General features: G+C 42.7%; 1 protein-coding gene across 3 annotated transcripts; it reads right to left on the bottom strand.

Annotated features, from left to right (window-relative positions):
- Positions 1-7,834: 7,834 nt before the first annotated feature.
- On the bottom strand, positions 7,835-120,793 carry Lrguk (leucine rich repeats and guanylate kinase domain containing). 3 transcript variants are annotated; one of them, XM_036180824.1, is made up of 20 exons: positions 120,497-120,793; positions 113,827-113,934; positions 111,286-111,367; positions 107,543-107,643; positions 101,682-101,763; positions 92,995-93,119; positions 87,933-88,076; positions 77,432-77,512; positions 75,595-75,681; positions 74,047-74,153; positions 69,369-69,488; positions 62,901-62,997; positions 59,003-59,116; positions 56,250-56,451; positions 53,924-54,019; positions 33,035-33,174; positions 15,436-15,524; positions 13,497-13,622; positions 10,889-11,037; positions 7,835-9,479 (listed from the first exon to the last, which is right to left on the bottom strand). In XM_036180824.1, the coding sequence occupies exons 1-20, from the start codon at positions 120,791-120,793 to the stop codon at positions 9,349-9,351; spliced, it is 2,478 nt and encodes an 825-aa protein (XP_036036717.1). In that variant the 3' UTR covers positions 7,835-9,348. The 3 variants fall into 3 exon arrangements, with proteins under 3 accessions (XP_036036717.1, XP_036036716.1, XP_036036715.1); XM_036180823.1 differs by lacking the exons at positions 7,835-9,479; positions 10,889-11,037; positions 13,497-13,622; positions 15,436-15,524; positions 33,035-33,174 and adding an exon at positions 43,335-47,585; XM_036180822.1 differs by lacking the exons at positions 7,835-9,479; positions 10,889-11,037; positions 13,497-13,622; positions 15,436-15,524; positions 33,035-33,174 and adding an exon at positions 43,335-47,588.
- Positions 120,794-131,218: the final 10,425 nt, after the last annotated feature.

Here is a 131,218-nt window from a genome sequence, read left to right on the forward strand (position 1 = left end):
CATGCCACCACAAGAAGACTTCGGTAAGGGGTGAAGTGTCGAAGGGGTCTGGCATGGTCTAGGGGAAGAGGGTCATTCCCTGGGAGCCTTCTCCCCTTCATTCCTGCCATGGACTCTGCATGGGCAGAGGCATCTGAGGCCTTCTCTGGGTGGTTGCTCTTCTCTGTGTCAGCTAAGGCCTGTTTTCAAGCCTAGCCATTTCCTTCCAGGTTTTGGTGTTTTCCTAAGGAGATAATATTAAGGACAGGGAAACAGGTAACAAATGCTTGTTAGGTACAGATTTGTGTGTCCTTGGGGTCTTCCTTGATTTATTTTAGTCCTTCTTTTTCATGTATATTCATTCATTCATAAACTTAAACTATTTAATTTTAAGGGCTATTTTTCCCTTTAAGATTTATGATTGTATGTCTTAATGCAGTTCTTTAAAAATTACTAATTTTGAACTTGGGAAGTTAATGTTTTCACCTGATTTATCATTTGGAAAATTTCTACTCTGTGATACTTTTTTTTCATTGAGGATTTTTACCTTACTCTTTATTTTTTGGCTTGAAATTCTCAACTATCTTATTTATTCCAACTTTTATTCTTGTGAAAAATTTTTACTTTCTCACATGTGTGAACAAACTATGGATCCATATGAGCCATGAGAAGTGATATAAATTCTTCTCTACATGTTTCCGGGGTGAAATGGAAGCCTTGTTAATAATTTTGCTGGCACAACAGGCTCATCTGGGACAGCCCCAAGCAAAGCGAGGTGCAGGGTCACTCAGACAACAGAGGCCATCTGGGTCTCTCCCCTCCTCAGCATCCCCAGGCACTGTGGATGTGGCAGTATTTCCACATCTCCCTCATTGATGATTTTAAAGCTTCCAGACATCTCTTCCCAAATATAACAATTTATTATCTGGAGAGTGCTTTCCTGGACAATTCTGGGAAGAATGTAGTATAAGTTTCTCTTGAAGATAGACATAGTTTCTTCCAAAACTGGAGTAAAGCAGCTATTCATAGTCTGCTTTTCAAGTGTGAGTTTTTAGACACACAAGATCCAATGATCTTGGAGCTAGAGACATGGTTCAGTGGATAAGGTGCCATGCATGCAAGCATAAGTACCTGGATTCAGATCCCCATCACCCATGTAAAATCCTGGAATGGCGTGGCCCTGTAATCCCAGCACCTGGAAGAGGTAAAGCAAACTCTGCCAAATGAACTCCAGGTTCAGTGAGAGACTCTGTCTGAAAATTAAGGTGGAGAATGATCAAGGGAGACCTCAGTATCAACATCTGGCCTCCAGATGCACTCAGGCCAGTGAATTTAAGGCAATCCTCCTTAACAGCATGACATCTTTCAATAGGGTGTCCTCAAAGAAGGAGCAGTGGTCTCTCAGCAGACCTATATGATTGGTGGAATAAACGTGCATTTGTAAGTAGCCACCAATGGTAGGCTCTCAGGGCCTTTGCATCTGCTCCTGGTAGAGAAATGGAGTCTCCTGCCCCACGCAATTTTCTGACTCTCCATCATTACTGGGACCTGGAAGAGATAGCAATAGTTAGGCTTCTTGCTCCTGATGAAAATCTTCTCTTCTGTTGGCCATCCCTGGATCTTCACTGGACAGCTCTAGCCATCATGAGTTGCTGGGATGTTAGAGGGATCCATCTGCCTGCCATAACGTATCTCAGCTCCCTCTAAGGGACAGCTGGCTCCTTAGGATATTTATCCCCACCATATTTTATCAAATCTAGGATCTTATAATATATACGATCATTTTATATTCTACCAAGAAAGAAAAACAATGCCGTCAGTTCAACCATGGCACGCCGTCAATTTTAAAATGTAGCCTGACTTTACAGATATTAAAATGTGACAAATATGTCTCTTAGAATCAGCAGGAAAATACTTTTTTTTTCCTTTCCATTTCATACCATTTGATTATTAATTCTCTTTCAAGACCCAGCCACGGAGGATTGGGACTTGAAGCTGGAGGCCTACCTGCTTCATTACATTACATTCTGATTCATTACATTTCCCCCAATCTTTCCCAACCCCTGGTTCTATCAAATGAAATACCCGTCAATCCCCATGCCTCAGCCTAACAATTTAAGGAACAAAGAGCCAAGGAGACTGTCTAAATCAAACTTGGCTGGTGCAGGATTTGAATTCGGGAATTCTGACCACAATTGCACACAGCAAATCACTACATCAGTGCATATTCAGATATAGCCTTTCCAACAATGGCTTTGGTGGAGGTGAGAGGAGAATTGTGATGTTTTTATTATACCAACTACACTTGAAGACATGATAAATGGCTTTGCCTGTTCAGAACCTATGTGACGCCTAAGCTACCAAAAATGTGGTACCCTTTGAGACCTTGTCTTAAAAAGGATGGTGGAAGCCAGGAATGGTGGTGCATGCCTTTAATCCCTCCATTCTAGGGATGTAGAGGCAGGTGGACCTCTGTGTTCAAGGCTAGCCTGGTCTACAGAGTGAGTTCCAGGACAGTCAGGGCTGTGAAGAGAAATTCAGTCGTGAAAGAAAAAAAAAAAAGTATGGTGGAGAGTGACTGACAAGGACACCTGACATCAACACGCGCGCGCACGCGCGCGCACACACACACACACACACACACACACACACCCCAAGTGCACAGACACATTAAAAAATAAAACAGTTTTAAAAGAACTTGACAATGAAAGAGTAAAGGACTGGTATTGTAGTAACATTGAAGGGCTGGAGGGATGGCCAACAGCTAAGAGCACCGGCTGCTCTTCCAGAGGACTCCGGTTCAATTCCCAGCCCAATGGCAGCTCACACCTGTACGTAACTCCAGTTCCAGGGCTTCTGACACCTTCACATAGACATACATGCAGTCAAAACACCAATGAACAAAAATTATTTTATTTGGTTTTTTGAGACAGGGTTTCTCTGTGTAGCTTTGGCGCCTTTCCTGGATCTCACTCTGTAGCCCAGGCTGGCCTCGAACTCACAGAGATCCGCCTGCTTCTGCCTCCTGAGTGCTAGGATTAAAGGCATGCGCCTCCTTGCCTGGCTAAAAAATTTTTTTAAAAAGACATTGAAACTATTGAAAAATTCAGAGAGGAATAAAACAAAACAAATATTTAATATAAAGCAATACAAATTGTGAGACCAAAACAGGAACAACATACCTTGCAGGTTAAGGTTTCTGTTTGCAATTAAGACAGTTAAGAATAAGTTCCTGAGCCGAGCGGTAGTGGCACACGCCTTTAATCCCAGCACTCAGGAGGCAGAGCCAGGTAGATCTCTGTGAGTTCGAGGCCAGCCTGGGCTACCAAGTGAGTTCCAAGAAAGGCACAAAGCTACACAGAGAAACCCTGTCTCGAAAAACCAGGAAAAAAAAAAAAAGAGTAAGTCCCTGTGTCCTAGGTCTGATGTAAACTGCAAAGCATGTTTTCCAAGCTACACTAAACCTGTGACCCCATTCACGTGATGTACGTTCATCTTGACCCTTGTTCCTTCCCTTTCACTGTATTTTCCTAACAATGTGTAACAGCCCACTCTTGCCCCTGTGAACACCTTATCTCTCCTATAAAAGGACTTCAAGAGGCCGGCAGGGGCAGCTCTCTGAAATCTTGATTTAGGGAGGGTCAGCCGGACTAGCCAGTCCCAGGGGCACCCCAAAATAAAGCTTGCTTCATTTGGACTATCATGGATTTGATCTTTCTCCTCGAAATTATCAGGCTTAATAAAATGTTAATATAAAAACAGGTCTTAAAGGCGTATTTGGGGGAAAAAAATAAACTTCTAAGTCTTTTCCCCCTATCATGGATCAATCCCAGTGCCTTGTACATAATAAGCAAGCACGGTACCACTTAACTATATCCCCAGCTCTTGGGTTTTTTTTTGTTGTTGTTGTTTGGTTTTGTTTTTGTTTTTAAAACAATATCTCTCTCTCTGTGCTACAGACTGGCTTTGAAGTTGTTATGTAGACTAGGCTAGCCTCAATTCCATAATCATCCTTTGTCAGCTTCCCAATCAATAAGGTTACAGGCATATACCACCCTACCATACAGAGCCTATAATTCTTGATTACTGTATAATTTTAGGACTGGGAAGAAGTAAAGATATTTTAACTTCATGACAAATAGCAGGGTAGTGAAAATATATCATAAATTACTGTAAGTGAAAGGAGCAATGTGCACAACAAAGACACAAACTCATCCCTGAAATGGAAAGACTGAACAAACCCACCACCACCAACAACAAAAACGCATCCCCAGAAATCTCAAACCCATCTGAAACATTTAGCAATATGGTAGAAACGGGACTGAATCTATATTAAAATTAAATTAAAAAAAATATTGTTCCATAATTGGAGTCAAAGTCAGACTTGGCTTTGGTTAAAGAAACACAGACAGACTGAGATGAAATTGCAATCAAAGATGCAGATTAAAAGGAGAGGTGAGTGGGGCAGAGAAAGGAGGCACGTGGTGCTGTCACCAAGGGAAGTTCAAAGCAAAACCATCCGCTAGAGCAGGGACCCAAAGGGCCCTTTGATACTAAAGCCAGATGAAATCTGTGAACTCAGAACAACAGCTCTGAGCATTTATGGGTGGATTAACATAATATCAAAATTGATAGACCAAAAACTATTTTAAACATAAAAAGAGACAGAAATATAATTATAATGTAGCACTAAATATTATTATCATGGATTCTAGAGCAAATTGATAAAAAAAAAAAAAAAGGATGTAGCTGGCCATTTAAATAACACAATTAACAAAACTTAATTAGTAGAAATAGCAACATTTTTACATACTAGATTTTTTTCCATTTCCACTGATGGTTTTTAGAATCTTTAAGGAAATAGCACATAAAATTGATAAAGATTTTTAAAATGTAAGCTATTTTTAAAAGCAATTTTATTTACTCATAATCTAACCCTCCCCCCTCCCCCAAAGTCTGAAAGTAGCTGTAGGGACCCAGAGAGTGAAATTATTATGAACTTTCTAGTGTTAGGCTTTTCAATATGGTAGCCATCAGTCTCCTTTAGTATTTACATTTAAAGTAATACAAGTTAAGTTCCTCAGTCAAACTTGTCACATTCACGTGCTCAGTGGTTCCTCTAAGCAAATGGCTGTCATATGAACAGCACAGACATCTCTATATAGTTCACCACAAGAAGCTTTCTTAAACACTGAGGACTGTAGCATGAATCTCAAAAGAGTTCTTATTAATAAGAACAAACCTGAGGCCAGTTATTGGGGTGATTGCTGGAAGATCAGAGAAGCAGAACAAGCCACAGCTATCTCACCTTGCTAGTTCCTCAGGTGATCCTGTTTCCTCAGACTGGAAGCTTCTGAGTCCTCCTCCACATGAATCTCAGCTGAACTGTGTTGCTCCAAAGCCTCAACGCTTAACCAACCAGATGCTTAACTAACTACATGCTTTACTTTACTAGTTCCTGGTCCTCACGCCTTATATACCTTTCTCTTTCTGCCCCCACTCCCTGGGATTAAAGGTTGGGTTTCTGGGATTAAAGGCGTGGTCACCATGCTTAGCTGTTTCTAAAGTGGCCTTGAACACACAGAGATCCACCTGGCTCTGCCTCCCCAGTGCTGGGATTAAAGGCGTGTGCTACCACCGCCCAACTTCTTTTATGGCTTGCTCTGACCCATTTTCTAGCCACCATTTTTGGCTTTGTTCTAGTGGCTGTCTGTTCTCTGACCCCAGATATGTTTATTTTGGGGAACACACAATATTTCAGGGAACACGATACCCACCACAGAGGACTGCTTCCAGAAATCAGAATTCATGAACACACCAAAGCAAATACCACATAAAAAAAAAAAAAACAAAACAACAAAACAACAAAAACCAGATATAAAAGCCCATTTAAAGTAAATGCAGCCTAATAACAGTAGATTGGTATAATGAATGGATGGATAAGTATAACAAAGAAGGACCACATAATTAATATGCAATAGACTAGTTCATAAAAACTGTAGGAGAAAACTCATACCTTAGACTAGAAGGAACGAAGATGTGAACTAGTGGACTGACTACATAGTAAAAACTAATTTTAAAAAAAGTATATAAAATTAGTAACCCTAGGGGCTGGAGAGATGGCTCAGTGGCTGCTCTTCCAGAGACCCTGGCTTCAATTCCTAGCACCCACATGGTGGTCCACAACCATCGGTAATGCCATGGGAATCTGACACCCTCTTCTGGTCTCTGCAGGTACAACATTCACATGGGGCACAGACTTACATACAAGCAAATAAACCCATTTAAAAAAGTAGTAAGCCTATTTAGTAAGATTAACATATTTTCAAATAGCACATCAATAATGATAAAATAATTATGTTGTGTGGTGAGAGGACAGCTCGTAAATTACTGAAGGCAAAAATATCTTAAAGTTCTGATAAACTCATTCTAGAAAGCCCCCTCTAAACTCAAACCTGGCTGCACACTGGAATTGCTCTGGAGACTTAACAAATGAGATACCTGAGCCTCCATCCCCAGACACCTTTATTTAATTGGTTTAGATAGAGTCTGGACATTGGTGTTTTTCATGTTATGGAAAATCTGATACACAGAACAAGATCAGCACCATGGAGCCAGAGGCACAGACAGCTACTGGGACAGAGACAACCCCATTTGAGTGCAGGGCATGGCGAATGGGGCATTCACAGGATGGATTCCCACCTCTATCTCTACCAGGCAGCAGGATAGCATAGTCACCAACACATCCATCTGGTGGGAAGTAGTCAAGGGAAGGTGACTATGTGAGTATCGAGGAAGAGGGCAGCTGAGACTGACCCCAGAGCAGGGAGCGTATGGCTTATTATGTACTTTTATGAAGGGAACTAAAGTTACCTTTCAAAGAGGCTTCATACAATTGACCTGGAATGGTAAAAGAGACGGTGCTGTGGGAAAAGACTCTGGAAAACAGCATCTATTCAAGAGTGAGTTCTTTCAGGAGCCAGTGATATCTCCTTATACTTTGAATAACTGTGGCTTTCTGGAAGCTAGTTTTGATTCAAATTGAAAAGCTAGAGAAGGAGAAACCTCAGATGAGCTGCAATTGTTCCAAATGGACTAGGGAATAAAGTTTCCTTCACTTTAGGGTTTAAGCTTAAGTAATCTTACTTACCATATGCTATGGTCAGACATGCCGGGAACTTACCCCCCAATGCAGAAGTACTAGGATGTGAAGCTAACTGAGATGTGATGGGATGGACAAGGTTCTGCCTTTGTGAGTAAGCAGATCCTGTCAGACAGGAAGTTCGCTCCCTTGGCCCAGGTGAAAATGGTTATAACAGCATCTAAAGTCATCAAGTTTTGCAATAGCGAGAAGTCCAGTGCAAACTGAGGGAGTGCTGACCAGGGATGCACCTTGAGGAGCCAGAGCAAGCAGCTATGATTATTGTGGAGTTTCCTCAAGGTATCTGTGTACGGATGGTCTTTTCGTTCAAGGCAGGCAGGATAGATAGTAAGGGAGAGTACAGCAGTTTGCCAAATTGCCAGTTATGGACTGAAATTGACCCTCCCCCAATCAATATCTTTCATTACAGAAAGATGAACACCAGAAGGAGTGCTTATAACATGAACTTATGGATCTTACCATTAGCACTGACAGTGATTTGTTTGTTTGTTTGTTTGTTTGTTTGTTTGTTTTTCAAGGCAAGGTTTCTCTGTGTAACAGCCCTGGCTGTTCTGGAACTCGATTTGTAGACCAGGCTAACCTTGAACTCATTGAGATCCTCCTGCTTCTGCCTTCAGAGTGCTGGGATGGATTGAAGGCCTGTACCATCACCACCCGGCAACAATGATTTTTAAAAAAAATAAATGTGTAGCATCTTCCCAGCACCCCAGGAAGAGGTAAGTCCCCCCATGTACCTCAGCATCATCCTGGATGAGGTGAGGAGAAGTACCTCATTACTGATTTCCACATGGCTGGTTCCAACTCTGTGGAGAAAGGTCAGTGCTGGCTTTCCACAAGATCTCTCAGGGTTCTGATCTCATCTGTGGGTTAGTAATTTGATAGGCTATCAGAAAGTGATAGATACTTAGTAGGTAAGACCTAGTAGAAAGGATTAGGTCCTTGGAAGAATACTCTTCAAGACTGTATCTTGTCCTTGGGCCTTTCCCTTCTCTCTGCTTGCTGGTGACCTTGAGGTGAACAACCTCCTTTGTCTCAAGTCCCTGTAGCAGCAGAATTCTGTCTTGCCTCCGGGCAAAAACAATGGAACCAGATAACCACGGTATGGAATGGAAATCAAAACAAATCCTTCCTCCTCTAAATGTTTATCTCGGGTATTTTGTCAAAGTGGCTGAAAGCTAACTAAAAGGGAGTTTAATCTGCTCCAGTTTGGAGTAAATTAAAGCAGACAGAAGAAGGGAACCAATGGTAAATCATGTTGAAGCTGAGTTTCTGTTTTGGAGAAGATTATTGGCAGGGCTAATGTTTTAAGATGGGGATGTCATTAGATAATAAAAATAATCAACAATAATCACAGTATTATGCAAAGGGTTTTGGTCCCACTGGTCATCAATACATGGCAAAAAAGACCATTTACCAATCCAGAAGGATGTATTTTGACATTTCATAGCGAGGATAGCCTTGTGGGTACATATTAACTGACAACCAGCTTTAAGTACTCAATATTATTTTTCCTGCAAAAACCATGGAGTTAAATCACAAGGATAATGAAAGTTGTTTAAAAATATTTCTAATAACAAGCAGTACCTAATTATTCTGGAAAAGGTGAAATAAAAGAATTATGATTTTTTTTTATTCCTTAGTGGTACTAAAGAGCTCTCCAAATTATATTGATTAATTCTTTTGAGAGGTATAATTGATACCATGTTAGTCACAAGTTAAATGGTGTTCTACCATGTTTTCATAATTAAAATAAAAAAAAAACGTAATATTTTGAGTGCATCATCATAGTCATGAAAATCAACCATACAACCCCAGTTCGATATACCCAAAGGTCACACTGTGCATAAAATGAAAAAATGTTGGGAGATTTTGGTATCTTAGATCTCAGAACAGGAAGCAGCTGTTGAATTGGTTGTGGGAAGAGAAAAACTCAAACGACATTTTTCAAAGTTAAGAATAACTAACATTGCAAACAAAAAATAATAAACAAAAGATGCTCTTCAGAGATTCACAATTTAAATTGATGGAAAGATTTAAACTCTATCTTCAGTCATGAGTTGGTTACGTGAGAAACAGCTGAGATCCATGGCTTTATAAGATGGAAGGAAGGACTGGACTTTGTTAGAACAAGATTTCCATTTTTCGTGTTTAGATCAGATGTCAATAGTGCTGGTCTATTTGCAAAGATCAGCGCTCACAGTGCCAGTCTATCTGTGGCCGTGTGGTATTGGAGGAAGGGTAGGTTTGGTGTTGGCACCCGGGTTACTTATTGGAGCTGTAGAGAATTTTTTGTGCTGGATAAATATTTTTTCCTGTGCAGATGATGGTATGTGCATCACTGTAAAACATCAAAAGAAAAGATAGTACATGCCATGAATCCCTTGAAATAGAAGAAAATAAGTTTAGAATTCCTTCACCACCATCCTAAGATCAGGCAGGAGGCCGGACATCTCGTGCACACAGTTGGACAGGATTAGCTTGTGTAGAATTTGCCCAGTGACCAGAAGCTTTTGGGAAGAGGCAGCGGCACTGGGGGTTAAATTAGGGCATCATGCATGTGAGGCAAGGAATCTACCACAGTTGTTTTTGGTTTTGTTTGTTTGTTTGTTTGTTTGTTTTCTTGGAACTATTTCTTCCTGAAGAACTAGGAAAAGAGGAATCACCACCTCCAGTTGTGGTCCACGGGCTCTCCCAGGCTCCAATGGATAGTTCCAATCCATCATTCACACAAATGGCTCTGTGTAAATTAACTACATCACAAAACAAAACCGAAGCCATGGATTTGGGAAGGAGACAGGTAGGGAGCTAGAGGGGAGAGGGGGACGAGAGAGCTGTCAGCTGGCCTAGTCCTTTATCTCCTTCCTGGATGGACTCGAGATGAAGATGTCTACTTTTGATTGGCAGGTCCCTGCCTTAGTCTTTCCTTCCTTTTGGTAACACCAGCCATTGTGTCCTCATGGCCAAGGCAAACTATGACCTCAAAGTTCTTTTGAGATCCTCTAATCACTCATGAGCAGGGGTGCAGGCAGAGCCTTCCCTTTCTGTCCCCAGGCAGAACATCTCCCGGGGCTGTACGTGGTTCCTTCCTTCCTACCCTCCGGGTTCTAGGGAATTCTGCCAACTTAAGCATCCCCATATCAGTGACTTGGGAAGTGCTCCCTTCCATCCTGACTTTGGGACCTTCCCATTCTTACCTGTAGTCCTTCAGTTTCTTTACACTCCTTAAGGGCTTTTACTCGGTGTTACTGGTGAACGTGGCCATATGGCCCTTGGGGGAGAGGGCAATGGCCATTCTGTCTTTGCATGACTTTGCACACTCACATGTGTGTTAAGAGCAAGAAAGAGAGTGAAGGGGAGGACTGGGCCAGATCCTTCAACACTAGACCTGTCAGAATCCCACCAACCAACCCCTCCTACACAGGAGCCTCGAGAGCAGCTTGAAACACTCCAGGCTTCCCTTCGCTTTTACTGGATGGAGTCACCACAGATGTCCCTGTGGTCTCTGGCCCAGACCCAGGGAACCATCATAGTGGCTGCTTCTACCCTAAGTTACTAAGTGACCAAGGGTGAACTTGCAACCATTCAGAGCTCTGGTTCTCATCTGTAACAGTAAGGCAGAAACCTTAAGGCCTCTGATTTGAGACAGTCATGTGGCTTCTGGTCATCGGGAAGGGGCAGAAGAGTGGAAACGTGATCACGATTATGAATATATGAGCAGCTATAGACCGCACATAGAACGACGCATACCTTTTAAAGCCCGGTCCACTTCGTTGTCACTTGCTGCTGACCCTGGGCGTGAAGAAGCCCCTCCCTCTGGGAGTTGGAAAGGAATTTCTTTGGCCCACGGACAAGCGTGAAATAATGTAGAGTATCTCATAGAAACATGGGGATCCTTGCTAAAGAAAACATGAAAAACGAAGATGGTTTTGAGATTCAAAACTCGTAATGGTCATAAAATTTACACCCATGACTTTATGGGTTACTTTGGTCAAGTAAGGTCAGTAGTTGACCAATGTGCCTCCACTGACCCAGTTCTAAACAGTGTCTGCAGCAGGTGACCTGGCTTCACGTGCACTAAGCACTATATGTAACAGCAAACACTCCTTACCCATTGTGCAGACATAATGCTGGACCTGCAAAGGGTAAAGCATGGATGTAACTGCAGGTGTAAAAACAAGGTGAGCAAGCATAGATCCTATGTCTAGGAGTTCAGAAACAAGTGGGATTTCTTTGTAGTCGTGTGTGTGTGTGTGTGTGTGTGTGTATGTATGCAGGTATGTCCATATGGATATGTGGGTATGAGAAGTAAATTTATGTTTTTATATAATATCAATCCATAGTGTTTTGTGATAGCAGCCTCAACAGACGAAGACATTATCAGCTCCCACAAGGGAGATAACTGGCCCCATACTAAATACAGTTTTTAGGATTCTGATGTAAGTATCTGTGCTGGTTAGGGGACACCAACTGGAGTCACCTGTGAAAAGGGAACAATTTGTCTCCATCAGATTGGTATGTAACATGTCTATGGGGGCAATTTCTTGATTAAGAACTGATGTCCACTGAGGGCCATCTCTGGGCTGGTGGTCCTGGGTTGTATAAGAAAGCAATCTGGCCAGCCATGGGGAGCAAGCCTGTAAGCGGTACCCCTTCATGGCTTCTGCTTCAGCTCCTGTGTCCAGGCTGCTGCCCTGCTCTGCTTCAGCCAGGGACTGTCACCTGGATGTGAGGCTGACTTAAGCCCTTTCCTTCCTGAATTGCCTTTTGTCCAGGTGTTACCACAGGGACAAAGAGGCAAACTAAGACGATTTCCAGCTGACTTTCAAAAGGCTGCAATTTTTTTCCCCCAACACAATCGAGGCCCTTTCACAGCATCTCTTTCTTTGCTCTGCTTTAAGAATAATTAATAGGAGGCTTTGTTAACTCACGGAGCAGGGAGTGCTCCATTACTTGAAACTGCTTTCCAATTACAAGCGAGATTGAGCACTGTCCCTCTTATGTATTCATTAGCCCCAAGCCCACTCTCTTTGTAAACGGGGTGCAACTTTGCTTTCTTATTCATTAAGGACTTCAGTATTTTTTCAAATCACTTTGTGTGAACTCCTTATGAATCTTGAATGTTCCTAAGTAATCAAAACATTTTCTGTCTCCTCATCTATATTTTTTCAGCTCTCCAACAGCCTTTTAGTAACATTCAAATTCATGTTTCGTGTGTGTGTGTGTGTGTGTGTGTGTGTGTGTGTGTGTGTGTGTGTGTGACAGAGCACGTGGGCATGCATGCATAAGCCACAGAGCATACGTGAAAGTCAGAGGACAACTCGGTGGGGTTGTTTTCCACTTTTCACCTTTCTAGGGGTTCTGAGGATCAAACTCGGGTCATCAGGGCTCGCACAACAAGTACTTTGCCAGCCCTTAACGACACTTAACTCTTTTTGAAAACGTGTGTGTGTGTGTGTGTGTGTGTGTGTGTGTGTGTGTGTGTGTGCATGAGGAGGCCAGATGTTGATGTTGACACTGGATGTCTTCTTCAATTGTTCCTCACCTTTTTTTTTTTTTTTTTGGACAGGGTCTCTCACCAAACTTATTCAGCAAGACTGCATGGCCCCCAAAGGCCAGGGATCCTTTTGTTTGTGTCCTCTCAGCTGTGGGATTACAGATGTGTACTGCTGTGCCCAGGTTTGGGTGCTGGAGATCCAAATTCAGGTCCTCATGCCTGTGTGGCAAGCACTGTACCCACTAAGCTACCTCCCTAACCCTCTCTAAGTAAAATTCGATGCAACCTGTCCTATGCAGCATCTGTACTGCCTTTTGACATATTGGAACATTAGGACCTTGAAATGGCCTTTTAAATGTCAGCCACCAGTCGATGATGCGTTCACTAGTCAGGGATGTTAGCTGCAAATTACAGGTACCGATCTGGCTCACTTTGATATTAAAGAGGACGTTATTGAAAAGCTATTGGATGACTTCAGAATCAATGGAAACCAGGAGAACTACATTAAATACTGAACAGGGATAAAGGTAAGCCAGGAGTCAAGGTCACAGCTGAGTCACTGCAGGATGAGACTGCAGGCTAGCACCCTCTGCTCCACCAGAAGGGATGCTTGCAGCACTGTCGGGTTCTGGTTTCACCTGCTGCTGGATGGACTACCTGCACCTGCTCTGCCTTATTGTGTCTCTCCCTTAAAATGCAAGGAAGTTCCCACTGTGCCACGTGCTCACGGGAGGATCTGTTCCTCACTCAGCACAGTGACAGGGGGGCCTGCTGCACGGTTTCAGAATTTCTCTGAGGCTTGCAGATAAAAACCACCATTTTAACAAACCTACAGAAAAGAACTGTTTCAATCCAACTAACCTCATTTCAGGGTATGGTCCAAAGGGGATTTTAGTGTGATCTTCACAGAGCTCAAAATTTTTCTGTATTTCCTCTAATGTTGTAAAATACTGTAGGCCACTGACAGTAGGTATTGGTACTGGACCCCTGAAAGCAGAAAGAATTCCTTCGTGTTGTCAAGTACGCACATGTGCAAAATCTAAATACTGACCATTGTATCCACAGAACTACAAATGCCAACAGAATCTACTGGAAATTACTCACTTCAGAACTTGCCCTGGATGGTGGCATCATTGCAGCCTAACTTGAAGATGGAACACACAATATTGTTGGAAACATTCCTGATCCATTAAACTACTGATATTGGCAAATTACCTCTCTCACAAATTGTGTGTACTCCATTATAAGCCTAGTCCAATAGGTCCAACCATATAGCAATATACCAATTGCTAGAAAAATTGAAATAGATATTTCCCTATTTCATTTATAATCTAATTCTTTGGAATGATCCCCAAGTAAAACATTTCTAAAAATTCTAATAGGATATTCTGAATTAAATTCTAGTTATGAAATATTGTTTTTCATCTATTCAAATGTGTAGGATATACATGCTTGCTTCCCCAGACTGCCTAGCAAGAAAAATAATCATTAACTAGGCATAAACCCTGCTGCATTCACCTTGGCCTTGCTAGAGATGCTATGTACACAGCATCCAAACTCCACTGAAATGCACATAAGTTCCCAGCATCCATCTGCCTGTGATGGTCCATTTGGAGCTCATATTTAAAACTACTTAGATCCTCTGATCATGGGTGCGATGGCTTCAGATGCAGTGGGGGACACTATCTTCTGGCTACCACCTGCCCAAACCCCCAGCAGAACTTTATATATAAATACAGCCTTGTATCTTGAATTGGACTACCCAAAGATAACCTAATGTGGAGAAAATTAATTATACTTTCTTTGATGCTATAGCAAATAGACAAAAATTTAATTTCATTTATACTGACTAAAGATTCCAATATGTATCATATTGGATAAAAGAGGCAACATACAGAAAACTTCAAATGGCGTTTAAGATTCAGCTTCCTGGGTCTTTGCATTCTTAACTTCACTAAAAAGCATTTCTGAATGCTGTATTTGAGATTTGGTTATTGATCTTAGCAATTTTAAAAAACCTGGGACTTTCTCCATTTCATTACTCAAACATTCTACACTTGATTTTAGCCAAAAGGCCAAGACATGGCCATTACTCAAATATTCTAAAAGGTCACATAGTAGAATTCAGAACACTGAAACCCATGGCACTAATGAGAAAATAAAAAGAAATATATAACCATCTCATGATCTGGTTATTTTGAGTAAGACCTAACAAGGCTGAGTGTGCCTTTTCATACATAGTAATTAATAGAACAATAAGTGTCACAGCCAATAATAACTATGATGCTCTCACTATGTGACAGGCACTAAGTAAAACATTTGATACTCGGGACCAAAAATTCATGGATTAATAAAGACACTTTGGCCCTCACACTTCTGGGATTTATGGCCTAGTGTGGAAAGGAGAACTGAACAAAAGACCCCACAAATAATTACCATTGTTTGGACAGTGATGACAGACAAGTACAGGGAACTCAACAGGATGTAACTAACCTTCAGTCATGAACAGCCTTGGCACAGGTGGACACTTATATTCAAACACGACTAGAAATGTCACTTGGTTTCCAATCAGGAAAAAAGCATCAATTCCAGTAGCTATAGGCATAGTGTGCCTCTTTAAACAATAATACATAAATGAAGATCTACAACTTTCAGACAGAGTTTAATATGAACCACAAGCATCCATTTGGGTGCAGAGATCTCTGCCTATATTGATGATTGAGGGTTCATTTGGTGTACACAGACACTGCAACATCAATCTAAGATGGCTCGGGCATCAGCCAGTGTGATAAATCACTACCTTTGAAACAGGAGTGTGTGACCACGGGGCGTCTTTCCCATGAGTGCCTGCCGGGCTGTCTCATGCTGTCTTTGGAGAGAATCTCTTTCCTAGGCAAGATACATGATCAGAAAATTAATGTGGAAAAGATGTCAGATGATTAAAATTGCCATAATCATTTTCTCCTTGCTAGAAATTTCCAAATACACAAAGGGAAAAAGGGGGCAGAGCAGATAGGCATAAAAAACAAATGATATTTATTTAGTGGAAAGACAGATTATTTTTATAAATAAGCCAAGTACTTTTCAGACACTAAAATATAATAGGGAAATTTTATTTGACCAATAATAATGTCAAGGTCTTTAAGTTGTAATTTACTTTTATTTATTTATTCAGAGACAAGATTTCATGTATCTTAGCCTGGTCTCAAATTCACTATATAGTCAAAGAGGACCTTGAACTTCTGATCCTTTTTCCATCTCTCAATGCTGGGATTATAGGTGTGTGTCTCCATGCCCATTTCATGCCAGGGTTTTCTGCATGCTACGCAAACATTCTACCAACTGAGCCATATCCAAACCTATAAAATGACATTTTTTAAAACTTTCTTTTTATTTATTCTTTGTGTCTTTCATATCATGCATCTCTGTACCATTAATTTTCCATCCCTGCATATCTGCCCTCTGCCCGTGCAGCCCCCTCCCCAATGAGAAAAAAATAAAAGAAAAAAAGGGGGAGGGGAGAAATCTCATCAAGGAAGCTGTATTGTGGCATAGTGAGTCACACAGTCTATCCTTTTGTTTATACACCTTTACTTGCAAGTGTTCATTGCAAAGAGTCATTGGTCTGGTTTAAGGCCTCTGGTTTCTGCTACACTAATGATACTGGACCCTCACTGGTACTCCCCTTGAATATCCTATCACTGCTCTTTGTAGTGGAGATCCTGCAGCTTTGGGTCAGCAGGACCAGTGCCCATGTGCTCCAGCAGATCACAGATGGGGTGAATATTGGGGTGTGTCAACTCATAACCCTGGTTCTGGGCCTGGGTCATTCTGGGGTTGGTCAGCCGGCCAGCTCTTCTTTGTCCTCACCATCAGGGTGAGCTCTCCTGCATTGCTTTAGTGAATTCACTCTTTGCAGAGATAAGCAGGGTGTGGGGCTAGTTCTGCTTTCATGTGCTCAGGGTTGGATCTCCCACACCTACACTTTCAGGGCCAGCTCTACTGTGTTGCCCAGGCATGGTGTAGGGACCACTCTCCCAGTGCTACAGCTGATGAGGGGCAGGACCAACTCTCCTGCTCTTATAACCTCAGGGCCAGTTCTCCCAACTGCCTCAGGTGTTGATGTGGGGGCAGGGCAGGAATGACATCTCTCTCCTGCCCATGCCACCACAGGACAAATGAGTAATGGGGATAGCTCTTCCAGGTTCACAATATCAGGGCTGGCTCACCCACACCTCCACCAACAGGATTGGTTCTATTGTGCTGCCCAGGCAGGATGCAGGGCCTGCTCTCCCGAGTGTTGCAGCTGGTGGTGGGCAGAGGCAGCTCTCCCACCCTTCTGACCTCTCCCACTCCCATTCCACCTGCCTCAGGCATTGATGGGAGTGGGGGGGGGGCAACAGTTTTTAGTAACATTTCATGATCACGTATTATCATGATCACGTGTTTTATACTTGTTTGAGACAAATCTTGCTGTCTGATCCTGGCTGGCTTGAAACTCACTACATGCACCAGGTTTGTAGTGACCCTCCTGCCTCTGCAGACCTGCCATGTACTAGGAAAACAGACATGTGCTATCATGCTAGGCCTTTTAATCTTTCTTATGAGATTATAAAGTTCTGAAGGGCATTGGGTTGGAGTTGACTTTTATCTTTTCACATGAAGTAATTGAACAAACATATTTCAACCATAATTAGATATGGTTTGGAAACAGTAAAAACTGAGGGTTCTTCCTCTGCATTCACCTTCATCATTATCAATATAAATACTTAGGAAACACTGGATGGCAATACAGGAATAGAAAAGACACATTTTTTTTTAAATCTAGAAGGTTCATGATTTTCATTAAAAGGGACCTGGAAAAACAAAGGGCTGAAAAAAGAAAAAGGAAAAAAAAAAAAGAGCATACACACTGTTTTTATAACCACTACAGGTGTTTATAGCCAGATCTTCCAATGGAATGTGACCTGTTTAGCAACCATTCAACTACTGGATCACCCCACTTTCCACTCCCAGATATAAAGTTCTCCCTTTACTAAACAAAACTTAGAAAGTGCTTATTTGTTTTACATAAAAGACCATTATTTAGGAAGAAGTGTACTATAGCATGTACTTTAACAGCAAATGCATTTGAAGTACATTAATCATTTCTTACAATAACCTAATCTAAAGTAAGCCTAGATGCTTGGTTTCCCATTTCATGACAAAACCCCACTGTAAGTTGGCTTTCACTTAAAACTCTGGGAACAATGGCAAACAAGCATGCCAGGGTACAAGCTGTGGATGGTTACAGTGGTAAGCCTTGGGAACTGGCAGGGTCTCAAGTGTTTAATGTCTTGGCAGAGAATTTTTTTTTTTTAGGGTTAAATTTTTTTGAGAATGACACTGATGTGATTCTAAAAAAATGTGTTTTTATTATAAGTGCACTGATGTCAGAATCAGCATGCTTCATCTCTGCAAGAGCAGGCACATCTCAAGACCAAATATCCCTTGGGTCATTACATCACTACTGTATGCCCTGCACACAGCACAAAGCAGAGGCTCAAGGATTATCTTTACTGTACAACAGAATAGATGCTATTTCCCTTTTTAAAACTATCTGGAGTGGAACTTGCTGTCAACTGCTCCTATCTTGAAAAAGTTGAGGTTAAGTGTTTGCATTTAAAATCAGACTTAGAGCCTGACTCATGGGCGTTATCATGAGCTCACTGGACACAGGCTCTCTGATGGGTACTGGTTTACCAAGAGCACTTCCTCTTTCTCTGGTGTGTGCTCTGTGTCTCTTAGAAAGTCAGGAAGAGAAGAAAATGTGTGTTGAGAGGCCAAAGGGGGCTGTAGCAAGATGAGAAAGGAAGAGACAAGCTCTATTCAAACCCCACCAAGTAAAATCTGCAAATAACTCCAAAAATGCATCTCCTCGCGTCACAGTGAAATCAAAGAACTAAACACGAGCGAACCAGAGTACAAATAACTATCTATACTCCAGCAAGCTCAGTGAATATTTTGTTTTTAGGGTTATCTATTTACTACTTACGTTTTGCATTACTGTTGTCGCGTATGTATATGCCACATGAAAGGGGTGTGGGAGTTCAAAGACTTTGTGGCGTTGTTTTCCTTTCCACATTTTTTATATAAAAAGTCTTTTTATATAGTATATTCTGATCATATTCTTTCCCTCCTTCAACTTCCAGCTCCCCTCGCCTCCTTACCCATCCAACTTCATGGTTCTTAATCTCTCTCAAAATACCGCAAAACTTAAAATCAAAACAAAAATAAGACAAAAAATACAACAACATCAAAGGAAGCACATCAAAAACACGGAGTCCATTTTGTGTTGGCCAGTTTCTCCTGGGCCCGGGGCCTGCCCTGAATCTGGTCCATACACCCAGGGATGCTCCTTTGGAGAAAACGGATTTTCCCTTTGCCAGCAGGTAGTAAGGCCAAATAGCTTCTTGGTTGGGGTGGGACTTTGTGTCCCCTTCTCTGTGCTGGGGTTTTGTCCAGTTGGAACCTGTGCAGGCCCTGTGCAAGCTGCCACAGTGTCTGTGAGCTCCCTGGGAGATGCTGTTTCTTTGTGCTCATCTACCGGCTCTGGCTCCTACAGTTGTTCAGTTTTCTCGTCAACGTAGATCCCTGAGCCTTGAGGGGGTACGTTTGATGAGGATACCCCCTTCAGGACTGAGGGTCCCAAAGTCTCTCACTCTCCGCATGTCTTCCAGTTGTGGGTCTCTGTGTTAATTACCATCTACTGCCACAAGAGGCTTCCCTGGAGCTAAGCGATGTGCTGATTAGAGTGAGTCCCAGCCAAGGGTCTCTCCTTCCATATTCCCAAGAACTTCAGAGCCTGAGCTTAGGCCCTCAGGTTTGTGCCGCACTGAGCCACTGAGCCTTTTGAAGGAGCCTTGCTGACTCTTTTTTTTTTGTTGTTGTTATTATTCAATGTCATGTAAAATCATTATTCTTTTGCCCTGATTAATGAATCACTCTAGGCTCAAACATTTACCGCTGTAACTTTTCTTATGCTCTTTTTCTTACTTTGATAATTTAATGCTTGATTTAAACTATGTTGTAACTGGGCAGATAACTCCTCCCTGTAATATGTCAACATGGGTTTTATTTTTGTTTTTATTTTGAGGTGCTGGGATAAAATCTCAGGCTCACATGCTAGGCAGAGCTCAATCTCTGAGCTAACTGCTCCCCACTCCAAGTCCCAAAGCAAATTTTGGATCTCCTACAGCCTCCACATAAAAATACATGGCAGCCAAAGCTTCCTACCTGCACTCACACAAACAACTCTAATTACACTCAGTGGGCCACACATACCGAGTACACTTGGAGGTAGGAGACGGTCTTGGTAGGAGGAAAGGCTTCAGTGGGGAAGGAGGAGGGATGGGGAGGGTGAAAACCATTAAAATTCATCACAGCCTTATATGAAAGCATCAAATAATAAGAAACTAGGAGCCAAATAGCAAAATCAAAACTTTATCAAACAATTTGCGAGAAAACCAGGTGCCCAAATATCCCCTCAAGCCCACAGCTGAAACATAGGAGGGGCACCCCCACTCTACACAGGGTGAGGATGGACCTTCACAGAAAGTTCAAGGGGCTGAACCAACTAGAATTTTAAGTCTTCTGCGGACAGCTCCCACACTGAATTAGTTGTTTTTCTAGTGCCGTGATAAAACAGCATGGCCGAGGGAAGGGCTGATTTGGGTTTATAGCTCCAGAAGGTCCGCTTGAGGAGAACAGCAGGAGAGCAGGTGACAGAGACTTGGTGGGGGCTGGAAGCTGAGAGCTGGGGGCTCACACTTTAGACAACAAACAGAAAGTGGGGGGACGGAGGGACAGAGGGAGGCAAGGCACACTGGAAATGGCACATACCTTTTAAAACCTCAAAGCCTGCCTCCAGGAACGTATTTCCACTATCAAGGCCCCCTAAGCCTACCCAAGATGGATCCGATTGAGAACCAAGTATTCAGATGCCTGCAAATGTGAGGGGATCTCATTCAAACCACCACACAGGCACAAAGAGAAGCTGAGGAGCATGGGATACAAAGTTACTAAGACAGCATCAACAGAGAAAAAATGGAGTTCTAGGCTAAGGTAGAGCTCAGGTAGCAGACAGTGCCAGGAGATTGCTGGAGGGGAACTGCCATGTATTTTAGGGTTGTTTGAAGGAACTGTAGTCACCTCAGAAACTCTGATAAAACTAACTTCATACAGACAAGCAACAGAAAGTATCCAGTCAAATTTCATATGTAGTTATCCCAAGGGAGAAAAAAACAAATCTTATATATAAAACAGGTAAAATCTATAATCCTGTGCTACAAAGCAAACACAAAGACATAAGCAAAAGGCCCATTAAAGAACAAATACACGATAATTAAAACCCACAAATGAGGTGTCAGGACTCAGGATGAACTAGAAATACAAGGGAAAAGATTCTACAGGAACAACTAACCCAGAAGAAATAAAGAATAACGAAAAGAGCAGGAGAATAACAGCTTAGGAGAACTAGGAAAGGAGTGAAGAGAAAACCTGAAAATCCAAAAGGAAAACAGAGGCTGAAGGGTTCAGGAGAAAAGGACAAATATTTCAGATGTGGAGACCCAACATACAGACTCTAAGAACACGTGACAAAAATGAAGGAGGGAAACTACCATTTGGATACAGTGCCTGTGAGTGGGACAGACTGACAGCAGCCTCCGAGACTCAGGGAATTGTTTCCAGAGTGCTTTCTGTACACAGAACGAGTCATCCAAAAGCCAGATGCTGAGCTGTATCTAAGCGTATACTTATTTCAGAGGTAATTCAAATGAAGGATACAGAATCGTGCAGCCTTAAATAATGTAGTGGAACATGAAAACGACCCGCCCCTAGCTGAGAAGATGCCTATAGTTGACAGATGCTGAGAGAGGGAACGTCTTCAAGGGTGTGGTTCATGGTGGGCTGACTGCCCTCCAGTGAAGAGCACATATCCAAGAAGATACAGGCTGCACAAACTGTACTTAATGAGGTTTGAAAAATAAACAGAGGACACAAAATTAGTTGGGCAGGGAAGGGGGGAATGGATCAGGGAGGAGTCGGGGGTGGATATGATCAAAATGCTTTCTATGAAATTCTTAAAGACCTAATAAAAATGAGAGAAAAAGAAAATGACATTTAAAACTAATGTTTCAGTTTTCTTAATGGAGGCTAGGTTGTATTAGTATTGCTATTCAGAGGCTGTTCTTGTGATGTGGGATAAAGCAGAGAGTAATTTAACGGGCTATCATAATCCTATCATTGCCTAGGTCGTTGAGAAGCCTTTGGGAAGGCTTCTCAGTGTGGAAGAAAGATAAAGGTGTAATAGAAAAAGCAAAACTCACGAGGCTCTGAATTTTAATTAGAAATATCAGGTTGAGCTCACGGAATATTTTATCTAGCCAAAGGAGCAGAAGGTAGGGTCTGTAGCCCAGTGGTGGAAGCTTGCCTAGCAAGAACAATGTCCTGGGTCTGGTTCCCAAAAAGAGTTCCAGAAGTAATGGCCACTCCAATAACAATGGGCATTGACCTAATGGCCACAATGTGTTGTTGGACTATGACCTCTCGCTTCAGTAAACCAAGGCAGCTTACTATAAAAACAGCTCCAGGCTATTGTAGTTAAGTCTCTGCTGCTGAGATAGAATTCCCCGACAAAACAAACTGAAGGGAGAAAGGGTCTATTTGGTTCTAGTGGGAAACACTCTGTCACAGCAGGGAAAAAAGATGGCTGCGGGCAGAGAAGGCTTGGTGGCAGGGGAAGGAGCTGGCTGGTCACATCGCATCCAAACTCAGGAAGCTGAGGATGAACGGAAGAGGGGTCGGGGCTGTAAACCCCAAGGCCTGCACCATTGACCACTTCTTTCGACAAGGCTTTACCTCAGAGAGTTTCCACAACTTCCCCAAACGGTGTCCCCAGCTGGGGACCAAACAGCCTATGGGGAACGTTCCACATTCAAGCCTTACAATCTGGTCTGGACCAGGTCAAATACACGAGCATGAAATAGCTTGTCATGCCAAATGGTAAGGTGACATCCAAGACTCCATTTCAGAGAGGCAACTAGAAGAGATCATCACTGACCAAAGGTGAGATTATTCGAAGTCTGATATGGATTAAAACTGCAAGAAGTCGGTGTCTTTCAAATATGTTTACATCAAAATACGTTCACTTACATTACGGTACATAGTTCATTATATATTTGACATTTGGATTTCCAGTTTAGGGCCACTATGACTGATGCTATTGTAAAGACTCTCTTTTCTATGGAGTACGTGTCCAGCAATGTCATAACAAGCATAGGACATGTATATTAGTAAATATGTCCAACTGCTCTCTAAACATGGTGTTTAACCTCCCATCTGTAGTATAAGAATTTCCACTATGTGTTAAGAGTCTGTTTTATAATTTCAGCACTTTTATTCTTATGAGCATCTCATTATGATTAGAATCTGCATTGCCTCATGGTGATATGTATCTGTCATAACATCACTAGTCATCTGGGTGTTTCCTTTGAAAAGGTTTCCTGTGTACTACCTGTTTCGTTCTTAGTTACCTGTAAGAGCTCTTTATATATTGTGAATACAAATGTTCTGTCACTTATACCTCACAAGTATCTCTGTGTGGTTTGCCTTTTTAAAAATTAATGGCACTGTAATTAACAAAAGTTCTTAATTTAAATTTTTGTTACCTTTGTTTACTTGTTTAGTATGTATGTGTGTATGTATGCATGCATGCATCCTCAGGGTACACGTGGAGCTCAAGGAACAGTTTTCAGGAGTTGTTCTCTGCTTCTACCATACGGGTCCCCAGGCTTAGTGGCTGAGCCATTTCCCTGATCAGAAGTTCTTGATTTTAATGTAATTCAGTGTTTCCAAATTGCTTTGCAGTTGGCATTGTTTATGTTTTTATTTATGAAACTATTCACCATGTCATTCTCATAAAACTTTCTCTTAAATTATCTCTTACAAGTATTGTTTTGCTTTTCATATTTATGTATCACACCCCTTAGGCTTTGCACATGGTATAAGGCTGGGATCAAACAATCTACCGTTTGTATGCAGCTAATTCTATGTAGACACCTCATCTTCTTCCAGCTCACCAGTGCCATCTTCTTCGTAAGTCCATCCCGTGCACGCAGACAGAAGTTTATCTCATTCAGTCTGTTCTTACAGCTCTGCAATAGTGCCAGCGTTTCCATAGAAACATTAAGATCAACTTGTCAAGTTTCACAAAGAATTGTGGGAATTTCTGACTGGCTTGCATCATAACTACAGATTTGAAGAGAGCTGGCATGTGCACAGTATCAATTCTTGTAATACATAAATGTGACCTCTTCACTTACTATTTTTTCTAAGTAATATTTTTATATTTTTCTATGTAGAGATGTTATACATCTTTTTATCAGATTTATTATTAACCTTTTTATTTTTAGATGCTAGTCAAAACATATTTTAGGGAGCTGCAAAGATGGCTCAGGGGTTAAGAGCACTTGCTGCTCTTACAGAAGCCCTGGAATGGGTTCCCAGCACCACAGGGCAGCACACTACCAGAGTAACTCTAGTACCAAGGGGTCTGACACTCCTTCTGGGCTTCACAGGCACTGCATACATGTGATGCACTACATACATGCCGGCAAAAGACCCAAGTGCAGAAAATAAAAAGATAGCCTTTGTTGGTTTTAGCAAGGGTTTCTCTCTGTAGCCCTGACTGACGTGGATCTCGATCTGTAGCCCAGGCTGGCCTCTAACTCACAGAGATCCACCTTCCTCTGCCTCCTGAGTGCTGAGATTAAAGGCAGGCACCACTACACCTAGCTAAGAATTTTTCTTTTCTTTTCTTTTTCTTTTTTTTTTTTTTTGTTTTGTTTTTTGTGAGACAGGGTTTCTCTGTGTAGCTTTGCGCCTTTCCTGGGACTCACTTGGTAGCCCAGGCTGGCCTCGATCTCAGAGAGATCCACCTGCCTCTGCCTCCTGAGTGCTGGGATTAAAGGCGTGCGCCACCACTGCCCAGCCAATTTTTCTTTTTTAAAAGAAAGAAAAATATTCTTCAAATGTAAAGGTATTTAAAATCATTGCTATTATATTGAAATTCCTTGTACCTTTTTATACTTATTGAATATCTAATAGCTTTGGCAAGTGCATTTATTTCTTTTTAACACAGTATTTTTATTGATTCTTGGGGAATTTCACATCATGCACCCCAATCACACTCACTTCCCAGTCCGTCCATGTCTGCCCCCTACTGTTGTGACCCACCCCAAAAAGATAAACAGAAAAAAAAAAAAAACAAGTCCAATTTGTGTTATCTATATTCTCACTGGGCATGGTCAAACCCTCAGTGGCCTGCCCCTTACACAGAACTGCATCCTTCCTGCCCACACATCTGTCAGAACCATCATTTGTGCAGAGCTACACTTCAGCCTCCTTTCCATCCTTTTACGAGTTCTCTTCAATGGCTTCCTGTTTAGGCTGCTACTTTTTAGGGGCTTGGGGGTTTGGGGTGGGGGTAGGGGTTGTCACGGAAGCCTTCCATGTTCTTCTTTCTCAGCCATGAGTCTGCAGTCCCTGACATCACTGCCAAAGTAGCTGCCTTGCACTTTACAGTCAGCAGGAGTTTCCAGATCGTGGGTTTCCACAGGGTTTCTGGCGACAGCACACACCACAGACATGGCCCCTGGCTGCAGTAGGGCCACGGACTAAGACAAGGCCCTCCTAGGCAGCCTGGATCGTCAAGTGCATTTCTGAACTGTTTCTGGATGCGTCATGGTTTATTTCATGCTTCTTTGTTACGCTGGTTAGCACTGCCAACGCAATGTTACACTATTTGTCATTAACATCCCCTTAGTCAATTAGATGAAAAGCTATGTTTCTCTTTCTTCTCTTTTAGTGACTTTCCAGAGGCTAAAAATACGTGTCCTTGAGTCATCACAGTCTTCTGGGCTGAGGTTAGGTATTGCATTTGTTCTCTGCCTGGACTTTAGATAGAGATCCTAGGATATCACATCTCCATTTAGACCCTTCTCCTCCTCCTTCTTCTTCTTTAAGATCTCTTTTTACTTTATGTGGATGTGTGAATACCTGAGTGTATGCATATATCACATGCATGCATAGTGTCCTTGGAGGCCTAAGAGGGCATTGGATCCCCTGGAACTGGAATTTCAGGTGATTGTGAGCCAACATGTGGGTGCTGAGAAGTGAATCTGGGCCCTCTGCCAGAGCAGCCACTGCTTTTAACCACCGAGCTATCTCCATAGTCTCTTCATTTAGAGTCTAAAGGAAGGATCTAAATTTTAGACCCCTGTGTTTTCTTCATTATAATTGAGGTACAACAAATAAAGAGTTTACTTAAATTTTTATATCAAACACCTTAATTATATGTACATTTAAAGAAAGACCATTAGTGTTTCATATTATCAACATCTTTTTTAAAAAATTTATCAATTTGTGTATACTTGTGTAGCATGACATACATGTGAGGTCAAAGGAAAACTTGCTGGAGTCAGTTCTTTCTATCACGTGGGCTCGAGGATCAAACTTAGCGATTGTCAGGCGTGGCAGCAAGCGCCTTTACCCGATGAGCCATCTTGCTGGCCCCTGCATTCTGTCTGAGGAACATTCCCAAGTGTCCCCTTTCATGTGGGTTTTCTGTGGCCGGCCTTTTGTTGTGTTGTCTAGAAATATTCTCAGTTCACCTCCCTGTTTGAAGACTATTTCACTGGGTATGAAATTCTTGGCTAGCAACAACTGATCACTTTTCACAATCTTTGGTGATTTCTTTTGCAAAGTGGAGTATCAGCCGAACCGTTGCATCTTGGACAATGCTCCCCCCCCTTTGATTATTCTTTAGATTAAAAGAAATCTTTCATTTTAGTACAGCAGGATTTCATACAAGTAAGTATCTAAGTCGGTTTTTTAAGAATTCTCTGATGTATAACTTGATGACTTCCTTCATCAGATTGAAGGATTTATCCCTTACCTCCACAAGTGTGGCTGTGTTCTCTTGTCTCTCCTTTTAGGATCCAGTAACATGTTAGCTTTATGTGTCTTCCCTTTCACCATATTTTTTCATATTGTCTAAGAATAATTCTTCTTACTAATTTTCCTGTCTAGTAGTTCTATCCTCAGCTGTACCTAATTGGGTACTAATTTCAGCTACTGTTCTCTGAATTTCATAATTTCTACATACTTCATTATCTCCACTATTTGGATTAATTTTCCTGTACATTGAAGGTTGTAAGTACAGTCATATTAAATTTTGAAGGTTTCAAAATCTGTATTTGATGTGTTTGCAGGACTATGTGCTTAAGTGTAGGGCCTATGAAGCCCTGTATACTTCCTGTTCACCTCTTCCCCAAAGTGAAAGCCCTTCACTTACCAACCCAGGCCTGCTTCGCCAGGCTTCATTTCTTCATGGCTCTCCGAGTTCAATGCTGCTGTTACAAGAACGTCAACAGTGTCAGTCCAACCCTCAACTGAAGGTCAAAAGGTCAAAAGGTCACCTTTCGGGATCTTCTTCCCCCAATTCCAGGCCAGATCATTTTCCAATCTTCCGTTTGTTTTCTGATGCCTTTAAGTAGACTTCTTTTTAAGTCCAGATATTTTCTAGTTACCTTGGGCAGGAGGGCTTATCAGAATTATCAAGCCTACTGGTGGCAGAAGCATAAATCCAGCCTACTGGCTGAAGCCTGGATGATACAAGGAAGTTGATGATTTCACGAAGGAATAGTTGCTGTTTCTGAATGTGGATGAATATAGCTGAAGGCCTTAACTCTTCCCCCACTCCTTGCCAACCATCACCTAGAGAGCAATGACTAACATATGTTTTATTTATTTAATTCATTAATTTATGAAGGTGTTTCATGTTCATTTAGGACAATGACATCATAAAGTAGATAGTACTGGCAATGTTCAGAAGAGAAAGTGACATCTTGTGGCAGATAAATTTCTTTTGTAAGGGACTGTCACAGAAGTGAGTGCATTTGCTGTCTTAGATCAAAAAGGCAATATTTAATAAACAGTAGAAACAAGCTCAGACCAAAAGTACACACGTATGCATATCTTACTTGGCTGGTTATGGCATGTGGCATGAGAAATGCCTAAGGAGTCTGTGGTGGTATTGTGTTCCCCAAAATATTGTGCATGCTAATATGTGAACAGCCACAATATTAAACATAGAGGTTAGCCAGTGGTAGCACACACCTTTAATCCCAGCACTCGGGAGGCAGAGCCAGGCAGATCTTTGTGAGTTCAAGGTCACATTGGAAATAGCCAGGCCTGGTGACACACGCCTTTAATCCCAAGAAGTGAGCCTTTAATCCCAGGGAGTGATGGCAGAAAGAAGAAAGATATATAAGGCGTGAAGACCAGAAACTAGAAGCATTTGGCTGGCTAAGCTTTTAGGCTTTGAGCAGCAGTTCAACTGAAATTCATTCGGATGAGGACTCAGAGGCTTCCAGTCTGAGGAAACAGGATCAGTTGAGGAACTGGTGAGGTGCTTCCAGCATTCACCCCAATAACTGGTCCAGGTTTTTGTTGATTAATAAGACTCTTTAAGATTCATGCTACAGGAGTCAGACTAGTTTCATGTCACAGGCAAAACTGGCCTCCTCATCTTGTGACCACACCTTGACACACATGTATTGGCACACTGCAGCCAAACTCTAGCCCAGACAGAGCAAAATGCTAAACTAGAGGGGTTGTGCTGCAGAAGCCTCATAGAACAACACATTTCAAGATGGGTTTGATAAAATTCACAAGAATGCAATCTTTGACACAGGTGGGAAATATGCTTCAGAAAAATAGAATTTAAAACACCCCAAAACAAGTGAGGTGGGACTTCTACTTGGTCTATCACTGTCAAGGGCTTTCCTTTTCTAGTACCCCCCTCTCTAATATATATATTAGACAGGGTTTCTCTATGTAGCTCTGGCTGTCCTGGAACTTGCTCTGTAGACCAGACTGGCTTCTAACTCACAGAAATCCATCTGCCTCTGCCCTCCCCACCAAGTACTAAGATTAAAGGTATGCATCACCATGCCTGGCTTCTTTTTATATTTTCTTTGTTTTCCTTTAAATGAAGAGAGTTTTGGTTAGTCTACAAAGCAATGGGTCTCACTGTGACCTTTTCCTGTAAGTGGCTCTTATCCTTCCCCTCTCTCTCTCTCTCTCTCTCTCTCTCTCTCTCTCTCTCTCCCCCTCCCCCCTCTCCCCTCCTCCCCCTTTTGCCTATCATGACATATGTTCTACGACCCTCTCTTGTTCCTCCTTCCTGCATCATTAGACCTCTTCCTCCCCTCACAATCCCCGTTCTACTTTCACGGCACACACACACACACACACACACACACACACACACACACACACATATGCATATACATGCATGTGCATAGAGGCAGAGGCAGAGACAGAGAGAAAGACATGTATGCATACTATAGATTCCACATATGAAATATTCAATATTGTCTAAGTCTTGAGTCTTGCTTGTTCCACTAACACGATGACCTCCAGGTCCATCCATTTCCTATGAATGCCATTATTTCATACTTCTCTGGAGATGAGTAACATTACATTGTGCACATGCATCACGTTTTCTTTATCCGTCCATTTTTGATGGGCATCTAGCATGGGAGCATAGTTTGGCTTTTGTGAATCATGTGGCAGTAAACACAGATGTGTAGTTATCTCTGTGGTATGCTGCCTTGGAATCCTTCAGGTGTACGGCCAGGGGTTGAATAGTTGGTCATGTGGTAGTTCTATTTGTAGCTATTTGACAAGCCTCCACATTAACAGCTGCAGTTTACATTCCCACCAGCGTGGATGGGACCCATCCATCCCCATCCTTGGCAGCATTGACTGTTGTTTGTTTCTTTGAAACTAGCCATTCTGATTTGGACCAGAGAGAATTTCAGAGCAGTTTTAGTCTGCATTTTCCTAAACTAAGTATGTGGCACATTTTTTCAAATATGTTTTGGATGTGTGTACTTTTTTTTCCTTTGAGAATTGCCTGTTTATTTTATTATTCCATTTATTGACTGGATGGGTTGCTTTTGTGTGCATCTGTTTAACTTTTGGAGTTGTTTTTTTTTAAAGATCTTAGATAATAATCCAATTACTTACTAGCCATTTGGCTAATTGTTTCCCACTCTGTAACTGACTCTCTGTTCTGCTGAATATAATTGTTTCCTTTACTATGTCAAAGCTTCAATTTCATTCAATCCCACTAGTAAACTCTTGGGGCTGATTCCTGGGACCCTATAGTCCTTTTCAGGAAGCCCTGGTCTGTGTCTCCACCTCAAGCCTTTCCCTGTGTGTCTAGCAGTTCCAGAATCCATATCTTACATTCAGATTTTTTTCACTCACTCAGAATCAATTTTTGTGCAGGGCGAGGGGTAGGTATCTAGTTTCCTTTTTCAGGGTGCCATGTAGTCCAGGCCTTGAATTTACTATGCAACAGAAATGACTTTGAACTTCTGATCCTCCTCCCGGGCCCTCCCGAATGTTGGGATTATAGACCTGTGTTGCCATGGCCAGTTTTATGTAGTACTGGGATTGAACTCAGGGTTTTATGCATGCTGGGCAAGTACTCTAGCAACTGAGCCACATTCCCGGCTCACTAGTCTCATCCTTTACCTGTGACTATGCAGCACTGCTAGCATTTTCTGCCGAATGGGCTGTCTTTTTGGCAATCTGTTTTTGACACCTTTGTCAAAGATCGGAACTGTAGCTTAGCTGTGTCACTTTACTTTTCAGTCCACTGTTCTGTTCCATTGGTTTACATGTTTGCTTGTGTGAGCCATGTTGGTTTTGTTACTCCGTAGTAAATACCCTGAGATGAGTCATTGGTATCAGTAGAATTCTGATGAAAATGTCATCTAATGTAGAGACTGCTTTCTGTAATATAGCCATTTTCACAATATTAATTTATTTGTTCTTTTGTTGTCGTTTGTTTATTTGACAGGGTTTCTCTGTGTAGCTCTGACTTTCCTGGAACTCACTGTTGTAAACCAGGCTGGCCTCAACTCAGAGATCTACCTGCCTCTGCCTTTTGAGTGCTGGGATTAAAGGTGTGCGCCACCATGCCTAGCCCAATCATGTTTTTTTTTAAAAAAATCTTTAAACTCCAGATGTTCAATGCTACAAAGGGAGATTTAAAAACTTAGGTAGGAGGCTCAGCTCTTAGAAGCAATGAGCCATACCTTTCAAGAATGCCAGGGTGTTGAGGACAGATGAAGAAACTATAGACTGACATGAAGGGTCCTTATTGTCCCAGAACCAGAATGACAGAGCACCATAGGCACATCATGTTAAGGTAGCTTTTCTGGGGCTATCTTATATATCCCAGGGGATGGCAAGATCTCAAGTGTGGGATGACTCAGTCCTAACAGGCTTGAGGGCCAGCTGGCCCAAACCAGTAATAATACTCCCTGAGAGCCAACATGGGTTGGCCTGAGGGCCTTAGCAACAGCAGCTGAGACATGATCTGAGATGACCTGGACCAATGAGAGGCAGCCATGTCACACCAGCAGATACATATCCATCAGACCTTCCCCCAGGGTGGGTGGAGGGCATATACAGCATGCCTCTTCCTGAATATACTGAGTGTGTTGTTTCAACATTCTTCTGGAGTCTGGGTCATTGACTCTGTGCCTACTCGCCCCCTCCCCCAAAGGGAACAGCAGCATGGGACTCTGCCACACTCAAGGATACCTAGAACTTGGGTGGGAAAAAAGACAACCAACCTACCAGCTGGAAAAGAAAGAAATACCTACCAGAGCCAGTGGCTTGAAAAGATACCTAGGAACTTACAGTTTTTAAGTCTCTGCATTCCCAGATCATCACATCAAAAAATCATTACTTATGGAAATGAGCACAACCTACTCTGAACACAGGCCTTGTTGTACATTAGACAGTCCTACCTGGGCCAATGTCTGGGCATCCCCAGAGGGCTGAGTTGGGATAAAGTTACAGGCCTGCTTTAAATGTTGTTACATGAAACACACTCTGTAATGGGCTTGTTTTTCAGCCTCAGCTCCCATACTCAGTCACATCCCAACTCAGAGCACCTTGACCCTTGAAACATACATTTTACTGTGTTTGCTTTATTGTTATGTTTTTCTATTGCATAACACAAGAGCTGAATGCCAGTGTTTTTACTGGGAGCCAGAGAGAAAGGTACTCAAAAACTTTACTTACATTAAAAATTCAATTTTAGATTCAACAATTCACGCTCTTGCAGACCCTCCTCTTTCTCAACAGTTGGACACCTGAAGCTCCACCTGGGGCCTGGCTGAGGATCTCTGCATCCTCTTCTATCAGTTATTGGATGAGAGTTCCAAGACAACTGTTAGGGTGTTTAGTCATCTGATCACCAGACTAGGTCAGATCAGGCTTTCTCTCGACCATTGCCAGCAGACTACAGAGGATATATCATTGTGGGTTTCTGGGGACCTCTCCAGCACTCTGCCTATTCCTGTTCTCATGTGGTCTTCATTTATCATGGTCTGTTATTCCTCATTCTCCCTTTCTGTTCTTGATCCAGCTGGGATCTCCTGCTCCCCTAAGCTTTCTTTCCCTCAAACCTTGCCCTTCATTACTCCCACTGTCGTCCAGGTTGTTCATGTTGTTGAATCCAAGATTGCAAAAAGCACAGGGACAAATAGCCAAATGAATGGAAGCACATGAATTATGAACCAAAGGCTGTGGAGCCCCCAGCTGGATCAGGCCCTCTGGATAAGTGAGACAATTGAATAGCTTGATCTGTTTGGGAGGCACCCAGTCTGTGGGACCAGGGTCTGTCCTTAGTGCATGAGCTGGCTGTTTGGAACCTTGGGCTTACACAGGGACACTTTGCTCAGTCTGGAAGGAGGTGACAGGACCTGCCTGTACTGAATCCACCAGGTTTAAATGAATCCCCAGGGGTGCCTTGATCCTGGAGGACATGGGAATGGAGGGGAGGGGCTGGGGAGAAGGTTGGGTGGGGGTGGGAGGGGGGAGGACAGGGGAACCCATGGCTGATGTATAAAATTTGAAACACATAATAATAAAGAAAAAAATAAAATTAAAAAAAATTCAATTTTAGAAAAAGTAACCGTTCCTAGAGCTTGGGGGAGAAGGAATTCTGTCTTCAGCTTACAAGTATAAGAGAACAGTTTGGGAAAACTTAATAATCTCCAAATTGTAGCCCCCCACCCAAGACAAGGTCTCACTATATAGTCCTGGCTGGCCTTGAGCTCAGAGAAATCCACCTGTCTTTGCTTCCTGAGTGCTGGGATTAAAGGCATATACCACTATGCTCGGTTCTCCAACCCCCCCCCCTTTTAAAAAATCTGGGACAGAATAAGTTTCTATAGTCATTTTACCCCCATTTGCCCCACCCTTACCACAGGTGACTTTTTGGATGAAAGTTTGGCCCATAATTTAGTATAGTAGTTTCTGTCTGTTGAATCCAAGAATTCACCAGTATGGGAAGCAGTGGACTTCCTATGAAAATCTTCAGATTTCAGGTAAGATTTCTTAATATCTGGTGAGAAAAAGATAAATTTATAAATGAAGAGCAAACAACAGAGTAAGTTTCCTGATATGACAGCAATGTTTCCTATTTTATTTGTCCAAACACATCAAACTGTATACCTAAAGTGTGTGTTTCAACTTGAAAATAAATAAGACTCATCTTACAGTATTGATAATATTAGTAAGTCAGCCTATAGCATCCAGGAGGCACAACCCCTGGGATAGCAACCAGTACTCAGTTATCACAGTCTTGGTAATAGCATTCATATAAAACATATAAAAATGGCTTTTAATATTTAAAGTTACCCTTATAATTACATTCCAATTGACAAAAGTCTCCAAAAAAGCTTAGAAAAAAAATAAAACATGTAATTTTAAGAAGTGTTAAAGGTCAATGAAATAAGAATTATTCATAATTAACACTGAGCCTTTCCTCAAAACATCAGAATATCCAGAAGTATAGAATACATATTTCTGGTCTTGCTCATGCAGACAGGTCCTGGGTTTACATACCTTTAAGATGCATGGAAGCATCAAGCATTTCAGGAGCATTGCTTATAAAATGCTAAAATAAATAACTTCCCCAAGTATATGCTTGGTGGAGCAGTTATGGGGTACTACCCTAACCCACCCCACCTAGAGACAAAAGGAATCATTAATGTATCACAGAAGTAGGTTTTGTTTTTTAATATATATGCAAAATAGAATTGAGAAAGAAAACTTCTAGGTGAAGATGTGAAGTCAGAGGTACCAGAGGCTAAAGCTTGTGTCCCTGAACTAAAATGCAAGGCAAGGTTGCTGAGCTTGGGAGACAAGGCCTGGGCTCTTGAATCTGGTGAGAAGCTGCCAAGGATGCATCTGGAACTCAGCCCACATACAGAAGAACTTTACACACAGAGCCTCACCTGGCCTGAAGACAGAAATCCTATAGAAACATGAGGCCTCAAGGCTCATTCTTAAAGTGATAAGTTAACCGGCACAAAGCCTTGGGTGTGACCCCCAGCTCTCATCAGCTAGGCATGGTGGCATCTGCTTGTCATCCCAGCACTTGGGAGGTAGAGATAGAAGGATCAGAAGTTCAAGCTCATCCTCGGCGAAAAGAGAACTTGAGGCCAGGCTGAGCTGCATGAGATATTGGAGAGAGAGAGGGGGGGAGGGGGGAGGGGAGGGGAGAAAAGAGGTGATGATGTTGGGACAAGGAGTGCAAGGAGTGGGTGAGGTAGGGGCAGCAGGTGGCGGGTGGGGAGAAGAGTGACCTCTCTACTTCTGTGCTATGTACTCTGACTGAACATGAACTTGAAGCAAATTGTGCTAATACCAAACCAATAAAAGAAAATGAACAATGTTGCAAAGTAATCCCAGCAGGAGAATCTAGAATTCCACATCCTGACACCTGCCTTCAAAGCAGACAGTGATTCACATGCAGTAGATGGTTGGGCTCATATCCCAGGAATTCTAGGTAATCGAGAAGAACATGAAAGTAACCATACTTATCCCAACCAAACTGATTAGAAGGAACTGTATGTGGAAGCATCCTGTTAAGTCTTCTTGGTAATATTCATTTGATCCATATTTACTGAGCCTCTACCATGTGATGATGTAGCTCTGGACATTGGAGATAAAGCAATAAACAGAAACTCCTTGACCTGTGGGGACTGAACTAAAGCTGGAGACAGACAAATGACACATTTTACCATGTTAGTTAACATATACAATGACGTTAGATAAAGGCCAGAAAGAGACAGCAAAGTGGGCAAAAGAAATCCTCTGAAGGGGGATGGGACGGGAAGAGGTTGTCAGGAGTTTAAAGGTATAAAGGGATAAAACATCTAAAAACTTTGATAGGTGGGTGGTGAACACTGGGCAGGGAAATCAATTTTATATAAAGAGCATGAAGCATGATTAACCTGAGTATTAGCATTAAGAATTCAGTCCTTGGGTAGATGGGAATGAACACAGACAGCTGGATAATGTGCAGAGAGCCAGAGACCTCGGAACTCTCTGTCCTAAATGAGTTTCCACAAAATCCCCCGCCCCCTCAGGCTTCAGGGAACTCTGAGGAAGAGGGGCAGAAATTGTAAGAGCAGATGGGATGGAGGATGCTAAGGAAATAAGGCCTTCTGGACACAACAGGACTGTGGCATATATGAATTCCCCCGAACTGGCAGCGTGCACGGGGCTGCATGGGTCTGGCCTGACGGGGGTCCCAGCACTGCGAGGGAAAGTGGACACATGCTCCCACCCCTGACCCCGAAGCTATCTCCAGCTGATAACCACTCATAAAGGAAAAAATTTCTCCAATGGAGTCTCACTGGGTATACAATTCACACTTACGGGCGGGCCCCATGCCCCTCAGTAGACGGCCAACACAAATGAACTCAGTAGAAATTTTAGAGGGTGGTGGTGTTATTGTTTTGTCTCATAATGCTTTTTCTGGGCTTTTTTTTTTTTTTTTTAAAAACAGGTCTATTGCTTACACATATTATACACTATATGGTTTCTAATTTTGTGCTTTTTACGGGATCTCCATGTGTGGAAGTGTGTCTGCCTCTGGAGCTGTATGTGTTTCCTGTGCTTTTTCTTTGGCTCATTTGTTTTGTCTTATTCTGGTTTGTCTGTTTTTTATTTTTTAGATGCCCATTTGTTTTCTGATGAGAGAAAGAAAGAACGGTTACGGAGTTGGGTAGGTGGGGAGATGGGGGAGGATTTGGGAGGAGAAACCTTAATCAGACTATATTGTATGAAAACATCTATTTTCAACAAAAAATTAGAATTCACTGCTAGGCTGGAGAGATAGTTCAGTGAGTGTCTGCTAGAGATGCATGAATCCCTGAGTTTGGTTCCCTAGTGCCACATCAAAGTCTGCTGTGGCAGCACATGTCTGTAACCCCAATGCTGGGTGTGGGGGGTACTCAGGCAGGTGCTTGCTGGTTGCCATTCAACCTCCTCGTATGCACACATGCACATGTACACACACAGATGCGTGTGCACGCACACACACATACACACACACACAAATATGTATTCATATATACACTTTCCAGCAGCACCCTCCAAATTCACTGCAGCTAAGAAGGTGGGTAATAGAGGAGGTACACACCATGCTTCTTTTTCCCCCCCATAAAACACTTGTCCTGTTTGATTGGAACATTATGGAAAAGGCAAGATGACTCTGAAAAATTGAATAAAATAAAATTTTAGTATTAAATATAAATGCCCCATATTTTCATTATCTTTTCATACACTAACAGACATCATGGGCTAATAAAAAAAAGTTTAGTGTCAGGAATGGGCTACCTCTTCTGGAGTTGTTACCAGTGGGGTCCCCTAGATTCCCAAACCTTAAAGGCTATGGTTACCCCATAACAGTAAGGCCCTATTGCTGAAGACAGAACAAACTTAAGCCAGAGAAATCAAGCTGTTGCTGACATAGAAGCTTCATTGCTGCTGGCTAGTTTTTATAGTCCTGGAAGGTGTTATAACACTGCCAAAGGAGAACAGTAATCACCAATCTATGCAGCTGTGAACCCTGAGAGCTACAATAATGAACGACTTGTCAAGGTATGCCCACTGGTGTAATAGTGGCACAATGTCATGGGAATAACCAACCTCTTTCTGGTGGATCTAAGGCCTGCTCTTTAAGACAGAACCCATACCTTGCGATGTTATCAGGACCTGTGGCTAGACAGATCATAGGTCAGGGCAGAACCTACTGCTTTACTCTGTTAAGTGGACATAGTAGGAAGCTGACTCCAGGTGATTTATCATTATAGATGAGTACATTCCTCAAACCTCCATAGAGAAGTAGATGGTGATTAACACAGAGATCCACAATCAGTCAAGATGTAGTGAATAAGAGACTATGGAATCCCCTGTCTCACACTCACTCTCCCCAAGGCTCAGGGGTCATTGTGGATGAGGGGAGTGTAAAGACTGTAAGGGGCAGTAGATGACTAAAACAGATGCAGTGTTTTCCAGACACAAGAGGGCAGTTGCTTACAGGATCTGTGACAGCGTGCTCAATGTCAAGACAGATAAAATCCAGGAAGGAAGTGGAGATAGGCATGAAGTCCCATGCCCAAGCTGAGGAGCTAGTGCAATGAGCAGGTGCTGTGAGTGGAATAGTTTTTTTTAAGGGTATGGCCTCTATTTGGCAGATGGCCACATGCCCAAGAGTAAAAACTAATGAGAACACAGAGCTGGGTGGGTAAGGAAGAGGCCGTGGGTCTGGGAAGAGTTAGGGGAAGGGAGGTGAATATGATCAAAAGTATACAAGGTTCTCAAAGAATTAATAAAAATATTTTAAAAGACTGGAGACCATATTCATTGAAATGACTGCCATAGAGAAGATCATATATCATATATGTGCATACATGCATTTTCCTACCTACTTGATCTTTTCTATGGAGATATATTATATATAAGCTAATTCAAAATATGGGTTTCGTATGGGCTCCTTTTTCCGGCTTTCTAAGACATAAGCCACCTGTGCTATGGTACGACGAAGCCACTCTCAATCTGAGACTTCAGTGCAGCCGCATTTCCAACAGTTTAATGTCTCACTGGCCAGCAACATAGCGTTTGAGACAGAGATAATACATTTATATTACTTAAACTACATTAGAATGCCACCACTTTGGTGATAGGGACTAGAGTTTCATGTCATTTAAAGTATATTTTTTAATGTCTTAATCCAGCAGAAGACAAAAGATCTTCCTTCTCAGCTAAAGTCTGACAGAATTACCCATGTTCCAATGCACTGCCTCAAACTTCCTGGGTGTCATCTTCAGTCAAAGTATCTAAATTTAGGTGTACCTTGAGGCAATGCTTTAAAAGCATTCAAACTACTTTATAGTCCACAAAAGACACGAGCTCTTCATTATATAGGCCAGTTAAATTTATTTAAACGCCTACAATGGAGCGTAAATGAGTTTAATGAAGCATGGAGGATTTTCAAGTTGCTTTATGGACAGTACCATTACCAGACGCAGGAGAATGCAGAAGGATATGGAACAACTGGAATGATTTTCCAATCAGCTTGCACCTTGTATTTAGACACATTCCTTTGAAGTCAAATGACTTAAATACTATTTGGACAATGCACTTTAAAGGAATAAGCACAGAATCCAGTCCAACCAGCAAACGTGGTAGAGACAACACACAAGGAGCAAACCATGTATGTGTTTAATATTGTATCATACAGGCAACATAGGATATTTCACATACAGGAAAGGAGAAAATAATCTACGTTAAGGATGTGCTATCACAGGGAAACATCCAGGTCAGGAAGTACTAATGAAACTGTCATGTAGCAGCCAGGCTATGAACGCTATAAAAAGTGAAAGCACATTTTAATAACCAACAATTCTATGGCAGTAAGATTACTTGTGTAGCGTAATCCATTTGGCCACTCTCCATACACATAAGGCTGATTATTTTTCAATAGGAAACTCTGCGAATATTTAAATAAAAATTTGAAAAGGAATTGTATTCCCACTAGATTTTCTCTCCTTGAAAGAAACAGTCTCTGGAATGGATGACTTGGGAAATAGGTTTCAATTTTCAGAAAAAAAAATTTTCTCAGTACTCATTGACTTCAAAAGCATTCATTTTTTTCTCCCATGCAAGGGCAGCTCTAAAATCAAGCAATTTTTTTTATTAACAGTAATTTATCCCTGCCATGATTAATACACATACAAGTAAGTTCTCACAACCCTATAAGAAATATACATATAAATATACACCATGAAATACACAACCGTGAACAAAGGCTTAAGACAACTTAAAACACAATAATGTGCTATAGGATGTAAACTTTATTTCTAACAGGATAGTTACACAATTTGTGGTAAAAAGTGAAGAAAAACAGTGAGTTCATTAGGGAGTATTTTCACAAAGCTGAAGGTACCAAAAGAAACTATTTTTCTAAGACAGAATTGCATCTCAACACATCCTGCCTGTTTGTGTTCTAAGAAAGGAATAACAGCAAGGAGAAAAATCATTTCATATAATCCCCATGATAATTTTCCATAGCAAAATAGGAAACTACGTAGAAAGCTATCTCATAAGTCCAAGGAAATAGAGTAATAATGTTCATGTTTCTAAGGGAAAATGAATACATTTGCAAAACTATTATAACAGTGAGATGTTGTATTCTTCGGTGTCCAATCAAAGGGATAACCAGCTACTTAAACAGAAATGGATTCCACACCAGGAAAAAAAGAACGCATGTGAAGATATAGTCATACACAGAGAAAATGAAGTTCAAAACCTTTTATTCCTTCTGGACTTCATATTTTATAATGTCTTCTGTGGAGCTCAACTAACAAGCCAGCATTCAGACACCAGCTCCAGAATATTCCAATTAAAACATATGATAATGCCAGGGTTTTTTTTTTTTTTTTTTTTTTTTTTTTTTTTTACAAAATGAGTAAGTTTATCATGAAGTTGCTAGCTGAAGCTTTGAAGAAAATAAAATACAGAGGGGAGCAAATGTCAAGACTGGAAGCTTAGCATAAAAGATCTGCATTATATGGAAAAGTTAGGGGCAATGAGATGCAGCAGGGACAGGCAGGAGGGGACAGAAGCCTGCGGGGGTGGGGGGATGGGGGGGTTGGGGGGGTGGGAGAGTTGGGGGGGAGGGGGCTTCAGCACAGGTCGAAAGTCTCCGCTACTTAGGCCAATACATTTGAATAAATCTTGCTGGTGTGCCACACTGCCACCCACCGAAACAGAGTCCCTTGTTTACTGGCCTCCCTTGACTCAACAGACCTTCTTTCCTCAGCCTCTTGAGTAGCTGGGACCCAGGCATGTGCTGTTGCACCTGGCCATAATTTAGCCTTGCGAGCAACTGTCTCCAAGTCACCATTTCATTGGTCACTTTCCCTGGCAAAGGTGTTTCTACTTTTCTTCACTTGGATGTTTAGTTTTGTTCTTGGACACTGAGGGTTGGTAGATCCGGAAGTAAAAGGCAGATTTTTGTCTCAACCCACCACAAAGAGAAAACAAATAAATGTGTCTGTTTATTACCCAAACACGTAATGTGACAGCATGTGCTGTCTACACAGTAGAATATACTTGACCTCTATTAACAGCGAGATAACAATAAAAAGAACACATAGCATTTATTGAGCATGCGCCACGTGCCAGCTGTTATCCTAAGTGTTTGATGTTTGTGTCACAAGGAAATTCACCATCAGCTCAGATTTGATGCCTCTCCTTGTCTTTGGCAGGCTGCCTATGAATGTCTATTGAAGAAGCTCTCTATCTAAGGAATATTATGCCCAACTACCATTTCTTTTTAATATCATTCTAATTTTGTTTAAGCTCCTTAAATTCGTCAAGGCTGAAGTCATAAAGGGATTTTCAGAGAAGACGATGTCATTTAACAAACACTTACACCTAGTTTAAATAGGACACACTGGCCTGTTCTAATTGATGATCAAATGCAATATTTTCTTTGCTGTTTACATGTTAGTGCTAACAAACGCTCATCTCAGTACTTACTGCAGGGCAGACATTATTCTGGGTGCTTTCCATATACTCACTCATTTACTCTCGACTAGAGGGAGTTTCCAGTGATTATTTTGATGGTCAGTGTTATTTGTGATCAAGACTTTCTAAGGTTACTATCATTAACAGAAGGCTTTCAGCTTTTGCTGCTCATGATGGCTGCCCCACAGTCAACTTTAAGATCAGAGGTCTGCTCTGCTAACATTATCTACTGTCAACACACAGAAAGAGGGGCAGGCCTTTCCTCTCTTCCTTGGATGCCTAGTCTGCACAGAAAAGTTATTACTAAAGTTAGTCTTTCAAACCCTACCATGCATGTAAACTCACTTATGGACATATAGCGCTAGATACCATATCACACCTCAAGAACCGCAAGTGGAATTTGGGGGCTCCTTTATTGCAACAGTGTTGATTATAGGGTTGTCATGGAGCTAAGGGCAAGAGAGTTGGCTAATTACTTACTTGTAGCATCACTACTGATCAAGAGTGTTTTAAAGTGTTTTGCAAGCTTTATATAAGAGCTTATAGCTTTGTATAGGAACTTTGGCTATTTGAATTCAAATTCAGGCTGAGGCCAAACAAAGGGCTTAACTGCCAATATACCAGATCCTGCTCTCAGAGAAGAATTCAGTATAAGTTGAGGCTAGCCTATCCAACCAACCTGAAGGCAGATAGAGAAAGTAGGTGATCTGGCAAGTAGGCCCCAGGAACAGGACAAGGTTGAGGTCTAGAGGCTCAGTAGAGTGCACACTGCATTGTAAAATTGATTTAGTAAGCTACAACCTACACTTAGAAAATTTAAACTCAGCACCATAGAAAATGGGAGTCTATCACCTATGAAAGGCATCTCACAATATTTTATTCCCTATCTGTGGATGTGTTTACTAGACCATGACATTGTAAAATGTAATTCTACCTATGGAGCTTGCTCAAAAATATTTTAAGCCAGTGAGCTAATGAATGCTGGGAACCACAAAAGCATTTTCTGCTACAAAAGCATGCTACTTAATGAAAAAGGAAGCTGGATTCTTTACAACCAACAAGTGGACCAGTTGTTCTAAGTGGATCATAAATCAAAAAGAGTAACTTGGGTTCCATCCACTCTACAAAGTCACCCAACATATGGAGGCTCTTGTGTGAGGTGATGCATCCAATGTCCAGAGAAGGCTGCTCTGCTTTTTTTCAAGCCACTTCTGACTTGCAGAAAGTCCTTTATTATGTCAAATTGGAATACACCAAATAGATATGGTAGCTCTTCAAAGTGTGTGTGTGTGTGTGTGTGTGTGTGTGTGTGTATGTGTGTATCTGTGTGTATGAGTATGCATGCACACACGTGCATTAATTCTGTTTCCCTTTTTAGAATAAACATGAACTCATTGTAGAAAATTTGCAAAATACCAAAAACATAAATGAGAGAAAAAAGTTAGTCACAACCTAGCATCCCAGAACTAACATGAAAGGCATTCTGACTGCACCCTCTTAACCTTCTTTCTTTCCCATGTGGAATGAACACTATCTTCCTAGTAAAGATTCATTATTATAAGGGCAACATAAGGCAGATGCCTCTAGCAGATGGCTGTGCTATAAATGTATTTCAAAGATTCCATTACATGGAGTATTTCTAACCTTCATTATAAAATTTGATATGAGCATCCTTGTGTATATTTCCTCATGATAATTCTCAGATCTAAATGATCAGATTAAAGGTCTGTAAACTCTTTGACAGGGGCTGGAAAACTGTTCTCCAGAAAAGGTATGCCAATCTGTTTCCTCACTGTTGACACTGATACTTTATCCCAATGGATCTTAATCTGTTTTATATCTGGTTAAAAAAATGGTGTCAAAGAAGACTGTTCTGTTTTCACTTACAGTGAGGTTAAATTGTTTGTGACATGTTTATTGGAAATTTTTACTTCCTCTTGTGTGAGTTGCCTGATCATGGCTTCTCTGTCTTTTGGGGGCACAGCTCTTTATGTACTTGAAGAAGGCTCTTAGCCTGGCAGAAATGCTCTCTGTTGATTTGAACACTAAACACCAGACTTCCTTAAGAGGTGGTAGTATGAGGACAGTGACTTCTAAAGCCCACATGGATTTTTGTTTCCTCTCTAAAGATCACTTTGTGACAAACCTCAGGTGAAAGCAATATGGACTTTGCCTGTTGGTGTAAATGGAAAACGGTCATTTTATATATTTGTGTTCTGCACTGAAAAATTGAAGTTTTTCTTTGTGGCAAGAGAACCAATACCAGAGAAAAAGCCTCTGGCCAGAGACAACAGTCCTTCCCTCTCCTTTAAAAATGTCCAACAGCAGTGAATCTGAGGCATACAACGTCAAACCACAGAAAACCACAAAGAAAAAAAAAAACCCTCTTATTATTATGAATTCCAGGGGTTAGTGCCTCCTCCACAGCATAGGGAAACTTGCTTAATGCGTCCCACTCACACACTAAGGAGAAATGCAGCTCCAAAGGCCTCCCAAACAGAAGCCAAAGAGGACATTCAACATGGTTCTGGCCCACTAAGGCACCCCAAACTCCATATACAGAAAATGAGTGGTATCCTGGGCATCATAGTGCACACCTTAACCTGAACATTCAGGAGGCAGAGACAAGTGGATCCCTGATAGTTCAAAACCAACCTGGTATAAGTTCCAGTCCAGCCAGGGCTACATAATGAGACCTTCTCAAGAAAGAAAGAGACAGGCGATCCTTTGTTTGCTGTCATTCACAATCTACCCTCTCCACAGCCAAGCTAAACATCAACTGGATGTGACCTCCCCGGACACCAGTGCCATCTTTTAAGCCCTTGCTAGCCTCCTGTCATGATGTGCTCATCATTCTGTTTCTAGTCTATTCTTCCTTAACTTTATCCCTAAAGTACAAATCTAAGCATCCTCTCTTCCCCATGCTGTTACAAGATGAGGCTTCCAAAGCTCCTCCTCGTGGCACAGATTAGATAGGCCTACAGTTCACCTGGCAGCTGGGTCCTTAGGAGACACTAGCTGTTCCTGTCTGTGTGTTTAAGCAACAGGAAGTATCCCCTCCTGCATCCATACACTGAGCAATTCTGTACCCCTAAAGTCTCAGCTGAGGGATGAATTTCTCTTTGAGGTTTTTCCTGGTACAGTTCTATCAGGCTGAACTCAATGCGCTTACTACAGTCTAGAAAAGCAAATGAACAGGTTGTCTTATCGGTGGAATGCCAAATACAGGTAAGCTTACTTTGGGATCTCTGGACACCCTAATTACATGGTGTAGTTCCCTGAAGAGTCAGCATCATCTTACAATGTACCTAGCAACCATTACTTTGTCTGGCACACAGAAAATAAGCCTTCTTGATGATGATTCACTTAATAAACAGAAATTACTTAAAAAGTCATGCTCTAACTTTTATCTTGGAGAAGGCAGATAAATCAGAGGATATCTAATATTTCAGTTATAAGAAGAGTTTTGTTCGCTCCTTATATCCCTGATTAAAAATACCAGTATCCTCTATTGCACTGGAGAGAACATTTGCTATTCATACAGGTTTGTGGGCACATGTCTTTTGCATAAGGTAAAACACAGGCACTCATCATTGGTTATATAATGAAATATGGGATATCAAACATGGCTTCAATACATTGCCTGTACATACAGTAAGTACCCAATGAACATTTTCTAACTTTTTTTTAAAGAGTGGAATAGTGAGCTGATGGCCTTGACTGAACTTATTCTCCTTTCTGGAAACACCGTCTCCACATGGAACATTGAGCCCAGTGGGATATGGATGATGATAACCATGCCCAGGCCAGAGCTGATTGGTCTAAATGAATGCTTGATCAAAGGGGCAATCAGCCTTCCTTTGGATTTTCTTTTTAACCTTAAGGATGATTTAGATGAATCCCTTTATAGCAGTGCTGAGAGATGCCACAGGATGTAGATGGAGGGTTGTTGGTGGGTGTGTCGAGAGAATGACATATAACCATTTGTAGTTCAAAGAATGGCGCCCACATGGAGAATGACAGGGGTGAGAAGTGATGGCCATCCTAGACTCTTGCTTAGTCCAGAAGAGGACAAGAACCTTGGTGATCTTCATGGCTGGACCCTTGCCTCTCTGAGAGCCTGCTGCACCCTGGCCCTTCCCACAGTTTGCTTGTATGAGATGCACACGTACTTCCTTCTAATAGATTTCCATAGGCTGGCTCTGGCCATCCCTTAGTCATTGCCAGGAACATAATAGAATAATATGGAAAGACAAATGAAAAAAAAAAACAAAAAACCTGATTCCCCTGAATTTTCTCTCCACAAATTCTTTTAAGTGATTCAACCAGATGCTTTGGCATAATGAAGCCATGGACCATGAGATTCCTATTCAAAGACAGAAGGAAGATACTCATTTTGAAGTGTACAAGCAAAACATAGGCCAATTCAGACCTCGAGTGCTCACCAGCCAGAGTCTGGCTTACAGAGATGCATCCTCACAAGTTAAGTGCAGGCTGGCAATCTCTAAAAACTGCAAGGTTTCTTTTTGTAGCATCCCTCTTTGCTGCAGGCTCCTCCAATCACGTAAAAAGCATGAAGAAATGTTTGAGTCTAGAAGTGAGTTTTCCTAATGAAGAAAACAAAACATTTTGGTAATTTGCCCTTCTTCAGCCATAAGTCCTATTGAAATTCACAGCTGAACACAAGAGCCCCTCGATGACACCAGCATCATACCAGCTGTCTCCCCGGCTGCTGCCACAAGAGGAACAGAGCTACAAAGTCCCCGAAGCGAGGTGCTCACTGGTGGTCACAGAAGGAAACCAGCAGTGCACCTTGGTGTCCTGACAGCACAGCTCTCAGAGGTCACAGCTTCTCGGGAGCCAGGGCTTATACTTTGATGCTCTGGCTGCCCCTGGCTCGCAGTCTTCCTGTCCGGCCACCCTGTTCCTCCTCTGACACCTGATTCTGGGGAGCAGTAGGGCTTCTGTTCTGTGGTACATCCCCATTTTTCCGAGTTCGTTTTTCTTTGGATTGCTGCTTAGACATAAGTATGTTGTGCCTCTGGGCATAGCCCTGTCTGATCTCACTGGTGTCTTTACGGGCTTGTGTCTCTTTGGCCCGCAGCTGGCTAGGGGCTGCAACCTCCTGCTCTGAAGGCTTCCCTATAACCTCTCTCTTCTGAGACCTTTCCTTTTTTTGAGCCTGTTCTCTCCCCCCAGGATGCACCTCCAGGGGCTGAGCGTCTTGGGTTGGTTGATTCTCACCGAGGGCTGTTTCGGTTTCTTGAGCTAATCCTTCTAACATTTCTCTGTTTTGGGACGCACCTACAGACTGAGCCAGGTCCTTCTTTTTGGAATTGTGTGCTTTTCGGGTTTTGTCCTCCTGGTCCTGGGGGTCTGCTGGTTCCACTTCAGTGTGGCTCAGAGGGGACCTGGAGTCAGGTGGGTCGGACACATTCCTAGGAGTTGGCTTGCTATGGGATTCTGACTGCTGGGCGGTCTGAGACTTTACACTTGGTATCTTTCTTGGGTATGGTGATCCTTTAGCTGTCTCTCTCTGCCTGAGTTTTTTTTTCCTAGCATCCTTCTGCTTAGCAGCCTCTTGGCTGTGAGGTGATGGCTGCAGATCTGAAATCTTCTTGCTGGAGGCATGGCCCACTTTGGGGGTTTTCCTTTCTTTTGCAGGCTTCGAAGCAGGCCTTGGCCCAGTGTTCTGAGGCAGCTGAGATTCCACAGAGGGAGCAGGAATATGAGGGAGCCGGACTTTGGGTGCCTCCTCTTCCTGGGGAGGGCTGGGGGAGTGCTGCTGGGCTTGTTCCTGGATCGGGGGGCTAATAAGTGGGAGCTTCACCTCGCTGGCTTTTCCAACGTGGGATTGCTGTGGACTACGGGCTGCCGGGGGGCTTGGGTTTGGGGGTGGTTTCGACTGGGGAGGGCTGATGGGAGGAAGCTTATTGGGGTCTCCATCCTGAGTTGGGAGAGACCTGGGAGAAGGAGTTGGAGTCTGATCTGAGCTTGTCCCCAAAGCCTCTTCCCTGCTGGGAGAGAGAAGCTTGGGTGTGGGTCTCCTGCTCTGGAGAGGAGCCAGGGTTTGGGGCTGGGGTAACCTCGTAGGAGCCAGCCGACTTTTAGGCAGCAAGGCCACTGGCTGTCCCCTGACCTGGGAATGTTTTGAGTTTGTGGACGAGTCTTGGGGAGGTGGAATTTCTGGGTAAGGAGTACTGGCACGGACAACTGCTTTGGGGGTTCCCTCCTTCAGAGGTGGTTGAGAGCCCCCAGAAGCCTTCACTACGTCAGAGGGGGAGGGATCTTCTGGAAGATTGGGAGGGGAACTGCTGCGTGCAGGGTGGGCTGACTCGGTTCCCTCATCCTGCACTCTCGGAGGACTGAGGGAAGCTGGGTCAGGTACCTGTGAGCGTTCAGATAGGGGTAGGTTGCTAGGGGCTTCTTCGATCTCTCCAGATTCCTTAGCCTGGTCTGGCTGAGGGCTGAGTCGGGGAGGGGGGTCAGGATGCTGAGGTAGCTCTTGAGCTGCAAGAGTAGAAGACTGTCCTGCTTTTAGTTCAAGTGGCTCAGGCTCATCTTCAGGGCCGTCCATCTCGGTGGTTATTTTTGGAGGGAGGCTGACTGGCTGACCATCCCCTTCCTTCATCTTGGGTGATGTGTCTTGGGCTTGCTGAGGAATATCAAGTGTTGAAGAACTGACCTGCTGAGGTGGATCCAGATGGCTGCTGGAAGAAGGATCCTTCTTAGGGTGCTCTCCCTCCTCGGTTAACTCTTGGCTCTGTGGGAGAGCTAGGTTCTGACTTTCAGGGATCTTGGCATGAGTCTGTACTTCTGGGAGAGCCTCTGGTTTTTGGCCATCTGCTTGCAGTCTTGCCAAGCGCCTGGGGGAGGGGACCAGGTGTGCTGGGACCCCAGAGATGGTCTTCTTGCTAGAGGGAGCGCCTGCTTTAATATAAAGAGAAGTTAGCTACAAAGGCTCTTTACTGCTGGAAATAAACAACAAAACCCCGTTTCCCTTTGGATTGCACAAAGGGCCTTAAAAAGAAAACCACAGCTAGACGATCCTTCTCCTTGCGGAGACGAAGTGGCTACAAGTCTCTAATGTGATAGAACTTAGGATCATTTCTAGTGAACTGAAAAGATGAGCATTAATTAGAAAGCATCCAGATGTCTGCTCAAAACCAAGTCTGGATCTGCAGATGGTAAAGGGATTTTCCAAATGGAGGAGACTGGATTTGCTGTTTAGTGGCTAAGACACAAGCTGAGTACTGAGGGGAGTCCCAGCTGTTTACTAACACCCTGAGGCTCAGCGTCCAGCAGGAACTCAGTGGAGGAAGGAAGGAGGGCATGGGTTCAAGGACATCCATTGTAAGACACCAGTGTCTGTTCCTGAAGACCATGAGTCCAAGTTGCTATCTTCATCCCACCATCACCCCAGATCTCCCTGGCTCCAGAAATGGCTCCCAGAGGCTACTGGCAATACAGGTGCTCCAGAGAGGGCCTGCTTCCCCGAGTCACACCTTCTCAGTCATAGTGGCTCTGGTCTCCCGGGCAAAGTCACCCCATCCGGCACTGGCTTATAAGTGACAGAAGCCTTGACGTGCTTGTGGTGACCTACCTACCATCTTCATCCACCCCAGACAGCACAGCTCCGAACCGTGCGTGCAGTGGTCAGAAGTGACACATGAGTATGGAACAACTTTGAAGAAACTAGTCTGAGTTCAACTTGAAACTTTGGTGACCCCAGAGTGACCCATCTCCAGCAGGAAATGTCACCTCCCCTAAGGAAGGGTGGGTGTGTGCTACTCTACATTCACAATGAGCCTTCTAGTCCGGTCCTCTTTTGTATCCAGTCAAACCGGATGTCGCCTGAGCGTGGAAGGACAAGTGGGGCCGAGTGAAAAGCCTCCTCTATGGTGAGATTTCTGATGGCTCCCTCTGTTCACTATTTTTAGTCACCAAATTTACCACAGACATAAACTAAAACACAACCTTAGATGAGAAACGAGGTTAAATTTAAAAATGAAACTAACCAAAACAGGCAAATTTACAGAGAACAGAAAGCAGACCAGAGGCCACCAGGGCAGGGGATGACTACTTAATGAGTAGTCTCTGTTATAGACAATGAAAAACTGGAGATAGGTGGAGGTGATGGTTATACAACACTGAGGATGTAGTTAGTGGCACTGATGCATGCAATACATGTATGTATACAACTTAGAAGGAAAAGCAAAAGGTCAGTGAAACTCAGTGCTGAGGGCACTCTCCTCTAATTGCACGGGCAGACCGACAGGTTTTCTCCTGCTGCTTTGATGATTTAACGGTTCACAATATTTGGTTAAATGATACCATGCCCTTTACTAGAAGATAAAAGCACCACTTTATGGGCTGGCAAATTGCTCCATTTTCCCTTTACCATTAATCAGAATTAAGAAAAATATAATTTCATTTCATAACCTTTATGGCAGGAGCTCAGGCTGCTCATTGGTTTCACTTCCCTAAAGCCTCACTGGAAACAGTGATAGGCCAAGACACGGGACCTAGAGCAGCATTTCTCAACCTGTGGGTCGTGACTCCCCCTTTCAAATGACCCTTTCACAGGGTTGCTTAAGACCATCGAAAAACACAGATATTTACATTATGATTCAAAACAGTAGCAAATTACAGTTATGAAGTAGCAACAAAAATAATTTTATGGTTGGGGGTCACCACATCAAAGGGCCACAGCTTTAGGAAGGTTGAGAACCACTGGGCTATAGAGACTGAGGATGAACATACGCTTACATTAAGTAGCAAACTGAGTGAGTTTCTCCTTAGTTCATAGGAACTGTTAACTTCATGCTTTAGAAACAAATACTTCCTGGGAAATAGGACAGTGCCGTACTTAATTGGTATGCATTTAAAATTAATGGCACATCTAAAGTCGTAGGAGCTTCTCAGCACTGAACACTTAAAGTTTTTATGCACGTGTTCCATGGAAATTCAACTAACCCATTCTGGGGAAGGTTCATAGTTCTAAGCTTAGCTGAGTAGATGCTGTCCTCGAGCAGATGGCTCCTGGGCTTGCTTTCAGCTTTCTGTTTCATCCTCATTGTTATGTGGACATTATCACTGTGTTCCCAGTGACAAGTGAGCCGCTGATGATTATGAGGGATGAGGCTGGATATTATTACTTCAAATATTTGGGGATTGTCTTTAGGTTGCACTGGCACAGGATTATCTCTTTTGGAAAGATGATGCTACTGATGTAAGATTTCTGTTTGGACTGAAGCTCAACACGCAAATACTCTTAATCCAGCTGGGGAAAGCCTCAGCTCTCCAAGCCAGACTTCAGTAATGAGCCACAATATTACATGCATTTTCTTTTATGGGTTTTTTTTGTTTGTTTGTTTGTTTGGTTTTTCAAGACTGGGTTTCTCTGTGTAGTTTTAGTTCCTGTCTTGAATCTCGCTCTGTAGACCAGGCTGGCCTTGAACTTGGAGATCCACCTGCCTCTGCCTCCCTAGTGCTGGGATTAAAAGCGTGTGCCACTGCTGCCCGGCTCTTTTGTGTTTTAAGAAAAGATGATTTTACAAATTCACAGTTAGATTTAAGACAGAAAAGTAAGGTTCAGATAACCATCCAGTTATCCAATTATTCAGACTAACCTCTCATAGAATCTTAAATATTTATTTCACTTTCCTTTGACATTTTAATTATTTTTTAAACCTACTATACTGTTTGTTTTAATTTCTAAGATATATATATCTCTATATGACATAGTCATATATAGATATATATAGTCAATATGTCATATGATATATATATATCATAGGAAAAAGATCAGAATAACTCACCAGAGGTAAAGAGGCAAGGCCCCAGCTAGGCCCAGGATGGTACTTCTGCTGGGGCTGCCCCTTCTTAGGGAGTCTTTACAGTTTCAGGGAGAGGCCATTATATCTGTGCCTTATGGTGATTACTTTTGTCAATTTGACACAAACCTAGACTCTCCTGGGAAGAAAGTCTCAATGAAGAATTATATACAATGGTTTGACCTGTGGGCATGTCTGTGGGGGGTTGTATGTTAATTGTGTGAGAAAACTCAGCTCACTGTGGGTGGCCCCATTCCCTAGGCAGGAGTTCCTGCACTAAATAAGAACAGAGGAATCAAGCTTAGCACTAGCAAGCAAGTGAGATGCATGCATTCATCTCTCTCTGCTCTTGACTGTGGATGTGATGTGACTAAATGCTTGAAGTTGCTGCTGCCTGGACTTTTGCAGAGTGATGAACTGTCACCTGAAATTGTGAGACTCTTTTTCCCAGTTGCTTCTTTGTCAGGGCAATTTACCAGAAATTTACAGCAGAAATGAAACTAGAAACTAGAACAGGCCCCATTCACCTGTATTGACCCTATAATCAGGTGACCCTAACCCTTGGCAAGGATTTCACAGAAGCCCCTGGCTTGACTCCTTGGGCTGCTAGAGACACCCTAAAAGCTATTAATAATGACTATATTCATTAGAATTTCAAATATACTCACTTGAATACTGTCTGATCTGTACAATTCCACTGAAGTGGAAGTTTATCTTTAATTATCAAATGAAAAAAGAACTCCGTCTGCAAATTAACTGTAAACATGAGATAAGGCTTTTGCCTTAAGAAAACACATTCTTTTTCAGAATATTAAACTGTTTAGAAAATAAGGTTCCATTGAGGATATAGATCTGATGATTGATTACAATCCATCCTGTCTACTTTTCAAGCTAGAATTCCATTATTCAATAACTAGATGCTTCAGTTTCGATTAGTAAATATTTCTGAGAGTTATAACATTTTTATAATTCTATAATTTATACCTTTCATTAAATCAGATAGGCCTAACCTAATTATTCCAAATAAGTAAGATTTTATTATGTACTTGAAAGTGGGGGGTCTATTTTCCTGTGCACATATTATCTTACCTATTAATTTGCCCAATAGTAACTTATGCTATAGTCAGTGTCCTGATCACTGTAGAAATAAGTAGAGCTACAGAATTCGATGATGGTGTCTGCAGGCTATTGTGCTAGGTCTCTCCCATTGCTCCTCTCTTCAGAAGCACCACACAGATACGTACATTGTTCAGTTACTCAGGGGAGTCAGTGTTTATCCAAATTCCCAAGAGGTTGATGTAAAAGCCAACACACCAATTTATTAATTTACAATGGGAGATGGTTCAGGTTCCGGGAGCAGGGCAGCGAGTTCTCACGTAAGGTACAGCCCCCACAGGGGCCAGGGCCACCCAGGGGACCAAATTAAAGATCACAAGGTTGCTTGGATAGCAAAGAATTAAAGCAAAGGGAGCCATATTTCCTCAAGAGAAAGCTCCATGGAGGTCCAAACCTCACCAGGTACACTGCATTGCAGCCTATTTTGATAGACCAGGCTTACTTCGAGCATTTTCTGATTACCATGCCATCCCTTAGTTACTTTAACATATGACACACGTCAGCTAGTATCTGAGATTTCTCCTACTGCACTGACCTCGGTCCAAAATACAAGGACGCATGGACCTAGGAAGAGTGCTCAAAACTGCAAATGACACAGTGAGCTGAAGTGTTTGAACTCTGTCAAAATGGCCTGGTCTCCCTTCTCAGTCTGTTGGAATGCTATCAGGCAAACAGAATCCTATTTGGACCACCAAGCTACAAGGTATCTACAGAGCAGCCACAATACCAGCTTGACACTCTGCAAATATGTCTGTGTGACTGGAGTCCAGCCCCTGAGGGGCCTTTAGAAAAGATTCTTGTTATAGTAGCAAAACCTAGAATTTGCCATGTTTACCATGTTGAGAGTACTATTCAAAGCACTTAGTCCATTGATGTTGTTGTGGAATCATCACCGTCCGTCTCCCGAACTCATTTCATCTTCTGGAATCTTTTTTTTTCCCCTGAGACAATGTTTCTCTATAAAACAGTCCTGGCTATCCTGGAAGTTGGTCTGTAGCCCAGGCTGGCCTCGAACTCATAGAGATCCACCTGCCTCTACCTCCTGAGTGCTAGGATTAAAGGCATGCACCACCACCACCAGGCATCTTTTGGAATCTTAAACTCTACCCATTAAACAATAGTACTCCATTCCCCACTTAGCCTCTGCTCATCACACTTCTGTTTCCTGACTGTTCATTTGGCTGCTCTAAATACCTCACAGGGATGCAATTATACAATATCTGTTCTGTTCTGACCGGCTGATTTCATTCACTACACTGTCTTCGAGGCTCATGTGATACTGTGTGCCAAAATTTCCCTCCTTTTAAAGATGAAATAACATCAAAGACTGTATACAACACCTTCCTTATGCATTCATCCATCACTGGACTCTGTGGTTGCTTCAACTTTTGGCTAATGCGACTGGCACTACGGTGAATAGGGTGTCTAACTACTTCCTCAAGATCTCACTTTAGGTGACTTAGGGCATTTATCTAGAAGTGAAACTGCTGATTCACATGAAAGTTGTCTCTTTTTTGAGCAATTTACATACCATTTCTGTAGCAGCCACAGCATTTTATATTCCTTTTAGCACAAGGTTCTAATTTCTCCAGACACTATTTAGTAAGTAGCCATCTTAGTGGGTGTGAGGCAAATTTGAGGAGTGAGCATTTCAAATACATCTCAAAATAGTCATGCCCCCAAATTCTGGGCTTAGAATTCCTAGGTTCCAAGTCAAGGCTCCTACACATCCCTCAGCTTTTGCTGCTCAGGATCCATGAGGCAGGAGGGGAGTGTGGTGTCTAGAAACTGTGACAAGAAACTGAAGCCCAGAACAGCTAAGCAGCTTGGCCAAGTGAGCAGCCGGGCTAGGTCCCCGTCACATGTTCTGGCCAGTGAGCTTCCCACTATTCTCTGTGGCCCAACAGTTTCAGGACTGGCAGTTCAATGAAGAAGATTAAGAAAACCCTCACACTAAAATTCTTGGACTAAACATTTAGTTGATAGGTACAATACTCTAGTTCCATAATAGACTTCTGGAAGGCTGAGTTCTGAACCATGAGACCAACTTTTATCTATTGTCCACTTCCAAGACACTGCCAAGTGAGTCCCTGGGGTTGGGGAAGTGTCCTACTACAAACATGGAGACAAGCAGAGTTACAGATCCAAAGGACTGATTCATACATCCCAGAAAACAAAACAACAACAAAAAAAAAATGTAGGAATTAAATAGTGTGAGCCAGCTTTAGCCTAGCTAATGAGTACCTAAGTAACAACAGAGCTGCCGAATTTTCCATGGAGAATAAACCTGGTACAAAGGAGCTAGGCTAGTACCTGCAGCTGGAGCCAAGCCTTTAGTAGCTTCCTCAGTCAATCCCAGGTATTCTCGAATGAGATCACTTAGCTTTTTGTAGGCAACATCCAGATCATCTACAATAAACAAGAGAACATTTTCATATAATAGTATCATGTCAAAACACAGTCAGCATTCAGTAGTGAGTAAACTGGTCTGCTCACTACACTTTGTGTTATTACTGTTATGGCAGGTACGATTCTAAGATAATTCTAGAGACACTCTCTTCTCCTATAATCTCTGTCCCCTCTTGAGTGGGCAGAACCTATGGAGGTGAAGAGAGTTCATGCCCATGATCACATTACATTATATGCAAAAGGGATGTGCAGGCATAATGACAGTTGCTAATGGCACAGGTGGTACAGGCGACTGTGAAGGGGGACTTTTCAGGGGGTCCCCTCAAATCACATCCACAGAAGTAGGGATTCATCTAGTTGGTGACAGAATAAAAATCAGAGGCTTAAAGCACAGAGAGGATTCACCGTACTCTTCACTGTCTAGAAGAGGGCCAGCACCGTATAGATCACACGAAAGAACAGCCTCGGCAGACCATGCATGGCCTTCAAGAGGCAGCCAGCCAAGCATTGGGAGCTCAGGCCCACACCGTAAGAAAATTCATTCTGCCAATGAGAAGGAACCTGGGAGCTGAGTTTTTCCTCTGAGCCTTCAGATGAGATCTCAGCTCAGCCGACTCCTTAATCTCAGCCTCACAGCACTGACTTTGAGCCCCGTTATACTCTCCTAACCTGCTGACCAGTCACTGGGTTAAGCATTAACTGTGAGTATTTATATGCAGCAGTATAAAACAATATGAATACGCAATACAGTAAAAATTTAGAGGTTTGAAAAATGATTAAGTGAACCATATAAAATTGTCTTTTGTATAATAGCTGAATACTATCAATATCATATGGCTCCATTTAATGTCGTCATCATCCCCCCCAACCCCGCGCTTCCTATCCAGTATGTCACCAAAAGGCTGTTAGGAATTTATTCATTTTATTTATTTGTTTGTTTGAGACAGAGTCTCACTGTGTAGTCCTGGCTGGCCTGGAACTCTCTATGTAGATCAGGCTGGCCCTGAACTCAGAAATCTGCCTGCCTGCACCTCCCGAGTGCTGGGACTATAAGGCGTGCACTCCACACACGCACCCTTTTTTAATTACTGCATTTATTTATTTGTTGGAGGGGTGCATGCAGCAGTCAGAGGACAACTGATAATGTGGGTGGCACACGTCTTTAATCCCAGCACATGGGAGGCAGAAGTAGACAGATCTCTGAGTTCAAGGCCAGCCTCGTCTACAGAGTGAGTTCCTGGACAGCCAGGGTTGCACAGAGAAACCCAGTCTCGAAAAACAAACGAAAATAGTTCTCCCCTTCCACCACATGAATCCGAGAGACTGAACTCAGGTCCTCCGGCTCGGCAGCAGACGCCCTTTCCTGCTCTGCCATCTTACCGTCACTCCTAAGAATCTCCTTATCCATACACAGCATTTCCCATTCCTTCACAGATGCACCAAACAGTATCATTAAAAACATAGAGAAAGGTCCATATTTCAATAATTTCTCTTTCTCTCTCTGGCTTCTACTCCTAATCAGTGGCCTTTTTATTTGATACTTTTTTGTTTTGTTTTGGCCTGCCTCCCAAGCACTGAGATTAAAATGCATGTGCCACCCCCCACACCGGCTTATTTGATAAAATTTTAATTGACACAACTGTACATATTTATGGAACACAACACATCAATATATTGTATTTATGATAAATCTGGGTAATTATCATATCTTCTACCTCAAATATTCATTCTTTTTTTGTGTGGTGATAAAATTTGAAATATCTGGGTAAAACATGGCACACTTTATTCTAAAGTAGTTTTTGAAAATGTTTTACCCAGACAAATTTCAAATTTCCAATATTTTCAGTAGTTGCATTTCTTTGTAGTAGATTATGATAAAATTACCTGAGCTTCGTATGCCTTAAGAAGTTTAAACATATATTCCAAGTGAGATATTATCCATCTCTGTTCTCATAATGTCCCCAGGGGAAGGAATCTCTGTGGGCTCATTCTATACCAACTCCATTAGTCACAACTTTGTGAACTAATACAACTTGACCCTCTGATGGGAGCAGCAGGGAGAGTGGATCTCACAGGTTCTCACCCCCTTCTGCAGCTTCTGGTTACAACAAATATCTCTGTTTCCTAAGAATTTTCTTTCCATGACATAAATTGGAAATACAGTGATTGTATACTTCAAACATGGAAGCACATTAAAAAAATAAATAAAACTCTGCTGGGCATTACTGACCTGCATTGATTACTGCATCAAAATATCCTGGAAATTTCCGATTAATTTTAACATAAACGTCCACCCTGGAGACAGTGAATTCAATTTCTGCTCGACTAAATAATCCCTTCCTCCGCAAGTATCCTTCATATTTTTCCTTGTCCATGGGCACCACCAAGATATACCGAGGCTCGAAATAGGAATACTTCAAACTTCTTACACCCTGGATGTTTACAGGAAAGGTAAGTCAGAAGCAGCTACCCACTTTGGACATCACTGTGGGACGCGACAACTCAGGGGTAGCACACAGCATCACACTGAGGAACGTATTTTATCTGTAGAATCAGCTGCTATTTCCTATAAATATTTCAAGGCTGGATTACTTTTCCCTCTTCATCAAATATTAAATTATTGTAGGAACCATTACAATTCATTCCACCTGGTTATCCTCAAATTAATTGTTCTAATGGCTGTTAGGAAAAAAAAAATGCTGGACATAAAATAGGGATATTCAAGGCAGTACTATTTTATTATCAAAAGGTAATTCAATTCCATATTTCAATAGGCATCCTTGAAGCACTAGAGGATAGAAATCTTCCCAGGGAAAAAGGCTCCCTGCCTGGCACCCCTCCATCATCTATCACTTGGTACCATTCTTGTTTCTAAACTAGAAACCCAGGAAGATTTTATATATATATATATATATATATATATATATATATATATATATATATAAATTGAGAGAGAGAGGCAGAGAGAGGGAGGGAGAGAAGGAGAGAGGGAGAGAGAGAGAGAGAGAGAGAGAGAGAGAGAGAGAGAGAGAGAGAACTTTAGCACCATGATCAGACTATTACAGTCACAAATACAGCCCTCAAGCATGCGGGAGTTGGGGAAGGGGTTGCCAAACAAGACTATTGTCAAAAACACATCTTCTTCATAGCAGCCAGACCTTGCTACCACTGAGCTTGGCTCAGTTCACATACATATCTATGTCACCTGTAGCTCCCTTTTCACTTCTCTGGGTCTCATCTCCTGCCGCCACCACAGCTGCTGGAACCACCAAAGCCACCTTGCTTTTATGGCTTGTTAAAGTATTGGCCTCCACCATCTAGGGGCCAGAGCTCCTGCCTCCAACATTTCCTCCCTTTGTAGATACAAAATTTAAAGACTGGTTGTAGTAATTGCCAACATCATTGTGGTTCCACATCTTCCAGCCTCCTTCCGGAGGGTACAGACCAGAGTCAGTGTAGCCTGCTACCAGGTGACCAAAGTGTGAGGTGGTGTGGACCGTACACTGGGAGGTCTGGGTTGTGACTTCAGCTCTGTGGTTCCTAAGGACTCTGCACACATCCCTCAAACTCTCTGGGCAGAAGTTTCCTCATAGCTGAAGCGGGAGAATTGTTCCAAGTGTACTGTCAAATCCCTCCCATGTCAGTTCTGGCGTCAAGTGTAACTCACGTTCAGAATTCTTGCTTTAACGATTCAGTGGGAGGAAATACAGGCTGCTTTTAAAACCATTTCTAGAGGAGCCGGTGACAAGGGCAGTCTGGGAAAAATACCTCAGCTGGGGAGGAACCGGGGAATAAAACAGTTTATAGACTTGACCTCCTGGAGATGAGGAGCAGTAAGCCCTCAGGAAGGAAAAAACAGGAGCTGTCACTCAGGAAACTGTCGAGCTGGGACAAAGTGGATGGGCAAAGATGGAGCGCTGCTGCACTCCAATGCGTATTAGTTTTTGTTTCCTCTGTGCAAGGCAGACAGTGTTTAGAACTGATCTTAAAAAAAAAAATATGCAGGAGTAAAGAAGACTTCTCTTAAAGGTATAGAACCAGTCAACTGCACAAAGATAAGAATGGATGCTGATGCAGAGCATTAATGAAACACATCCAACTTCATTACAGGGGAGCAGTTAGCCAACACCAGAGGCCAAAGAAGCCACAGTCTCCTCCTCTGTGGCATCACAATGGAACATGAAGCTAACATTCAGTCAACAGCAAAGAACCGCCATGTCAAGTTTTGTTTTATGTTTGTTTTAATTAAATTTACTTTGTCTCACTGTAAGCTTTATATTGCTTAGTAAAAGTAATTTAAAAAAACAAATCAACCATCACTGAAGTTCATTCTTTGAACAAGTGGGTAGGAAATTCGTGGGTTTCCTCTGGTTCACAATTTTGGGAAAAGGTCTGTACATTCTAATTTGAGAAGGTTGGTGGTGGGAGGTGGGGCACAGGGGAGGTACAAAAATCTGAAATCTGCAAGTCTGACGTGCAGAAATACAAGAACATTGCATCCAGTGAACAGCCAGTGCTAAATGACAGCACCACCCACACAGCCCCCAGGAAAGAATGAAGGGGCAAGGTGTCCACTCAGGATGACACAGTCCTGAGGGGACAGGGAGCCACCCACGCCTGCACCCAGCTCACCTGATAGTACTTCATACAACCGAACATACACTGCAACAACACAGGGCTGTGTTGGCGAGGAGATAAGAGACATAGGTCTTGAGTGGGGCTGTTGTCTAAATCTTGTCACTGAACTTTCACAGGTCTTACTTCCCCCACACTGACAATACATTCAACACTTCATGCTTTTGTAGCATTTCTCTTGTGCCTAGCAGTATGTTATCCAGACACTGTGGCCCCAACTTCAGACAGCAACGAGCGCGTGCAAACACACACACATACACACACACACACACACACACACACACACACACACACACACACGCATGCACGCACAAGCTCATGACTCACAGCTGAATGAAAAATACTTACTTCTATTTCCATATGAATGCAGCTTGCTAATCCGTCTCTTGCAATACCTTCTACAGTGTCCCTATTTAATCCATAATTGTGATTACCATAATTAAATGTTAGAATAAATTTCCCCTGGAATTAGAAAAATACAAAGATTTGCACATAACAGATAATGTAATGATGTCTTACTTTCATCTAATTCCATAAAAACTATAAAGTGTTAGTAAGCACAGAAGAATGACACAGTGGTAATGGGACAGTGGAGCAACATCAGACTCTGATGGCGCTTGCTCAGAATTCTTCCCGAAGAAAATAAGGTTTATTGAAATAATCTACTGACAAAATGTTTGAGGAAGGTTCTGGGTGGAAGCTTCTGGTAGAACAGACCGTGATGACTGCCTTACCTTTTTCCTGCCAAATCCACACCACAAACCTTCACTATGGAGGGAGTAAAACCAATGGCTTGCCCTTCCACTGCAGCTGCTCCAGCATCCCAGGCCTCCAGAAAAGGATCCCAACCCTAAACTCCTTGTGTTCCAAGATAAACTGTGAGGAATGGGTGATCCCAAAGGCTGTGGGCATCCTAAAAGCTTAGAAAAGTAGACCCAGCCTGGTTTTCTCATAAAGATGGCTTTTGATTAAAACTGCCCCAAATGTTAGTCAACAGAATTGTTGCTCGCCCTTTGGTTATTTAACAATAAATATCACCCTCTCTCGATATTCTGGGGACTCATTTCCCATGACAGCAGTAGTCCCTTGCAAAAAGAAAAGAAAATGTAGGTAAACATAGGCCCTTCAAATTGCGACTTCTTCTTTGACTATTTATTAAACCATTAGGCCTAACCTAAACTGGGAAGCTGGTGACGTAGAAATCACAAAAATGAGGTTGACCTTGGTAATATAATATGCCTTCTGAAAGGCATGACTTCAAAATAAATAATGTTCAGGGATGCATCCAACCCTGCTAAATGGCAAGCGCATCATTAAAAATAGCAAGCAGTCAGAAGCCTAATACTGCCGTCATTAACAGCAGCCGCAACCTCGCAGTCTCTTGCTACCCTCCTGGTCCAGATGTTCTGGAGACAAGCATAGACGACAGACTGGCTATCTGCCAGAGGGGTGTTAGGAGGAGACGCAGGGTGCCTTTGGAGGTTGGGTGGGTTTCTAGGGAGTATGGGTGCTGGGGGGTGATGAGGGCAATGGTTACAATCAAAGTTTAAAACCCAACAACATATGCCCTTATTTTTTTTAAACTGTTTTGATGCCATAATCTCTTTATTCTTTGAAAAAACTGTTCTGACTCTTTTCCATATGTATGAATGTATCTAAATATGTACATCTCTGAATGTAGATGATATGGCTATGGCTTGCCTTTCATGCTTTACCTTATTTACCATGTGTGATAGTTAAGCTCATGGGTCAATTTAGAGAATATTTAGGGGTGAGATTAACAGTGAAACTGGTGAACGTGGAAGAAGCAGACTGTCCTGGAGTGTGGGTGAACTGCATCAAATCCTTTTTTGTTTTTTTTTTTGTTTTTTTTGTTTTTTTTGAGACAAGGTTTTTCTGTAGTTTTGGTGCCTATCCTGGCTCTCATTCTGTAGACCAGGCTGGCCTTGAACCCACAGAGATCTGCCTGGCTCTGCCTCCCGAGTGCTGGGTTTAAAGTTGTGTGCCACCGCCGCCCGGCACATCCAATCCTTTTAAGGTTTGTAGAGAAAAGAAAGGTAAGCCTTTGGAACTCACTGGCACTGCTGGATCTCCTAAGTCTCCATGCTGCCCACCCATACAGCAAGTTCTGGCTTGTCAATCTCTACAGCCATGTGATACTTCTACCAAACCAATCTGTGTGTATGTGTATACATATATGTGAGTATGTATATCTGTGTGTGAATGTGTGTGTAAGAGAGAGAGAGATTACACACACACACACACACACACACACACACACACACACACACACACAAAGACTCTGGTCCTGTTTCTCTGGAGAACTCTAACACTCTATTGTGAGCCCTGTTTCCAAAATATATGCATATCTGAATTATTTTCAGATATATGTTTGTTTACTTCCTCTGTGGGTCTCATAAACATTTTCTGGAAGTATGCATGGTTGGTGGAGACCTTGCATTGTGCATATAAAAGAGATCCCATTCAACTGATTTGTTAAGCAGTGAGATGATGCCGCTCTTCCAGCTATGGCCGGTCACACTCCCTTCATTTCCTAGTGCTGCATGTGGGCTTCCTAATCAGCAGCAATGGTCACATAACAAAAGCCTCCAGTGGTCTCCTTTCCACAGGACAGGGAGTGCCTCTGTAGGAAAATGGCTAACCATTCTTCCTCTAGAAAGGGCTGATGTATCTATCTGTGGATGGGTAGGGGGATGATCTGCTGCTCAGAGGAGGTGTTGGCTGAAAAGACGTGCAAACATGGGAGAGGGTGGAGGTCCATATGTTTTATCTATCTAGCAGCTGGGTGTGGCTGCTCACAGTAGGTGTGTGGGGTGGCGAGGCCAGAGTGTCTATCAGGAGAGCCAGGCTTTCTGGGCAGGTGGTTTGTGGAGGAATGTTCCATGTGCAGAAGGCTGACAGTTGGGCACCCTCAGAAGGCTGACAACGTGTCAGGAATCTATGACTCTCTGGGCTTAGCTCAAGAAACAGTGTCACACTCTAAAGAAAAGGAGATTGGAGGTGAAACTCAAGTTGATGAAAATTACATCAAAGTAATGTATGTTGGCAGAGACAGGAAAAATGAGTTCTTCTCAACTATCTGGGATTTCTCTGAAGCATTAAACTATAAAGTTAAATATAGCCTAGAAGTGCAGTGATTTCTTAGAGTGGGGACTGAACCAGACTAACTTGATTATAGACCTAATAAGCTATGAACATCAGAGAGTAGGAAGTGCATCTGGAGTACAGATAAACCGAACTCCCAGAGAAAATGCCCACTCTAACAGTGGAAGTTAACATCCATAGTGGGATGGAGGGACTAAGGAAATGCTACTTAGTACTGTGACGACAAATCTCAAATCTCTTTTAAAGGCTTTTAGAAATATACATTTCCAGAAAACTCGCAAATCAAGCAGACTTGTCAAAATACAGTCCTACAAGAAGGCGTATGATGTCCAAGATGTTCTTTTGGCAGGGTTATAGGGAGAGCTGCCTAGCAAGTATGGGACTCACTTGCATTTCTGTGAGCCCAAGATGAGCCCCGAGAGCATGCACTCTAGTAGAGTTGGCTGTCTAAAATTAAGCTAATGTAATTGCACAGCCCAGTCTTAAATGTTCCATGATATGTACACTGGAAGTTTAGGCCAGGTCCATTGTTCTGGGGTGAAGACAGAGAAAGAAGGGAGGGAGAAGAGAAAAGGGGGTGAGGAGATGTAGTACTCCTGGCTGAATGCTGACTGCTCATGGCACAAAGACTGGTCTGGTCCATCATCTGGTCCTCAGTAAGCTTCATAAAAGGATGAAGTGTGTGTGCTTCATGTGGTGATGGGAAGGACTGTGATATAAACAAAACTAAGGTTCATGGGAAGAAAGAGTATGAGGCAGAGATTTGCTAGGAGTCATGGCAATCAGAGATGCTCTTTCAGGGTAATGAAGTCAGGGGTGGGAATGTATTACATTAACACAGAATTACAACTGGTAAAACACACTTGGTTGTGAGGATTCCCTTCCATGTGAAGGCAAAGAAGAAATACTGTTTAAGAAAATGCATTCAAAGCCTAGGGGATTTGCACCAGCCTCAATGATGAGCCCATTGGAGTGTAGACAACTTTCAAATTGAAGCAGATTTAGAAAGTACACAACATTTAATCTTTACCTTTGTGGAAATCACTGTTCCCTCATATTTCTGACAAAGAACATGAATTTCTTCTGTGATTAAAAAAAAAATACCAGGGAGCAGCCTTACCATGTTCAGCATTTCATCAAAAACTTCTTGAGAGATAAAGTGATAATCAACTCGGTCCCCTTCACCAAAGTAAGGCGGTCTTGTGGTGTGACAGGCCCTGAAGTCACAGGAAGAGAGAGCACCAGCTATTCTTGGGAATTTGAAAGTCACAATAGAAATGCTTTCATTGTGAAGAATGTTAGGGAATAAAATTGACCCACAGATCATAAATCATAAAGTAATGATATTGTGAAAACAGTGTGCCTCAGAAGGGGTAGACTATATTTAATCACTATCTTCTATGAGGATTATACAGATTTTGGCTCATCAATATCCAATTTTTACTTACATTATTTATCGCCTTCTGAATCACCCCCTTCTGCCACCACATAATGACAGTTTGAGAGGTATCACAGTATTGATTGCTCACCCAGCTGCTTCACATTCTCCCTGATCTATGAGCATTTTCTGTAGGCTCCCTCCTCTCTCTCCACACGACCACTTGTTTGTCAGGACTAGGTTTAAGGGTCACCCTCCCCATACTTTTCCTAACGTCTCCTGGTGTAGTATGCAGGTCTTTATAACCCCGCAGCCTCAGCCTACACCACCAGCATCCCCAACTGCTTGTTCAGGGCCAATCTCCCCCTCTGCACAAGGGCAGCAACACCTCATTCTCCCTGGACTGTGGCTTTGTACTAGAATTATACATGGGCCTCTATGGGAACACATGGCTCATGTGGTGAATGAATTCTTAACCAGAGAGGCTTTGTCTATCCACTTTCTTGAGATGGCATCCCTAAGCACACACACACACACACACACACACACACACACACACACACACACACATATATGTATATATATACATATACACACACACACATATACGCACACACAGACATACACATACACCCTTACTCTGAAACCTTCTTTCACAGTTTTTCAGGTCTTCCTAGCACAAATATGCAGCTGGGAGACCTTTGACCCCTGCTTTGTCACTGCATTCCCAACACCTGGAGCGGAGCAGGCATTTGCTGAATTTATTGTGACATTAAGGGAAAGTAAAATGTGTGAAGTGGTAACAGTTATAGAAACCACCATTATAAAGGTGACTACAGAAGTGACCCATCCAAGGTCACCCTTGCAAGATGGTGCTGGCCCCAGAAAACCAGAACACACAGTTCTCAATTCCCCAAGACTGTTAATCTCATGTCCTTCAGCTGTGGAATATTATTTTAACTATATAAAGATGTGTTACATTTATTTATGATGCAGAATATTACTTTAACTGTGTAAAGGTGTGTTACATTTGTTCATTCGGCATTTGTTTAACGATGTAAGGATGTGTGTTTAATTATGTAAAGATGTGTTGCATTTGTTTCTTCTTGCCTGCCTAAGGCACCTGATTGGTCTAATAAAGAGCTGAACGGCCAATAGCTAGGCAGGAGAAAGGATAGGCGAGGCTGGCAGGCAGAGAGAATAAATAGGAGGAGAAATCTTGGTACAAGGAGGAGGAATGAATGAAGGAGATAGAGGGCGACACCAGGGGCCAGCCACCCAGCCAGCCACAGAGTAAGAAGGGAAGGAAGACATATAGAATAAAGAAACATAAAAAGTCCAGAGGTAAAACATAGAAGAAGAGACACGGGATAATTGAAGTTAGAAAAGCTGGCTAGAAATAAGCCAAACTAAGGCTGGTTATTTGTAACTAAGAATAAGTTTCCATGTCATTATTTGGGAGTTGGGTGAAAGCCCCCCAAAAGAGAAAAAGCCAACTACATCCTTCTGCTTTCCCAATATTAAGTTCTGGTAATAGAATGAATTTTAGATTATCTAATAGTTCTAAAATAGGAGATGAGAATTGATAGATGCTTGACATGCTAAATCATTTACCAAAAACAAAAACAAAACAAAATAAAAAAAAAAAAAAACCAAACCCACAGAGCAGAGATTATTTCTTATTTTACAGATGAAGAGCTGAACACAGCAATTTACATGGAACTAAGCAGCCATGCCAGGACAACTCCAGTCAACTTCTATAACAACACACCAATTAGGAGGGTAAAGCTGAGCCTCAAAAGCCTCCACATTACAAAGTCAAAAACACAGATTTAAAATTCATATGATGGCTCCCTTTACATTATAATCAAGAATTAACTGTAGCAGGAAAATTTCAGGTTTCGGTGTTACATTTACATGTGGATGCCAGAAAGAGAGTACATTCAAAACATGGTGACATTTGTTTTGTTGTTGGAACACACCGGCATTTCTCCCTGTGCCTGGGCAGAGACCTGGGCCCCTCTGTCTATTGGTCTTCCTGACAGTCAGAGGAGATAAATCCATGGTCTGGCATCTGTGGCTATACACCCCCAGCAAAGTCTTTACACGCTACATTGAATTTACATTTCCCAACAAAGGGATTGAGTGGCAGGGAGTTTTGAAGAATTTCTAAAAAGACACTAAACAAAGAAGCAATTTGAAACATGTGGGCAGGTAAACAAAGAGATGGCTCCAGTCATGTGGAGAACCCGGATGATGACGGCTGTGGGACCTTCTATTAAGAAGGACCTAAGACGACCTGTGGGTTTTTCAATCTGTCATCCAATTTTACACATAGAAACCTCCACTGTGTGTGTGCCACCCAATTATGGACATCCTGAAAAGGAAATATTTCACAGTAAAAGCAATGTTTTGCCAAGCTGACTTAGGAAAAGCTGCACCAAGTTTAACAAAAATGGATTTCTTTGGCCCTGCCCTTCAGCATCGAGCACCCCCTCTACACATTTCTATGACTTTGTTACTTGCTAATTAACTTATTTACTAATGAAAACATGATGTGTGATTATATCATGGCTTAATGGGCACCACACTCCGTGTTAGTTTCTCTTTACCACAGAAGGACTAAGCTAGGGACACCATGTCTGGTGATAAAGGACTAAGGGGACTTTGCCATTCCAGAGAGAGCTCTCATCCGAGCTCCTAACAAACCACGCCCATGGAAAGGACACTGCTAGCAAGGTAAGGAATTTGGATGGTCATCACTAATAATGGCATCCTAAAGTATCTAGGACAAGGTGCTAAGATGAAAAGATGTCTAAGAACAAAGAGTGAGCAGGTGGTTGAGGAAGTTGACCAGTGTGACTCAGAAACACAGATTAGAACCCCAGTTCTGGACTAGAGTGCCTCAGGAAATGGTGAGGAGGACAGCAAGTTCTGTACTAATTCAGGCAGAGCTCGGCTGTGCGCACAGACTCCAGCACATGATAGTACGCCACATTGTTATGATTTCTTTGAATGTACAGCTATGAAAGCACAGGTGACAATAGAGATTATTATAAATCAGAGAGGGAGGGAAGAATAAAGTTTGTCTTCAAGGAAGCTTCAGATCATGTGACCAGCCTTAAAACTGGAAGATGGTCTAGTTTGGCGGGGCCTCCTTCGTCCAACACTTTCCCAGGCAGTCACTGGCTTATATGGTAATAGGAAGTTAGAAATAAATAGATAGCCAAGTGGCAGTGGTGTACGCCTTTAATCCCAGCACTCGGGAGGCAGAGGCAGGTGGGTCCCTGAGTTTGAGGCCAGCCTGGGCTACAGAGTGAGTTCCAGGACATCCCAGGCTGTACAGAGAAACCCTGTCTCGAAAAACCAAAATAAAGAAATAGACTTTGAAAGCAGTACACCTTTATCTCTCAGTCACCAGTCACTAACATAGATAAAGAAAGGACATCTGACCTATTCCGAAGCCAAGAAGAAATAGTAAAACCAAAGGCTAATCCCAGTAGAATGCCTCAGCCCCACCACTGTCTGTTATATGGCAGAATTATATTCTTTATTCATATCTCTATGCATGAAACTTAGCATGTGAGACTGTCACTGAATGTCTTGATCTTGGTGAATGTCATTTAAAAAAAGAAAAGAAAAGAACTAGGAGAAAAAGAAAAGAGCTGAACAAATAGCCGGGGAAATGTTGCACAATGAGATTGTATCCACACCTTCTTTCATTTAATTAAAAATCTACAATCTATGTGGGATAAAAGAACCATTTTTAAAAACACAAAAAAACCTCTAACCGAGAGCAGTGGCTTGTCCCTGAAGATGTTTCTCTATAGTTTTAATCAGAAAGTGGCTTTGTATAATGACAGAACTATCTTAGTTTTCTAGACGGATGAAATCGCTAGCTATCTAATGCCTGCCTTTGTGATCCAAGGACACGGACTTGGGTGGAATTCTTAGAACAAGCCTGGCTCTCTGCCTCCATGAGGATGCTGAGGAGCAGTGGGTGGACCCATTCTGAGCCCCTGAGGGCGGGAGGTGAGGGGAAGGTGTTAGGAGCAGGTGGTAGCATTGTGATGCTCATCACCAACTCCAGTCAGGAATCAGTGGTGGCACCAGCAGTCCAGGCGTGGCATCTATTGTGAGGGGGCTGTTTTGTCACCTCACACCTGCACACAGATGCTACAGAGTCCTCACCAGATTACACACCGCACAAGGGGGACCTCAGCAGTCTTTCTCACTGTATCCTCGGGGACTAGAGCACGGGAGGAGCTCGATTAATACCTACTGCATGAGTTCATGCATCCAGTCATTTCTCCACAGATCCATCAGTCCCCTATGCTTCCCATCACTGCCATTTCAACTAAGATTGCATGCGTGGCCATTAACTTGGCTGTCCATTTGTTCAGGCAGTCTGTCTGTCATTTAACAAATATTGATTACACATGTATTAAGCACCTAGTCATATGTTAGACGGCAAGAGCTCATTGGCGAACAAGGCTAGTGTGGCCACCTCTCTACCTTGCTGAGACAAGCCAGGAAAAAAGACACTAAGGAAACCAATCAAATCAGGATGAGTAAGCATTTTAATAAGGGACATATAGGATTGGGTGGCAATGAGTAACTGAACCAGATAAGAACATATGGGCAGAATGAAATAGAAATATTGATGGTAAGTCAATAAACATTTCCAAAAACATATCAGACCAAACATACCTTGGCAAGAGCATATCACTGGTAAATAAAAAGGACCAGGCCACCAACTATTGCCAGATGCTACTACAGACATGACAGCAATAAGAGAAAGCCCCAGTTCCCTAGGTCACTTTGGTTAGTTAAAAGGTTCCAAATTTATATCCTGACACAATGGTCAGCATATACCCTACCGCCCTACTTTGACCTTCTACTCACTATGCTCAGCTTATCTCTGAAAGCAGGCTGGGTGTCCCCACATGAACATAACAGCACATTAAGCTTTTTAATGCTAGTGTTAACTTTTAGCTTATTTTTGTTACTTTGTGATATTTATATTCTATAGCATTTATGTCTAGAAATGTCCAAACATGTGTTGCAATTTTAAGTATCTAAATAAATAGGCCCTTTAAAGATGGTATTTACATTGTTTGAACACATACAGCTTCAGGAGGAGGCTTTTTTCTGTAACAGCATTAGAAACTAATTTTTCTTACTGGCCTATGGCCTATACAGCATTGTAGTTATATCTTCAAGTCTCTGGCAGACACTGCTAATTCCAAAGTAATTCCTTTGCCACCTGTAGAGACCAAAATCTGGTCAGACAGTTCCATCTAAATGTGATTTCTAGAAACTTCTAAAACACCTATAAGTCTGGTGGGCTGGTTTTCTCAGATGGATATATATATACATATATTCCTCTATTTTGATTCAGGGAACCCTGAGTTTATTGAGCCGCCTGAGGGAAGGGATGGAAACACTTGTGTTGTCCCCTCCCTGCTGCTGTGTGCCCCTGGAGAGGAGACCCAGAGCTCCAGAGTTGCCAGCATATGTCCCAAACCCGGCTGTGGGAAGGCTGTCCCTGGAAGTCAGCCCCGCAGGTAACTGGAACAGCATACTCACACTACATGTGTTGTCTAGCAACACCCTCCCAACTGAAACAGTCCATCCTGGAGGGAAGCTCATTAAGACTCAGGGAGTTCTAGAGGATTAAATATAAAGCCCTGTGTAGATTCTGATGTAATTAATGGCAAAGAAGCTAAGAGACCTTGCATGGGAGAGGTGTATAAAGGAACGAGTGTGCCCTGCTTGTCTATGTGTTTGGCTAGTCAGCTGGACTGAGATATATTTACTACTGGTCTCAGGAAAAACAAAATCTTTTGTTTCTTTTTGCTAGTTGACAAGTTCTATAACTGGAATATACATTAACAATCATCTCTACTATATCATTTAGGATGGCCAGAGAAAAAAGATCCCACATCATGCAAGACCAGGTAATCATACCGATTCAATTGTAGGGATATGATGGTTGGGACGTCTGAGGACTTGTCATCTACCTAACATTCACTTTGCTTACCACTTCTAGCTTTTAAATATAACTTAAATAAACTGTTGTGTCTATGAAAGGATTTGCTTAAAGCAGACAGAATTAACAGCACCTGAGAACCGAAAGAAACTATTGGTGTCCCCCAACAAGGCAGAAAGAAGGCTCTCCAAGACTTGCACGCCAGCACGCACACTTACCCATATCTGAAGTAAGTGTTAAACTGTCTGCAGAGGCGGTGGGCTAGCTCTCGTTTCCCACAAGCTGCGGGACCAGTTAGGATCAGCATGGGATAAGGAGCATCCAGACTTGGCAGGGTGCTGCAACAAGATCCAGCGGAGATGCTGTGTTAGCTACACGCACAGGTAAGTTTTCTACGTCACAGTTATCATTAACAAGTGCTCGCTGAATGTGGGCAAGTGGGAGGTTGGTTCCGCTCTCCAGAAACAAGATTATAAGATATCAGAGATATCTTAAATTTGGGGCTAGAGAAACAGACCAGGGATGAAGAGCAATTAATCCTCTTCCAAGAGGACCCAGGTTCAGTTTCCAGCACCCACATCCGGCAGCTCTCAGCCAACTATAACTCCAGTTCCAGAGTAATCTGATATCCTCCTCTGGCCTTCACAGGTACCTACCACACATGGTGCACATACATATACTCAGGCACACACATATACATATACAACATAAAATAAAATATAACTTTTTATTCAAAGGATAGAAAATAAGGTAAAATACAAATTTCTCTCAATTTACTTTACCAAGCTTTTCTAAAGGAAACACATGGTAGGACACGTTAGCTTCTGATTGCTAAAGTATTCCTTCCTCCCAGAGTTTACCAATGAGCAAAGGGAGTGGATTCTGAGGTCAGTGTTTAGCATCCATATCCACTGCTCGAGAACACGGGCATGCAGAGCAGGCTTCAGAGTAGCAACGCTGTCACACCTGAGCCATCACTGCATGCCAGGTACTGCTCTAAAGTTCTGCATGCCCCTCATGTAATCACCAGAGGGCTAAGGAAGCAGTTTCTATTACTCCTCACTTAACACAAGCTGGAGTAAAGGAAAGCAGACTGACTCATTCAAAGGAAAGGAAGGGCTGGTATGTGACTCTACACTGGAAGACCAGAAAAAAGAACAAAATTATTGCCTGGCATAGTGGCACACTCCTCTAATCCCAGCACTCAGGAGACAGAGGTGGGAAGAGCTCTGTGAGTTGAAGGCCAGCTTGATCTACATAGTAGGTTCCAGGCCAGCCAGAGTTACACAGAGAGACCTTGACCTTAAAACAAGAGAATGAAATTATCAACATGGTGTCCTCCATCATATACTCAGCCTTGTGTTTGCATACTTCATGAAATAAACTATAAAAACAGAATAAAATAAAATGTCTGGTTGCATAGCTGAGGTGTGGATTCAGTGAAGATTCTATGACATCCAGGAAACAGCATGGGTTTCTAATCTCTGTGGATATGCATAAAAATAGGGAAAGCTTAAGCACAAGCGCCCACAGAGAACACACACAACAGAAGGAGATAAAGTGTCTCCAGGAATGCGCAGACTGCCTGGTACTGGAGCCAATGCCATCTGACAGATCTAAGGACAGGAACCCTCCAAACAGCCCTAGGTACCCACTGGAAGTGGACAGGCTGAAGGCAACATGTGCAAAACCCTGCTCATGGAGATTGACCAAAACTTTGTTAGTGGCACCCCAAACTGGAATCAGCCTAAACATCTTTCACACGTTAAATTGCTGCTGATATACCTATGCCCCGGAATGCTAAACAATTATAAAAAAGGATTCAGCCCCATGGATGAATTTCCAGAAAGGTACCCTCCATGGGGTAGGAGGTGAGAGCTTTGGAAAGTTACACTGTGTGATCTATGTACATCATATTCTTGAAATGACAATATTATGAGATGGAGGCAGATCCATGGAATCCAGAGATGAGAGAGAGAGAGAGAAAGAGAGAGAGAGAGAGGAGTCACAGCTATCTAAAGGCACCACAGGGGGGGCTTGGGATGAGAAGGCTAAGCCTTGAGTGTGGTGCTCAGGTGACTGACTCCTAATGAAACTGCACAGAACCAGACAGGACTGAGCACACAGGAGCCCCTGGGGCTAGAGAAACCTGGTAACTCAGAAGGCTTCTGGGCCAGTCTCCTGGTTTTGGTACTTGACTAACAGTTGTCCAGGTATTGTGGAATATGGGGGAAAGATACAGAGTCCATGTGTACTAATTCCTACAACTGTGTGTGCATTAGTGACTCCCTCAAAGTAAATATTCAAGAAAAAATATATGGCAGACAGGGACAAATATTGAAAATAGGCAAGAGAAGTCTTCCTGACCAAGAAAATCAAATCAACAGAATAAGAAAAATGTTAGAAAATTAAAAAATTCTCCTTAAGAAAAACAAAACAAAAACAAAAACCTATGAAAGCATACACCAAATCCAAAGTAAGCTAGAACAAAACCAAGACCTCTTGAAGAAAGGCCTAATGCTAGAATCGGGAGAAAGCAGATACACATAAGGTGGTTCTGGGGAAGGCCGCATACTAAAGGGCAGAGAGTGACTACCAGGCCCCTTGCAGTCCACTGGTATCATTTTAGTCAGGCATCCCCACCCCACTGAGGGGACACTGATTTTCCAGCAATGCAATATACTATTGTCTGGCCAGGTGCCCACAGCCCACTGGTGCCCTCCTCCAGCTTCGGGGGGGGGGGGGAAAGCGGGGGGGCTGCTGCTGTCCTGGTACAGTGGGAAGGGCAATGGCTGGACTTCCTGGCAGCCACTGAAGCAGAACTGTGAGCCAATGCTCCAGACAAGGCCTCTGCCCTTGTTTGTCTGGCAGCCAGACATGACCAAGAAACATGTTTATCAAACCCTACTACTGATGTCTTTGATGCATGTTCGCACATAAATACACCCTAAAGCATCGAACAAGCAGTGACATTACAATCAGAAAAGAGGCCTTCTCTCAAGTCAAATGTACTTTTCCCGATGTACACAAAGGAAGGCTAAATCATCTCACCCGGAGGCCTCTCCTAAACATGCAAAACTGTCAGTGTCGACACGACTGTATCATATGTAAAAACCATGTCCTGGATTGGGAAATAAAAAACATTCTGCTCTCCGTGGGAAGCCGACCGTGAGGTGCAGAAGCAAACACCACATGAAGAAAAGAAGCGCTTGTATCCAAGAGTTTCACAAGTATTTTTAAAATGCCTGTGGGTATTGATGGGATTTCTATGTTATACTTACGGCATAAATGGCCATCTGCTCTGACAGACTGTTTAAAAAGAAATGGGGAAACCGTGGTAAATCTGTCTTCGGATCTGGAGGTGAGAGACTCGAATCATGTGTGCAGCCGGGCAAGGTGGCTCCTCCCTGGCAGCTCAGGAGAGACTACTCAGGTTTCTCTGAGGTGAGCTGGGCTTCCTCCTAGGTACTCTCCTAGAAATCTGGATTCATAGAATGCTCTCTGGCAGGGGCACTAAGCTTCTGCCCCCAGTTAAGGGAAGGTTTACAGTGGATGGTGTGAGGGTTAATTGGGACCGTCATCTGGTGTCGAGGATACAAGTGAGGTGGTACACCTGTGCATGCATTTTTGGGGGGTTTTCCAGAGAGGATTCACTGAGGGGGGATATGGCCCATGTGTGGGGCACTGTGTTAGTTACTTTTTGCTGTGATAAAATATCATGGCCTACAGCAACTTGTAAGAGGGGGGTTTACTCTGGGCTCATGGTCCTAGAGAAAGAGTCCATAACGGCAGGGGAGGGATGGCAGCAAGGAGCAGGAGAAGGAAGCTCAGAGATCACATCTTCACCTGAACATATGAAGCAGAGAGGACCAACTGGAGCCGCGCAGACCTGTGCTCTCAGAGCCCTCCCCCAGTGATGGGCCTCTTCAGCAAGGCTACGCCTCCCACAGGTTCCACAGCCTTTCCTGAACAGCACCGCCAACTGCGGACCAGGTGTTCAAATACATGCACCTATAGGGGACATTTTTCATTCAAACTGCCGCCGGCCCCACCCATGGCTGGCACCCAGGACAGAATATATGGGAAAGGGGAAAGCCACCTGAGAACCTGCATTCTCTTCCCCACTTCCAGAGCTGCCCAGAGATAAGAAAGCACCCTCTGCCACTGTTGGGAGTTCTTCCGGCTTCTATTCTGCGTCACAATGATGGACCATATCCTCTCAAACCGTAAGGAATAGTTCTCCCTCCATTCCTAACTCACTTTTGATGGATTGCTGAAGCACTTCATCAAAACAACAAGAAAAGTGATCAATGTGCTTGTAATGATCACAATTTTCTGGTAATGAGCTGCAGCTCTGAGTTTCTCTCCTAGGGCGGAAAAGCTAGCAATTGTTATTTTTGACTCACTGTCATTTGGCTCAGGCTAGCTAGAGTAAAGGGGAGTCAGAGCACCATTCTGTCTGGGAAAGCCACCACTGAAAGCACATTCAAGTGCACAGTAACAGACCAGGACAGAAGATGCGCCCCTGCCTCAGAGAAGGCCAGAAAGCAGCTTCAATTTTATTTACTATTTTGTGTACATGAGTGTTTTGCCTGCATGTAGTCTGTGTACTGTGTGTGTGCCTGATGCTCATGGAAGCCGGAAGGGAGTGTCAGATCTCCTGGGACTGGAGTTACAGACAGTTGTGAGCCACCATGTGGGTCTATGAATTGAACCCGGGTCCTGTGGAAGAACACCCGATGCTCTAAACCTGTGAGCCATCTCCCCACCCCTAAGAAAGCAGCTTCTACACCGCAGAAGTGAATCACATGGGAGAGAGGGCTAGAGGGAACATCAGCCCCATCTCGTCTCTTTCATGCCTGCTCCAATTTCTACCTGTAGGGTCCTAATAAATACCTGTCAAAGATCCTTTGTGGCTGCGACATGCTGTTGACAACATGGGTCATGTGATCTCGGACAGCAACCACTTCAGGGGGAGGGTCATACTTATTCACTGCAGAAACCTTTGCCAGAAGTAGAAAAGTGAAAAGGAGACATATTTGTTTCTGATGTTTTTTTTATTTTTATTTTTATTTATTTACTTTTATTTATTTATTTATTTATTTATTTATTTGGAGCTGAGGATCGAACCCAGGGCCTTGCGCTTGCTAGGCAAGCACCCTACCACTGAGCTAAATCCCCAACCCCAGGAGACATATTTGTTTCCCAAAAGAACACAAGGACTGGACTGTCCTTAGCAAAATGCCTAGATAAGCAACCGAGATGGACAAGGTAAGTCACGTGCTCCCAGCCTTCCTGTTAACTCTAACTTTGCTAATGCACCTTGGTTGTATCCAAATAATGACAGTTTCTGTAAAAAGCTGAGTAGGATCCTTTGATCCCTTTTTCTTTATATTCTCTCATTTGGGGGGAGCTAAAGAAAAAAGTCCAAAAAATATCCCTGAAGTACTCGGTTCATTTTAATATAATAAACAATCCAACTGCTAGTCTGAGAAGGAGGAACACAGCATATTGTTTGAGAGTCCACAGGGTCAACACCAGAGAATTGTTTTCTGACATCCTCTTGCCCAGGACTGGTCCCACTCCCTCTCACCCTCCCAGACTTACTCCTCTTTACTCTGGCTTTCTCTAGCCACAGACACAGGCCCTTACCTTGGTGTATGGGCCTCTGTCTTTACCATCCTCCAGAATACATATCCCTTTATTTGATAATGACTTCATTTAAATTCTACTTGCAAATGTTAAAAGAGGCCTGTACCTGGTGGCTGGGAGTGTGGAAATAAGGAGAGGAAGCATCTGGAACTATTTTCAGTCTGGACTGCAGGAAGGCATTTACGGGGATGGAATATGTGCCTACCTATATTCCTTTCTTCATTCCCACCTCAAATTGGATCTGGTATAAGAAGCCTCTCATTAGTGGCAATGCCTTCCACAGCTGTGGAAGGTAGGGAGGCGGGTGCTAGCTAGCACTTAAGAGCTCATTCCTCTGGAATCAGATGGATCATTGTAAAGAGCAGAATTAAAGAAACTACAATATCAGAGTAGAGATTTGAGCATCTTTGGATTACATAGAATGACATGATACATTCCATTGTTAATTTTCAAAATAATACAGAGAGAATTTCAGACTCTATGTTTTGATGGGGAGTTATGTATACTGCTATCAGTCACAACAGGCATGGGCAGCAGGAGGGGGCGCCAGTACTCTTCACTGTCAGACTTCCCATTGTACCCATGGGACACCTGTCACTGCAGTGCACATGTTACCCAGCTTAACAGAGGGTTCAACTGACAAATCCTAGGACAAGGAAATGCTCCTAAATAAAGACCTAATTTGCATACTGCTATGCTTCTCACTGATTGGTTACACTGGTCCTGCTACAAGCCGTGTGAGATTTTTAAACACATTAGCTGGAAAATACACGAAGTAACATGATTACGTACCTTTTCTTCCACTTTAATCTTCTGCTGATCTAATTCTGTCAGTCGCAGCAGCATAAATATTACGAAGTGCCAGTATTCAGATTTGTTCTATTTAAAACAAGAAGACTATTCAAGGCTTTCCTCTTCCCCAGGTCACCAAGCACCAACGTATTCCCAAGGGCTTTTCAAGACCTGCTGCCATGACCCCGTCTCCCAGCCTCACACAGGGCTCTGCATTTTCGCCACGTTCACCAGCCCCCTTAAATTAACAACCAAGGTGCAGAATGTGCCCCATAATTTATAAAGCTCTTCAAATGTTCGGATCTCACTAATCACCCTGTGAGATAAGCAAGGTGGCAGGATTATCATCTGGGGCAGAGGCTGAGCTCTGAAGAAGTGGGGCAGCCCATCTAAGACACCAAACCCTTCTTCCCTAATGCCAAAGAGTTTCATTACTAACAATAGTGACATTTGACTGTGTCTTATTATTTCATCATGGGTTTAATTATTTAGTGTATTCTTTTGTATTAGTTGGGATCATTCATGATGAACTTGCCTTACAGTACTAAAATGATACTCGCTTATGAGCAAATTCCTCTTTACTCCCTGCCAACTGTTTGGACTGCCTGAGTTTTGGTATAAGATGCTTCATCTCTTTGATGAGCAAGATACAGGTGTAAGATGCCTCTCATTGATGGGAATGCAAGAGAAGTAAGTATATAATAGGATCTTTATTTAGGGTCCCAACACAAGGACACAGGAGATAGGCTGCTAATTACCCTGATGAATCACTCCATGTTGTATGCATGAGTGAACTGCCACACTGCACCCCAGAAACCTGAATGATTATTATAGACCAAGTGAAGCATTAAAGCTTCTCTTGCATGCTTCAAAGTGTAAGTGCCGAGTTTGTTTGTAAGTGAATTCACCTGGGTGAGGGATTTGTGCTGCCGCAGAACACTCTCCCAGGGCCAGAGTCTGGGGTGTGTCGGCCACTTCAGATCTCGCTCCTTACTTCCCCTGAAAGGTCTTTAACTTGTCTGCCACTGTCTCCTATCTGCTCTTATTGTCCAATATTTCATTTTTACTTCTGACTTGATATTTTAACTTGTCTAGACATATTCAACAAGATATAAACAAGACAAACATAAGAGAAGCTTACATGGTCGGGACTCTGGAAACGAAAGGGAAGAATTCGGGTACAAAAACCAAACAAAGCCTAGCTGAGCCACAGGTGAAGGGAGGGCAGGAAGAAGGACACTAGCAATGGAGGAAAAGAGAAGGCCGGAAAACTGTCCCTGATCTGCGATCTCCAAGGTTACAAACCCCTAGGGACTGTGTTGTTTTCGTCTATGGTTAGTTTATAGCCATGCCAATCCCATGGCTAGATCCAGGCAAATTACTTTAGGTGTCCACTCTATACTGCCTCTCCTGTTACAGAATAGGAACCACATTCTGTCTAGAGCTCTGGGCTCTTTATTCTCTGATATGAAAAGACACTGCTTTACAATCTTATTATTCATTCTCTGTTGTAATGTTTAGCTCCACCCACCATCTATCTCAAAGGATGAGGGAAGGGACTTTCCAATGCAGGCTTTGCTGGAACTGGGGCAGCTGACAGCTTGTTAGCCATGAGAGAGATTCCTACTCCTCTAAACAAGCTGTTTGAAATGTTAGTTCAGGTAGCTGTTGTAATTATTTTCAGGGTTGGGGGGTGTGTGTGTGTGGGGTGCGCACGTGCTTGCACTGTATTCACATTCCTGATGCTCCCTAGCAAGAGCACAGGCTGAACAGGAATTCCAAGACTGGTCCTTGCTCCCATCCCCTCCCTCCATGCCTGAGGGAAGGAAACTCTCACCTGAATTGGATTCTTCAGTAGATTGAGAACTCGAAGGATAGGAAGATTTTCAATGTATTCTATTTCACTCAGCTCCTCAATCTATTTGATCAAAAAATAAATCCATTATCATCAGGCAGTGAGCAAAGACAATTGGGACCACAATATAATAGGAGCCAATTATATTGGCTCCTTTAAATCTAATTTATTTCCAACGCATCCTGTTGAATAGCCAGCTTTTCAATGAGAACGCTCCAAAGGAACTGCTGCATAACTTCAGTAGATGTGAGCACATGGGGCCTGTGTTCTCCTTTCCCGTTGGGCTGGAGAACAGTAATCTCCTCATCCATGTTGATTTTAAGTAGAACTAAAATAGCATGTAAAGTGAGAGAAACAGGGCAGCCACCCCGTTCTAGCCCTCCAGGCTCGGGCTTCACTCCTGAGCCTGTTTCTTTTCCCTGCTGTGTCTGCCCCTGGCTCAGCCTTATTACTGTGGGAGACAGACAACTCCGTGCCTTTTCCATTAGAATTACTTTGTAGCGGAAACTGTATGCTTTGTTGGTTTATTTTGAGACAGGGTCTCTCTATGTAACCCCAGCTGGCCTTGAACTCACTATGCGGACGAGGCTGGTCTCGAACTCACAGAGATCCTCCTGGCTCTGCCTCCAAGTGTGCCACTCCACCCCACCCCCAGCTGTATGATTTATTTGTGATGAGTGTCCACAGATGCACCTGCTGAACTTCTGTGCGTAGGTTCTAGTTTACAATTTGAAAAGACAGAAATGGTTCCCCGGGTGGAAGTGTGTCTTGATTTAGCCGGGGTACAGCCTGGGCTACAGCAGTCCTCCATCCTCTACTGCACTAACGACCAATAGGCTTACTTAAAATTTCTACAATAAACCATTACAATCTTATTGCAGGTACAGGCAGTGGTTCTTGTAAGAAATATGTGCTTCCACAGCATCCTGCATGTCTCATAAAAGCATTCTACCAACAGGTTCACGGATAACTTCTGAGTTATCCAAACACAAATGACACCAAAATGCAGATTAGCCCACAACTAAATCAGGGGTGGTAAAACACACAAAATATGTTAAGGATGTCGTTCCAATAATGTAATCAGAAAGGCAACTCTACAGGTGCAACACACAGGGCCCCTCAAAAAAATTAATCTAGCTAGAGAAGTGGCAAGCTATTAGATTATTTTATATTATAATTATTACATGAGCTTTTCCCCATATGAGATAATGAAATTATCCTTTAGACTGACATGTGAATCATCTGTAAGAAAAATAAATCAGTTGTTTTTATATTTTTTTTTCAGGAAGGTAGGAGATAAACTTGGTTTGTATTTTTCCATCAGAATTGTTGAGCAATGGGCTTGATTTCTGTCTAGCACTCAGCTCTTGTTTTTACACTTAACACAAACATTAAGAGGGAGCTTGTTTCTGCATTCCTCATGTCTCACCAACACGGTCTGGCCACATGCACCTGCAGACACTGCTGGTGAGGTTGGAAAGGGCACCTTCTTTCCAATGGGCAAGGACGTACCCAGCCAGCCCACTCCAGGAGACTTAGGTTAAAGACACCATCAGACAGGTAAAAATGACATATGACAATACTCCATCTGACTCTGTTAGCAAAAACACTTCTAATTTCCTAAGAATTTTGTCCATCATTATATGATTAAATGAATCGTAACACTGTCCTATAGTCAGAACACTATGTACTCATTTTAGAAAATAGTAATACTTGGGGTAATTGACACAGAAAGATTTTGATATGCTCCAAATGCCATGACTAGAATAATCATGTGCTATGTGCTATGTAAGATTACCACCATGATGCATGCCATCTGAGATCAAAACGTCTTTGTGAACCAAAGACAGAGGATGCAGCTTCCTTCTCACTCCTTCCAAGGTGGGTAAGGGCAAAACAGGAGACCAACATGGGCAGGCTTCCTGTCAGGCTGGTAACATGCAATACTGCTGGTTGTTCTGCATGTGTGCCCCTCTCCTCACAGTCTAATGACACAGCAGAAGGCCCTCACAGCTCTCCACAGGGCCAGAGACCCAAGACTGTGTGTGCAGCAGCCTCTCTAGCAAGTGTAGGGATAAGAGCAGCCACAATCACCAAAAGTAAAATATGTTTTCAAAACTTCAGCCCACTAATGCATTTGAACCCTGGTAGCCACCCTCTAACCCTGAGAAGTCCACTATTTTTTTTTTCTTTCTGTGTCTGCCATTTATTTCTTAGCCATGTTCTCTAAGCATCATTACCTAGGCTTTTAAAAATGAGAATATGCAGTGTGTGTGTGTGTGTGTGTGTGTGTGTGTGTGTGTGTGTGTGTGAGAGAGAGAGAGAGAGAGAGAGAGAGAGAGAGAGAGACAGACAGACAGACAGACAGACAGACAGAGACAGACAGACAGAGACAGAGACAGGGTGAGCAATGCATGCTCTGGTCCTTAGGAAACTATTTGATACAATGATTTAAAGTTTTTTCCACTGCTGTGTACATAAGAATTTGTGCAGAAAAGCAACATTTTCAAACTGGGGGATGGATAAACTAGAGGATGATGATAATGATAATGATAAATATATTACTGAACTAAAAATCAACAGGTGAAGCAATGAGGCATAAATTAAAAGTCAACTTTCTAGCATAGAAAATGTGAATTTAAATCTTTAATTCAGTTATAATACAAATTAAATGGTGGATTAAGAGTTGAGGTAGCTGAGTGTGCTCACACATGGCTTTAGTCCCAGCCCTCAGAAGGCAGAGGCAGACATCTGGGATTTCAGGACCAGCTTAGTCTATAAAGTGAGTTTCAGGCCAGCTAGTGCTGTATAGTGAAAACCCAGCTCAAAAACAACAGTGAAGGAGCTGTGAGACGGCTTAGTGATTAAGAACACTGGCTGCTCTTCCAGGAAATCAGGGTTCAATTCCCAGCACCCACATGGCAGCTCATGTATGGATCTCCAGTCCCAGGAGATCTGACTCCCTCTTCAGGTCCCAGTGACACTGCATGCATGTGGAGGCAAAACATCTGCACACATAAAAACAAACAAATAGATATACAAAAAGATGAGAATGGGATATGAAAGCCACCCACTCTTATAATTGTTTTTAAAAATACAATGAAGAAGAAAAAAAAAGAGTAAAAAATAGTAAAAACAGGGGAAAATAGTTTATGATAAGCATCTATTAGATCCACAATGAGAAAAGATTTTGCATAAACATAAAAGCAATAAAAGAATATACTACAGAAAATGTCAACATCGTTTATACATTATTTTAAATATATAGCTAAAATATCTTACATACAATAAGAAGCAAATTATAACTGTCATAAAGAAAATGATGGCTAAGAGGATGGGCTGATAATTTTTAAAAAGGAAATAAAACTCAACAAAAGTATTTAACATCATTGATAATCAAAGAAATGTATATAAAATAGTACACAAAACACTAGTTTTCACTTCCAGATTGGCAATTTTCAAATGATTGTATTGACAAATGAATAGCCAGAAATGCCTACAGTAAGTTATCCTAACTTTATAACTGCAGTGGGCAGAGTAAGCATCAATGTTCAAAAAAGAAATCAACAAGCTTTATGAAACCCATTCCCAGTAATGACATTTCCAAAAATCCATCATAAGGAAATAATAAAAAATGCATGTAACGATAGATTTATGTGTGAGGATATATGCTTCAACATTATTTTAATAGCATGTTGTAAACACAACAAATTTCAATAAGTAAATAATTCAATAAATCCTGACATATCCATTAATAGATTGTCTTACGCTATTAAATCAGATTTTTGAAATACTGGAACTATTTGTTTTCTATATGGGAATTCAATATCTATTAACACTGCCCCTCCACACACACAAGCCCCAGTTACATTAAAGACTACATAATGAAAAAAATCCAAAATTTGAAATAAAAAAAAAAAAACACGAGAATATGTTTGATATTAAGATAAGGAAAATTTATTAAAGCACAAAAATCAGAAACGACAAGAGATCAGAGTTAAAAATAACTCTCAGACTCTCCTCCATTCTGCAGACACACAGCACCACACTAGATGAGCCTTGGAGGATCCATGAGAAACCCAAACCTGGGGGCTGAAAACAACAGGAGCTAATTCTCCCGCCTCTGAAGAGGAGGCGAGGATCAAGGACTGGCAAGCCTGTGACTCCTCTGAATGGTCTAGGAGAGAATCCTTCCTTGCCTCTTCCAGCTCCTGGGAAAGCCAGACAGCCTTGATTTAAAGCAACATAAACCTAGTCTCTGCGTCAGTTTTCTCCCAGTCTGTCTCTAACGAGAATGTTGGCTTTCAGGTCATCCTGGAAGGTCATTCTAATTCCAGGATGACCTCACCTGGAGATCATTAATTTCACCTGTAGAAACCCTTCTCTAAACAAGAGTACATTCATAGCTTCCGGAGGAAGGTAGGGGTCGGGGGGTGGGGGGCGGGGGAGAGGTGTCACGGTTCAACTCATTCTGCTCACAGGATTAGCTTCCAGGAGAAGTTGAGTCACAGCCACATTTACCATCTATCTGAGAGTATAGTGCCCTTCCCTACACACCAGCTACACTGGGAGCCCACCTCTCTAACATGCAGAGAAAGTGAACACCACCGTGCTCCTTGACACCACTATCATCCAGTCACCTGGTCACCTGACAGAGACCTAAGTCGTCTTCAATATCCCTCATCCACTGCCTCCATGCTGCCTCACTCTTTCTGCCTCAGAGGGCTCTCTGGAATGTTCTTTCTTCTTCGTTACCTCTGCCTCACAGAAGACTCTGACAGCCTCCACTGGAACAGCTGTGCTGGTCTTCATGCCCCTTTCTCTGTCCCCACCCCAGAGGGACCTGTTGAGCCTCCTGCATATGCATGCTTTTCCCCGAATTTTACTGCATCGTGAACACCACCCACACCCTTCAGAGGTGAGGGGCTGAGGGCTCTTGAGAGTCATATTTTCACCCAACAATATCCTTGAGTGACAACCATAACCCAAGCATTGCACGGTTTGAACAAGATAAACTCCCCAAGGACAAGAAGCTACCATCTTAAAGTGGTGGTCCTCAGCCTTCCTAATTCTGCAACCCTTCAATACAGCTCTTTATGCTGTGGTGACCCCTGAGCATAAAGTTATTTTTGTTCCTACTTCATAACTGTAATTTTGCTACTGTTAGGAATTGTTATATAAATATTTGTGTTTCCGATGGTCTTAGGAGACCTTTGTGAAAAGGTCATTTGACTCCCAAAGGAGTTGCAACCCACAGGTTGAGAAACACTGTCCTAGAGGGAAGGAAAACAACTCTTCAAGATATAAAGTATAAAACATGACATGCTACTACAATCTTGAGTGTAGGCAGAGTTTTTTGTCAGGACCACCAGCTACCCAATAAACACACAGAGACTTAATATTAATTATAAATGCTCAGCCAATAGCTTAGGCTTGTCTCCAGACAGCACTTACAACTTAAATTAACCCATTTCTATTCATCTACATGCTGCCCCAAGGCTTGTTTACCTCATCTATTGAGCTCCCCATGTTGCTTCTTCTATGTCTGGTTCTTGACTCCTCAGACTCCACCTTTTTTCCTCCCAGCGTTCTCTCTACTCCCAAAAGCCTGCCTATCTTAGCCAATCAGCTTTTTATTAACAATGACAGCAACACATTTTCACAGTATACAGAACATTTTTCCACAGCACTTGAGCAGTAATATGTACTAATGATGAAAAGCAGTGTGGAAGCCGGGTGGTGGTGGCATACACCTGTAATCCCAGCACTCAGGAGGCAGAGGCAGGCAGATCTGTGAGTTCAAGGCCAGCCTGGGCTACAGAGTGAGTTCCAGGAAAGACACAAAGCTACACAGAGAAACCCTGTCTCGAAAAAACCAAGAACAGCAACAACAAACAAAACAAAACAGGAAAAGCAGTGTGGAAGCTAGGAAGGAACACAGGGAAGAGGTGTTGGAGAGGCTAGCTGTATGGAGCCCCTGGAGTAGACAGGAGGAAAGTGATGACACTTTTGCCTTCCAAATCCCTAACCAGAGGCACATAGTCCCATGCTCCCCCTTAAGCCTGCTAGTCTCTGCTCTCAGTTATGTGGACTGACCATATCAGGTCTTCTTTCCTCCACTGGTGGCCTAATGAGCTCAGTCAAGTCCTTGACTTCTTCAGCAGGCTTACTCCAACTCCACGGAGTACGTTAACAAGAAGTAGGCCAAGTTTGCCATGATGGAGTAGACATTAAGTGAGGGCCATGACTAAAGGGAAAGTCATACTAGTCCTGACCTGAGGGCTCAGAAAGTACCGAAGAAGCAACAAAGCACTAAGAAGCAAGGCTGCAAGTGAATACCATTATCATTCTGCAGAGAACCATGGACAGTTTCCATTTCCATTACCTTTGGGACTCGATAGCAGCTCAGGCTACCTAGCCTTGGCTGGCCCTTTGGGATGTAGAGACTGCAAGTCTCCAAGGGGGCCCTCCTTCTTGCTTGTATCCAATGGCAGGAGTATAATGGAGACTGACTTTAACAGTGATGTGATCACACCAACATCAACAACCCAGACCAGGCTTCCTCTGCTGCTGTGTTGGCCCCTGCATAACACAGGAGCCCCCAAGATCATGTCCCCAGTGTTCTTCCTTTCAAGTCTAATAAATGTAAATCCAGAGGGAGATCAAGTTCACATAGCAGTCAACTCCCCACAAATTCTTTGTGTTCATACACATGGACAAAAGCATGAACTAAGATCCAAGAAAGTTAGGGTGATGTCCTTTCATTGCTTGCCGGAGACATTAAAGAGTGGACTGCTGAACAATGGGAAGCAAGAACTCCTTCACTTTGGAACACACCTCATCTAAAGCATTACATAAACAACACTTAGCCGTGGCCCCTCCATCCGCATGGAGGGGGGTGTCCAGGGTGGTGTACTGATGAAGACTAGGGGCTCAGCAGGGTGCTGTGGTTATTGAGATCTGTTCTTCCCTTGCATCTGCTGTTTAATGAGTATTATATTGTTACTCCTCACAAAATGGGCAAGAAGCACTGACAATAAATTCTAAGGTATAAGCCAGGCATGGTGGCACACGCCTTTAATCCCAGAAGCAGGTGGATCTATGAATTTGAGGCAAACTTGGTCTATGAAGCAAGTTCCAGAATAGCCAGGGATACACAAACTCTGGAAAAACAACCACCTCCTGACTTACGAAAACTCTGAGGTATAGAACCAAGATTAAGAAGTAGCCTAGTGTGGTGATATTTTATTTGTACTGAAATGTGATTTTATTTGTATATTAATAAAGTTGCCGTGGGGTTAGAGCAAGCCATAGCAGAAGCTGGGCGGCGGAGGTGGTGCACGCCTTTAATCCCAGCACTTGGGAGGCAGAGCTAGGCAGGAACTCTGTGTGTTCAAAGATACAGCCAGCATGGCAGACACACGCCTTTAATCTCAATATCAACCATAGAAGACCTGGAGGTCTGTACAGACAGGCAGTGACAAGGAGGTCATGTGGCTGGGTTTAAAACCAATGAGAAGGCAGAACAGAAAGTCTATATAAAAGACAGGACACAGGATGTAAGCCTCTGGTGGAGAGGAAAGACGGCAGAAGCAGTGAAGAGTAAGGTTTTCAACTCTCAGCTCTTGCTCTGACCTCTTGGCTTTTAACTCTGTAATTGGCTCTGTGTTTCTTATTTAACAAGCCGGTGACATCTACAGCCTAGCATTCCGAGTTACCCCTGACAAATACCGCACTGCTGGGAGGGAGTGTGGAGCCTGTAGTAGAGTTGAAAGTTTGGGTCAATTTTAAGTGCTAGCCATGATTTAGAATGACACAGTGACTGCAGAGTGGAAGATGGGAGAGGCTCCCCTAATCAGCAGGCAGTAAACACTGGCAAAGGGCAGGCACGTACATGTGTATACACAGAAGTAACACTGATGAAATTGCTACCAAGAAAACAGTATTTCTAATCACATTTAATCATAGAGGAAGCAGCATACCTATGCTGTGCTCCCTTTACAAATATATTTTTCCTCCCTGAATCAAAAAATTCTCAACTATCCTAAAGAAACCCTTTAGGGACTCTTCAGATGTTCAAATAACATTTCAAAGGACTGTAGGTTGCTCCCAACATGCCCAGTGGGGAACCAGGGAGTTATGTTACTGTCAAAGACTGACTTGCCAAAGGAGTCCCCTGTAGGGCATGTGGCCACTTTTTTACAAAAGATTCTCTAACATTTGAAAATTATAAATTCCTTTCTTCATTTGAACATACTTCTTTTTATTTCACCTTTTTCCAATGTAGTCTGCAAAGTGACTTGAAGAGCAAGAGAAAGATACACTATGTGTAAGGTGATTGTAGACTCTCATTCTGGCTAAATGCAGTGAGATGGACTCTGAACTATAACATAAACGCCTAGTGTCAAAAGTCCAGGATGAAACAACAGGAGACAAAACAATTCAATAATAAATTTGTATGTAGATTATGTGCTAAAATTGGGTTTCAGAGATAGCTAGTTAAATTGTGTGTGTCATGAAAGTTAACAATTCCTGTTTCTTTTTTCCTTTTATTCATGCTAGTAACTTTCCATTACAGCCATGGCCCATCCAAGCCTCACATTCTCAATACACTGTCTCAAGGCTATGGTCAGGTTTTTTAAGCCTCACATTCTCAAGCGTACCCTGCACCCATTTCCGAAGGCAAAGCCCTAGGTTTTCATCTACTATGATTGCTTTATCACCATTGCTGCCACTTCTCTTAAATTCTTAGATGTACTGAGTTGGCATTTAATGAGCATATTCCACCTTTTCAACATCCCCTGTATAAATATGAGAATCATTTGAAGCACAAAATATGTAAGTCAATCTTCAATGGCAAATTCATAAAAAGGACATGAAAGCCATTTGGAACAGAAATTGTACTGTCTCCCTGTGACACAAGATACATGGACCAAGGTCATCTAATAGAATCAATTACTTTGTAAGAAGTCACTAAATCAACTCAGGAAATAGGTCAAGTAAGGTGAAGATCAACAGTCTTGTCTAAGATTAAAACTGTGTTTATTCTCAGACTTTAACAACTGACTTTTGTTGATTTGTTTACCACCTAATGAATAATGCAAGCTTGCTGGGAGAAAGTTCCCTGGAATACAACTCAGTCATGGGGCTTGTGAGCACCCCCAGTACTGTGCAAGGAAAGAAGAATGAAAAAGAAACAGGGGATAAAGAAGAAAGGAAGTGAGGGAAGGGAGAGAGGGAGGGAGGGAAAGAAGGATTAAACAAATTCATTACTTTGGGGTTCAAGATATAGCTCAGTGGTAGAGCATTCAAAAAGTTCTGGGTTCAGTCTCCAGTACCACTGAGAGAGGGAGAGAGAAAGAGGGGGGGGAGAATATGAACATAATTTTGAAGTAAAGAGTACGTTAAGCCAGATATGCAAACAAATTCATTCCCAACCCATCCAAGAGACACTGTTGCTACCAGCAGTATAGAAGGAATCACTTCTATGTCTCTTGGTTTTGCTTAATTTTTATGGTAAGCCTTTCCTGTGGTATTTACATTTACTAAATTACAGATACAACTTTATATATTTATATTTAACATGTACAACATGATGTTTTAATATATATTAAATATATTAAGAATACACACACACACACACACACACACACACACATTGTTGTAAGGCTAATATAGCTATTGTACTATTTCCTAAAGGTTATCTCTCATCTTGGTGATAAGAACATTAAAAACTCATTCTCAGCATTTCTCAAGACCACTATTGCTAACTAGTCTATAAGCTCATGTCTATAAGCTCTAGCACTTTGGAGGTGGAGGCAGGAGGACCAATGGTTCAAGGCTGACTTAGGCTACCTGAGACCCTATCTCAACATCCCCTAACTCCTGAAAAAAAAATCCCTACTACATTGTTAACTCCAGTTAGTGGTACTAACTACATCTTTGAATGCATCCCTCTGTCTGGCTTCTTGCTGAAGTTCTGTATCAGCATCTCTCCCAAGTCTCTCCCACCAACAATCACTTTTCTCTGAATGCAAACAAGAGGAGATATTAGCCTGTGGATACTCTCTTGCCTCTTCTTGCTTGGACATTTTGAATATTCTGGATGCTTTCTTTCTACAGAAAATGTTCCATGAACACAATGACTTCAGAAAATTACACATACAGGATGACAGTTGGAAACTTTAAAACATTGTAATTAAGAATCATCAAATGTTTAGAAATGATTGTATTTTTCAAAAAGTCATTCTCTAAGAACTGTCCCAGAAAGTTAGCTAGAACAGTACTCCTAAGAGGACATTCCATGTACCAGCCTTGAAAAGCTGATACAGGATCTTTGTCCCAACCCACAGGTGTGCTCTCTTCTAATGGAAGCCACGGCCCACATTACCCATCAGTGTGCTCACTTCCCACGGAAGCCATGGCCTGCATTACCTAACCAGTGTGCTTACTTCCCACAGAAGCCACACCCCACATTACCCACCTTGTTATCCTCAAGGTTGATCACTTCCAGGAGGTCATGGTTCTCCAAACCCTGGAGGCTACTGATCTGATTGTAGGACAGATCCACCTTCTGCAAGGCTTTCAGTTCCTCCAGACCCATGATGGTCTCAATCTGGTTGTTGCGCTAAAATGGATAAAACACAATTTGTGTTTTAAACCAATGTGCAAGAAAATGTAAAGTGGCAAATCTTCATATTTGGACACGGCCCCAAAGTCTTCAAAAACAAAACAATAAGTTGGTCTTTTTCCCACCCCCATTTCCATCATTTACCTATCTAAATGTCTACACAGATACCCAAGAAAAAAATCCTACTTTTTCACCTGAAAGGTCAGGATATAGTATTTATATTAGTATTTTCATCTTGAGGATGAACTTCCAAGTCAGTAGGAAAGTCAAACACTAGTAATATAAGCTTTTAACAATGCATGCTACAATGTTATCCTTTGATTTTTCAAATTACCTCATTTACTTTTTGAGATTATAATTATACCATTTCCTACTTCCCTTTCTTCCCTCCAAACCCTCCAATATGCCCCTTCTTGCTCTCTTGCAAGTTCATAACCTCTTTTTTTTCCATTGTTTTACTACAAACATATTGCCTGAGAAGAGAATCTCAACAAAGGATTGGTGGGATGGGTTGGCTTGTGGGCATACCTGAGATGGATTATATTGATTGAGGTGGGAAGCCCCACCCACTGTGGGTACCACCATTCCCTAGGTGGAAGATTCTGAAATGTGTTGTAAGGCTGAAGAGAGGGAGTTGAACACTCACATGCATGCTCTAATTCATTGCTCTCTGCTTCTGTGAATCAGTGAATCCCTAAGACATGTTCTCTCAGGCTCCTGCTGCTATGATTCCCCTGCTATTTGGACTGTGACCCAGAACTGTGAGCTGAAGAAACCTGTGGGAGCCCACAGAGGTTTCCTAATGAGATCTGAGCTTGCTTTACCAGCAGGGCTGCATAAGAGGATGACTGGACCATGGGCCTGCATACCAGGTATTTGGAAGGGTCTACACTTGGCTGTATCTAGCAAAGGGGAGGTCTTTTGCCTTGCCCCTTGGCATTGTTATAAAAAGCCTTTTGAATAAAGTTCTGGGCCAGTAGGTATTGATCCAGGCCCTCCCAAGGCTATCCTGTGTTTCTATCTGTTTCTCTCCCCTCTATTCTATCTAAATCTTACCCCTCACTCTTCAAGAGTACCCTGGGGTAAAGGTGGGGGCAGGTCCCCCACAGAAACTTTTTCCCACTTATGTTGCTTTTGTCACAGTAGTTTCTCAACACAACTGGAAAAGAAACTAAGACAAACATCTGAAACTTAAACATCAGTACAGCTTTATGTTGGTCTTTAGAATCATGACCCAAATGTACTCTTTTAGCACTATCTCAGTAAACTCCCACATATACTTCATTTCAAGATACATTCTAAAGTGACATCATCTCACAAAGTCTGTGGGGATGGTTGAATTGATAGAGTCTGGTTATTTCTGCTCTTGTATGGTGCCTGCTCTTTAACCTATGCTAGCCTATAAAACCTCCCTTAACCAAAGGAGTATGACAGAAGTATGTCGGTTCTAATTCCAAGCTATAAGATGGCCAAGACACTTCTGCTTTTGGGTCCGAGGAACTCTAGATACCATGTGATGATTCCAGCCATTCTACTCTGAAGAAGTCATCTGGACAAGCCAGCACAGAGTGCAGAACTGTTAGCTAATAATAACAATGGTTATTCCCTCAATTCTATGACAACTGGGTAGCTTACTATACAATGATAATCAAATTCACCTCTTCAATAATTCACATATAAGCATCTCTCAGACAATGAGAATAGGAAGAAGATTCCCATACTCAAGTGGTTGTCCTCTTTCTCAGTTTCCACATACCCATGGCAATAACAGTAATAACAATAATTTTCATTTTTGAATATTTCCCAACATACTCTTCGTTTCTTGGCCCCTTCGCCTTAAAGAACAGGAAGATGTCATAGTAAAATTTAACCTTTGGTTGAGTCCAAAATTATTATAAAGAATAAGTTCAAATTTTCAGTTAACATTACATTTTACTTATCCTTTAAACATCCAAAACCTTTCAGGCCAGGTATGGTGAAGCAGAAGAAGGTGGATCTCTGTAAGTTCAGGGTCAGCCTGGTCTACATAGCAAGTTCCAGAAGAGCCAGGACTACACAGAGAGATCCTGTCTCAAAGAAAATAACCAAAAACAAAACAAAATAAAAAACATTCAAAACTTTCAATATCAACTTAAGAACTGAAAAATTAAATTACTATATTCCCTTTCATTTGAATATTTTCACTGGTAATGTTTACTAGCACACTGAATAGCAAGAAACTCATTTTCATCCTATTTTTCATAAAATTTCATTTCAATAATGAGCCAGATTTGTGCTCACTAGTATAATTCTATAGCCTCTTAAAATATCATAATAGAATGTTAATAATCTTTAAAGGTAGATTATAGCCCATGAGGGCTTATTATACTGTTCTTTTTACTTCAATATGTTTGAAAGAAAATTGTAATAAAAAGGAAAAAGAAAGCCTCATACCCTTATTTGACAAAGTGAAATCAAATTTTCCTGCTTAAAGTTCAAAAAGTTATAAAAAGTGAAAAGTAATAGGAAAGAGACCATGCTGAGCTCACCATCATATCCATATCAATTTAATGTATTGAAATAAGGGCTCAATCTCCCATTCAAACACTGCCCACATATCAAATTTATATACCATATACTTTTCCCCAGAGGACTGTGAGGCACTTTCTATATATACTGGACAGATGTAATATTCTTCAGTGTCTCTGATGGCTTTCAAAGTGGTAGATGGTCTGAGCAGAGAGAGGCATAGAAAAGTTTAATTAGATAGCCTATGGCCATAAAAGAGAGCAGTCTGAGAGAAGCTGAGAATCATAGAATTTCTGATTGAAAGCCAGCTAGGTAGAGCCTTTGTCTGTCACTGAGAACCCAAAGGCTCACCCTAGATGTGGACATGAAGAAGTTTCTACACACAGTTCCTCCAGCCTCATAGTGAATAACAGAAGAAAAAAAAAAGCACTTTTAGAGAGAAGTTGTTTGAAGTAAATTAATTTAGGAAACATTCTTCATCTACCAGTCTGTCGGGGGAAGTGAAATGGCATTTACTCCGACAAGGTGAAGTTCAAGGTTTGCAGTGCATTGTCACTGTGGTCTAAGGAGAACAGAATGGCCCATTGGCAAGCTGTGAGGGTCCCTTGCCAGCTTTTACGTGTCCCACAAAAGATGAAGGCAAAGCATTAGCTGTTGGTGTGTTCTTCTTACTACATTGTAAACTGAATTCTTGTCAATATAGCTAAGTCAAATGATTTTCTGATTCCATGAATTAAAAACAAAGTCAATAAAAACTGCTGAAGCAAATGTGTATCATTTTTGGTTATAAATTATATTAAAATTTGGAAAAGACAATTTTCTAATTCTCAGAATTTGAGTGAAAATGAGTAATAGCATATTCAGTATTTTCTGGTTCATCTTGGGTACTGGGAGCAGGGACTAGAACAATCTATCTCATTTATTGGCAGAAAAAGATAGTTAAAAATGCTACTGTCAGCAAGAGGTATGTGATTAATGAAACACAGAATGAAACTGAAATACACTCTTTTTAATTATAGTCACCCCTTAAGCACAGAAAACATAAAATCTCAGGTGAAACCTTTCTCTGCATGGTACCAGAATGCCATGGAGGGTTAGAAGGTCTTTAGAAAGTACTTTGAGCTTTAAGAGGAAGAAAAATCACCACAGAGCCAAGCTTCAGTGATCTCTGGTCAAATACAGAATTTGTATGTTTGTGTAAAAAGTGTGCACATGGGGCCGGAGAGATGACTCAGCAGTTAAGAGCACTGGCTGCTTTTCTAGGTTCGATTCCCAGTTCCCACATGGTTCACAACTTTCTGTACGAGTTCTAAAGGATCCTGTGCCATCTTCTTGACTCCCTGTGCACCAGGCATGAAAGTGGTACATAAACATTCATGCAGGCAAAAACACGCAAAGACATAAAATTTTCAAAATTAGTTTTTAAATTAAAAAATTGTATACATAACCCAATATGTCATTTAACACCCACCTGTGAGAGACATAAACATTAGTAAGATACAAGCCTCATTGAAATACTCCCTGCCCACCCTCTGATGGGTGTGATAAAGGTCAACAGAGCCATCTAAGGATAGGAAGGAGAGGAAGAGTAAGGAAGAATCCTGTATGTACACAGCATTGCCACCCTCTGCCACACAGTAGTAACCCACACTGTTAATTTATAAATAGCATGTACATCTTTGGGACTCTTGGGATCCCACTGACTTGTTAGCAAACAGTCTCAGCTTTCATTTGAGTTTTGGTCCCTCAGCAGGTCACAGGGCACTTTCCTTGGGAAACGTCAATCAAATGGAATTTTTTTTTAATGAACTATGTAGTTATTCTCAGCATGACTTATGACTTCCAGACTGGGAGACTAGCATGCATTCGTATAAATGGGCTGCTCAAGGTCAGTGCCTGGGAAACACCTTGTGCTCCATCTGCATGCAATCGAGTGTGAGCAGCAGCAAGCATGCTTACTATGCTCAAGTGTTATTTTCACCAATGAAATACATAACATTAAAAACTACTTGTTAAAACAGACCTTCTCTCACAGACTAGAAAATCAGTTGTCTATTTTTTTAATTTGCATGCCAAATTTGAAACTGACTTTATTTGAACATGGACTATGGATCTCTCTCTCTCTCTCTCTCTCTCTCTCTCTCTCTCTCTCTCTCTCTCTCTCACACACACACACACACACACACACACACACACATACACACACACACACACACATACACACACACACACACACACACACACACACACACACACACACACACACACACACACACACACACACGAGCACACATGCACACCAGACACTATAAGGAGCAACAAAGAAAAATTCTAAGAGGTCAAAATTCATACACTTCTTAAACAATAACCACTACTTCTACAAAGAATGGCGTCATGTTGTACTCACCAAACAAAGCACTTTGATGGGTAATGTTCCTAAGCCATTAATTGTGGTGATCTTGTTGCCAGCCAGACTGAGATGGGTCAGGCTGATGCAATTCTCTAGCCCATTGATTTCTCTTATCTCGTTGTCTGTATATGACAACTCTGTTTAAGGAAAATGTTATTCAAAGCCTTTGGAAAGATTAAACACACACACATACACACACACACACACACACACACACACACACACACACACACACCAGCGCTGAACAAGGGAGATGGCTGAGCAGGTAAAGGTACTAGTTGTCAATCTCCAAGTCCAATATGGTGGAAAGAGAGGACCTAAAAAATGGTCTCTGACCATCATACAAGCACCTTGGTGGAACACATACACACACACACACACACACACACACACACACACACACACAAATAAAAATATAAAATAAAATCAGTGTTAAATTGTCACTAGAAAAATCAGACAAGTTTAATTAAAGCAATATTATATGCCCCATACAGGATAAGCGCTAATTCTTATATGTTTTCATATAGGATAAAACATCACTTCTACAAAAATGTAAAGGCGTAGCATTTGTATCCACATGTGACTCATTTAATACTATGGAAGAAAACAGCAGTTCGGAGCTGCCTCATGGTGGCACTTCTCTGGGTTACTTAATGATCTCCATGGGGGAGTTTGGAAGGCAGGGTCACTCTCCAGAGGCAATATGCACGGGGCTTTATCATCTTGGAGATGGCTCGACAGCAAATGGGTGGCTGGAAGGCCACCACCCTCTCACGGAGGGAAGCAGCCCTTTCTTCCTGCTCATATTGGCTGCTCCTCTCCTGTTCAATCCAGGCAGCTAGAAGTGTGCTCTAAAATGACCATCTGCCATTTCTGTTCTCACTGATCACATTTTTAAAGTTGACCTTGTGTCCAGGCTTGCAGTTGGCCCAAACAGTAATTCCAAAGCTCACTGTTCAGCTAGGCCTTCTCTGTCCTCAAACCACCTGACCAGTTCCCAGGGATGAGTATCACTGCTCCACCAGAGCCCAGCTTTGCCTCCCAAGTAGCTGTAACACCACCATGTTCTCACATTCCTCACAGCATCTAACTGATCACCAAGACCTGGCGATGATGTTTTAAAACATGTCTTTAGGTGTTCTTTGTGTTTACTTATCTGCCAACTTAACTCACCTTTAGCATCGAGTTCCTTTAATAACCATTACCTTCTGCTCTCAAGTCCCTTATAGGCTAAAGTCAGGTTAGTTATTTCAAAAGTTGATTGGATGTTTTCACAGAGGGGGCTGGAGTGGTGGCTACTGATTAAGAGTGGGTACTGCTCTTTCAGATGACCCGAGTTTAGATGCCAGCACCCACATCAGACAGTTCACAATCATCTGTAATGCCAGCACCAGGAAATCCGACGCCCTCTTCAGGCCTTCAGTGGGATCTGTACTCATGTGCACATAACCACACAAATATGTACACACGCAAATAGGATAAATTCAAAACCCCTAACTGGCTTACACAACCCTTCACTATGAGATGTTGCATTTGTAACATGGTGATAACACCAAGTTGGCACGAGTCTAGGAGTTAAGTCATGGGGAAAAATAAGTAAAAATTGGGTGTGATACCAGAGCAATAATGGCACGATTATGGGGGTCATCATCTGTCTCTGCATCTGAGACGCACTTCACAGGAGAGAATTCATGCTTGGAACTGCACACTTGAATCAAAATCCCATGGCTGAGGAGGCCATGGGCTCCAGGGGCACTTAACTACTGTTGTTCAGCTAAACTGACATGGAACCAAACTTCCTTCAAAACATTTCTATTTATGCCCATAAACAAATGCAACTTTCAGTCTTAGTTAGAGGTACTTCTCTTTGCAGTGAATGATTGTGAACACAGAGACTCACGGCGGCTCATGGTACCGAAAGTAAGTGATGATTGCGTGCCCAGCCCTAGAAAGGACATTTACACACCCTTCTAGGGCTAGGTAAGTGTCATGGAGGAAGGGGTAGATAAGCAAGAGTTGGAAGATAGGGGGAAGAGCTGTAAAATTGTCTTCAGGTCATGACACAGTCATTTCAATCATGATCTCATGGCAGTTCTTTTAGCCTGCCCTGGGCTGCATAGGATTGGTCTTGTCAACAGTCAAGATGAAGAAGGGGCTCATGGAGCCCTCCCCTCTCTCTTAAGCTACTGGCTGCTGATATGTTTGGGGTGGGGGCTTGGTCACTCTTATCAGTGAGTTGTGTACTCACTGATGAGCCACTAGGCTCCAGTGAATGGTTTTAAACCCATGACCACACAGACAGCTCTTGTTAAACTAAGTGAGTCACAAAACAAAAAAGACATGAATGTCAAGAAAGACTTACTGGGAAGAGAGGGTACTGAGGAGTGGAATGGAAATGAGAGATGGTGGGGACAAGAATAACCAGAATATATTATATACATGCACGAAATTGTTAAAGAACCCATTTAATTGTTTTAAAAAGGGCACGGATGAGGTATTCTTCAAAACTATAAGGCTCTCATATGGTCACTACGTTATAATCACCTGGGGTCAGGGCATCACATCCTCTAACTCTTAGCATGGAAATGGATGACTTAAGGTTGGGATTGAATCCAAAAAGAGATGGACTAGGGAGGGAGATAAATAAGAAGACTGGATAGCGATATGTCACCAAATATAGCAGAAATTTCTAGGTTTCCAGATTCCACCCATGGGCAGAACCACTTTGGTGGTGGTCAATATGCCATTTCAAATCTCCTATGAGTAAGGTCTCTGCCAAAACAACCACACAAACAGATACTCAAAACACTGTCTTTCAGATATCTTTTTCTCTGGGCTGGCTAAACAATTGCTTTGGAAATAGACAAAGGCCAGCTCTTTGTAGATATAGACTATCAAGAAAGATGAACATGAAATATAGGAAATGAGAGATTAAATTACCTCACACAGCTGTGTATGATATATCTTTGCAATAAGCAATCTTTGGCAACAAAAATTAAGCCACTTTGGCAACAAAAATTAAGCCATGAAAACTTCAAATAGCCATCTGCTCAGTGTCAGAGAGAGAACCAAGTGTTGAAGCCCAGTTTCAGAAACAATAGCATCCTGGAAGTTCTATTCCAACCAAGAGGGAGGTGCTCCGAATCACAGCAGAGTGAATGGATGCAGTGGGCAGATGTCAGAAGGAGTCTCCTGGAAGCAGGCAAAGGCCAGGAGCCAGAAGACAGGAGTCCTAACAATGACAGCGACATCAGGGATCGGGGATCGGGGATCGGGAGTTTGTTTCTGAGACCCCAGAGGATGCCTCAATTCCCCTGGTACCTCCAGCTTCCTGTATCTGTCACTGCTACATGTCAAGTTTTCTGAAATGAGAACCTGGAGGAGAGAAAGGAAGAGACATGTGGTGCCTCACTGCAACCACAGCCCTGGCCCCAGCAGATTCCCCTGTGGTTGCTCAAGGTGTTTTGCAAAGAGTAAGAAGTTCAACCAGCATCCCTGTGGAGAACACTGCTCACTCCCTACCGAGATCTCCTCCCACCTCCCAAGTCTCATTCCCCTAACACTGAAGGACTTTCCGACACCCACACCGACACAGTAAGTTTCTTAGGCTCACAAGTGAAGGATATGCTGGCCCTGAATCTGCATGGACTCCACACCCTTTCATTCAGCCAATCAATCACATGGTAAAAACACTTGATGCAAAAAACATACAACTGTTTCGAAGTTATACAGATGTTTCCCTTGCATTTTCCCCTAATAACATGACATAACAACTTTTGACATAGCATCTGTCTCAGTGTATACAAGGGATTTGAGCATCCATGGCTTGGGCATCTGAGAATACACTTCCCAGGAATGACCACACTCTTTATATTGCCATGCTTCTCCCCCCTACTTATTCCTACAGCCTTATGCTGCAGGTGCTGATTACAATTGGTACACATGACTGGGCCTTGAGGAGCTGGGCTCCCAGCCAGCCATGCTTCCCAGCCAGCCATGCTTCCCAGCCAGCCATGCTTCCCAGCCAGCCATGCTTCCCAGCCAGAATACCTTTATTCCTCTAATCTCCTGTTTTCTTATTTTAAGGTCTTTCATGGAGAGTTTCTTGCCCCTCCTCCTAACATTATTATTTCACGTTCTTTCTGAGGTCTTGGGAGTTTCTGATAAGAAGAAATACAATCTGATAAATCACAAAACTATTTCGATGAATTAGCTTACTGGATTAATCCTCTTAGGTGCATTATAGTATTAAAAGAGGGTTATCAGGAGAAAGACTCCAAGAACTCAAAATCGTCACGTTGCTTTCCAGCTCTGAAGTTCTACCATCTTTGTGAATAAATCATTTACAGTGGAATTTTAGATTGTTATGGAAACCACGTGAAGGAACCCTGTGGCACTTAGCGTAACTTTACGGCTGGGGCCCGGGGAAACCAACAATATATTTTTACATTCCAGCAATGCTGTCAGCAGTTCATAAATGCTTGACGTGAATTATTCACTAGTTCAGCACTTGCTCTTATTCATTTGTCTACCATCATAAAATATGGTTTGGGTGTACAGAAAACAGTTACTGAGACATAAGGCCCAAATCCATCAGGATTCCCTGAGTGGAAAGACACAATGATGGCTTTAATCACAACCAATCCTGAGAGAGCTCTACCACCTTAAAAAGTGGTCTCTGCCACAGGAGCGAGTCTCGGGGAGAACTGAAATACCCATATAGCTTCAATGGCAGTGTTATTAAAGTTGTAACCGCGCAGGGGATTGCAGAGTGGGCAAGCCAATAGGACTCTGAATAGTGACCTCAAGCAGCTGCTTACCAGCTAGCTCCAACAAGATGTTGACCTTTCCTGGGTCTCCAGTTCCTTTTCCATAAAATACATAATCAGCACTGGGTGGCCTCTAAATCCTGTCTAGATTTTAAATTCTATGAATCATGTTTTTAATTTATTAATGATCCATCAATACTTGTAAAGAATAAACAACATCTTTACTTAATAATAAATAAACCTACTTTACCTCAACTAGGTTTCTTGCCTTGTAGTTTAGGATGATGATTAAGTAACCATCAATTATCCACATAGGGAAGGATGAAATAATCTACTATGATAAACTAAAAAATTGATACCTTATAGTTAGCAATGTAGTTCAAGATATTAATATACTTTACTATAATAATTTTATATTATAAGCATAATTGGTTTATTCAAATGATTCAATTAAGAATGTCCACAGTTTAGGACTGGAGAGATGGCTCAATGGTTAAGAATATGTACTGCTCTTGCAGAGGACATAAGTTTGGTTCCCAGCACTCACATTAGGCAGCTCACAACTGGCTGTAACTCCAGTTCTGGGAGATACAACACCCTCTTATGGCCTCTGTGGACACTGAACACATGTGGTATACACACAGAAAAGCAAGCAGGCATGGACACACATGCATTTGCACATGCGCACACATACACATAAATAAATAAATAAATAAATAAATAAATGAATAAATAAATAAATAAAAAGAAATTCAGTTTTTAATTCTTGGATAGAACAGATTATGGTATTTTCTTTTTAAAATATAAGGGAGCCAGGAGTTTGGCTGTGTTGTAGAATAGTAGCCTAGTGTGTATGAGACTCTGAGCTTCAGTTCTAACACACACACACACACACACACACACACTTACTTTCCTGTTCAATCTTTGTGTCTGCCTCTCAGAAATACTTACTATACTGAATTGTCTTTCCCCTTTATACCTAGATTATATTTATTTTTATTAAAATTCATCTCTGGCATGGAGAGATGGCTCATCTGTTAAAAGAAGTTGCTCTTGCAGAGGACCCAGGTTCAATTCTCAGCAATCACATGGAGGCCCACAAACATCTGTTATTCTAGCTCCAGGGGACCTTATGCCCTCTTCTGACCTCCCTGGGCACCAGGCATGCATGAAGTGCACATACATGCATGCATACATACATACATACAGGCAGGCAGGCAGAACATTCACAAACATAAATAAAATAAAGCCTTTAAAAAAGTTTAAACATTCATCTCTGTTGCAACCCATTGGTATATTTCAATCATTTTCACTACTATATCATTTGCTATTACCTGACAATAGCATAATTTATTTACATCTTCTCTTATTGATGAGCAATTGGTGTGTTTGCATTTTTGCTATTAAAGCCAGCACCACAATAAGCATTCCTCTGCCAGCCTCCAGGCACATGTGATTGACTGCAGAAGTCAGAAGTGCCAGGTCATAGTGAGTGTAGATGCTCACCTTTATAAGAGAACTTAAAGTCGCCGTCTCCAAGTGGTTGAGCCAATGTCATAACCACAGACAAGTTACAAAGAGATCCTCTCACTCTGCATGCTTCCCAGCAGCTGGCATTTTTAGATTAGGGTGCTTAAAATATTTCTGTAGAGAACATACTCAGAGAAAACACTTTATTTCTAGTTTCTTGAGTTGTATTGTGAAAGGGTACTGGATTTGGGAGCTGGAAAGATGCCCAAAGGCACCTGGCACCAAGGCTGATGGCCTGAGTTGGATCCCTGAGACCCACATGGTGGAAAGAGAGAACTAACTCCTAAAAGTTGTCCTCTGACCTCCATGGGGACACCCATGCTGTGTGCACCCACCAACATGCATGCACACAAAGTGAATTATAACATGTAATACAAAAACTGAAGGGAGTGCCTGATTTCATTAAATTTTATGTCACTTAAGTTTCTTCAAGGAAAAAAGGGCTTATTTTCCTGAATTTCTTAGTGTTAATTATATTTGTAAAGTTTCTAATACTAAACTACTTGTAATTTTATTTCACTAATAGCTCAAGAAGAGCAGTCTGTTTTGGCTATTTGTCTCTGTAGTTTTTTTCAAACACAGGTGAAGATGTTATAATATACTCTATATGCCTATGTTCTGGATTTCCATTAGTCTTGATATAATAATGATATATATATATCAGTAATAAGACTCAACTGCTACATCTAATGTCAACATTTAAAAAAGAAAACCTAATTCCTTTCTTTATGATATCACTACATTATTTGACATTCAGAAAGTTCTAATATTTTACTTTTGTACATGGAAAGCTAAATTTATATAAAAATTAAAACCATCATGATAGAAATATTTTAAACTGAATCCTTTATTTTGAGTCTACAATATATGAGAGTTGTTTTCTTTGGCAATTCTGGGCTACACATTGAAGTATCTTGCCAGAGTGAAAGTTCTCCATATCCAGCTCCATTCTGTTCTCTGGGTACCCTGAGGCACAGGCAGGGCCTTTGAATGCTGAACCCCTCTGACAGGCAGGGCTTTAGGGTATAGCCAACTTCTTAGTTTTAACATGCCCTCAAATTGTCCAGACACTTGGTTCAAATAGGCCTTGTGCAGAACCCAAGGATCTGGATTTCTAGAAAGTTCCAGGCTGTGCTATGCTGGTTCCTCTGGGCAGCACTCTTCCACATGGCCAGAGATGAGTGGATTTCTCTCTCCCTCTCCCTTCCTTTCTCTCTCCCTTCCTTTCTTCTCTCTCTCTCTCTCTCTCTCTCTCTCTTTCTCTCTCTGAACATTCATTACACACAATGGTCAAGCATGACGCCAAGGTTCTATAGGAAGGTGCTGCGTATGTGTGTGCCTCTGACTTGCCATGGAAACATTTCATTTAAGTTTCTACTGGGCTGCTCAGGAGCACCATCTAACAGCTCACTCACTGCTTATTTTCATCGATGAGTTTGAAAGGGAGTGAGAATGTGTTCTAGCATTCCACATGATTAGACACTTTCTAAAACGTCCATCTCCAGGATCGCCACCTCTGCAATCTCAGACTTATTACAAACAAGCTGCTGCCTCGTCCCTGGAATGAGACACACAGGGGCAATCAACTCATGCTCCATTCTGCCCCCCAAATTCCCAAGAGGGGAGAAAGATGCTTGCTGAGCAACAGAAGGCCCTGCTCTCTTATTACCCAGAGAACACCAGTCTCTGGTGCAAAGAAGAGGATCAAGCTCATTAGATGCACAGATCTTCAGTTAACCCTTTAGGCTTCACAAATCAAAGTTGACATTCAGTTTGCATGGGAGCGTGGTTCATGCAATGCATACATGGATGCTCCCGAAGGTGAATCAAAAACTGGACTTTTCTTTTGTTTGTAGTTAAATGCATTTTAGCTTAGGGTATAGGTCTGTGGTAGAGCACTTACCAAGCATATGTGAGATCCCAGGTTTGACTCCCCAACAAAACAAATAAATAAACAATATACTAGAATGCCCTGCTTTATTTAAATGCAGCAATATGGACTCCTCAGTAAAATAACCAATAATTTTCCTCATGGCAAATCTAGATGTTAAGAATCTATTTGTATAAACTAAATCAAAAGTTTAAGTAAGTTTGAAGACTCACGCTCATTTAACAGAACTTCCCTCATTCTAGAATCAAGAACAAGCTTGCCATTCATGTCAAGGACCATCCTTCTCTGCTTGCTGGAGTCAGAAGCCCGTGACAAGCTTTGGCTGGTAGAATTGGTCCTTGGTAAACAAATATTATGACTACTGATTCTTATTCAGTTACATGAGTCACACACTTCAGGGGAATCACTTATCTGATACCACTCCCTGTAGTCTGTAACACCTTCCCCAGTGGAACAAGTCACCATAGCCTCCCCTTCACACATTCAAAGGATACTGTCCAAAATCAGTTGAGTAAGAGTGTTGTACGCTGACAGGTCACACATTTCAGAAATTTGGTTGGAGGAAAAATCCACCTTCTGATGATAAAAAGAGAACATATGTTACATGTTGCTTTCTTTCAGGTCCACTACTGTTTAATAGCAAAAAAAAAAAAAAAAAAGATATGTTTCTGGATGTAGACAGAATTGACTGCTGTAGATGCACTATAGCCAAACCAGGCACCTCTCTCTGCCTTTTCTTACCAGGACACTACTGTCACCACCCTGAGAGAGAACTGAGCAGAAATCTTCTCTGTGGCCCACAAGGATGGATCCTCCCTTTCTGTCCTCCCCTCTCTTCCAGGGTCTCACTCACTATACAGTCCCAGCTGGCCTGAAATCCTTGTAGATCAGGCTGGCCTCAAACTTGCAGAGATCTGCCTGCCTCTGCCTCTTACGTGCTGGGATTAAAGGTGTGTGCCACCGTGCCCCACCTACTCTCTCATTTTCAGCTGTTATTTAAAATTTCTATAGTCCTTTAGGATTTTCTTCACCCATATCGCCATATTCCCCATCTTTTCTAACACCTAACAGACCACATTCACTTCAGTTATGTGCACATCTTATTGTCTGTCCTCCAGGTAGTCGCTGCCTCTAACTGCTAGGGCAATCCTTCTTTATCCCTCAGGCTACACTGCTTCCATTGTATCTGTCTTAGGGTTTCTAACGCTGTGAAGAGACACCTTCACAGCATGGCAACTCTTATAAAGAAAACATTTAATTGAGAGTGGCTCGCTTACAGTTCGGAGGTTCAGTCCATTATCATCATGGTGTGGAGCATCGCGGTGTGCAGGCACACATGGTGCTGGAGCTGAGAGTGCTACATCTTGCAGGCAACAGGAAGTCAACTGAGACACTGGACAGTATCCTGAGCATAGGAATCCTCACAGTGACACACTTCCTCCAGCAAAGCCATACCCACTCCAACAAAGCCACACCTCCTAATAATGCCACTCACTGTGATATTGTGGGGGCCAACTACATTCAAACTACCACAATATCTTTTCTCAAAATTGACTCATTTAGACAGGCATTTTCAGCAACATCTGTTGACCCGGGACTAGAGTGAGACTGGAAACAAACTAACTAATTAAATAAAGGGCTTTGCTTAATTCATCTACTAGAAAAAAATCTTTTTAAAAAAGGCAAGAAAACTCAAGGGCACTTGATAAGGATGTTGCAATCTCATTGCAGAAGGCTGTCAAGAAGATACCCTCTTGTGCCCTTGAAAACAGTGACTGTGTTCCCCCAAACTTACTGAGACAATAGTTTCCTACACTACATCCTAGAAAGCACCGAAAGGCAAGAGTAGACAACTGGTCAAGTCAGTTACAAACATAATGGGGGGTGGTGGTATGGGGACTACATGATCAGTGAGACACAAGTTGACAAACCCTGGGAAGGAACAATACAAGCCACCTAAAGGAGCCACAATGTGAAAATCCAACAGTTTCAGTGACACAAATCTGAACAGAAACTGAGATCTACATGCATGGTGAATATGTAAAACACATGGTGTGAAAACAGCCAACACAGCATGGTAAATGCAATTTAACATTTACCTTTCTTGCTTTTATGTAATAACAATGGACTAAAAGTGATCTTATTGCAAGGGCTGATTACAATAGATGCTTCTTGCTCTTATGCCATACCATAGTATCTATGTATGCCCTTGTTGAAGCTGTATGCCAACACTAAGCCTTCTATGTACCAGTGATATTGGGCTTTTGGGAGATTTTAAAGGATTGTTTTATTTCTATGACTCCCATTGAAACCTATAGCTTTTAGAAAACACCCACCAAATCAAATTAACATCTTCACCTACTAAGATCAAAACATTTAAAAATAGTTATTTATTTTATGTATATATGCATGTGCCCACAGAGGTCAGAAGAAAGTATCAGACCCCCTAGAACTGGGATTAACAGGGGGTTGTGAGCCACCATGTAGAGCTGGGAATCAAACTCAGGGTCTCTGCAAGAGCAGTAGGTGCTCTCAACCACTGAGCCATCTCTCCAGTCCTAAGAGCAAAATATTTTAAGAAATATAAATGTAGCCAGGCAGTGGGGGCACATACCTTTAATCCCAGCACTCAGGGGTGAGCAGAGGCAGAGGCAGAGGCAAGCGGTACTCTGTGAGTTCAAGGCCAGCCTGGTCTACAAAGTGAGTTTCCAGACACCCAGAACTGTTATACATTGAAAATTGAAAGCCTGCCTCGAAAAACCAAGAAAAGAAAGAAAGGAAGACAGAAAGACAGACAGACAGGCAGATAGACAGACAGACATGTAAGTACAAAGTCCTGCCCCTAGGGTTGGGGATTTAGCTCAGTGGTAGACCCTGGGTTCGATCCTCAGCTCCAAAAAAAAAAAAGTCCTGCCCCTTACAAAAGAAGTACATGCTTTTTCTGGTTGAGGGGTACAGGCCTCACTAACATTAAAGGGGAAAAGAACTCAACCTTCTCAAGTGTGAGAAATGGTTCTACTTTATCTTGGTTTATAGAAAAGAAATGGACTCTAGAGTCTTAGACACTGGCTCTTCCACCTCCCCCCAAAGATTAAGTAAGAGTCTTAACCATTTGTGCTTCAGTTTTCCCATCCATAGGGTGGGCCAATATCAACTGGCTCGCAGCTTTATTGGATTGGACAAGATGACACACTAAATCCACCAGAAAGCCTTGGCATTCCCTGCCAGGATGCACAGGCTGCCGAGGGTGGAAAGACCTTACCAAGGCAGTCGGGAACATGATAAGCACTTCTTAGAAAGACTGGCTATGAATTCTCCAGGAAGTTAGACCCCTAAAGATGGAGCACATGGTTTTTTGTTGGTTTCTGAGGTCTTCTGGGGAGAGAGTTGAGGTAATGAGAAGAAACTCGTAGAACAACTTCTGAGGGGAGCATCAGGCTGCTCACGGGGTGGATTTCCCTGGGATGCAAAGCAAACAGGGCAGCAGAGGAGACTCCAAACAACCCTGTAAACACAGTTCTTGATAAGCTGGCAACCACACAGCCCCCTGCTGAGTACAGACGAGCATCTAAGGTAGCCTAGCTGGACAAAAAATATAATGTCGCCCAGGTAATAACTGAAATTGAAATAAGGGAAGTGGGACGGGCAGTGTGCATGTGATTTGATCAAAGTGGAGTGACAGGGAACTCCAGAAGAGACCAAAGTATTTCAGTGCCAGTACGAAGAATGCCAAGTTCTTGATGTCAAATAGATTTTCTATTTGGTTCAAGTCTAAGCAGAAAAAAATTGGATCTAAGTTAACTAGGTTTATAGACAAAATAAATACACAATAAAAGATAAGAGTTGTCCATTCATTCCTTAAAATAACTTTTTTTGTTAAATATTTGTGTCTAACTGAAGGAAGCTTACCCTATGTTCTGGGGCAATGGTTCTCAAATTTGTTGGACTCTCAGGGTCATCTAGGGGCCCTTTAACAAGTCCAAAGCCCAGGCCTTCCCTTGAGCCACTTAAATCAACATCTCTGGCAATGGAGTCCAGACCTTAATAAGTCTTCAAGTCCCCCTAAGTGATGCCAGTGGTGAAGAGTCTAGGAGCCTACACTCTGTGGCCTTACAGCACAGCCCACACGCCAGCCACCGCCACAGCCATCTGGAACAGAACACACAGTCCTGCCAAAATACAGCTTAGAATCTTATTTTCCCAAGACCCACAGGTGATGTGGGGGCCCCTGGGAGCAGGAGAAATGTCCCTCCACACACAGCAAGCTGCTCTGCAATGCACATGTGTTTCATTCTGCTTTCGAAGAGCAAGCTCAAAAGCAAGTTCAGGAAGAGAGCATGGAGGTGGAGAATGGGGCAGGAAGGGTGTGGAGGTAGAGAATGGGGCAGGAAGGGTGTGGAGGTGGAGAATGGGGCAGGAAGTGTGTGGAGGTGGAGAATGGGGCAGGAAGGGTGTGGAGGTGGAGAATGGGGCAGGAAGGGTATGGAGGTGGAGAATGGGGCAGGGGAGATGCATGCTTCTCTCTGGGTCACTGGGCAGATAGATGTTCAGCACTGTTAACCTCTGTTAAAAGTGATATTCTTGTCGATCATAAGTTCTTTAAATTCCTATTGTAAGCTTTCTTTCTGGTGGTTGTTTTCCTATACATAAGAAAGGATGTAGGGTATAAGACAACCTGACCCCCTCAATGGCAGCTGTTAGACTCTCCCTTGATACTCTGGCCACCTTGAGCAAAATAAATGTTAGGCACCCAGCCAGCCAGCCCACCCTTATGCCGACACCAGCCATTTTGAGCATCCCACAGAAGCCTTGCAAAACTACCTAACAATCACAACAGGATGCTCCAGTTCCTGAAGGCACAGCCCCGGCCAGGGCTGTTTCACTTTACAACAGACACTTTTTTGTCACACTGTCTCGGTGAACTCTAGATGGTCTTGCAATCATCTCCACCTCGGTAAGAGGGGGCCCACTTCCTGATGACCTAGCTGAGAGACTGTTCTAATTGGTAGGAAAGTAAAAAGGCTGTTTATTGGTGCAAACGCAAACCTTCATTGACACGTAAGGTGAGCCGTGATTGGTGCAACACTCCTTCTGTGGCTATATAAGCAGGAGGTTCAGGTTCCAGGGGTAAACTGCCTGAGAGACCTTTCCCTATGCCTACACCATTGTCTTTACAGCGGCAGGCCCCACCAAAGGCTTCTCCAGGTGGCTTTTGGTTCTGCCTACTATAGTAGTGTGGGGTGAGCTGGTGACACACAGAGGAGCAGTGACAGCGGAAGCGTCACAGCGACAGCAGTCACAACAGCTGCACAGCTAACAAGCCAAGTTACACAAGGTGGCAAGGCATCTGGCTCCTGGACCCTAAAGAAGAGGCAGCTGGGCAGTTTGAGAGAATGGTGAGAGCAGGAATCGGGTGCCAGAGAAACGAGAGAAGACGGTAAGCTGAGGCTGAAGCAGGCTCTAGGAGCCAGAGAGTGCAGACGCAGGACTCTGTCGCTCAAGAGTTCCTGAGAGCTGCCGGGTCAGACACTGCAGGCCTTGGAACTCTAACACTAGTCACTGTCAAAGGCCCAGAGGAATCCTGCTATCCGCGCCTTACTGGGCGCTGCCAGCTACGGCCAAAGGCTGTGGAGGTCTGACTTCCCAGGCTGCACGAGCATCAGATGCACAGGGCTTGCAGGAGCTCAAGGGCCGAGGGTGCTGCTTTTGCTGCTCCAGCCTGTGCCATGCTGCAGGCTGCCGGCTGCTGGCAAACACTAAGGGAGCAAATGCTGCCAGACCCCAGCACTGAAAGAGCCTGCATTGCTGACCCACAACTACTATCTGGGCAGAGCCAGCTCATTAATAATAAAAGTATTAGTTTCTTTCAAAGCAAAGGTTGGATGAGGAAGAGGGGGACAAAGTTTGCACCGAGGAAACGTCTTCCCACCATCTCAGATAGAACTGCGCTGCTGTAACAAAGGAGATGCAATAGCCACTGCTACTTAATAAGGGCAAAGGAGCCGTGTGCGCTGGCACACGCCTGGACTCCCAGCACTCAGGACGCTGAGGCAGGAAGGGCAGGAGTTTGAGGCCAGCCTGAGCTGCATGGAAAGACCTAACTTCCATGAAAACTTGCTTTGTAACCTAAGAAAATGAAATCAATCTGGCCAAGAGAGCAGAAGGAAGCAGGTTCCTCCAACGTGAGCTCTCAGCAAAGATCTCTCAAGGACTGCATGTTGACGGAGCATCTTGGTGACACGCGTGTCTGTATTTCAGTTCAGACACCCACACTGTAAGTTATCCCCTCTGACTACTCTCCGTGAATTCTCTCTTGCTTGTTCAAGCACTGTGGTGAGTGTATTGATAAGCATACCTTGAGATTTTGGGGTGGCTTGAAATTGAAGAAGGTAGTCAGCTTGTTCTGAGAAGCATTTAGTTCTAGAAGATATGGCATGTAGCTCACACAAGACAAATCTGGGAGCAGAAAAGGTAAATCAACAAGATGCTAGAAAAAGTCATTAAGCATGTTACATCAGAACACATTTTTTTTTTTCCAGACAGGGTCATATTGTACAGCCCGGGTTGGCCTGGAACTCATTATGTAGACTAGGCTGGCCTAGAACTTAAGAGAGAGATTCACCGGTTTCTGCCTCCCAAGTGCTGGGATTAAAGGCACTACCATACCTGGCTCATATCAAAATAACTTTTAATTATGCCCATTGCAAGAGCATCTCAAATATTTCAGCTGAGTCAAATTAATAAAAATTGGCAGCATGTGAGGTATTTTGAAAGTGTAGCACAGAGGAGGTCGGGGTGTAGGAGGAGGGTGGGGGAGATGAGGGGTAGAATAACCAGAAAACATGCTTTATTCTACTATGTCATAACAGTCTCTGACACATTATAAGATGACTTAAAAATCATACCAAAATGTGTAAGACTCTCAATGAGCCAATCATTTCTCTTTCTTCCCCAGGGCCCACCCACTTCTTCCATCTCCTGTATTTCTGGGATGGCCAAGTAACCTATGGCTGAGGCCTTTTGCACACCCCACTCATTCCCCCACCATCTGCTAACCCCTAGGGGCTTCAAATATTACCAATTACAGGAGAGGACGTGGAGCTAAAGCCTTAGATGCCCTCGTGGTAATTAGCTCCTAAATAACTGAATTAGGCCTTTTCAGAAGACTGGAAATACCACAATTAGGGAAGTCTGTTGCTAATTCCATTTTGTTTTAGTTGGACTTAATCCTAAATCTCATTAATTATCTGAGGTGACTGAGATCCATTACTTGTTACTGTGCTTTGTGACTCCGGATTGGCTACATTTGAGTTCTGCATTTTTTCCCAAACTGGGTGCTAAGTAAAACACTGTGCTAACGGAGGCCACTCATGGAATTACATACAAACTGTGTTGGTGACGCCGTGTTGGCCACTGTCTCCATTCTCCACAGCAGCTGTGCACTGGGCACCAGAATGAAAGAGCCCACATAGCAGGGGTTCTAGCCTTGGCATAAGCGATTCATGGTAATGGTAAGAGCACCCTCTTTCTCTCTCATTCTGGAGGACACAGAGGACCAGGACAGCCAAGCCAGCCACAGGCCAGGCCAAGCATCCCAGACAAATGCAGGGTGGGAGAGGGTGCTACGCCACCTGTGTCTTGGGCCGGGCTGGCAGACAGTGTGAGATGGGGCTGCCATCTTGCATTTTGTGATGGCTTGAATGAAAAATAGTCCCTGTAGTCTTGGGCACCTGAATGCTTGTTCCCCAGATGGTGGTGATGTCTGGGGAGGCTCAGGAGGTATGGCTTGCTGTAGGTTTTAAAAGCCATAGGCCATTCCCAGTTCACTCTGCTTCCTGTCTGAGGTTGGAGATGTGGGCTCTCCGCTCTTGGCTGCCAGCTGCAGTCACCATGTCTGCCACCACACTGTCACCATTATGGACTCTGACCCTCCGGAACCATAACCCCAAATAAACTCTTTCTTCTAGATTGCCTTGGTCATAGAGTTCTAGCACAGGAATAGAAAAGTAATTAGTATGCCAGATCAAGGGTCTCTGAAGCCAGACAATTTTCACCAACTTCTACTTCAAGTCTTTGGATTAAACAATATCCTAGTTGTGAACATCTCTTTAAAAGGCGATCCATTGGGGTATTAATCAGTGGGTCAATCAAGGAAGGCTACCTGCGGGACAAAACCTTTGGGGACATCGGATGCTTAGCAATCTGCACCTATCAGCCTGTATCTACCCATTCTGCGCTCAGCTGCATGTCTGTTAGAAGTGGTCTCAATTCTATGTCTCCACTGAGCCCCCGAAATCCTGCTAGGGTCCATCTTTAATGCCAATTGCATGAATATCTGTTTTAAAGTAGAAGAATCAGCTAATACTTAGACAGATACAAAGAAATGGTAGCTACATCTCATACTCTATGCATAGCTAAGGTTTTAAAAATCACTGTGACAGTCCCTGGGTTTTAACTTCCATGTAGTCCCTCCTTGGCGCAGTAACCTCTTTGTCCACCAGATGGCAGGAGCACCTTAAGTCTACATCAACGGTTCTGGACCAGCAGCATCAGCCCTACTAGCCTGGCCCACTACAAACGTAAAACGTACCCCAGTTCTACTGAGCCAGAAACTCTGAGGGTGGGATTCAGCAATCTGTGTGCTCACCGCCCCCACTACACACAAGTGATTCTGTTGAAAGTTGAAATGTGGTCTACCTCAGAACATGAGTAAGGCTGACATCCCCCAAAGGAAAACATACTGCCATACCAACACATAGCAGACAGACTGCTGACGAATTAATACAGAGGGTCATAAAGAAACAAGGAGGAGTGGTCTGCATAGAGAGGACTTTCTGCAGAGAGGGTGCCTTGAGTGGCAGGCTATGAAGCTAAATCTCTTCTTGCTGTTGACACTGAACCTCGTCAGAGCCTCCCATGAGGCTGCAATTCTTATTCAGTGAGAGTGAAAAATCAATCTCAGAGGTGTGGGGTGGGCAGAGCACAATCAACCTTGTAGGTGTGGGGTGGGCAGAGCACAATCAACCTTGTAGGTGTGGGGTGGGCAGAGCACTCCTGCAAGTAAAGCCTAAAATGCCTTCCTGGTGGCTGGATCATCCCATGATCTGAAATTCGCTTTAAAGTAACTTGAATGAAAAGAGCCAGGGGCGGAGGGGGGTTGCAGATAGAGCAGCCAGCTATTACTGTTCAGTATTCATTCCAGATTTTTCTCTGCTCATGTTTGAAATTTTCTAAAATGGGTTTATAAAGAATGGGAAAAACAATGTAATGGTCTCTCCAGCATTGGTATTTAGAACAGGATACAATGCTTGTCTGCACTCAAGGGCTGGACTTTAATTATTAGAGTCAGGTGAGAATTGAAAATGAAATTGAGAGACCATTAACAGCAGCATTAAGGCCTTCTTTAAGGCAGATAAAAGAAGCAAGCAGATACTCCGTGGAGAAAGCAGGCCAGAAATAAGTATTTGCATGTCTCTAGAAGTCTAAAGGGGAAAAATCTATAATATTAACATCAAATAAGATCAGAAAATCCAAAACAAGGATCAGGTTTTAAAGAAAATACAGCAGTTGCAGGACTATGTTCATTAAGTATGAAGAAGGAAGGTATCTGACAAATCCAAAGAAATTTAGATGGTGTGGTCAAGAGTCAACTAAGCACAGGGATGGGGGCCAGGGCTGACACCACAAAGCCCTGGTACTTAAACGATAGTAGAAGGAGCTAGCCAGGGAGAAACTTAAGTGTAAAAGCAAAATAAAATGTCCATGAGAGGGTGAGGATAGCTAATTCACCCGAGCCAAATAATTAGCTGAAGAAAAAGGCGTCATCAAACATGTGTGCATACTAAAGGGATAACGACCCCTGTGGGGCTCCCTGGGTGCACCCCAAGTTTGTCAAAACACTAAAGACCTACCAGTCTTCACTTGTGGATCATTGTTCTCTCTCCCTCTCTCTCCCCATAGAAAGCAATGATTCAATGTGTAAATTGATCTACAAATCACTTATATCAAGCTCAGTATTATTAAAGCACATTAAATTCTGCAGCTTGTAAATTTTTGCACTTCCTCGGTGATCAGTCTACTCAACTGACAATCACGTACCTTCGATTTTGTTTCCCGAAAGATTCAACTTCTGTAGGTGAATATAGTCACGCAGAATGCTGATGTCAGCTAAATCACAATGCTGAGAGGGAGCAAGGGAGAAGGCTTTAATATGGTGTCTACAACGTCCATGTGAGCCTTCCTGCAATGTCTAGAAACACTCGATGGAAGGAAACCCAGAGCTTCTTTCCAAAGTGCAGAAACAAAAGAATGAAACCTAAGGGTTGCTATGAACGGAATCTCAAAATGGACTACAGATCTACTGGGTGGGGGGGGGGGGTATTCCATCAGAAGAAATACTAGTCAGTTGGGTGTGGTAGCACATGCTTTTCATCAAGGCAGAGAGGCAAGCAAGTCTCAGTGAGTCTGGGGCTAGCCAGAGCTGCACAGTAAGACCCTGTCTCAAAAACAAGAAAAAAATTATCAGCCTAAGAAATTAGTGTTAGCAGCAAGAACACACCACATGAAAAGGTAAATGACAGGCGTGTTCATGAGGTCCTTTAGAAGAGTCTGAAATAAAACTTACAGCAAGAAAGACCATGTTTTCCTCTAACCAAAGAAAAGCCAGTGTCGGGAATTAAATGAGGTTTTAGGAAAACGTCACAGGTCACCAGGAGATGGCTAACAACACCAGCTGCAAAGCCCTTTCACAATGATCCCAGCAGATCCAGGAGCTGCTGGGCAGACATGGGAAGCTCGCAGAGGGGTGTGGCCAATCCTGAAGTCACAGAGCAGCTCGAGCTGCAGTACCCAACTGTGCTGAGGCTCTGTCCAAATACATGCCAGAAAACGGTACTTATGGGAAGGAAGTTCACATGGAGTTAGGAGGGAATTTGATCCCATGGGATGAAGACTGGTGGATAGGTCATTCTGTCATAGGCAGTAAACAAAGCCAAAGGCGACTAATAAAAAAAAAGTCATTTGCCAGCAAGTTCTCATGCAGTGGAGTAATGGCCATTTAAGGTAGGCTATTGCAAGAGTGCCTACTGTGTGCATCACTGTGCTTGATGAGAAAACAGGGCAGGACTGAGCTCTACTGTTAAGAATTTAGGACTCTGGCAGGGGGAGAAAACATGCATACAAGTAATTAGAGAAAGCCAAATAAATAATAATAATAATAGTTATTATTATTATAATGTGTAGCCTAAATAAGATATGAGGGGGAAAAAATCACTGAACTAGAAAGTGTATTCAGTGAGACAGTTTATCGAGGCCAAATAATTCAGCACATAATATCTCAACAGTAAGGAGGTCAGAGGCAAAATAAGTTAAGCTCCATCCCTCTGGCTGAAATAAGATTTAAAGGATTGCTTTTTTGGCAGATCAATTTAAGGCATAGCACTACATACATAAGTAGACTATTGGTTGAAATGGACCTTTGTGTGGCTGTACTGGCTGCTAGAATTACACCATCTCAATGTCTTACACAGTGCTGTGTGTACAGAGTGCTCTGTATGTCACACCCGAGTGCCTAAGACATCCACAGGAGGTTAGACACTGCCAGGGATGGAGAAGTATGGCCTTGGTATGCTGTCCCCGAAGGACACGCTATGAAGCCAGCACAGGTGTCGACACCTCAGTAGTCCTTGAGTATTTTACTAGTCAGGAGTGAGCCAAACCATGAAGTGATAGTAACATGTCAATGTGCTTTGCAAATGAAAGGATGCGCAGACTATCTATACAGGTTGGGTGCATATGTGTGTAACTGGTGCACATGTGTGTGTGTACATGAGCCTGTGGAGGTATCTTCTTCAACTGCTCTTCACCTGCTGTTTAGAAGCAGCATCTCTCACTGAACCTGGTGCTCACCCTTTCATCTAGACAAGCCTGCCATGCCAGTATGCCTGGGATCCGAACTCTAGCCTTCACACTTATACAGCAAGCATGTTACCCACTGAGCCATCTCCCCAGCTCCTCGATGTCTTTTTTTTTTTAATGGAAGCAAAAAGAGTTAAATTATTTTCTAGGACTCTGGGAGACAGCAGAGAAGCTGAACTGGGGGTGGCCAGCTCTTACACCCCCTTGTAGTCAAAGCTGAGCCATTCTGTGCTACTTTAGGACTGGGGTTGAAATCTTGAAGACTAAAGACTAACAATAGATTCTTTTGCTTCAATGATAGGTATCTTCAAAGCTACATATTTCTTGATATACTTCAGGAGAAAATCGATATCAGAATACTCGGTTCCCTGGGACTCAGAAAGTTTAGCTCTGCTTTGGCTGATCAGAAGGAAAATTCTTACAGAGTTTTTGATTGGTTCTACAAATCCAAATTCAACCTCCTTAAGAAAGCATTGCTTACTATAATATAGACTATTTAGGATGAAAGAGAGTACAAAGAGAATGGAAACAAAGGAATTTGGGGAGCTGATACTGGGATGGCTGAGGCTCCCTGATCTAGCATTAACATGTACATTTCTCATTACTAATCTCCACCAAACAGGAGGCCATGAAGTTTACCGCCACTACCAAAGCCATGAGTACCAAAGAAAACATAGATGATCTGCCCATGTTGCCAACCTACAATGACCCTGTCATACTCACTGATAAATTCAGGTTGAGGTAGACCTGCTCCGTCCCAGGACCTGACCACCCCAATTCATCAAGTGCCTCAGCCACAGCCTCCTCTCTCAGGATCCCATCAAACTCCTCCTGCAGAAAGCAAATGGTGGACAATAAACTCACATTAGAAAGGCAACCATCTACTTTGTCCTATCCGGCTCCCAGAGAAAAGGCTGCATGGAAGACATTCCATACTACACACAGTTAAATAAATGCCCATCAAAGTCATGTCTTGCCAACACTGACTTTTCAGGTGGTTACTTACATGTGGTGTTCAATGCTGAGAGAACACCATGGCCATAGGAACATCAGTCTTAGTGGCCCTGTATAAGAGCTCTGCTCTCAACCTGCTAATTCTTCTGACAGCCTGGAACAGGCATCCTTATCTCCATTTTACAGATGAAGTAACTAAGGCCTAGAGGTTACCTTGCTCAAAATGACATGACAGGATGTGACAGAGCTGGAATGAAAACTCAGTCTGTCTGACCCCAGGGTGATTCTGCACTGGGCTGCTTGCCCTCAGCTCAAGAGATGGTTGTTACATCAAATGAAGGCAATAATATCTCAAAATCTGGTATTCTTGCTAAACAAATCAAGCCCTCGGTTCAGTTTCTAGTAGCTATTTTTTGTCAGATTCATCTAATTTACAAGATGATTTAATGGGTGGCCGTCACATCCATAAGGAGGCCTGCCCTGGGTCTACAGCCAATGGATGGCATGGCATTTCCCCACTGATGGCAGACAGAAGAGATCGCACACCAGTCTGTGTCACACATCTTGAACTCTGTAATGGCCAGCATGGACACCAACATCAGCATGGTGGCAGAAAACACATCATCATGGCAGCCACACGGACATATACGGTACTTACCATGATGAACATATTAATTATGATGGGAAAACATCTGTTCAGTTCTTTACTGACCCGAGAGCCAAGAATGCTGTTTTGGGTTGTTGGTCCTGAGGACCTAAGTACATAGACTCAGGTTGCTCTAAGAGTTTTTCTCCCTAGGGAACACTGTCTTTTGGAATTGGGTGGGCTCAGTTTGAACCCCACCTCTGCCATGTGACTTGGGAAAGGCAACGCTTTCTCTGAGCCTCGTTCCTCTGCCTATAAACAAAGTATGTTTTTCTTTAAATGTGTTCTAGGCATACCATTCCTCCAAAGTAGGCTGCTTTTGGTATATTGATTGTTTGGAGCTGAAGGCACTTGAAAAAAACAGCAAATGCAAGGGGAGGCTTTCTCTGAACTGCTTTTATCTACAGAGAGGCAGATCCTTCAAAAGGAACTCGATTGTTATAAATCCCCTCCACGGGAGTTTCATCAACTGGAGGAGATTGACCCTTATCACAGGAGCAAAGAGAGGCTGACACCACTGTGAGGCGAGCTTTGTCACAACCTCTCATCCCTCCCATCTGTTCTAAGAGCCCGTATATCTTTCCATGAAAGCATTTGCCTCCCACCCCCTCGAGTGGCCTACATTCCCTCTACCCATCCCTGATAACATGGTGTGTAAGCTCTCAAATCTCGCATAAAAATTTCTCCAGGTCAGCAGGATGGCACAGTGGGTGGAGGCACTTGCCTCCAGCCCCGAGAACCTGGGTTTAGTCACTGGAACCCACATGGCAGAAGAGAGAAAACTCCTACAAGGTGCCCTCTGACCTCCACATGCACGGCACACACATGAATAAATAATTGTAATAGATTTTTAACACTTATTTATTTTATGTGTATGAGAATTTTGCCTGTACATAAGTATGTGTACTACATGCATCCAGTGCCCAAGGGAGATAGAAAGAGTGTTGGAAGCCCTGGAACTCAAGTTATGGATGGTTGGGAGCCACCACTTGGGTGCTAGGAACCAAACCAGGGTCCTCTACAAGAACAAGTGCTCTAACCATTGCGTTGTTTCTCTAGACTCTGTAATAGTTTCTATCTATCTATCTGTCTGTCTATCTATCTATCTATCTATCTATCTATCTATCTATCTATCTATCCATCTATCCATCTATCTATCTATCTATCCATCCATCCATCCATCTATCCATCTATCCATCCATCCATCCATCCATCCATCCATCCATCTATCTATCACCTATCTACCTGTCTACTTACTTATTTATTTTTATCTATGTGGGTCTTTTGTCTGTATATATGTCTGTGTACCACATACATACCTGGCGCCTGTGGATGTCAGAAAAGGTCTTTAAATCCCCTGGAACTAGAATTATAGATGGGGTTAGGAGCCACAATGTAGGTGCTAGAAATCAAACCTGAGTACTCTAGAAGAGCAGCCAGTGCTCTGAACCACTAAGCCATCTCAGCAGCCACAACCCTTGTTTGGTACTGGAAATCTAACTGACTACTTAATGCTAGTGAAATTGTGGCTATTGGAGGAGAATCTACAACCATTGATTTACACAGCCAGCGTAACTCCTAACAACAATCTATAAACATCTGTCCTTAGACCCACAGATAAGTGTAGTCTTCACCCCTCACCAAGGAAACTTCTCTCTGCAACAGATGGAGACCACTACAAAAAAAAAAAAAAAGGGTTTTTTGGTTTTGTTTTTGGGGGTTTGATTGTTTTTCCAGACAGGATTTTTCTGTGTAGCTATGGCTGGCCTGGAACTCAGTCTGTAGACCAGGCTGGCCTCGAACTCACAGAGATCCACCTGCCTCTGCCTCCCTGTGCTGGGAATAAAGGCATGCGCTGCCGCCGCCGCCACCTAGACCGTAATAAAGTTTTTTTAAAAAATCTTTTCCTACGATATCCCTGATGCATGTAATATTAAAAATCATTATACCCATATCCCAAGTCTATGTTAATCTGCTCTTTGTCACTTTATTTCACAGGTTCAGCTATGAAAGCTAGTAGATTGGGAAGGTCGTTGTTTCTCTCCTATGCCTTCTTTTAATGTTTTAGGAAGAATGGAAAACTAACATACAGAAAGCTCCTGGCACAGTGCCTGGAACACAACAAATGTTTCGACAAATGTACTATGTGCCAATGTCCCATAGCTGTCACGCTGCTCCCAAGGAGGGAAGATATTCATGCCCACACATAAAGTGCCGATGTCCTAAGTAAAGCCTGGCAGGCAATGGGGCAGAGGGAATGCTGCCTTCCTAACTTCCCATCTAGAGCGCCACAGGTCATCTGACCTCACCCCACTCCATTTCCTTACTTATTCTAGCAAGAAGGTCTGTTTGTCACCATAGCTGTGAACATCCGGGTGAGCACAACTGCCAGCATTTTCTCAGATCCCAAGGCAAGGCTCCATATAGGAAGCCCCTCTTTAACCTAAGTGTATTCCCAAGCACTTAGTACAGCCTCCTCCTGCTCCCCTATAGATATTGCTAGAACCCTACTATTCTCTCATCTAAATTTCTCTGGTCGTTAGAGAACCCCTTAAAATATCAAGTGTGTGTCCATGCACAGCACGGGACCCTCTACAGCCTAGCCCCACCTCAGCCACTTTTTCTGCTCTTACCTCTAACTCGTGAGTGCAGCTGGACCTATCTCTGTATGTGACACTTCAGGTGCTAATTGCTGTGACTTACTTTTACGTTACTCTGAGAGCAGGGACCACGTCTGTCTCCAATCACGTTTCATCTTCTATTTTAACTGCTGCTATCATTTATTACATCTGTAACTTCTGAGAGTCTACTCTCTCTACCAGATATTATACTGAAAACTTTAATGCAGTCACTGACTAAATTTGAAGTCTATAACTATCCCAATGAATAGACATAGATGTGATCACTCACCTTGAGTTACTGGCAAAGGGTGGTTTTCCTGCATCAAATTTTGGGTCAAGACATGGTCAAAGTGTGCTTTCTATTAAGCAATCATTCCATAAATGTTTGTTCAATAAGGCTAAAATCACTTAATGAGCTACAATTAGCAGTTAAAAACATGTGAGTTACTATTACAGTATCAGGACTATATTATGCTAAGTATTTAAGTTTGGTTATTGTTGTTGTTGTTTTTGAGACAGGGTTTCTCTATGTAGTTTTGGTGCCTGTCCTGGATCTCACTGTGTAAACCAGGCTAGCCTTGAACCCACAGAGATCTGCCTGGCTCTGCCTTCTGAGAGCTGGGATTAAAGGCATGCACTACCACTGCCCTGCAGTATTTATGTTTTTATTAAATTTTCATTTGTATATGTGTTTTTGTACATGCACACACACCATGGCACACATCTGGAGGTCATAGGACAAATTTGGGGAGTCAAGTCTCTTCTTCCATCATGTGGGTCAAGAGGATTGAACTCAGGCCATCAGGCTTGGCAGCAAGTATCTTTACCTGCAAAGCTATCTCGCTGGCCCTATGCTAAGCATTTTACATATAGGATATCATTTAATTATCTTATGAGACAGGGATGACCATCAAACCTGTATTTTGAGTTCTAGCCAAGCTAAATAACTTATTCAAAACTTGCTACTAACAAAAGGTTAAGCCATGTCTCAACCACAAGTCTTTCACCCCAAAGGCAAAGCTCCAAACAGCTGGGCTCAACTGCTTCCCTTAAATCCATTAGGCCTTCTGGAGTCCAAAGCTAGCTGCATTGTTGGCTATGACTACCACATTATTACCGGTAATCAGTAAGATGTGGGAAATAAACCTTTATAACTTTTTCAGTCATTCCACATTTTAAAACTTAAGCAATACCACCAAAAGCCAAAGTAAGTATCAGTATTTAGAGTGTAACTGGAATAAGGAATAAACTTTTTCTCCACAGGTTCTCCAAACCAGCAAGGATTAACCAGTTGAATGGCCCATCTATGGCTTGTTAATGATGAGCTGAAGACAGATTAATGATGGCGTTAATGAACCCATAGCCAAGGAACCTGTGCTAATTAGAATCATAAAGTATGCTGGTGGTTCATTTGTGAATTCCTCTGGGGAAGAAGGTGGTGGAAACCGTACAAACATTTCAAAGGAGCAAAAACACTGCTGTGGTGTGTGGTAGCCACAAGCTGAAGGCAGCACCATTAACCAACAAAGGAAGAATAAAATAGATAATGGCTTTCTGTATGAGTGTTTTTATTCTTTTATTTTTAGTATTATTAGTTTTTTCTATTTTGTTTTCAGAGCTGAGGACCGAACCCAGGGCCTTGCACTTGCTAGGCAAGTGCTCTACCACTGAGCTAAATCCCCAACCCCATATTATTACTTTTTAAGGCAGGGTCTCACTGTGTGGTTCTGTCATCAAGGCTCCTAGCTAATAGCTATGTAGACCAGGATAACCTCTAACTCCTGACAACCTTCCCATCTCTGCCTCCCAGTGCTAGGAGTGTAGGTAGAAACACACCACTTCTGGCACACTTCTATGGTTAACTTCAAGGAAAATTAGAATGTAACTAGACCACAAAGAGAAAAGCGTAACAAGAAAGACAAAGTGAGGGATTGGGGCGGCGGTGGGGGGGGGGGGATTGCAAAGTGAACCAAAGGGCATTACAGACAAGGGCCCAAGGAAGAGCATGACTTAGGGTAACAGAAGGTTAGACAGGCAAGAATAAGAAATAAGACAAACCAGGAAAGGAGCTTATGCAAGGGAACAGGAATGATAAGGAGAAAGAAGTCTGACACCAGGGGAAAAGGTGACTAGGATATGACACATAGACGTGAAGAAGTTGAAGCGATGTATCTGCTGAAGGAAAAGAAAAGAAGGGGGTCCAATATAAATGTAAGGGTTACAATTAAGAAAATTAAGAAAAAGTAACATTCTGAGTAGCTAAAGCAAAGAGCAAAGCCTAACTGTGTGGGAGGGGAGCAAGTCAATTTATGATTTTGAAAAAGAACAATTATTAGAGGCCGATAGAAAGAAGCGATGGAATGCGATGTGAAACGGGAGAAGGTAAGAAAGGACCAACCGCCAAGTGCGTGGGAACAGTTAAGGGCTAAAGAAAAGTGGAATTAGGTGAGTAGGAAACAGACTGTAGAAAAATCGTTAAGAGATGGGGATGATGGGAACACGCCCATCACTCAAAGACGCTCATGAATGAGTGAGGGTGTGCTGGTTCTCTGATCATACTACGGCTCTCTTCTTGACCAGAAAGTGTGGTGAGTGCTTTAATAGGCATAACCCCCTAGCAGAAGTAAAATATAAAACTTTTCAGTTATTTGGTCTTTGGTGGAGCATTTGGATTATTTCAAAAAAAGCAATTTTCCACCCTGGGGAAAGGAGGATGATAAATCCACAACTGGGAAGCGCGCAGAAGTACTTCAGTTTGAAGAGAGATGCCGGGATATCAAAAAGCAACTCTTAACCTTGATACTAAGGTAGTAACTTTGTCAAGGGATACTTTTGAAAGCATTGAATCCATAACCACCATTTTTTTTTCCATAATGGTCATGTGTAATCTGACACATAAGAAACCATGAAAAGAAAGTAGATATTTGGAGAGTTTAGGCTCACCCCACCCCTGCCCCGGGACAGGAGGTGAAAAACACAGGAAATAGGAGAATAGAAATGAGCAGCAAAGAAAGGCCCTCACCATCTGGGGAAGGGGCGCCTGCCTGAAAGGAGTGGGCTGAGCCTGGGACAGAAGTGCAGAAGCCAGCTGCAACTGAGGCAGCCAGGCTTGGCAGCTGGAGGGAGCCCGGGAGTGGGGTGAGGATGCGGGTGGGAGTGGGAGAGGGCACACCTCCAAATTCATCGTTTCGGATTCCTCGGACTCTTCAGATTCCTCTTCGTTCTGATGGTGCGTTTCCACTTCTGCATCCGGAGAGCGAGAGCGGTGGATGAGCTGTTGGAGGAGGTAGGAGGAGGCGCTTTTGAAAGTCCCTTTCGTTTTCTGTCCCATGGGAAAAGCAGGCCATTGTGTCCGACGATGTTTTGCTGCGAGCGCCAGTATTGCCTGGATTACAGCTCGGGAGGCTCCCAAGCCTCCCTGGAGAGAGGGCGCTTTCCCCTTCGAGGGACTTTTCTCGGAGGCCGACATCTTGTTTATGCGCGTTGCCTAGGAGATTGACGTCTTGGTCCTCGCCGCTGCAAAGACTACTGGGGGTTGTAGTCCCACCCCTCCGTGCTCGTGCAGTCTATTGGGGTCCCAGTCAATTTTGCAGTACTTTTCTCGGCTACTTCTTTTATTTTCCTCTCTCTAGTACATTCAGTCTCTAGTTTTGTTCCTTTTTGCTTGTGTTTTTCATCTCCCTTTTCACCCCCTTTCTTTGTCTCCATCTGTCTGTCTGTCTCAGAGCTTGTTCATCTCACATTTGATAACATTCACTCCAGCATCTCCAGCCTTCATCCACACCATCGAACTTTGGAAGTGTCTTAGTTAAGGTTTCTATTGCTGCGACAAACTACCATGACCAAAAAGCAAGTTGAAGAAGGAAGTATTTATTTGGCTTACACTTCCATATTGCTGTTCATCACTGAAAGAAGTCAGGGCAGGAACTCAAATCGTAGGATCCTGGAGGCAGGAGCTGACGCAGAGGCCATGGAGGGAGCTGCTCACTGGCTTGCTCCCCATGTCTTGCTCAGCCTGCTTCCTTATAGAACCCAGGACTGCCAGCCCAGGGATGGCACCACCAACCATAGGCTAGACCCTCCCCCATGAATCATTACATGAGAAAATGCTTTACAGCTGGATCTTATGGAGAACTTTCCTCAGCTGAGGCGCCTTCCTCTCTGAAGACTCTAGCTTGTGTCGAGTTGACATAAAGCTAGCTAACAGGTTTTCTATACCCGGGTAATAGGTTTCTCCACTGATGCAGCAGGCAAGATCAAGCCGAATTAAAAAGTAAAAGACTGGGCTGGGGAGATGGCTCAGTGGTTAAGAGCACCTACTGCTCTTCCAGAGGTCCTGAGTTCAATTCCCAGCAGCTACATGGTGGCTCACAACCATCTGTAATGAGATCTGCTGCCCTCTTCTGGCCTGCAGACATACATGCAGGCAGAACACTGTATATATAATAAATAAATAAATTTAAAGGGTGGGAGAGGATGACACAACAGGAGAAAAATCACATGATCAATCTAAAGTGGGGAGCTTAAGTACACTGTAGGTGGGGGTACACTGTAGGTGGGGGAAGGGTGATGCAAACTGGGTGGGGGGAAGGGTGATGACATGTCCTCACAAGCTGGGTTTGTGCCAATTATGATACGCTTTGGCTGGTTATCTGAGAGGGCGGGGTTTTGAGAGACAGAAGTAGCGGGCGCTGGAGATTGGAGATTCCAGCCGAACACAAGCCAGTACAGGAAGGGTTTGGCATCCCTAAATCTGTTGGAAAGCTAGTAACACAATGCTAGTAACACAAAGAGATAAGGGTGTGAGGTAGATGACTTAGAAGACCTGACTCCTCTCCTTTTCCTTTCTTTGTGAATAATGAAGAGAAACTACCCAAGGACTTCTGAAAGCTCATTTGCAGTTAATTTACATTCTAACTCTAAGCCTGGTCCTTGTGGGGAGGGGGTCTAGCAGTGGGAGGGGAGGGGAGGGGAGGGGAGAGAAGGAAAGAGTGAATCAGACTGACAGTGTATCTGAAAGCCTCTGAAGAGCTGTTAGCATCCCATAAATAATTGTATTAGTCAAGTGACCTGCATTGGTAGTTACTTGCATCCTCTTGAACAGTTCTCTCTACAGTTTTATAAAATGTTCTTCTTGCAGGATTACAAAGCATGGTTTTATGCTAGTGTGATTTTATAAAACCCAAATCCTATAGCCTTAAGCTCCACAAAATCTACAGTAACTATTATTGCTGTAATGATGACAGTCGAGGTCCTAACAGGGAAGATGTCCTCATCCTCTGGCCTTACCGGGCCTTTTCTCCACACTTCAGTGACAGCAGTTACAAATACAAAATGATCCTGCCAATGGTTGTCAGGGGAGAAGGAGAAAAAAAATCCTTATGGACACTATCCATTGACTATTATATTTTTTAGTGCTTGAGGGACCATTAAAACTGACATAAAGCTTTTAGAATGACCTTCCTTCATTATCTTGCTGCTCATAACTGGAAAGGACACAATGAAAGTATCTCTCTGCTAGGTTCACCTTGCTTCTTATTCCTTTCTGGCAAGGGATTTCTCTTCAACCTCATTGCCTTAGGGTCCAGCTCCACCTAACTAGAAAAACTAGACTATTTACTCTCCCCTTGCAGAACTTACAAAAATGCAAACCCTATGTGTATTTCCAATAAATAACCTTACTAGCATTTTGGGTTGGAAAGAACTTTGCCAATGGCAATCTACTGAGAAAAGTGTCTTATGGTAGATTTTGGATCTGCCAAAGAATAATCCCAAAATGTGAAAAACATATTTATCATACAAATGCTAGAGTGAAACCCAAGGCTAAGATACTATTCAAGTCAAATCAGTGAGGGAATGCGAAGGATGGTAACTGTATCCAGAATCCATAAGAGAAGGAATTCCGAAAGATTGCTAAGTCTACTGTCAGAAATAAGTTTGAGATTCCAAAAAAGACCATCACTCCCAATTGAAGTGTCTCAACAAAGCAAAACTTTACTCTTGTTCAGGAGGGTGAACTAGAAAGAATGAACACAGACACACAGAGACAGGAAGTATAAAAGTGTTCACTCTAACTCAGGTGGTAACTGGGTCTTTTCCCCATTGCCTGAAGTCTGACTTCAGTCTCCCAAGATGGATAGTTTTAAAAGAATCAGAGAAGATAAATGAACATGGAAGGGGGTCATGACTTTAGTCTGAGAATGTGGAGAGGGTCTTTGTGCTTTTATTGGTTGGCGGTATTAAAATATTTGCATAGAAGTCTTTCTGGGTGGGGAAGAGAAAAGATCTGAATTCCTTGTCCTAAGCACAAGTTTATTGGTTGCATAGTACTTGATAGAAAAGACTTGTATTTAATATTTCTTACAGAGACAAAACTGGTTAATGCCCCATAACACAATAAAATCTAGCCTCTGTCATGTAATATTGCTATGCATTTGGTCTCTTCATTTTCACACCTACCTTTATCTTCACTTGATGGATGGGGCCACTGAGGCTCAAGGGAGTTGAACAATGTCAGAAGGCAAGGGTGCATGTGTGCGTGTGTGTGTGTGTGTGTGTGTGTGTGTGTGTGTGTGTACATGTGTGTGTGCTTGTGTGTGCAAAAAGCCTGATGTAGAATGACTATCTCCACAGTCCACCTTCAGCTACAACTTTTTGCAGATGTAAAAAAGCAAGCAAGAAAAAATTTATAGCCAGGTGGTGGTGGGACACGCCTTTAATCCCAGCACTCAGGAAGCAGATCTCTGAGTTTGAGGCCAGCCTGGCCTACAGAGTAAGTTCCAGTACAGCCAGAACTGTTACACAGAGAAACCCTGTCTCAAAAAACAAACAAACAAACAAAAATATTACAGTCAAGTTTCTTCAGTATGACTGAAGAGTCCACTCCAAGAATCACTCTTTCATGTGGACTCAGAACCCATTAGATTCAGAAGGAACCAAAAAGTCTGTCTGAAAACCAACTCCTTCTACAGAGCTAATTGATGGTCTCCAGGAACAGTGACTTTCCTCAGACTGCCTAAGCTGGAACTGCTTGGTGCTCAGACTTGGTCTTACTTTTTTACCAATGTGCCTGCCAAATTGGACTTATACTGACTGATACCTTATTTTGGAGTTCTGTACATCAAAACAAAAGGTTTTGTCTTCATAAAATAAAGTAGGTTGATGACACAAACCTAGACATTTCTGGGAAGAGAGGATCATAATAGAGAAAATGTTTCTGTAAGATTGCCCACAGGCAAGTCTGTGGGGTATGTGATTGATGTGGGAGGGGACATCCCATGAAGAAGCATGCCACCCCTGGGCAAGTGGTCCCGAATTGCTTCTGCAGGCTGAGCAAGTTGGTAAGCAGTTTTTCTCCATGGCCTCTGCTTCAGTTCCTGTCTCCTGGTTCCTTGCCTTGAGTACCTGCCTTGACTTCCCTCAGTGATGAATGTGACCTGAGAGTTGTAAGCTGAAATAAACCCTTTTCTTCCCAACTTGCTTTTGGTTACAATGTTTTACCACAGCAATAACAGGCAAAGAGAACAACACTAAGCAGAGGGTAGGATATGAGGGAACAGTGTGTTTTGTTGAAACTCTTTCTGTTAGAATAAAACACCATGTATCCACAGCTTCCTGTAAACCAGAAGTGTAAGAGATTAGGGATGTGCGTGCATGGGTGCATGCATGCATGCATGTTTATAGATGCCAAGGCCTGGGAAGTCTTGGGCTAGATCAAGGTAGTAGGATATAGTCAGCTAGCAGTACAAGATTAGCTTGGGACCCTTACTCATTGGGAGAAATAGGAACACAGAAGGGTGGCACCATAACCCCTTGTAACTCTCTCAAGGAGGCACCCAGGGCAGGAAGCTGTTGGCAGAGAATCCAGTTACTCCTATGTTGGAAAGAGTTTGCTAATCCTGGCTTTTGGCTGCTTGCTGGCTTTCCCTCGGTGCTATTAACTCTTCCCCTCATTTTTCTAGTGCAGCTGCTGTCCTCTGGAGCCAGCACTGTAATGTAAGACCTGACCTTGTTGCAAATGGAGAGGAGGCAAGGTGGGTCCTCTGCTGCCTAAATCTGAAAGAGAAGCAGGCCTGGAATGTGGGCCTTGAGCAGAGCAAAGGATATATATCTCCTTCCCTCCATACCTGCTCCCCTTTCCCCATTTTGTATTAGAAAAAATGGTACTTCTTGAGTATGTTGAGACTGGAACACTTTGAACTCAAGGTAGTGTGTGTGTGTGTGTGTGTGTGTGTGTGTGTGTGTGTGTGCACATTTTATCTTGTTAGGGTTTCTATTGCTATGAAGAGACACCATGACCATGGCAACTCTTATAAAGGAAAACACTTAATTGGGACTGGCTTACAGTTTCAGAGGTTTAGTCTATTGTGGTCACAGCTGGGAGCATGGTGGCATGCAAGCAGACATGGTCCTGGAGAAGGAGCTGAGAGTTCTACATCCAGATTGGCAGGCAGCAGGAAGAGAGAGTGCCACACTGGGCCTGCCTGGCTTGAGCATCTGAGACCTCTACCCTCCAACAGCCCCCACCAGCACCACCAGTGATACACTCCCTCCAACAAGGCCATACCTCCTAATAGTGCTACTCCCTATAGGCCTACGGGGACCATGTTCTTTCAAAACACCACTTTTCTTAACATTTACTTTATTTTGAAAGTTTTATACATGAGTATTGTATTTACATTATTTCTGCCTCTCCCTCTCTTGGCTCCAGTTCCTCCCTTGACCTCACCACTCTTCTCAAATTCACGACCTCTTCTTTAATTATGTTATTGTTTTACATACATACCTCTCTCTATAAATACAACATGCAATGTGGATGGGAAAATCTCACAAGGCCCACTCCTAGATGAAGAGCTACAGGCAGTTAATAGCTGCTAGGAGGGGGAGAATCAGGGATGAGTTCCCTGAAACGGTTTGAATGAAAATATTCCCCTCTAGGCTCTGGCATTTGAACACTTGGTCTCCAGTTGGTGGTCCTGTTTGGGTAGGCTGAGGAGGTGTGGCCCTGCTAGAGGAAGTGAATCACTGGGGGCAGGACTTGGAGGTTTCAAAAGATGGCTGCCCTTCTCAGTTTGCTCTCTCTCTCTCTTCATTGTGGGTCAAGATGTGAGCTCTCCATGGTTCCAGCACTTTGCCTGGTGCTTGCTGCCTTGCTCCCCTGCCGTGATGGTGTTGGACTCTGAGCTTAGCCATGTCATTTGCACTGGCCAACAGAACTGCAGCAAATGTGGCACCAGCAGAGACTTGTCCATGCTTGGCCATCAGGCTGCTCTTTCCTATGGCTACTGGACATTCTGTGACTAACCTGTGGAAACACTTGGAATAGTTACTGAATAACAAGAAACACTTGGTCCAGTAATCTCCATGGTCTTAGCCACTGGCCTTCCATCAACAGATATGTGAATGTGGGTAGTCCAGACCATCTGGTACCAGAAGACTCGCCAGCTGATCCAGATTTATGGACCAAAATGACCCAAGAGAACATTCCAGACAATTCAAAGAATCATGGTGTTGCACATGTGGTTGTAAACCACTGAGCTCTGGGAGTTTGGAAGGCAGGGGAAATTACCTCATATAAACAGAGCTTCATTGCCCACTGCCCCATCCAAAAGATTGAGGTCAAAGCCTTTTTTCATAAGTCTCACTGAAGTGACTAATCCCATATTAGCCTTTGATACTATAGGTACTAACTTCCTTACTAAATCGATCTTTGCTAATATCAACTCCAGAAAAAGAAGCTACCAATCTTCCCAAGTGAATGAATTGGCAGTTGAGGTTCTTCAGAAAAACAAAATGGGTAATGTGTATATCACACTCTCTTACACACACAGTTGTGCATGTGCAAGATATAGATATACAAATGCATTAATAGATAAAATAGGAAGTTAGCTCACACGGTTATGAAGCCTTCAAAGTCCACAACCTGCAAGCAACAAGCTGGAGACCCAGGGAGCAAATGAAACACTAGTATTTGAAGGCCTGATGACCAAGACTGCTGGTGGTGTAAGTTCAAGGATAGGAACAAATCAAAGACCCAGTTCAAGTAGGCAGTAGAAGAAATTTCTTCCTGTTCAGGCCTTTTGTCCCATGCAGTTCTTCAGTTGGTTGAACAAGCCCTCTGTGCTGCACAGCCCACCAGTCCATCGATTCATCTCATCCTGCAACACCTTAACAGGTTCACACACAAAAATATTTGACCAAATATCTATGCACGCCATGTCCCAGCCAAATCGCAAAAATAACTATCCCAGCAAGTGGAAATCTAAGTAAATGACAGAACCTCTGAAAGGGAACCTGATGTCATTATTAGGCCTCCTTGCCTACTCGTCAGGCTCATGGATGTTTGCTTGGACACTCTGCCACTTCACTCACCACAATATGCATAACGCTGTAGTTGGAGAGCCTTTCTCCGGGTCCCACTGAGCCCCAGTAGTGTGGTAGCCCATTTATAAAATAAACACATAGACATTTGTATTATTTAAACTGCTTGGCCCTTAGCTCAGGCCTACCATTGTCTAGCTCTTACTCTTATATTCAGCCCATTTCTATTAATCTATACTTTGCCACGTGGCTAGTGGCTTACCAGTACCTTACATCTTTCTTGTCATGGCGTCAGCTGGCAGTGTCTCCCCCCACAGCCTTCACTTCCCTGAATTCTCTTCTTCCTTGTCCTGCCTACCCTATCCTTCCTGCCTGGCTATTGGCCAATCAGCACTTCATTTATTTTACTCAATCAGAGCAGCAAATTTGACATACAGAACATCCCACAGCACTTCCCCTTTTCTTTTTTTTTTTAAAGCAAGGTTTTAACTTTTATATAGTAAAATTTTAGATAACAATTATCAAGCAAGAATTACAGTTACAATATTAAAGAAGATATCTTATCTATCATATTTGTGAGTCTAAGGTTTTATATCTAACTTATCTTTTATCATAACTGAGGAAATTATAACTATCTAGTCTTCAACCACATCAAAGACCTCAGAAGGATATAATATTGCCTGAGAACCGGGAGAAGGATGCAAGCAACTTTTGGGAATCTTGTAGGGTAGACAGAGACAGCTGGCAGCCTGGACAGTCACTTAATGTTCCTTCGTAAAGTTGGGGCATTTGTCTTCAGCTCATAGGGCTAGAGTCTCTTGGTCACTTTTTTCAGTGTCCTGTAGAATGTCTGGCAGTTTCCTCTGCAAAGCAGGTACCTGAAGGACCATTTTGCCAAGCAAAGTTCAGTAGTCACCTTTCTATGGGTCCTGCATGTCCAGTTGGTCAAGCAGTCCAGGCAAGAACAGTTCCTTGCCCAAATGGCTATTTTTGCCAAGGTGAAGATAAACTCCATATGAAGTGCTTTAATGCCCATCCTCCTCTCTGAAGTAAATCGGTACTGCCAGGAGCATACATGTCTCATTGTCCAGAAAGTCTAAATTTTAAAAATATTTTAAATGCCATATTCTGTAGACCTTTGAAGTGTTTGAAGATTACCTGTCTATCTGAAATATATCTATGTATACCTAGAAAACTTAACATGACTATAAGTTTGACTGTCATAGAAGACTAATTGATCTGTATTTTTTAATTATCCATTACAATCTAAATGTGTTGCATAAACAAAGTACCTCAAATGAGAGTAGAAATATATATACAGTATAACAAAATTAACTTTAAGTTTGTATCAATAGACTAAAATCTATACCAATGTAAGACATTTTAAACAAGTTGTTGCTCTTTAAAAGTAAGTTCATTAATCTACCCTTACATCCTATTATATCTATATTATATCCCCTTTTCTTCTTTAGAAAGAGATCGCATTTATAATCAACCCGATTTAAATAAAAATAATGTTTTTTTTTCTGTCCCACACCAGAGGGCTCTTCTGATTTGGGACACAAGAATCTCTTAACCTTTTATTTTAGCAACATGCCTGGGTTTAGAGAAGGAGTGAGCCAATTCCATCTCCAAAGCCAGCTTAATAATTTTGCAAATTTGGACATAGTTTGTCTTACTACTTCCTGCTGAAGGGGGGCACTGTATCTTATGGGGACATAAAGAAAATTTTAGGATTATGGAGTAGTCCATGAGGGTAAACCTCTGAGCCAGTTGCCTTGAAACCATTCTGGATGCTGTATCATCTGGGCCATGGTGTCATTGGAGACCTTTCAGGTGGTCTTGGCTGATCAAACCTGATGTATCTTGATCTGGAACAAATCCATAGCCTCTGGCTTTCTGTGGAAACAAAAGCAGAGACTCTTTTCCAAATCAACATATCCTTATGTACAAAGTTTGAAGTCAAGGTACCTTTAAAATTTACATATTTGTTTAACTCAACAGCTTTTACGATCAAATCTTTTTCTGTAGTTAAAAATCCCAAAGACAACACAAACCAGATTCTCTGTGTAATATCCATCTTTGTAAGACTGAAACGCCGCTGTGGCTGCTGGTTCCACCCACCTCAGCTTCCCAACATGGCGGTGGTACAGTTTACTGCCAGCTCTGGGTCTGGAGCCATGTGTACCATCAACTATCAGAAGCAGTTCTATCAAAGCAGCGTGTAGCCCAGAAACCCTTTCTTTCTTCCTTCCTTCCTTCCTTCCTTCCTTCCTTCCTTCCTTCCTTCCTTCCTTTCTTTCTTTCTTTCTTTTTTAACTAGCAAAGGCTAAATCCACCACACAGCAGAGTAAAGTGCCGCTTGTAGACTCTCATTCCCACCACACTGCAGGTCAGATGCACACGCCAGGAACCCGCCATAGTAGCTCAAACTGTCAGGCTGCCGCTAACTTGAGAGAGACAGCTAGGAAGCTGTTTTTAGCTCCATGTTAGAATCTTTTTTCCTCAGGTTTTAGGTGGAAACTCTTGCCAACACATTGGGTGCCATTTGTAGTTGGAGAGCCTTTCTCTGGGTCCCACTAAGCCCCAGTAGTGTGGTAGCCCATTTATAAAATAAACACACAGACATTTGTATTATTTAAACTGCTTGGCCATTAGCTCAGGCCTACCATTGTCTAGCTCTTACTCTTATATTCAGCCCATTTCTATTAATCTATACTTTGCCACGTGGCTAGTGGCTTACCAGTACCTTACATCTTTCTTGTCATGGCATCAACTGGCAGTGTCTCCCTCCCAGCCTTTACTTGCCTGAATTCTCTTCTTCCTTGTCCCACCTACCCTATCCTTCCTGCCTGGCTATTGGCCAATCAGCACTTCATTTATTTTACCCAATCAGAACAACACATTTGATATACAGAACATCCCACAGCATAACGCTCCTACCTTCCTTTAGGTTTATGAAGATGCAAACCGTTATAAATATCAAAAAGCCTAGGGCTGCGTCAGTTACCGTTGTCATCCTTCTGACCAAAGTACCTGAGAGAAACAACTTGAAGGAAGAATTACATGTATTGGTTCACGTTTTCAGAGGGCTCAGTCCCTGGTTGTTTGACCCCATGCACTGAGTGGCAGGAATGTTTGGGGGCAAAAGTGTGTGGTAGAAGAGAGCTTGTAGCTTCATGGCCAAAAGGGAAATGAGAATGAGAAACAGAAAGGGGCCAGGAACAAGACACCCTAAAAAAAAAACCTACCCCCAGTGACCCACTTTATCCAGCTAAGTCTCACCTACTAAAATGCTAGGAGATCCCCAAATCTTGCCACTATTCAGGACCAAGCATTCAAAACATTAGCCTGGTGTCGTGTGGGGGGGGCACATTTATATTCACACCATAACAAGGATGCACATAGAATTAATAACAATAAGAACCATGCGTAGACTGGAGAAGTGTTACAAGTATTTACTGTTCTATGTGAGGACACAAGTTTGATTCTCAGAACCCATGCTGGAGAGCTCACAACTGCCTTTTAACTCCAGCTCCAGGGGATTCAACACCCTCTCTGGCTATCTCCCTCT

This window comes from Onychomys torridus, chromosome 3 (genome assembly GCF_903995425.1).
Source record: "Onychomys torridus chromosome 3, mOncTor1.1, whole genome shotgun sequence".
Lineage (NCBI taxonomy): Eukaryota > Metazoa > Chordata > Mammalia > Rodentia > Cricetidae > Onychomys > Onychomys torridus.

Bases quoted from the DNA above. Each gene is read 5' to 3' on its own strand.
- Lrguk (XM_036180822.1), bottom strand. From the start codon at position 120,793: ATGTCGGCCTCCGAGAAAAGTCCCTCGAAGGGGAAAGCGCCCTCTCTC. The intron at 107,644-111,285 runs GTACGTGATTGT...TTCTGCTCCCAG, and splicing joins TTCGGGAAACAAAATCGAAG to ATTTGTCTTGTGTGAGCTAC. The intron at 77,513-87,932 runs GTGGGTAATGTG...TTGATCAAATAG, and splicing joins TCAACCTTGAGGATAACAAG to ATTGAGGAGCTGAGTGAAAT.